We start from the raw sequence: 140,111 nt of genomic DNA, 5'->3' as shown, positions 1-140,111 counted from the left end.
AAGGCCAAGTTGGTCCCTGGTTTGGGGTGCGCCCACACTGTTGAATTAATGCAGTTTGAGACCCCTTGAACTGCCATGTCTCAAGGCAATGGGGTCCTGGGAGCTGTAGTTTTACAAGGTCTGGTGCCTTTGCCAAACTACAAATCCCGGGATTCCCTAGCACTGAGCCGTGGCAGATAAAATGACATCCAATGACAGTGTGGATTGTTGTTGTTGTTGTTGTCATTTGTGTACTGCTTTCCTCTCTTAAATGAGATGCACAGCATCTCATTTGAGATTCAGCAATTTAAGAGAGGAAAGCAGTACACAAATGACAACAACAACAATCCATACTGTATAATAATGATAGTGATAATGATGATAATAATAATTTTATTTCTTACCCGCCTTTCCGTGCGCACTGTATAATTAATTAATGCAGTTTGACACCCCTTGAACTGCCATGGATCAAGGCGATGGGATCCTGGGAGCTGTAGTTTTACAAGATCCAGTGCCTTTGCCAAACTACAAATCCCAAGATCCCTTAGCACTTTGCTGTGGCAGATAAAATGACGTCAAGCTGCATTGCTGAATCTCGAATGAGCTGCTTTGAGATTTGTATACTGCATTTGTATACTGCTTTGAGGAAAGCAGTATACAAATGACAACAAGAATAATTCACATTGTAAAATAATAATAATAATAATAATAATAATTATTATTATTATTATTTAATTTCTTACCCACCTCTCCTTGCAAACCTGAACATTGCAAAAAAAATAAATAATCAAATATAGATATTTCTATGGAAGATCCACATTAAAATGAATGCATTTTGGCACTATTGTGGCTCAGTTACAGATTCTTGGGATCTATAGTTTGACAAGGTGCTTCGCCAAACTACAAATCCCATGATTCCATAGTGTTGAGCCATGGCAGTAAAGTGACATACATACATACATACATATACTCCTATATATATATATTCTATTATGATTGGATAGGACAAGGTTCTTGGGTAATTGGGCACATATCACAGGTATTTATAAATATGTTGGTGCACAAAATACCATTTCCTTAACACAATGAATTTCCAACTTTGGCGTGGGTTGAGCTAGATAGCCTTTGGGAATCCCTTTCAGATAGAAAGTCCTGTGATGCTCCTTGAGTCACATGAGATACATCTCCAAAGTTCTGTATATTATTACTAATTAATGATGTGATATCCTGCAGGTGGGAAAACATTGATCGAAAGGCATTTCCAAATTAAATTGGGCACAAACCTAACATTGTGGCATGATCGCTGCTGCTTTCAACCAATTTACCCATCTCTGAAATGCAAGACACTGAAGCAGGTAAAGGAACAATTAACATCATCAATTGGACGTGTTGCTTAGTGCCTCCAAACCATTTCTGACTTATGATGGCTCTATGACTTCAATGTGTTTGAATCTTAGGTTTCTGTGTGGAGATATATATATATATATATATATATATATATATATATATATATATGCGCCTTATGTTCATACCTGTGCATTTTAGCTATGTTGTACCTCACTTTGAGGGTAAGAAATAATAATAATAATAATAATAATAATAATAATAATACATGATTGATTCAGAGGAGATTAACCTTTGTCTTTTTTCCCTGAGACTGAGAGAGTGTAGCTTGCCCAAGGTTTCATGGATTCGAACCCAAGTCTCCAGAGTCTCATTATTTTAGAGTTGATTTCTAACTGGCAATACCAAATAACAAATGTTAATCACAGGTGAGTTAAAACCAACAACCTTCTTTTCTTTTCTTTTTTCTTTCCTTCTTTCCTTCCTTCCTTCCTTTCTCTCTCTTTCCTTCTTTTCATTTTTCCTCCTTCTCTCCTTTCTTCTCTCCTTTCCCTCTCTCTCTTTTCTTCCTTACTGTCTTCCTCTTCCTTCCTTCCTTCCTTCCTTCCTTCCTTCCTTCCTTCTTTTCTTCCTTGTCTCCTTCCTTCCTTTTTTCTCCCTCCCTTCCTTCCTTCCTTCCTTCCTTCCTTCCTTCCTTCCTTCCTTCCTTCCTTCCTTCTTTTCTTCCTTGTCTCCTTCCTTCCTTTTTTCTCCCTCCCTTCCTTCCTTCCTTCCTTCCTTCCTTCCTTCCTTCTTTCTTTCCTTCTCTCCTTCCTCTCATCCTTTTTTCCTTCCTTCCTTCCTTCCTTCCTTCCTTCCTTCCCGTCTCTCTCCTTCCTTTTTTGTTCCTTATCTCCTTCGTTTCTTCCTTCCTTCCTTTCTTCTTTCTTTCCTTCTCTCCTTCCTTCCTTCTCTCCTTCCTTCCTTCCTTCCTTCCTTCCTTCTCTCCTTTCTTTCTTTCTTTCTTCCTTTCTTCCCTCTTTTTGCCTTCCTTCCTTCCTTCCTTCCTTCCTTCCTTCCTTCCTTCCTTCCTTCCTTCCTCCCTCCTTCCTTCCTTCCTTCCTTCCTTCCTTCCTTCCTTCCTCCCTCCCTCCTTCCTTTCTTTTTCTCTCCTTCCTTCATTTCTCCTTCCTTCCCTTCCTAAATAATACCACCTGATGCACATTTCCTCTATTGATCCTTGCAGCTCCCAACTTTTGCTTCCAAACTATCAAGCTCTTGAGGAGCAGATAGCAAAGTAAGTGCATTTATCTTTGTTATTTCTCTCCTGCCATTTCTCGGTGCATTCCTCTATTCCTTCCTTTTCCCTCACTCAACTTTGGTGGGAAAAATAAAGACTCAAAATGAAAGAGAAAGCCTTTTTTTATCAAAGCTATTTGGGGCCTTTTTGATGTTTCCCCCTTGTGTTGGGGTGGCTTTATTTCCTGATAATATATACACCATACATATGCATATACATATTTATAGATAGATAGATAGATAGATAGATAGATAGATAGATAGATAAGCAAACTGGAAAAACGAACGACCCAAATGCATCACGACAATTTCAAGAAAGTTGCATTATACCTTTCGGTCTTTGAAAACAGCTGTTTTCTTAACTGTTCCAAGTTGATTTTATTGTCCGCAGCCCTAACATCCTTGGATATGAGGCAAGATATAAATGCTTCTAATCCATCCATCCATCAATCAATCAACTCATAATAATAATTTCCAAGAAAATTGCGTTGTAGGCTTTCAGTCTTTCAAACAAATAGCTGTTTGTTCTAAACTGGTTTTTATTATACCGTGCCTTAAAATCCCAGGAGATAGGGCAGGATATAAATACTTCTAATCCATCTATCAATCAATCAATATCAGTTAATAAGCCTCGTATCTAAAGTCTCATAGCCAGAAAATATTGGCGACAGCAAATCTTAGCTAGCATTTTCTGGGTTATGGGTCTTATTAAGTTATTAGCAGCAGTAAGTTGGCATTAAGGCTACAGCAGGAACGGGCCAACTTGGGTCCTCCAGGTGTTTTGGACTGCAACTCCCACAATTCCTAACAGCCGGTAGGCTGTTAGGAATTGTGGGAGTTGTAGTCCAAAACACCTGGAGGGCCCAAGTTGGCCCATGCCTGGGCTACAGGCATAAGACCTATTTGTACAATTTTGGGACAAAATGTAATAGGATCCAGACCCTAAATTTCCAAAGGGCTTCATAAGGTTACATAGTCTTTCTGGATCTTTATGACAGTTAATATTAGTATTGATATGCAAAAGCAATATATCTCCTCACCAGATCTCATTTTCCTTGGGTTCAAAAAGTTCTGTGTGTGGTATTGAGGACTATTAATATCCATCAATATAGTAATATCAATATATCTATATCTATATATTATATAAAGGATTGAACAATATTCAGAAATCCAATAGCAGAGTGTGAACGAAGATAGACAGACAGACAGATATTAGTACCATGAAGTCATTGAACAAAGGTAGATGATTGATAGAGACAAGATGATAGATAGATAGATAGATAGATAGATAGAGATAAATGATACAAGATGATGGATGGATGGATGGATGGATAGATATTAGTGACACGAAGACACTGAACAAAGCTAGATGATAGATAGATAGATAGATAGATAGATAGATAGATGATAGATAGATAGATGATGGATGGATAGATATTAGTGCCATTAAGTCATTGAACAAAGAAAGATGATAGATAGAAGATAGATAGATGGATAGATGATTGATAGATATTAGTGTCATGAAGTCATTGAGCAAAGAAACATGATAGATAGATAGATAGATAGATAGATAGATAGATAGATAGATAGATAGATAGATGATAGATAGATGATAGATAGATAGATAGCAGATACACAATAGATAGAAGACAATAGATATAGATAGAAAGATGATAGAAGATGATGGATAGATAGTTGATATTCGTGCCATGAAGTCACTGAACAAAGATAGATGATAGGTAGATAGATAGATAGATAGATAGATAGATAGATGGAAGGAAGGAAGGATCGATTGATCGATATTAGTGCTATTAAGTCATTGAACAAAGATAGATGATAGATAAAAGATAGATAGGTAGAGAGATAGCGAGATAGACAGATAGATACTATAGATAGATGATAGATAGATAGATAGATAGATAGATAGATAGATAGATAAAGTGGTAGATAGAAGATGATGGATGTATAGATAGATGACTGATAGATATTAGTGTCATAAAGTCATTGAACAAAGAGAGATGATAGATAGATAGATAGATAGATAGATAGACAGAAGATAATTGATAGAGATAAATAGATATTAGTGTCATGAAGTCATTGAACAAAGATAGACGATAGAAGATCGATCAATCGATAGATAGATAACCGATATATGATAGACAGATAGATAGAATATGTATAATAGAGTTAGATATATAGATAGATAGATGATAAATAGTTAGATAGATAGATAGACAGACAGATAGATAGATAGATAGTGTAGATCAGGGGTCCTCAAACTAAGGTCCGAGGGCCGGATACGGCCCTCCAAGGTCATTTAACCAGCCCTCGCTCAAGGTTAACCTAAGTCTGAAATGACTTGAAAGAACACAACAACAACAATAACAACAATCCTATTGCACCAGCCAAAAGCAGGTCCACACTTCCCATTGAAATACTAATAAGCTTATATTTGTTAAAATTGTTCTTCTTTTTAATTATTGTATTGTTTTAAAGTGGTTTTGCACTACAAATAAGAAATGTGCAGTGTGCATAGGAATTCATTCATGTTTTTTTCAAATTATAATCCGGCCCTCCAACAGTTTGAGGGACTGTGACCTGGCCCTCTGTTTAAAAAGTTTGAGGACCCCTGATGTAGATAGATATTAGTGCCATGGAGTCATTGAATAAAGATAGATGATAGATGGATGATTGATTGATCGTTAGATAGTAATGCCACAACATCATTGCCTTTGTTCATACTTCTCCTTATAGATTTGTGGCTATATCTCAATTGCGCAGTTTCTCCTTCTAAGTTGCATCGACACTCTAAAATTAATGCACTTTGGCACCACTTTAGCTGCCACAGGGATCTTGGGAGTTGTAGTTTGGAGAAGCACCAGCACTCTTGGGCAGTGGAGGCTCCTGAGATTGCATAGTAGTGAGCCGTGGGGTCAAACTACATTCATCCTGGAGCAGGCTTGGGCCAACTAGGACCCTCCAGGTGTTTTGGACTGCAACTCTCACAATTCCCAACAGCCTACCAGTCTAAAACACCTGGAGGGCCCACGTTGGCCAACGCCTGCTCTAGAATGACGATGTGCCTGAAGGGTTAAGGCTGAATGAAGTCCTGGGATTGTGAAAGTAGGTGAAAAGTCAGCCAGGTTCAGCGCATGGCTGCCTTGGGTCATGAGATATGCTCATAAACCAGCCCGGCAAGAAGGAGCAGGGCTCCGCCATGGCTTTTGTTTGCTCCTTCACGGCACCGGCTCTCTCTTGCGTTCTCCGCAGCCGGCGATGTGTGTCATTGGCTTGCCCAGCGCATGACATGCTCCCGCCTTCAGGGAAAATCCCTCCACGTGGATGCCTGGGTGGCGTCAGTTGTGCACAGCACCCTTCTTTTGCATTGCAAGCAGGAAGGAAGGAGTTTTTGCAAAAATAATAATAATAATGGGTTTCCGCTCCTTTCTCTCCTTCCCTCTCAAACCATCTGAGCCATGTACTTCCATGCACCCAATGAAAAGACCATGGATGACATCTGAAACCATCTGCACTGCAGAACTAATGCGGTTTGGCACCACTTGGACTGAGCAGTTCTAGTTCCTCCTCATCACTATGGTCTTGTTGATAGCTATTCAACAACCAATGGGGAGATAATGGAAAAATAGATATTCATTTATACATACTGTATACACTCAAGTATAAGCCTAGTTTTTCAGCCCCTTCCACATCATCCATTTTCTGAATCCAGAAACTGGAGAAGACTAAGGTTCCATGTACACTTCCATACAATCCAGTTTCCGAAACGGATTATCTGCTTTGAACTGGATTATATGGCAGTATAGACTCACATAATCAAAGCAAATCGCCTGGATTCAGAAACTGGATTATATGACAGTGTTGATTCAGCCTTACACCCTTGTCAAGCTACAACTCCTAGTATTGAGCTGTGGCAGCTGAAATGGGGTCAATTCGCATCAATTATGCAGCGTAAATGTATCCTTTGGATTAATAGCATCCCTATGAATGGGAGATCTCTATGCATTTCAGCCAATGGTAGTTGTGCAAACTCAAGGTCAACCCCAGTATCCTATATTTGTTTTAAAGCAATATCTATCTGTCTGTCTGTCTGTCTGTCTATCTATCATTCATCTCTCTCTCTCTCTCTCTCTCTCTCTGTCTGTCTGTGTGTGTATGTGTGTGTGTGTATATATATATATATGACTATTTGTGCAGTTGTTTCCAACTCTTGGTGACCTCATGGACCATCCCAGGCCAGAGCTCTCCATCAGCCGTGGCCACCTCCAGCTCCTTCAACGTCAAGCCAGTCACTTCAAGGATACCATCCACCCACTTTGTCCTTGGTCAGCCCCTCTTCCTTTCTCCTTCCATTTTCCCCAGCATCATTCTCTTCTTCAAAGTCTTCTGTCTTCTCACGATGTGGCCAAAGTACTTCATTTTTGCCTCTAACATCCTTCCCTCCAATGAGCAGTCGGGCTTTCTTTCCTGAATATGGACTAGTTTGATCTCCTTGCGGTCCAAGGCACTCTCAGAATTGTCCACATTCAAAAGCATCTCTCTTCCTTTGCTCAGCCTTCCGTATGGTCCAGCTCTTGCATCCATTGGTTGTTGTTGTTCATTCGTTTAGTCGTCTCCAACTCTTCGTGACCTCATGGACCAGCCCACGCCAGAGCTCCCTGTCGGCCGTCACCACCCCCAGCTCCTTCAAGGTCAGTCCAGTCACTTCAAGGATGCCATCCATCCATCCTGCCCTTGGTCGGCCCCTCTTCCTTTTACCTTCCACTTTCCCCAGCATAATGGTCTTCTCAAGGCTTTGCTGTCTCCTCATGATGTGGCCAAAGTACTTCAACTTTGTCTCTAGTATCCTTCCCTCCAGTGAGCAGTCGGGCTTTATTTCCTGGAGGATGGACTGGTTGGATCTTCTCGCAGTCCAAGGCACTCTCAGCACTTTCCTCCAGCACCACAGCTCAAAAGCATCGATCTTCCTTCGCTCAGCCTTCCCTAAGGTCCAGCTCTCACATCCGTAGGTGACTACAGGGAATACCATGGCTTTGACTAGGCAGATCTTTGTTGCCAGTCTGATGTCTCTGCTCTTTACTATTTTATCGAGATTGGACATTGCTCTCCTCCCAAGAAGGAAGCGTCTCCTGATTTCCTGGCCACAGTCTGCATCTGCAGTCATCTTTGCACCTAGAAATACAAAGTCTGTCACGGCCTCCACATTTTCTCCCTCTATTTTCCAGTTGTCAATCATTCTTGTTGCCATAATCTTGGGTTTTTTTATGTTTAGCTGCAACCCAGCTTTTGCGCTTTCTTCTTTCACCTTGATTAGAAGGTTCCTCAGCTCCTCCTCACTTTCGGCCATCAGAGTGGTGTCAACTGCATATCTGAGGTTGTTAATGTAATCCATTGGTTACTACATGGAACACCATTGCTTTAACTATGCAGACCTTTGTTACCAGTGCAATGTCTCTACTCTTCACTATCTTATTGAGATTGTTCCTTGCTCTCCTCCCAAGAAGGAAATGTCTTCTGATTTCCTTGCTGCAGCCTGCATCTGGGGTCATCTTCACGCCTAGAAATACAAAGTCCGTCGCTGCCTCCATGTTTTCTCCCTCTATCTGCCAGTTCTCAATCAGCCTGGTTGCCATAATCTGATGTTTCACTGCAGCCCAGTTTTTGCCCTTCTTCTTTCACCTTGGTTAGAAGGCTCCTCAGCTCCTCGCTTTCAGCCATCAAAGAGGTATCACCTGCATATCTAAGGTTGATCCTCCAGCAGTTTTATCTCCAACTTGGGGAAAAGTAATGGCAACCCACCCTTGCCATGAAAACTAAATGGATGAGTAGGTAGATAAATGTTTTTCCCTGACATTAACTTCGACTCTGGGGGTGGTGCTCATCTCCATTTTTAAGCCGAAGAGCTGGCGTTGTCCGTAGACACCTCCAAGGTCATGTAGCTGGCATGACTGCATAGAGTGCAATTACATGGATCAGTACCATATAGCTATATCTATATTGGCCACAGTAGTCCACACTCTGGTTACATCCCGAATAGATTACTGCAACACGCTCTATGTGGGGCTGCCTTTGAAGACAGTTCAGAAACTTAAGCTAGTTCAACAGTCGGCAGCCAGATTACGAACTAGGGCAACATACAGGGAACATACCGCCCCCCTGTTATGCCAGCTCCACTGGCTGCCGGTCCATCTCCGAGCCCAATTCAAAGTGCTGGTGTTGACCTATAAAACTCTATACGGTTCTGGCCCGGCTTACTTGTCTGAACGCATCCACTCTTATGTCCCACCTCGTAATCTAAGATCATCCAGGGAGGCCCTGCTCTCGCTCCCGTCAACAGCACAAATGCGTCTGTCGGGGACAAGAGACAGGGCCTTCTCAGCAGTGGCCCCCCGCCTATGGAACATACTCCCAACGGAGGTAAGATCGTCTCCCTCCTTCCTAGCTTTCTCAAATAAATCAAAAGCATGGTTTTGGGACCAGGCTTTCAGACAATAGATGTAAGCAGCACTTTAGAGGGATTTTACTGGAACAACGATACAGCGGATGAGACCGTTTTACTGTTTTTAATGATTGCTTATGTATTGTTTAACTATGATTTATGTTCAATTGTGGTTTCATTATTGTAATTGTTATGTAGTGGCCTCATAACGGGGCCCATTTTAAACCATCCCGAGTCCCTCTTCAGGGGTTGAGAAGTGATGGGATAGAAATACGGGAAATAAATAGAATAAATATCTATATAGGAAAGGAGGGGGGGTCAGAATGATGAAAAGAAATGGAAAGAAATGGGGAATAGAAAATATAGAATTGTTGCCATCAGCCCTATTATTATTATCTTTTGCAACTATTTAGAAAAACCATGCCAGCTCCTGATTGGCTGAGAAACGGTCCAGCTAGGATCCACATTCTGATAGGCTGAGGACTCAGTGGAGTGGCTTCATTGAGGGATTCAGACCGGCTTCGTTGATTGGTTCCTGATAGGAATTCAATGAACTTTCATTTGTTGGTTTGAGATCAGTCCATTTCAATGGGAGAGGTGCTTGGCATGAATACGTGAAAAACAGTTCGCAATGGGATTCATGGTGGGCACACTAGTGCAAGTCCAATGTGCGCAATGGATCTTTGTGGGTGATCACTATTTCAATAAGCGAGGCTGGCTTTTGGCATGGATCCTGGATCCTTCAATTAGAAATGGTCCTGGTTATTATCAATGAAAGTAGGAAACTTGACAATTTATTTTGTATCAAAAGCATTGCATAAATTAGTATAAAACTGATAAAAATAGAAGGAGCACAAGCAGTTAAGTATCTTTTGACCAATAATAATAATAATAATAATAATAATAATAATAATAATAATAAACTTTATTTGTACCCCGCTACTATCTCCCCAAGGGACTCGGTGTGGCTTACATGAGGCCAAGCCCAAGGTACATCAAACAAACATCAATAACACAACATCAATAAACAATCATTAAAATACAAATCATATAAATCACATAAACAAAAACAATCAATGGTGACATATAAACAATTTTAAAATGGCCGGGCCGAATGTAATAGATTAAAATTGAAAATATGCTGACGTGAACAAGGTAAAATATAACTGGGATAGGATTTTTCAGAGAGAAATGAGGGAACGCAGTCCATCCTAAGTCAGTATTAAAGTGCATTTTGAGAGCATATTGCTGAGAGTTCTCCTTATTCTGGGAAGGCACACTGGAACATCCACGTTTTCTGGCTCCTCCTAAAGACTGCCAATGTTGGGGCATGTCTGATGTCCCTGGGAAGTGAGTTCCAGAGTCAAGGGGCCACCACTGAGAAGGCCCTCTCCCTCGTCCCCACAATCGTGCCTGCAAAGGAGGTGGGAGCGTGAGCAGGGCCTCTCCAGATGATCGAAGAGATCGTGTGGGTTCGTACACAGAAATGCGGTCCCAAAGGGTCCCAAAACGTTCAGGGCTTTGTAGGTAAGAACCTACACCTTGAATTGGGTCCGAAAAATAAACGGCAGCCAGTGGAGCTCCTTAAACAGGAGAGTTGACCGCTCCCGGTAAGAAGCACCAGTTAGTAACCTGGCTGCCGCCCGTTGTACCAATTAAAATTTCCGGGCCGTTTTCAAGGGCAGCCCCATGTAGAGTGCATTACAGTAATCCAATCTGGAGGTGACTAAGGCATGAACCACCCTGGCGCATGAGTCTCAATTGTGCGAAGGCCCTCCTGGCCACTGCCGACACCTGGACTTCAAGTGTAAGTGATGAGTCCAGGAGGACCCCCAGACTGCGGACCTGTGACTTCAAGGGGAATGCAACCCCGTCCAGCACAGGTTGCCACCCTATACCCCGATCCGGCTTACGATCGACCAGGAGGACCTCTATCTTGTCGGGATTAATCCTCAGCTTGTTCCTCCTCATTTAGACAGACACAGCGGCCAGGCACTCGTCCAGCACCTGAGGGGTTTCCTTGGAGTTAGGTGGTAAAGAGTAGTAGAGTTGCGCGTCATCTGCATAGAGATGGCATCCAACTCCAAAAAACAGGTAACAGCAACGACATTGTATGTAGCCTCCAACAATTCTTCCTCTGAACATGAGGCAGGGCGTAGAGGACAAGCATACAGATGCGGAGTTGTCTGTTCTGCTCCACAGTCGCACAAGGTGTGGGATTGTTTTTGTCTATGGAGATGGGGGATTTCTCAATGAAGGCAGGAGATTTATCAATAGGAGCAGGAAACACTCTGATTTCACATATTTGTATATAATTCATATTTTGGGGGGGGGGGGTCCGATTCCTCAATCACGAGAGGAAGGCAAAATGCAAACACACTCTGAACTAATCTATATAGAAACTCCTTGGAGGCGCAACCACAAGTGGTGTAAGTTTCCATCAACATATGGGTCACTTCTGAATACATATATGTATATCCATCAACGGTCCCGTTTCTCCTAATCACACCTTGCAGGTAAAGGCGAGGCACCCAGAATCTTTTCTTTTCGAAAATTACATAATTTCTCGATGAGTTGTAAACGAGGTGATAATCAGTCATTCATTTCCGGAGAATGTGCGCTGAGTAGGAGTCGCCTGTCAACAGAGAGTGCATCCAAGGTTGGGAAAGGGATCGGGGACAACCCCAGCCTTTGGCAACCCACGGCATCCATTATTCATTGGAGTGAATGAATGAATAATGGATGCCATTCTCCTCTTCTTGCAAGAGGATGGAAGAAGGGCATCCGTGGCTTGGTTGCATCTATACCAGGCATGGGCAAACTTGGGCCCTCCAGGTGTTTTGAACTTCAACTCCCACGATTCCTAACAGATTCGAACTGCCTACCTTTTGGTCAGCAAGTTCAGCAGCTCAGCGGTTTAACCCGCTGCGCCACCAAGGACCTCAAAATGGAACTGCAAAGGCTCTGGCATAAACCAGTCCAGGTGGTCCCAGTGGTAATGGGCACACTGGGCGCCGTGCCAAAAGATCTCAGCCGACATTTGGAAACAATACACATTGACAACATTACGATCTGTCAACTTCAAAAGGCCACCTGACTTGGATCTGCGTGCATCATTCGAAAATACATCACACAGTCCTAGACACTTGGGAAGGGTTCAACTTGTGATTTTGTGATACGAAATCCAGGATATAGATCTTGTTTTCTGTGACATACTGTGGTTTTGTGTCAGTAAAATAATAATAATAATAATAATAATAAGCCATTAAATTAGTATTATTATCAGTAATAATAATAATAATAATAATAATAATAATAATTTGTCATGTCAGGAGTGACTTGAGAAACTGCAAGTCGCTTCTGGTGTGAGAGAATTGGCCATCTGCAAGGACGTTGCCCAGGGACGCCTGGATGATTTGTGTCAGGAGCGACTTGAGAAACTGCAAGTTGCTTCTGGTGTGAGAGAATTGGCCGTCTGCAAGGACGTTGCCCAGGGGATGCCTGGATGATTTGATGCTTTTATCATCCTTGTGGGAGGCTTCTCTCATGTCCCCGCATGAGGAGCTGGAGCTGATAGAGGGAGCTCATCCGCCTCTCCCCGGATTTGAACCTGCAACCTGTCGGTCTTCAGTCCTGCCGGCACAGGGGTTTAACCCACTGCGCCACTGGGGGCTCCAGATAATAATAATTTAATTACAGACAGACAGAGTTTTGGAGCACAAGACTCCTGACCTCATGATCGTGTTAAAAAACAAAGTATGGATTGTCGATGTTGCAATCCCAGGCGACAGCAGGATTGAAGAGAAACAACTGGAAAAGATGACACGATATGAAGATTTAAAGATCAAACTGCAAAGACTGTGGCACAAGTCAGTCAAGGTGGTCCCAGTGGTGATTGGCACACTGGGTGCAGTGCCTAAAGACCTTGGCCTGCACTTAAACACAATTAGCGCTGACAAAATTACCATCTGCCAGCTGCAGAAGGCCACTTGGGAAGTGTCCGACGTGTGATCCAATACAACAGCCAGCAGAGTGATCTTGTCTGCTGTGGACTCATCTTGTTGTGTTTCAAATAATAATAATAATAATAATAATAATAATAATCCATTAAATTATTATTATTATCGATAATAATAACTTTTTTTGTCTTGTCAGGAGTGACTTGAGAAACTGCAAGTTGCTTCTGGTGTGAGAGAATTGGCGTCTGCAAGGACCTTGCCCAGGGGACGCCCGGATGATTTTGATGTTTTTTTTATTATCCTTGTGGGAGGCTTCTTTCATGATAATAGTAATAATAATAATAATAATAATAATAATAATAATAACAATACTTTAATTACCATGGCTCAGGAGCCCCCGGTGGTGCAGCATGTTAAACCGCTGAAATGCTGAACTTGCTGACTGAAAGTTAGCCCCAGTTTCTGCCAACCTAAGAGTTCAAAAACATGCAAATGTGAGTAGATCAATAGATACTGCCTTGGTGAGAAGGTGGCGGCGCTCCATGCAGTCATGCTGGCCACATGACCTTGGAGGTGCCTATGGACAATGCCGGCTCTTCGGCTTAGAAATTGAGATGAGCACCACCCCCCAGAGTTGGACAAGACTAGACTTAATGTCAGGGAAACCTTCACCTTTACTATTATGGTTCAATGAAATCTAATCCTGGGAGTTGCAGTTTGATATGGCCTCTAGCCTTCTTGGTCAAAGAGGACCATTGCCTCTCCAAACTACAAATCCCATAGCATTGAGCTTGGGCAGTGCAAGTGGGATCAAATTTCATTAGTTCTTCCCTCCTTTTGTGATGTTGCAATGCCCATTTAGGTGGGTGGCTTTTAAGGTTGAAAAGCCCACCCTTTGAAAAGTGCATGGATGCTTTGAAAGGCACTCCACTCATCCTTTCTGTAGAGAAAGCAGAAGAGAAAAAGAAAGCAAAGGTCTCGGGTTCAGGTGGAAGCATTGTTTGCAATGTTTACGTTTACATCACCCAAGGCTCCCGCAGGTGAAGAAGTCAAGTGGAAGTCAGAGATAATGTTTGGGTTCCTTTAAAAAAAGGTATTTATTTTGCTTTGAAGGGGAAAAAAAGCCCCTCCAGGCTTCAAGGTCTGACGTTCCTCCAACTTGGAGGAGGAAGCGTTGCCATCAAGAAAGCCTTGCACGCAAAAGCTGTCCGGATTTAACCTTTCCCTGAAAAGATCGTGACTAAAGGCCATAGAAGGGAATCACAAAGGCCATCTAGACCAGCCATGGGCAAACTTGGGCCCTCCGGGTGTTTTGGACTGCAACTCCCACAATTCCTAACAGCCGTTAGGCTGTTAGGAATTGTGGGAGTTGCAGTCCAAAACACCCGGAGGGCCCAAGTTTGCCCACGCCTGATCTAGACCAAACTATGCATGAGGGAATGTTTGTTTTGATTCAGTTTCAACATGACATCTCTTCAAATATTTCACAAATGTGTCCCATCTCATTCTTCTCCTCTCCAAACATCCCCAGCTCTCTAGGCCATTTCTCGTAAGGATTCATAGTTTCTTTTGGCAACTTTGGTGACCCTTATTTGGACGTTCTCCATCTCCTACTTGAATGGCTCTGTCCAGAACCAGACACAGAGTTATTATTCCAGGTGAGCCCTGGCCAAAGTAGAAGAGAGTGGAACCATGACTTCCTTCAATCTGGACAATAGACTCCAATTGATGCAGCCTAGGATCGCATTGGCCTTTTCATTGAATCATAGAGTCGGAAGAGACCATGAGGGCCATCTAGTCCAACCCCCTACAATGCAGGGAAAGCACAATCAAAGTACTCCTGACAGATGGCCATCCAGTCTCTGTTTCAAAGTTTCCACCAGACTTCGAGGCAGAGAGTTCCATTGCTGAACAGCTTGTAATATTCACGTGGGATCTTTTTTCCTGTCATTCGAACCCATGGCCCAGCTTACTTGTCCGAACATAGAATCATAGAATCATAGAATCAAAGAGTTGGAAGAGTTGGAAGAGACCTCATGGGCCATCCAATCCAACCCCCTGCCAAGAAGCAGGAATATTGCATTCAAATCACCCCTGACAGATGGTCATCCAGCCTCTGTTTAAAAGCTTCCAAAGAAGGAGCCTCCACATATCTCCCTCTATGTCAGTGGTTCTCAACCTGGAGGTCGGGACCCCTGGAGGGGTTGCGAGAGGGTGTCAGAGGGGTCGCCAAATACCATCATAGACAGTATTTTCTGTTGGTCATGGGAGTTCTGTGTGGAAAGTTTGACCTAATTCTATTATTGGTGGGCTTCAGAATGCTCTTTGGTTGTAGGTGAACTATAAATCCCAGCAACTACAACTCCCAAATGCCAAGGTCTATTTTCCCCAAACTCCACCAGTGGTCACATTTGGGTATATTGAGTATTTGTGCCAAGTTTGATCCAGATCCATCATTGTTTGAGTCCACAGTGTTTTTTGGAGGTAGGTGAACTACAACTCTAAAACTCAAGATAAATGCCCACCAAACCCTTCTAGGATTTTCTCTTGGTCATGGGAGCCCTGTGTGGCAAGTTTGGTTCAATTCCATCATTGGTGGAGTTCAGAATGCTCCTTGATTGTAGGTGAACTATAAATCCCAGCAACTACAACTCCCAAATTACAAAATCAATTCCCCTAACCTCAATAGTATTCAAATTTGATTGTATTGAGTATTTGTGCCAAATTTGGTCCAATGAATGAAAATACATCCTGCATATCAGATATTTACACTACAATTCACAACAGTAGCAAAATTACAGTTATGATGTAGCAACGAAAATAATGTTATGGTTGTGGGTCAGCACGAGGAACTGTATTAAGGGGTTGCAGCATTAGGAAGGTTGAGAAACACTGACATAGATGCTTTCTGATGGTGCAGTGTATCCAAACTTTTGTTTCCTGCACAAAATTATATAAAATGACTTTCAATCTATGTGCATAAAGGTGTCTAGGATTTCGTGTTTGGACCTGCGTCTCCAAAATGTGCATAGATGGCAATACAGACATTCCAAAATCTCAAGCGTTCTGGGTAAGGGAGACTCAACTCGTAATCCCTTTCTCTCCCCTCCGTTGCCCTAATCGAGGGCAGATTTTTCGCAGGTTAAAAAAAAGCCTGACGTTACGAAAGGGAAAAGGGCACACTTTAAAAATAGGTGCTTAAGGAAGCCAGGTGCTATAACCGAAGCCGATGAACCGAAAAGTACCCTCTGAGCTGTACTTCCTCTTTGCTTTTCCCTCGACGTGGAAGGAAGGAAGGAAGGAGACAGAGAAAGAATGAATGAGTGGAAGCCCATTGGGCCAGCGAATCCCGGAGTGGGCTACCATGAGCATCAGTTGGGGTCTTCTGCTGCCCCAGTAGGTAAATGCCACCTGAAAGGTTACCTGGAAAGGTACCCTTTTCATCTGTGCTGATGTCACAAGTGGAGTGAGCCAATTGGAGGCCTGCCTTGCACACACGCCTCTTCCATAACCCATGACGTCACAGCCTTTTCCTTTGCAATAGCCTTGCACGGGACTCTGAGCTTTTGACACTCGAGGCCAAGACTCCCAAATTAAGCAAGAATGGAAAGGTCCCAGTGTGACTGGTCCTTCCCTTTTGCCATCATTTCAGCTGCATTTAATTTAGTTTTGCACAACACAACAAGCTTCCTATACACAGTTTTAACTTGAGGCCTTTTAATATTAAAAAAATTAGATTTGCGGTTCCATTTGAAGTGCCATGGCTGTGCCTTGATTTTCAGGAAAAAGTAGGAGGCATATTTATTATTATTATTGTTATTATTATTATTATTATTATTATTATTATTATTATTATTATTTACATGTACATAACAACACAGCACATGTGCACATTAGGTCCAAGTTTCTTCTTCTTCTTCCTCCTTCTCCTCCTCCTCCTCCTCCTCTTCTTTTTCTTCATCACTGTCATAATAATACTATATTAGCAGCAATTATTATTATTATTATTATTATTATTATTCCTCTTTTATCATGTTTTTATATGGTTGAAATGAAGCCCCCGGTGGTGCAGCGGGTTAAACTGCTTAGCTGCTGATTTTGCTGACTGACAGGTCGCAAGTTCGAATACGGGGAGCGGGGTGTGCTCCCGCTGCTTATGCCAACCTAGCAGTTCGAAAACATCCAAATGTGAGTAGACCAGGCTTGTGATCCCACCAGTTCTTTGTCGCGGCACAAGTTCCAATGGATCATCTTGTGCCTCTGCTTGTAGTCTGTCTGCGCAATCTTCTTGCAGCAGCTGAGGATGTCATCTATTGTTTCATCTGCTTCCTTGCAGTCTACACTTGGGATCTGCCGTCGACTTTTCAATTCTGGCTTGGATGGCATTGGTTCTAATGGCTTGTTCTTGGGCTACAAGAATCAGGCCCTCTCTCTTTTTTCAGAGTTCAATTTGTGAGCCACATCCATCTTTTTTCCTTGTCCATTTTGCTCTCAATTTTTCCTAGGAACTGTCCATGGAGAGCCTTCTTTTGCCAGTTTTCTCTTCTGCTCTGCATTGTATATTATTATTATTATTATTATTATTATTATTATTATTATTATTATTACTATTAGTGTCTATGTAGGTTGAACATTCCTTATCCAAAATCCAAATATCCCCAAATCATCCACTTTTGCTTTCTGATTATTCAAATGTACAACTAAATTATAAAAAAGAATCATTTATAAAGTCCATGCTCCGTGTATAAAATGTATATAAATCAGATGTTTAGACTGGGGTCCCATTGTATAAGATAACCTCATTGTTTACATATATCTTCTGTACACATAATAAAAGTGAAAATATGTATGTGTGTACATGGGTGAAGTGTCCACTTACAGACAAGCTCCTGCCTCCACAAACAGCTATAGTTCCCACTACTCAGGGGGCACCAAAGACCCTCCCTCCGATGACATTGCAGATTATAGCGAGCGCCATGAACATGTAGCCCTCCCCAAACACCATACTGCCCACCACCCAAGGAATGTTTTCATTTGGAGACAATTTGGCTGGTCTGAGTCCCTCCGTGGAGGTTGAGAAGATCGGGATATAAAAGTTTTAAATAAATATATAATATAATAAGTTTGGCAGGGATGAGACAGGGCCTTCTCTGTGGTGGCCCCTCAGCTGGGGAATGTCCTCCCTAAGGAGATTAGATCGGCTCCCTCACTCTTAACATTTCGGAGACCAGTTAAGACATGGTTATATGAGCAAGCGTTTACAAATGCAGAGAAACTGACATAGGAAATGGAATCACTTGACAATGGAATTGGGACTTTTTTAATTAGGACACGCTGATGAAAATGATGTTGATTTTTATTGTGGTTTAATGCTTAATCTGTATTTTGCTATTATGTGTACTGACTTGTAATCTGCCTTGAGTCGCCGATAGTAAATAAATAAATTTCACCCCAGATTTTAGTGTTTCCTCCACCACAGGAATCCCAGTGTCTCTTACTCTCTCCATTGGTGTGGAATTTACATGATCCTGCCCACTGCCTCTCCCTTAACCCTTTCTTACTCTTTTCAACTCTGTCTGCACAACAAACAGAGCAGAACTAATCACAACTAATCAGCAACTAAACATACTTTGTGGGATTGACTCCACCTGATGGATGAACATGTGCCTCTGCCACAGGCATCCCAGTGTTCCTTACTCTCCCCATTGGTGAAGCTTTTAAAATATTACAGAAATACTAGGGTTGTGGTTCCATTGCTAAGCACCATGGCTGTGTCTTCCAACTTTTGGGGAAATGTGGTATTATTATTATTATTATTATTAATAATAATAACTGCAAAGGCTCTGGCATAAACCAGTCCAATTGGTCATTGGCGCACTGGGTGCCGTGCCAAAAGATCTCAGCTGGCATTTGGAAACAATAAACATTGACAAAATCACGATCTGTCAACTGCAAAAGCCCACCTGACTTGGATCTGTGCGCATTATTCGAAAATGCATCACACAGTCCTAGACGTTTGGGAAGTGTTCGACTTGTGATTTTGTGATACGAAATCCAGCATAGAGATCTCGTTTGCTGTGACATACTGTGCTTTTGTGTCAATAATAATAATAATAATAATAATAATAATAATAATAATATATTTCTGAAGCAGAATAGAGACTATAAGAAATTGGAACAAGGCTGGGCTTGGAAAAGCGACTGAAGAGGCAACATCCTTAAGATATATAGTACGATCCATGTTATCTGTGGGACTGTTTCCTTTAGATTGGGATCCAGGACTCCCTTTTGAACCCTGGTCTTTGGCATTCAACTTAAAAGTGTGATTATATGAATACACTAGTTATATATATATATATATATATATATATATATATATATATATAGATTCATAGATTAACATATGTTAATTTTGTTTTTTTGAGTGTCTGTGTGTACACTTGCGCCCCAGGTATATTGGACTTCAACTCCCACCATTCCTAACAGCCTCGGGTCCTTTCTTTTTTTCCCCCTTCAGCTATTTAAGCTGTTTGTGTTTACGTTTTATTATTTGTAGCAGGGATTTAGCTGTATTGTAGCAGCAGCTAGAATGTAGATGGGTAATTATGAGTATGTATAAACTAGGTTTGGGCCAACTTGGGCCTTCCAGATGTTTTGGACACCATTCCTAACAGCCTCAGGCCCTTTCCTTTCCCCCTGAGTCACTTAAGTGGAAGGGGCTTGAGGCTACTAGGAATTCACAATTCACAATTTTCTGTATACGAATCCCTTCAATCATCCGGGGAGGCCCTGCTCTCAATCCCACCAGCATCGCAGGCACAATTGGTGGGGACGAGAGAGAGGGCCTTTTCGGTGGTGGCCCCTCGACTCTGGAACTCACTCCCTAAAGACATCAGACAGGCTCCAACCTTGGCTGTCTTTAGGAGGAGCTTGAAGACGTGGTTGTTCCAGTGTGCCTTCCTGGAATAATGATCCCATAGCACTTTGTCCTCCAAAGCACTGTACATTTTTTAGATCTGCTCGTATGCCCTTCCACAAACGCCACTATCACCTTTCATCCATGTCCCAGCATTATTTCCATTTTAACTTTACATTTGGCCTTCCCACTGTTTTTAATTGCGCGTTGTCTTGTTGATAATGTTGTATATTTTATTGTCTATGATTTATTTTAATTGCTTGTACTGTTGTTGTTTTGCTTGTATTGTTGTATTTGGCCTTGGCCTCATGTAAGCCGCACTGAGTCCCTTGGGGAGATGGTACCGGGGTACAAATAAAGTATTATTATTATTATTATTATTATTATTATTATTATTATTATTACTATTATTATAAAGTGCTGGTTTTAACCTATAAATCCCTATATGGTTCCGGCCCAGTTTACCTGTCCGAACGTATTCTCCCCTATGAACCATCAAGGACATTAAGATCTTCCGGAGAGGCCCTGTTCTCGGTCCCGCCACCTTCGTTTGGTGGGAACGAGAGACAGGGCCTTCTCTGTGGTGGCCCCTCGGCTATGGAACTCTCTCCCGAGCGAGATTAGATCTGCCCCCTCCCTCTTGTCCTCCAGGAGGCTAGTGAAATCCTGGTTATGGAATGAAGCATTCCCAGAATAATGGCTGAGACTGGTTACAGACCAAAGTGAGTGACCACATATGCGGACTGAGTTGGACATGATTTTACCTTGGCGATTTGGTATATATGTGTTTTATCTATATGTATTTTGACCTTGTATTGTTGTATGATGTTTTAACATGAATTAGTAGCATTGAATCCTTGCTGTAAGCCAGTATGAGTCCCTCTACGGAAGTGAGAAGATCGGGATATAAAAGTTTTAAATAAATCATAAACTGTGCAAGTTGAAGTCCAAAACACCCGAAAGGCCGAAGCTGGCCTAGCCCTGTAAATAATCCCTTATTGGTCCCCATTTGAAAAAAGCCCAAACATCTAGTGTACTGGAACTACAGTTCCCACCATCCCTTAGGAAGCCATGCAATGGGAACAGAAGATCTAGAAGGAAAAGGAACTGTTTATCAAAATACTTTATTTTTCAGCATAACCCCTCAAAAAAAAGGGACCTTCCTTATTTGGACACACATCCTGACAACACCTTTTTTGCGCTTTTTGAATTCAACTAAAACAATCTTTTGCTCCAAGAGAAAAAAAAGAGAAAAGAAAAAGACACGTGAGAATTCTTCCGACCTGTTGAGTTCATGGCGGGGATTCGGTAAAAGGCTAAAGGACTGACGAAGGAAAGGGGGAGAAATTTCTGGCGTGTGACGGCAGGTTTCGGCACTCTTCCCCTCTGGTAGAAACTGCATTGCTGAAGACTCTCCAAAGACACAGCGAGGCTAACGATAGCACAGATAGGTGAAGGGAAGGCATCTAACATGGCTGCTGCCCTATAGAGTCTGCTGCGCATTAAGGGACATGGAAAAGACTGCTTCGGCAACACACCGGGGTCAAAGAACAGAAACCAAAGGGAGCCGGACACAAGTGGGTTTTTTTTTTCCAAGTTGACCAAAGCGATCTTCCATCTCTCTCTCTCTCTCTTTTAAAAAGGATCCACAGCCAAAATAAAACAGAACCGCAAAATCCGGAAGTGTCTGCTTGTAGGCTTATTTATATATATTTATAAAAAAAACAACAACAACAGGAGCCAGTCTCGGGCGCACTATACTTTGCCGGGGATCTTGGCCCGTTTGCGGGCGATGGCGTCCTCCACGGCCTTCAGCTGCTTCAGGAGCTCCTCCCGCCGGGACAAAGTGCTGGACTTGCCTGCTTTGGCTGCCGTTGCCGCTGCCGATGGGGCCGGAGGGGCGGCTACTTCGCCCGATTTGCCCGGGACGCTGGTCACTTTGCTGGAGCCCTTGGACGGCGGAGAGAGCGGGCGCTTCCTGTGGCGGAGAGAAGAAAACACAGCCCAGTGAGACACAAGAGTGCCCGTCAAGCCAGTACTGATTCTAAAGGAGGCCTGGGCCAACTTTGGCCCTCCATATAGAATCATAGAGTTGGAAGAGACCTCGTGGGCCATCCAGTCCAACCCCATTCTGCCAAGAAGCAGGAAAATCACATTCAAAGCACCCCCAACAGATGGCCACCCAGCCTCTGTTTAAAAGCCTCCAAAAAAGGAGCCTCCGCCACACTCCCTCTGGGGCAGAGAGTTCCACTGATGAACAACTCTCACAGTCAGGAAGTTCTTCCTAATGTTCAGATGGAATCTCCTTTCTTGTAGTTTGAAGCCATTGTTCCGCATCCTAGTCTCCAGGGCAGCAGAAAACAAGTTCGCTCCCTCCTCCCTATGACTTCCTCTCACATATTTATACATGGCTATCATATCTCCTCTCAGCCTTCTCTTCTTCAGGGTAAACATGCCCAGCTCTTTAAGCCGTTCCTCATAGGAATTGTTCTCCAGACCCTTGATCATTTTAGTTGCCCTCCTCTGGACACTTTCCAGCTTGTCAATATCTCCCTTCAATTGTGGTGCCCAGATTTGGACACAATATTCCAGGTGTGGTCTAACCAAGGCAGAATAGAGGGGTAGCATGACTTCCCTCGATCTAGACACTATACTCCTATTGATACAGGCCAAAATCCCATTGGCTTTTTTTGCTGCCGTATCACATTGTTGCCTCATGTTTAACTTGTTGCCCATGAGGACTCCAAGATCTTTCTACTGACGTAAGCAAAGCAGCCCTTTTTATTGTTTTTAATGTCCCTGGCAAGCCTGAGCTCATTTTGTGCTTTATCCTTGCGAACCTTTTCCCTACAGGAGTTGGCTATTTGTTTAAATTCTTCTTTAGTGATTTCTCCCTTTTTCCACTTCTTGCGCATGTCTCTTTTTGAGTCTTAGCCCAGTTAGAAATTCTTTGGACATCAATTCTGGCACTTGTCCTATTTTTTTCTCTTTGTTGGCAATGTTTGCAATTGTGCCTTGAGTATTTCATGCTTGAAAAACTCCCATCCATCTGTAACTCCCTTGCTTTTTAGAATTGGTGTCCACGGAATGCCGCTCAGTATTTCATTTTTTGGAAGTCAGCTCTCCTAAAGTGCAGAATCTTTAGAAAAACAGAATATCTCTATCAAGTTTAGGTATGAGAACTATTGTGGCCTCTTCCCAGGAAACTGGTGTCTCACCTTTGTGTAGCACTTGGTTTGTTGTTGAAAGCATTAATGGGCCTAATTCATCTTTATATAGCTTATAGAACTGGGCAGGTAATCCATCTGGGCCTGGAGCTTTATTTAATTTAGACTTGTCTATGGTTTTACTCAATACTTCCCAAATAAATTGGCTATCTAAGTCTGCTTTCATTGCTTCTGAAATTTTAGTGATATTCATTTTATGTACCGTATATACTCGAGTATAAGCTGACCCGAATATAAGCCGAGGCACCTAATTTTACCAACAAAAAACTGGGAAAACGTATTGACTTGATTATAAGCCGAAGGTGGGAAATGCAGCAGCTATCGGTCAATTTCAAAATAAAAATAGATACCAATAAAATTACATTAATCGAGGCATCAGTAAGCAAAATGTTTTTGAATATTTACATAAAGCTGTAATTCAAGATAAGACTGTCCAACTCTGATTAAATCATCTCTAACCGTCCTCAATGTAAATGTGCTTACGTATCCTTACAATAATAGAGAGAGTAAAATGATAAATGTAATAAAAATAATAATAGAGTAAAATAATGAAAATGTAATAATAACAGTAAGAATAGAGTAAAATAATAAATGTAATAATAATAATAGAGAGTAAAATAATACATGTAATAATAATAGTTAATAAATGTAATAATAATAATAGAGTTAAATAATGTAATAATAATAATAGAGTAAAATAATAATGTAATCATAATAGAGTAAAATAATAAATGTAATAACAATAGAGTAAAATAATGCAAATGTAATAATAATAATAGAGTAAAATAATAAATGTAATAATAATAACAACAACAGCAGAGTAAAATGATAAATAACTTTGATTTAAGAATAAGCCGAGGGGGGCTTTTTCAGCCACAAAAAAGGACTGAAGAACTCAGCTTATACTCAAATATACACAGTAAATACTGATCTATTTTCTTGGGTCTATCTGAGCCAAAGTGGTCAAAAGGGATTCCCTGCTATGTTGGATCCCGTTCAGCTGATGTGGAGGCCTGTGCGCTCTTGTTTCTCGCTGGGAGAGATCGCACGAGACACCTTTCAAAGAGCCTGCGGCAAAACACAAGAGGAGGAGAGATGAGCCAAGAGAGGAGAGGAACTCACTTGTCGGCTTGTGCCGGAGAGGGTTTGGGATTGGGGCCCCGCTGGCGCTCCTGTTTGGGAGATGCGAGCCTTCCTGCTGGCTTCCTTTCGCGAGGGCCTGCGGAAAAGGCATAAACAGATCAGATAGTTTCATTAAGGTTATTGGTATTACTTTAAAAGCTGGTTTTAAAGCTGGAATTGCTGAACTTAGAACCTTTTACAATACACAAGCAAGACAGATCTAAACACTTACAAAAAGGGTCAGAAATGTTTCGATCCAATAACGTGTTTGCTGGCTGGCATTTTATTTATTTTTATTTATTTATCGTGTCAGTAGTGAGTTAAGATGCATTTAAAAAAACAAACAAGTTCAAAAAAAGAACTTGTCATGATGCTAAATGTCTTTGGCCAGAGCTGGCCACTTGGAGTGCCTCTGGTGTGGCTGTGAGAAGGTCCTCCATTGTGCATATGGCAGGGATGTTGAGCAGCAGAATGTGCTTCGTCCTGCGAATCTCCTTCCCTGGTGGTTTGAAAGCACAGGCTGGATGGCCATCTGTTGGGAGGGCTTGCAGTGCGTCTGAGAGAAGGGGGCTGGCCTGAATGGCCCTTGGGATCTCTTCCCACTCTAGGATTCTATGATTCAATCAACTGATCAGAGAGTTTCATCTATGCTGATGATCGTGACATTACTGCTCAAGCAGGGAACTTTGAGATGGTTGAACATAGACCTTTTACTCTAGCACTTAAGACCTGGCTTTTTACTAGAGTAATCGATCTCTGTTAATTTTTAATTTCTGTATGTATGAATTTTATCTTTTACAATTTAGCTGTAAATAGCCTAGAGCATTCTTGGAAGGAGGGCGATTAATAAGTAATTAACTATGATGATGATGATGATGATGATGATCAGCTCTCCGAAGCTCTAGGTGCTCTTACTGCCTATTAAAGGGAAACCAGCTGATCTCCAACCCATCTAAAACACAGACATGTGCCTTTCATCTCAAGAACAGACAAGCATCTCGAGCTCTGAGGATTACCTGGGAAGGAATCCCACTGGAGCATTGCAGCGCACCCAAATACCTGGGAGTCACTCTGGACTGTGCTCTTACCTACAAGAAGCACTGCCTAAACATCAAGCAAAAAGTGGGTGCTAGAAACAATATCATACGAAAGCTGACTGGCACAACCTGGGGATCACAACCAGACACAGTGAAGACATCTGCCCTTGCGCTATGCTACTCTGCTGCTGAGTATGCATGCCCAGTGTGGAACACATCTCACCACACTAAAACAGTGGATGTGGCTCTTAATGAGACATGCCGCGTTATCACGGGGTGTCTGCGCCCTACACCACTGGAAAAATTACACTGTTTAGCTGGTATTGCACCAACTGACATCCGCCGGGAAGTAGCAGCCAATAGTGCAAGGACCAAGGTAGTGACATCTCCAGCCCACCCCGTTTGGGTATCAGCCAGCACGTCAACGACATAAATCAAGAAATAGTTTTCTAAGATCTACGGAGACACTCGCTGGAACACCTCAGCAAGCGAGAGTCCAAAAGTGGCAGGCTCAAACCCAGACCCTCAACCAATGGCTGATACCCAATGAGAGACTCCCCCCTGGGCACACAGAAAACTGGGCGACTTGGAAGGCGCTGAACAGACTGCGCTCTGGCACCACGAGATGCAGAGCCAACCTCAAGAAATGGGACCACAAAGTGGAATCCACGACATGTGAGCGTGGAGAAGAGCCAACCACTGACCACCTGCTGCAATGCAACCTGAGCCCTGCTACATGCACAATGGAGGATCTTCTTGCGGCAACACCAGAGGCACTCCAAGTGGCCAGATACTGGTCAAAGGACCATTTAATCAACTACCAAGTTTGCAAACTTTGTGTTCTTTTTTATCTGTTTGTTTGTTTTGTTCTGTTAGAAATGTAATACAATGGTCTGGTTACCCCTGACATGATAAATAAATAAACTGATCAGTCAATTGATCAATTTATGAATGGCAAAATGGGATTGGATTGGACTGGATGGCCTTTGGGGTGACCCTTCCAAATCTAGAGAATCTGATGGTTATCTTCCCTGGACGTTTTGATAGATAGTCTGGGTGGCTATCTGTCTGAAGGGCTTGCAGTGTGTTTTTGTGTTTTCCTTCCTGGTAAAAAAAAAAATCAATTGGGTGGCTCTTGTGGTCTCTTCCAACTCTAGGATTCTATGATCAGTAATAAAATCCTACAACAACCCGGTAAGGTAGGAAGGCCGAAACTGAGAGAGAAGTGGGAATGAGCCAAGAGCTGCGTGCCTGCAGGCCTTCCATGGGTTCACGGCCAGGTGCCACCCCAACTAGGGACTTTCCAACTCTTGCTCTCTGAATGACTCTGATTGACACAATAAATTCTTTTTCCAGGGAGAGAGGAATGAGGCACAGGAAAGTCTTGGTGGCCGTGAAGCAACCTCAAGCATTTCGCAGGACTGGAGACGGAGGCCTCGGTTGTTGCGCGAGCGACAGCAAACGGGGAAAGAATCCGGGTCAAAGGCTAGTCAACCGACCTCCAGGAACAGTCTAGTTGGCAACGGGGAGCTTTGTTTGCCAACAGCGGTGTAGCTCCCCTGGCATCCCTGCCTCAGCAATGGCCTTGCGACACTCAAGGGAAAGCATTGGATGGAGATTTCAACACTTAAGCAGCCAAATTGCCCAATAGCAGCATTGGGAATGTCACAGCTTTGGATAATAAAGCCAAAATATGGCTGCATTCAAACAGGTGCAGGAGTTTTGAAAGAATGCACAAAAATCCTGACTTCTGCAGACGACAGTGAAAGCGGCATTACAAAATCCCATGTTACGTGTAAGAACGATATATTGTTTTATGAATCGGTTTCTCTCTTGGGGTGCAAAAGTTGTCAAAAACTGAACCATATTTGTCATTTGGAACTATTTTGTGTAACAAAGAAGGTACCGTACATACTCGAGTTTAAGCCGACCCGAATATAAGCCAAGGCACCTAATTTTACCACAAAAAAACACCCTAGGAAACCGTATTGAGTATAAGGCGAGGGTGGGAAATGCAGCAACTACTGGTAAATTTCAAAATAGATACCAATAAAATTACATTAATAGGGGCATCAGTAGGTTAAATGTTTTTGAATATTTACATAAAACTGTAATTTAAGATAAGACTGTCCAACCCTGATTAAACCATTATTCTAACCTTCTTAAATGTAAATGTGCTAACGTTTCAATAATAATAGAGTAAAATAATAAATATAACAATAGAGTAAAATAATAAATGTAGTAATAACAATAATAGAGTAAAATAATAAAATAAAAATACAAATAGACTAAAATAATGTAAATGTAATAATAAGAATAAAATAAATGTAATAATAATAAGAGTAAATTAATAAATGTAATAATAATCGAGTAAAATAATGTAAATGTAATAATAATAATAATAATAATAATAATAATAATAATAAAACAGAGTAAAATAATAAATAACTTTGATTCAAGTATAAGCCGAGGGGGGGGGGGGGGCTTTTTCAGCCTAAAAAACTCAGCTTATACTCAAGTATATATAGTATGCTTTCTGGAGCACAAAACGGAAACGTTGTTATGCAGAAAATAACATTTCAGTGGCTAGTTGTCTGTTATGTGTCTGTTCATTATATGTATTTTAATAGTATTTGTTTACTTTCTTGCTGCTTTAACCATGTTGCACCCTGCCTAGAGCCACAAGGAGAAGTAGGTAATAAATGCATGAATTATTATTGTTGTTCTCTGTTCAGAGATGTTCTGCATTGGAAAATTGATGATGAGCCTTGATAGCTGAAGGATTTGATGTTTTATGTCTTCCCGTGACTGTGTCTGATTTTCATGTTGATGTTCATGATAGGAATGACGTTCATAACAGCAATGGGAATGGTATTCCTGAAGATGGGCTTGGAGATGACTGTGTGCTTGGGCCTGAGTTAAGTTAAGAGATGTCTGAGCTGTTTTAGGAAGATTCCCAAGGCCACATTCCTGGGAGAGACCTTTCACTGCTTTTTTCAGAGCAACTGTCTGAAAATGATACTGAGATTGATTTGCCAGGTGTAGGGGTTAATGAGTGCGAAGATTGTGAAACCTTGGACAGAAAGCGTCGTTTTAGTAAACAGAGGCAGAGCTTTCAGAGACTGAGGTGATACTTCATCTACACCAAATGAGAGATAACAAACCGTTATCTGATGGGAAAGTCAGGAAGAATGCTTTCTTGTCAGTTTTGGTTTCTGGAAAAGGGTTATAATGATTCATGAAAGTGAACTTCCTCAGTCGAGGCAACAATGTTATTTGATCACAGTCTTGGTTTAAGTGCTCTGAGTTACATGGGCCAAGTTTTGCCTATGGGATTTTCCTGCTGTTTTGTTTCATAGTTTCAATTGCCTTGCTTCATGGATTTCTATATACTTGTGGATCTTGTTTCCCTCTAAAGTTTATGAACTACTTTGTATTTTTGTATTTTTACTGTTTTGCTATTTTTTACTACTTTGCCTACATATATTCTACAATAAACTGCTTGCTGATTTTACCAAGTTGGCATGGTGTTTAAGGTCAGAGGTGTTCCTGCTCTGGGGTACGACATTTGGGAAACTAGCAAAAAGAAGCCAATTCCAAAAATCATGATGAGCCTTGATAGCTGAGGGATTTGGGAAATTGTACAGCAAAAAGAAGCCAATTCTAAGCTCTGGGGAAATATTAGTAGTAGTAATAGTTCAAGGGCTTGCAGTTGCCGCATGGTTGCCCCCCAACAATCCACCAAAGCCTTGAATTTCACCTCTGTCTGGAGAAAGGTTGATCCGCTTCGCTGGAGGAGGAGATTGCCTGTCCTTATCGGAGGGTTCGTACCTCTTCCGGCTGCTTCCCTTGTCGGCTGCCTGAGGAAACAACACACATACTATGTAATTCTGGGATTTATAATTTCATGATGCAGCCATACTCTTTGACAGTGCAGGCTCAAGGCCTTGTAAAACTATAGTCCACATAATTCCATAGCATTCAACCAAGGCAATTACTGTGGATTCATTCTACAGCATAGATGCACCTCAAGGTTTCTTTTCCATTGTTGAAAGCTTTGACGTTCCAATATGTTTGTTTTTAAAGAAGGAATTCTTTAAAATATACAATGGCTATATTACAAAGAGTGCATTTTTGCTGCTACGCATTACATTCAGCAAATACTTGTTTTTGGTTCCAGGGTTTTCAAAATTGAGGTGCATATTCGATTTGATGGTGCATCAGACTCGAGGCAATACGGGTACTTCCAGGTTGCTCTGTCTGAAGGGAAAGTGGCCCATGAGGAATAGGGGCAGATGGAGGGGGGCTTTCCAGCACACCATAAATAAAATAAACCCTGCCTTGGCCTACTAACCAATGGCACCCAAGGCTCCAATCTACTCTTTATTTTATCTTGAAGTTCTAAACCACCCAATAAAACATACCCAGACTAGGACTCAATGGAGCCATGGGTTCAAATGGCAGGAAAGGAGATTCCACCTTAACATGAGAAAGAATTTCCTGATTGTAAAAAGAGTTGTTTAACAGCGAAGATCTCCACCTCAGAGTGGAGTGGAGACTTCTAAACACAAGATGGATGGCCGTTTGTCAATGATGCTTAGATTGTGTTTTTTCCTGCCTGAGAGAAGGGGGTTGGACTAGATGGCACCTGAGGGTCTCTTTATTTATTGATTTACTATACAGTAGCATCTCGCTTACCCAACATGAAGGTTGGATAAGTGAAAATGTTGGCTAATAAGAAGGCATTCAGGAAAAGCCAATCATGGAACTGTCCCCTGGCTCCCTCCCTCTTCACTCTAGCCCAGAGCGGCAGTTGGTGCTGGGAAAGGGGTTAAGGCAAGGCAAGGCAATGCCTCGAGGCTAGAGCGGCCCAGCAGGAAGTGCCCGAATGCGGAAGAGGAGCATGGAAATAGAGGGAAGGAGTGAGAATGCTTCCGCTTCTGGTCCTGCCTCTTCTTCCCCTTTCCTTCCTCCTCTTGTTTTGCCTTTATCACTTATTGGGAATGGAGAGAGTTGGGGAACGCTCCTTCAATTAAAGGGGAAATGCTAGAGGGACAGGGGGCGTCGGATATGAGCGTCATATAAGACGGAATGTCGGATAAGCGAAGGTTGGATAAGCAAGACTCTACTGTAAATATAAATTATCCTAACCAAATTAAAACATAAACAGAAAAGTACATTGAGACACAAAGCATAAAAAATTAAGCATCGATAATATAATCTTTCAACTCTAGGAGTCTATGAAATGTTTAGTCAGGGGACCACAGGTTCTAGAACAGGCCTCTTCAACCTGCGGCCCTCCAGGTGTTTTGGGCTTCATCTCCCAGAATTCCTGAAAATTGAACAAGCTCCTAGTGCAGGTATGGGCAAACTTGGCCCTTCAGGTGTTTTGGACTTCAACTCCCACAATTCCTAACAGCCTACCGGCTGTTAGGAATTGTGGGAGTTGAAGTCAAAACACCTGGAGGGCCAAAGTTTGCCCATGCTTGTTCTAGTGCCATCCACAAGATATCACCAGAGGGATCTTGCACTTCCTTCAGCAAGAACAGCTCTACTCTGACCTCATGTGAAGAGTCAAGCCTTAAGCACAAGAACATCCTACACCTTGAGGAACGTTACCTTATTTAACAGTGTTAATTTGATCTCTTTGTGGGCGCTGAAGCCAGCAGGTTGAGACGGAGGTGGCTGTTGAGTGGGGGGTGGCTGTTGAGATTTCGTCCCTGGGGCAGCCTTGGCCGACTTGCTTGGCTGCCCCGGTGGGGCATCCCGTTTCCGCTTCTCTTCTTTGACGTTGCCACCGCCACCGCCTTCTTTCCTGGGCTTCCCTACTGGGAAAGCAGAAGAGGATTATCCGCCACATCCCAACCAACCTCCTCCAGAAAAGGGGGAAGAGACCATGGATGTCAGGATCCTACAGTGAGGACCTGCTTTGCTTTATATGTTCAAGCTATTCTACCATAGTCTCTTTAAGATCAAAATTATATTTATATTATATTTATATTACTTGTAATATCAATACTACGAATGCCGCCTTCGTAACATGCTTCATAGGAAATCTGATACAAAACAGGAGCTTTTTTGTTGAGCACCAGGGCCAGAGAAGCAGATGGCAAAAACAGAAATATGGCCTGCCTCAGGGGAGGGTGCTTGTTGCATCAATGTAATATTTACACAAACGATCACCCACTGCCAGAAGGGACAGAGAGTTTCATGTATGCTGACGATCATGCCATCACTGCTCAAGCAGGGAGCTTTGAAATGGTTGAACAGAAGCTCTCAAAAGCTTTAGGTGTTATTACTGCCTGTCAAAGGGAAAACCAGATGATTCCTAATCCATCCAAAACACAGACATGTGCTTTTCACCTTAAGAACAGACAAGCATCTCGAGCTCTGAGGACTGACTGGGAAGGAATCCCACTGGAACACTGCAGCACACCAAAACACCTGGGAGACACTTTGGACCATGATCTGTCCCAGAAGAAGCACTGCTTGAATATCAAGCAAAAAGTGGGCTCTAGAAATAATACTGTACGAAAGCTGACTGGCACAACCTGGGGATCACAACCAGATACAGTGAAGATACCTGCTTTTGTGCTTTGCTACTCTGCTGCTGAATACGCATGCCCAGTATGGAACACATCTCATCACATTAAAGCAGTGGATATGGCTCTTAATGAGACATGCTGAATTATCACAGGATGTCTATGCCCCACTCCACTGGAGAAATTATATTGTGTAGCTGGTATTGCACCACCTCACATCTGCCAGGAAGTAGCAGCCAAGAATGAAAGGACCAGGACTTTGATATTTTTGGCCCATCCTCTGTTCAGATATCAGCTAGTATGCTAATGCCTTAAATCAAGAAATAGCTTTCTAAGATCTAAAGAGATACTTTCAGGAACACTTCAGCAGGTGAGAGTCCAAAAGTGGCAGGCTAAAACCCAGCACTTCAATTTGTGGCTGAGACCAGATGAGACACTCCCTCCTGGGCACACAGAAGACTGGGTGACTTGGAGGGCGCTGAATAAGCTGCACTCTGGTACCCAAGATGCAGAGCCAACCTTAAGAAATGGGGCTACAAAGTGGAGTCCATGACAGGCGAGTGTGGAGAAGAGCAAACCACAGACCACCTACTACAATGAGGTCTGAGCCCTGCCACATGCATAATAGCAAGACCAGAGGCACTCCGAGTGGCTAGCGTCTGGTCAAAAGACAGTTAGTATAATGCCAAGTTTTTAAACTTTGTTTGTGTTTTTAAATACTACAACTGTACCCTCAACTTGATTCTGACATGATAAATAAATAAATAAATACTAATACTAATAATTGCCATGCTTGACATGTAGTTTGTTGTAGCGTGTTATGTTAATAACTTATCGTTGTACTACCATACACCTTTAATAATAGTATACATTGCTCATTTGAGTATATTCTAGAAGCTGTTAGCTGAAGCTCATGGCCAGTAGAGGTGGGTAATAAATAAAAATATTTATTATTATTATTACAGCATATCTCATTATCTAGACCCCTGCTGATAACTGACAGAATGGATTGTAGTTTTGTTTCAATAGCAGTTGGAAACCTGAGGTCTTTGTTATGTGAAAGCAGGGAATGAGATAATGCAGCCTCTTTAAGTATCAGGATACAAATGAATATAATAATGATGATGATGATGATGGTGGTGGTGGTGGTGGTGTTTTGGTTTCTTGACCAAAGAGGGAAAAGACTGCAAAGAGTATAATGGCCAGGGTCTTTGGACAAATGGGGAAATGTCTGAAAAATGTTTGAAAAAAACAACTTATACATCTTGTAACTTTTTTGAAGCGGTCAGATCTGATAATAGCTTGCTGCAGTAGTCTGTGTTTCTACTCCAAAAGGGCTTATTTTCTACGTATTCTACTCCAAGTGGTCTCATTTTTGATGTGGTAAAGGCCTTGAGCTGATAATGGATGCAAGTAGCACCTGCCCATGACCTCAGACCTGCATTTCACTTGAAATTCATTGCCTTTACCTCTCTCCTTCTTCGGCTGTGCCGGGGTCAGCGACCGAGAGCTGGCCGAAGACACAGGGCTGGCCAGATCTGCGTACATGTCTTCCGAATCCGCGCTACGCACGGAGCTGCTGCTGGAAGAGGCACTAGAAACAGATGAGACGCTGCTCACACTCAGAGACCTGGCAGAAAAAAGACCCAACAGGTTAAGACCCAGGAGGAGGAATGACTGAAGCAGTACTTTGGTTATCTACCCCCTTTATCTATCTTCTATACACATAATAAAAGTGAAAATGTGGTCCAGATCCATCATTGTTTAAGTCCACAGTGCTCTCTGGATGTAGGTGAACTACAACTCCAAAACTCAAAGCCACTGCCCACCAAACCCTTCCAGTATTTTTTGTTGTATATGGGTATTCTGTTTGCCAAGTTGGTTCAATTCCATTGTTGGTGGAGTTCAGAATGTTCTTTGATTGTAGGTGAACTATAAATCCCAGCAACTACAACTCCCAAATGTCAAGGTCTATTTTCCCCAAACTCCATTTGGAAATATTGAGTATTCATGCTAAGTTTGGTCCAGATCCATCATCGCTTGAGTCCACAGTGCTCTCTGGATGTAGGTGAACTACAACTCCAAAACTCAAGGCCACCGCCCACCAAACCCTTCCAGTATTTTTTATTGTATATGGGTATTCTGTTTGCCAAATTGGTTCAATTCCATTGTTGGTGGAGTTCAGGATGCTCTTTGATTGTAGGTAAAACTATAAATCCCAGCAACTACAACTCCCAAATGACAAAGTCAATCCCCCTCCCCACCCCACCAGTATTCAAATTTGGGTGTATTTCACATTTCTGCCAAATTTGGTCCAGTGAATGTAAATACATCCTGCAAATCACATATTTACATTACGATTCATAACAGTAGCAAAATGACAGTTATGAAGTAGCAACAAAAATAATGTTATGGTTGGGGGGCACCACAACATGAGGAACTGTATTAAGGGATCGCAGCATTAGGAAGGTTTCTAATTTTCGTTTCTAATTTTCGTCAATGGAAACGTTCCATTTTTAACCTTTCAATGTGCTGACCTCAAAAACAATGGTTTTTTTTTTTGCAGTTTAATAAACTTTTCCCATGTTTTATGATAAAACCAATTAGGAAATAGTATTTATAACTCAGGAACAAAAAAAATGTGTTACATAGTGTTATCTATCTGACTCTGATAGACACTCAGAATGAGTTTCTGGCATTTACCTTGGTCATTCAAGATACACAGAGGAACCATGCAGTTCCTCTGTGCTTAGCCAAAGGTGAAGAACCAATACTAGATTCAGGGATTTTTTTTTCAATGGTTTCCTGGAGATGATGGGAAGCTGAGCCCTGGGCCTGTTCTTGCATGAAGTCACCAAGCGCATCTCTAACGTAAGCAGCCACAGACATGAGGCTCATTATGCAAAGCAGGCAAGTACCGTCCTATTCACTTTCTTTGTGGCAATCTGCCTATGACGTACCTCAAACTCTCTTCCCTCAACAGCTAACTGTAAGGAATCCACTAACATGGCACTACAACAGAACAGAGCTTGGGAAAGGTAGAGATATAATGTTAGGTAAAAATAAAATAAAGCAGAGCATCCAAATAGAAACAGGATACAAAAAGTTGAGCATCAGCTCAATAGCGAGCAGAGCGTGAAGTGCCGTGTGATGTGGCTGTAAAGAATTCACAGTTTAGCTTACTTCCATTTTTATTATTTTTCCCCCAATTTTTAAACCATTGTTCTAATTGAATACAATGGAACCACGTCAATTTTATTTCTCTAAATTCTTCCATAATCATTTCCTTCTTCATTCCAACCTTTATCCAATCCCCTATTTTTACTGAACTATCCGTTATTAACATACTCCTATATTTGTTCCATACTTCTAATATATTGCTCAACATTGGGTTTCTAATTTCCCTAGTTTCTTTTCTCGTAAACTTTTTTTTTTAATAAATTTTATTAAAGCTAAATATAAATACATAAATAGAGGGGGAACAATATTTAGTGGATAGTATAGTAGGAAAAGTACAGGAGAGTCCTGTTTTTGGTGAAGTTCCCCCGGGTATAGGGGAGGGGGTAAGGTAAGAGAGGGGTGGGTAAGAGGGGGTGGGTAAGAGGGGGTGGGTAAGGGAGAGGTCCAGGGAAGGTGGTAAGGAGGGGAGGGGAAGAGAGGTAGAAGGGGATGGGTTAGTGATGGGGTAGTTAAAAACGATGAACTTCCATCTATTCGATGAGGATTTTTATGTATATATATATTTATTCCTTTTAAGTTCGTTGACGCTTCTTCCTTCCTTGTGATACTGTTTTTGTGATTTACTTTTTTTTGTTTTTTTTGTTTTTGTTTTGTTTTGTTTTATTATTATTGTTGGTTTTTTTCTTTATTTTTTAAGTATTATTGTTGTTGTTATTATTTTTGCTAATAAATGACGTTGATTTTCCATTTCTTAAGGAAGGCCTTTACCAGGTCCCAGTTCGTAGGGTTGTTTGGAATGCCATGGTTTGGTGTTAGCCAATAAGTCAGTTCATCCATGGTCATTATGTCTAGGATTTTGTTAAGCCAGTCTTCTCGTTGGGGGGCTTCTCTCTGTTTCCATTTTTTCGCGTATACAATACGTGCTGCTGTAGTTAAGTAGTGAAATAGTTTGTCATTGTTTTTTCCCCCCTCGATGTCATACATTCCTAAGAGGAAAAATTCTGGTTTGTTTTCTATTTGTGTTCCTAAAATCTCTTGAATGTCTTTCTGAATCATTGTCCAATATCTTTTAGCTACGGGGCAGGACCACCAGCTGTGGAAGAAAGTCCCGATGTGGTCTTTGCACTTCCAACATTTGTTTGAAGCGTTATTATAGCATTTTGATATTATTTGAGGTGTCAGATACCACCGGTGGATCATTTTGACAAGGTTTTCTTTCAATTCGTAAGAGTAAATCGATTTCATTCTTTGATTCCACACTTTCTCCCATTTGTCCAGTTCTATTTGGTGACCTATATTTTGAGCCCACTTGATCATTGAATCTTTTATTAGTTCCGTTTCGGTGGTCCACTCTAATAGTTTTTTATAGAATTTTGTAATAAGCTTGTTATTTGATTTCAATATACTATCCAAAAAGCCATTTTGGTCTTCAAAATCTGCGGTTTTATCTATCTTGTAGTGATCTGCCAATTGTCGATAGTTCAACCAAGAGAGGTTGGGAAAGTTTTCTTTTATTTTTTTTTCCTCTCTAAGTGTATATTTTCCTTCTGTTTTCTCTAAGATATCGCGATATGTAGGCCAGTGTTGCCAGCCCATTTCTCTCCGATGGAGGGCTTCTAGAGATGAAAGCCATAATGGAGTTTTATTATATAGTCTCTTTTTATGTCTCTCCCATACTTTCATTAGACCTGCTCTTATGTAGTGATTGCCGAAATTCCTCTCAATCCTTGTTTTGTCATAATGCAGGTAGGCATGCCAGCCTCGCCTGAGATCTACACCTTCTAGGGAGAGCAGGTTTCTGTTTGTTAATAGGATCCAGTCTCTGATCCAAACGAGACAACAGGCTTCGTAATAACACTTCAGGTCTGGTAGACCGAGACCTCCTCTTCTTTTATCGTCAATCAATATCAGGCGTTTGATCCTCGGCTTTTTCCCTTGCCAGACGAATTTAGAGATTGTTTTGTTCCATTCCCTGAAGATGTTTGCATTTCTCATTACTGGCAGACATTGGAATAAAAATAGCATCTTAGGCAAGACGTTCATCTTTATTATAGAGATTCTCCCTAGTAGAGATAGTTTCAAATTTTTCCAGTTATCTAGGTCTTTCTGAACTTCTTTCCATTTCTTTTCGTAGTTGTTTTTTATTAGTTGTGAGTTTTTAGCTGTTAACGTTATTCCTAGATAGCGTATTTTCTCTACTACGTTAAATTCTGTTAAAGTGGAGAGTTCTTCCTTTCTCTTTTGGGGCATGTTTTTTGTTAATATCTCGGTCTTCCTTTTGTTTACCCTTAGACCTGCTACGGACCCATATTCTTTAATTTTAATTATCCATTTGGAGATTGTTTCTATTGGGTTACTGATGATGCATATTAAGTCGTCCGCAAACGCCCTTAGTTTATAACTTTCCTTGTTTATTTTAATGCCTCTTAAGTCAGGGTCCTCTCTGATGGAATTGAGAAGGGTTTCTAAACTCAGGATAAATAATAAAGGCGACAGGGGGCAGCCTTGTCTCGTGCCTTTACAAATTTTCAGAGGTTTTGATTCTTGCGTGTTTATTATCATCCTGGCCTCTTGGGAGAAATAAATTGAGTTGATGGCGTTGTGGAACTGATATCCTAGGTCTAGCTCTTTAATTAATAATTTTAGATAATCCCAGTTGAGATTATCAAACGCCTTTTCGGCGTCAAGGCTTAGTAGTGCTAGCTCTTCTTGGTTGTTCCTCTCAAAATATTCAATGGTGTTTAGGATTATTCTGATATTGTCTTTTAATTGCCTATTAGGCAGGAATCCTGCTTGTTCCTCTTTCACCCAATCTTTCAGGAATATTTTGAGTCTCTCGGCAAGTATACTGGCAAAGATCTTATAGTCCACGTTAAGGAGAGATATGGGCCTGTAGTTTCTAACATCCCTGGGGTCTTGGCTCTCTTTATGTAACACTAGCTTGGGGACCCGGCGTTGCCCGGGTTATTAGAGAAAGTGGGTAATGGTGGTTCTGTATGCCAAGTTTGGTCTTTATTGGTCTTTGGATAACGGCTGCATTATTTTCAGGAAGTGAGTGAAGGTACTTGAAGTCCCATCATCCATGGCCCATCCTCCTACAAACAGCAGCAGGATATAGAGTGGGTCATGGGGGCTCTGTGTGCCAAGTTTGGTCTTTATCAGTCATTAGATGAGGGTGTCAGTGGTGTCAGTAAGTGTACTGCAAGTCCCATCATCCAAAGTCCATCCCCTTTCAAACTGCAGCAGGATGTAGAGTGGATCATGGGGGCTCTGTGTGCCAAGTGTGGTCTTGATTGGTCATTAGAAGAGGGTTGCAGCAATCTTTGGAAGGGAGTGGAGGTACTTGAAGTCCCATCATCCATGGTCTGTCCTCCTCCAAACTGCACCAGGATGTAGAGTGGGTCATTGGAGCTCCATGTGCCAAGTTTAGTCTTGATTAGTCATTGGCAAGGGTCTCAGTGGTCTCAGGAAGTGAGCGAAGGTACTGCAAGTCCCATCATCCATCTCCAAATTTTTCCAAACAACACCAGGACGTAAAGTGGGTCATGAGAGGTCTATGTGCCAAGTTTGGTCTTGATCCGTCATTGGATGAGGTTTGCAGAGGTCTCAGAATGTGAGTGAAGGTACGGTAAGTTCCATCATCCATGGTCAACCCTCCTCCAAAACTGCAGCAGGATGTAGAGTGGGTCATGGGGGCTCTGTGTGCCAACTTTGGTCTTGATTGGTCATTAGATGAGTTTTGCAGCAGTCTTGGGGAGTGGAGGTACTTGAAGTCCCATCATCCATGGTCTGTCGTCCTCCCAACTGCTCCAGGATGTAGAGTGGGTCATTGAAGCTCCATGTGCCAAGTTTAGTCTTGATGAGTCATTGGCGAGGGTCTCAGTGGTCTCAAGAAGTGAGTGAAGTGACTGCAAGTCCCATCATCCATTGTCAAATTCTTCCAAACTGCACCAGGATGTAGAGTGGGTCATGCTGGGTGTCTGTGTAAATTGTGGTCCTGATCCATCATTGTTGGCAGTTGTAGTGGTCTTAGGAAGGGAGTGCAGGTATTGCAAGTCCCATCGTCCATGGTGCATCCTCCTTCAAACTGTACCTGGATGTAGAGTGCGTCATGGAGACTCAGTGTGCCAAGTTTGGTATTTATTGGTAATTGGATGAGGGTTGCAGTGGTCTCAAGAATTGAGCAATTGTACTGCAAGTCCCATAATCCACGCTCCATCCCCGGCCAAACCACACCAGGACGTAAAGTGGGTCATGAGAGGTCTATGTGCGAAGTTTGGTCCTGATCAGTCATTGGATAAGGTTAACAGCGGTCTCAGAATGTGAGTGGTGGTACTGCAAGTCCCATCATCCATGGTTCCTAGTCCTCCAAACTGCAGTAGGATGTAGAGTGGGTGATGGGGGCTCTGTGTGCCAAATTTCGTCTGTATTGGGAGTGTTCTGACCCAGCCCCCTTTGGCCTTTCCTTTCCTCTCTTTGTCATCTCGGAATGTTGGATTTGAGGCTGGCCAATCAGAGACCATATGCAAATTTCCTTCTGTCATGCCCCGTTTCTGCCATGAACCCTCTTCTCCACCAGGGGCTCCTATTGAAGCTGCCCAATCAGAGACCATATGCAAATAGCAGCATAGTGGCAGCCAATCAGAAAGCTGCCACAAACTTTTCCGCCCTACGTCCTCCCTCCACATACAAACACTCTTCTTTATTATATATATAGATTGTAATGTACGCTGTTTTCCAGGTACTCGGTGGTGGGTTTTCTCCATTTAATATTCCATTCATGATTGTCATGAGATGGGGTGTTATTTCTTCTATCATTAGCTTGTAATAGATCGCCGTGAACCCATCCGGCCCGGGAGCTTTGTTATTGTCCATCCTTTTGATTGCAGTTTGGATTTCCTCCCTTGAAATCTCTCTATTTAGATTTAGTCTTTGTTGGTCTGTTATTTTTTGCAGTTTTTGTTTATTTAGAAAGGATATTATATCTTCTTTTTTTATGTTGTCCCTAGTATAGAGTTTTTGATAGTATTTATGGAATTGACCTATTATTTCCTGTTCCTTAGTGTAACATTTCCCCTCGTTTTCAATTTCTGTTATAATTTGTGATTGCTTTTTCTGCCATGTTTTCCTAGCCAGCCATCTGCCTGGCTTATTGGCATGTTGAAAGTTTCTTTGTTTCATAAATTTAAGTTGGTTGGCTAGTTGGTCCGTTTCTAATTTTTCTTTTTGGGAATACCAGACTTTGAGTTCTTGTTTTAATGTCTTATCTAGGGGATTTCGTTTAAGCTCATCCTCAATTCGGGAGATTTGATGGGTCACATTGTCCATTCTTTGTTTTTTCAATTTTATTTTAATTGAGTTTTGCTTAATGAAATGGCCTCGCATCACTGCCTTACTGGCATCCCAGACAGTGTGCAAGGGTGTTTCTTTGGAGGCATTTAATTCGAAGTATTCCCTTAGAAGATCTTTATTTTTTTTAATATCCTCCTCCGATCTAAGGAGGTTATCCTTTAGTCTCCATCTAAATGTCTTTTTTGTCTCCATTAGAGAGAACTCAATTGGGCAATGGTCAGATATGGATCTTGGGAGGATTCTTATGTTGGCATTTTTTGTAAGGATTGAATGGGACACCCAGACCATATCAATCCTAGACCAGGATTGATGACGGTCTGATAGGAAGGTATAGTCTTTATCTTTAGGATGTGTCGTTCTCCACAGATCTTTTAACTTAAATTCTTCCTTCAAATTTAAGAATGTTTTAGGGAGTTGGTTTGCTTTGGGATCTAATTTTCTACCTGGCGTCAATTTATCTAATTTAGCGTCTAATACCCCATTAAAGTCACCGGTAATGATTAAATTATCAAAGGTTTGGTTGGAAAGATTTTCCCTTAGTTCTTTGACAAATTTCGTCTTCGGGCCGTTGGGGGCGTATATGTTGCAGAAGAGTAGCTTCTGACCGTTTTGGTTGATGTTAATGCCTATCATTCTGCCTTCTTGATCTTTAAAGGCCAGATTTGTCACTAACTTTGAGTTTGCATAGATTACTACTCCTCTTTTTTTCTCATCTGCTGATGCGATGTATTCCTTACCTAAGATTTTTTGTACTAAATTAGAGGATTGTCTGTTGTTTATGTGTGTTTCTTGGATAGCAATTAGATCATACTTGCCTTGTTTTAATTGGTTAACCATCTTCCTTCTTTTCCCTGGCGAATTTAAACCGTTAATATTATTACTCCAGACTTTTAATTGCATTGAAGTATTTTATTGTGTGGTTATATCAGGTGCGTCTAAGTCCATTTTGGGAGTGTTCAGGGTCGTCGTTTCGGTGAGAGGTCGGAGAGAGGAGTCTTGCCCTCTTGCTCTCCCTACTGTCGTGGTCATCGGGGGATCTATCTCTTTCCAGGTCTTTCAGCATTCTTTTGTGAAACTCTTTCGCTTTTTCTTCAGATGTTATCCAAAATTTCTCCTCTTTGTACGTAATCATCATTCCTTCGATTTTCTCCCACCTGAAGCGGGTTTGGTGTTTTCTTAGGAACTCTGCTAGAAACATATATTTCTTTCTTCTGTTAAGGATACTTGGGGGGTGTTCTTTCAAGATAGAGATTTTCTTCCCCTTATAGTATTGTGGCTTCTTGTTGTTTTCTCTTAGTATTTGTTCTCTGAAGTTTCTTTTTGTGAAGTGGACTATAACATCCCGGGCTACTTTGTTTCTTTTTGCATAGTTCGTCATTATCCTATATGATTTTTCTATATTTTCTGATACTTCGTCCTCAGGGCGTTCCAATATATCTGCTGTTAATTTACATATTATTTTGTTGATATTCTCGTTAGATTCCTCTTCGATGTTTCTGAATCTAAGCTGGTATTCCATCTCTTTTATCTCTAGCTTTTCTTGTCTGACTTCTAGTTTACTGCTCATGTTTTCCAGTTTGTCCAGTCTTGCCTTCAGATTATCTTGTGTTTGTTCAATTTTCTTTTTATCCATTTTGATTTCATTTACGTCTTGCTGGAGCGTATGTAGTTTTTCTTTCATGCCACTTATTTCCCCTATAAGTTCTCCTTTCATTTCTAGCATTTTTTCCTGAAAGGCCTTTTGTGCTTCCTGTGATGCTTTTTGGTTTTCTGCAAGTTTTAATAATTCCCTCAGTATGTCCTTTGAGCTTGGGTTTTCAGGTAGGGATTGTTTTCTTTGTTGGATTTTTGGCTCCTCTTTGTCTTTGTCCGTTTTAGCTTTTGGCGTAGTCATTTTTTCCCCCCTCTCCTCCTTTCCCCCCTATTCTTCCTCTATTTCCTCCCTCTTCCTTTTCTTTCTTTTCTCCTCTGGGTTGGGTAGGCGGGCCAGAGATGGTGGTGTTGATACTTATAATCTAGGTGATCTATATGGCTCGTTAGGTTTATTGTAATATTTGTTAAGAATGTTGTATGTGGGTTTGGTTTGCTAATGTATCCTAGAAATACTCGGTTTAGTCCTGGAGCCTTTGCCTTCTAGTTCTGACTTTTAGGCTGTATATTTTGTCATTTGAGGGGAATGAATTCATCCAATAGTTTAATTGTTTATTAATGTATTTATATTTATAATTGATTTTTTTACTATTATTAATGTTAATGTTGTTATTATTATTATTATTTATTTTTATTTATTATTGTTATTATTATTACTGTTTATTATTTTCCGCTATTATTATTATTTGAAAAAAGAGAGAGGGGAGGGGAGGGGAGAGGGGGAAAAAGAGGTTTTTTAAAAAAAATTTTATTATATATATATATATATATATATATATATATATATATTTAATTTTAATTACGCTGTACATATATGTATATATTTAATATAATTAATATAATTTTATTTTATTGTCCTTTATTATTATTATAATTTATATATATATATATATATATATATTATTGTTATTTTTAATTTTATTTAGTGTTATTTTGATTTATCTATCTGTTTATTAAATTGTTTATTTTTATTTATTTGGATTATTGTTGTTTAGAAGTTTTTGTTATGTGGCAGCGTCCCGATCGTTTCCAGACTCGGGGTGGAGGGGGCAAATGTATTTGGTTGTTATTTATGACTTTTTACTCTAGGGATGATTTTGGGTCTTTTCCCTTTCTTGTCTCCTTTCCTTCTTTTTTCTCTTTTCTATCTAGCCCTTCCTTTCCCTAGTAAGGTAAAGTAATTCCTAGTTTTCATGCTTCTTATTTATTGTACTATTCCCTTTCTGAGGTTATTTATCTCACTTCCTCCCGGACTTCCTCGTAAACTATTTCTCGTAAACTATTTAAAAATATATATTCCAACTATCTTCCTTCACTTCTTCCAAATCCTTTCTTAGCCAATCCACTCCCTCTTTTTTAATCATTCCTTCTATAACCAATCTTTTTGAGACTCCAAGCAGGGAAGGGAGAGCAGGGGTGCTCGTCACTTGGCAGCGTGCTGCACATATGTGGGAGAGAGAGAACGTGAGAGGCTGGAGGGAGGCTCACGCAAGCAAGTCCCTTCGAGGAATGGGGGTTCTGTGTGGGAAGTCTGGCCCAATTCTATCATTGGTGGGGTTCAGAATGCTCTTTGATTTTAGGTGAACTATAAATCCCAGCAACTACAACTCCCAATTGTCAAGGTCTATTTTCCCCAAACTGCACCAGTGTTGACATTTGGGCATATTGAGTACCCATGCCAAGTTTGTTCCAGATCCATAATTGTTTAAGTCCACATTGCTCTCTGGAGATAGATGAACTACAACTCCCAAACTCAAGGTCAATGCCCACCAAACCATTTGGGTCTTTTCAGTTGGTCATAGGAATTCTGTGTGCCAAGTTTGGTTCAATTCCATCGTTGGTGGTGCTCATCGTCAGAATGCTCTTTGATTGTAGGTGAACTATAAATCCCAGCAACTACAACTCCCAAATGACAAAATCATAATTTTTTGAGTGATGGCCACTCCTTGTGTACTGAGACGTTTTGTTTGGTTCAATTCCATCATTGGTGGAGTTCAGAATGCTCTTTGATTGTTGGTGAACTATAGATGAACTACAACCCCCAAACTCAAGGTCAATGCCCACCAAACCCTTTGGGTCTTTTCTGTTGGTCATAGGAGTTCTTGTGTGCCAAGTTTGGTTCAATTCCATAGTTGGTGGAGTTCAGAATGCTCTTTGATTGTAGGTGAACTATAAATCCCAGCAACTACAATTCCCAAATGACAAAAACTATCCCCCCAACCCCATCAGTATTCAAATTTGGGTGTATTGGGTATTTGTGCCAAATTTGGTCCAGTGAATGAAAATACATCCTGTATATCAGATATTTACAATTCAATTCACAACAGTAGCAAAATTACAGTTATGAAGTAGCAACAAACATAATTTTATGGTTGGGGGTCACCACAACAGGAGGAACTGTATTAAGGGGTTCTGGCATTAGGAAGAATGAGAAACACTGCCTTAGTCTATAGTAAGGTCGCAGGTTTGAATCCGGGGAGAGCGCGGATGAGCTCCCTCTATCAGCTCCAGCTCCTCGTGCGGGGAAATGAGAGAAGCCACCCACAAGGATGATAAAACATCAAAACATCTGGGCAACATCCTTGCAGACGGCCAATTCTCTCACACCAGAAGCGACTTGCAATTTCTCAAGTCGCTCCTGACACGACAAAAAAAAAGTCTATAGTAAACTAACTAAACTATTCCTCATTGAGGACTTGAGACTTGGGCAATGTGGGGTTGAATCCCAGAATTCTTAGCCAGCACAGGTAAGGGATTCTGGGAGTTGTTGTCCCTAGATATTATCCTTTCCAAGTTCTCTGGTGGGTGCTACTGGCTAATCTCTCACAACAGAGGTAACTTATGAGGATGCCTTTAATAGTATGACACATCAATAACCAGGTCACTGATGTATCATGCTAGTATATATTAAACGTTGAATATTATTACTATAATGGTCAGCATAAGATCATCATGAAAGTGGAAAAACCATAAATATCTGCTCTTTCTTTTAATCTGAGAGAACACTTGTTTACTAGGCTCCTATGATCTGGTTTTGAATAACAACCCAGATGATCACGCAATTTAATAGGATGCTTCCAGGAAACAAAACCTTGAGTCGAAACCGACTGCCTCACCCAAGAGAAGCCAGGCGTCGCCTTGGAAGGAAGAGACTCTCACCTGGATTTTCTGGACCCAGAAGGCGACGGAGACATGGAGGCCGAGGAGGAGCGGGAATGCGACCGGGAAAGGGAGCGCGACAGGGAGCGCGAACTGGAGCCGCTGTAACTGCTGCCGCTGCCGCTCATGCTGCAACTGATGGCCCCCCTCCTGTGCAAAAGGAAACATCAGGGGTTACTTTTGTGCGTGGGACGGGCCCCGTCCACATGAAACACTTGGGTGAAGTCTCGGCAGTTGGCCGACAGGAAGGTCTGGGGTGGGGGGAAGGACACATTCACAAAGCCCCACTTCTTCTAGATTTAGATTCAAACTCCAGTTCTTACAAATCTATGCATACAGTTCTCCCATCAGTAAAAAGAAAGTTCTGCTGGCAAGGAGCAGAGAGTGGTATTTGGGTCGCAAAGAGAGTTGTAGTCGGACTTGTCTTAGACAGTAACAATCAAAATAAGAGCTGTTCAACAGTGGAACTCTCTGCTTCAGAGTCCAGTGGAGGCTCCTTTTTTGGGGACTTTAAAGCAGTGGCTGTGTGGCCATCGAGGATACTTTAATTGTGCTTTTCCTACATGGCAGAACGGGTTGGACTGGATGGCCCTTGGGGTCTTAAAGTTGGAAGAGTCATTGATTCTATAGCCTTATTTTTCCATGAATATGCTAATATTCATGAGGCTGGAAGGCCACCTCTCGGGAGGGTTTTGAATGTGCTTTTCCTGCCTGGCAAAAAGGGGTTGGACTGGATGGCTCCTGGGGTCCCTTAAAACTCTAGAAGTCATTGATTCTATAGCCCCATTTCTCCATGAACCTGCCAACGTCAATGAGGCTGGCTGGCCATCTGTTGGGAGTGCTTTGATTGTGCTTTTCCTGCCTGACAGAAGCGGGCCTCTGGGTCTCTTCCAACTCTAGGAGTCATTGATTCCATTGTCCTATTTCTCCATGAACCTGCTAATGTCAATGAGGCTGGATGGCCATCTATCAGAAAGGTTTTGATTGTGCTTTTCCTGCCTGGCAGAAGGGGGTTGGACTGGATGCCCCCTGGGGTTTGTTACAACTCTAAGACTAATTGATTCTATAGCCCCATTTCTCCATGAACCTGCTTATGTCAATGAGGCTGGATGGCCATCTGTTGGGAAGGCTTTGATTGTGCTTTTCCTGCCTGGCAGAAGAGGGTTGGACTGCATGGCCCCTAGGTCCCTGCGAATTCTATACTCCATAAACCTACTAATGTCAGTAAGGCTACATGGCCATCTGTCGGCAGGATTCTGATTATGCTTTTCTTGCCTGGCAGAAGCAGGTTGGACTGGATGGCTCCAGGGGTCCCTTCCAATCCTAGGAGTCATTTATTCTATAGCCCCATTTCTCCATGAACCTGTCAATGAGGCTGGATGGGCATCTGTCAGGCAGGTTTTGATTGTGCTTTTGATGCCTGGCAGGAGCAGGTTAGACTGGATAGTATCCAAGAAAACACAGCTAATCATTTTGAAGAGGGGTGTTTATCCTTCATTGAACTAAAAATCCTCCAAATCCCCAGGCCATTCCAAAAAGCCCTGCCTTGTTTTGGAGTGGTTTCCGTGGCATGGCTTTACCCACTAAGCCTTGCTCACACTGCTCGGCTCAGCCTGCCATGCCTCCAGAGGGGCCCCAGGAAGCCTAGCATGGCTCAACCTTCACCCAGACGTGCTTGCAGGGAGAACCTGCTCCTGGAAGATCCCAGTCCGGCCCAGAGCCTGCTCCTACCTCCTGGGTGGTGTCCTCGGCTGGCGCTCCTTCCGCCTGGCCTCTCGGTTGTCGCCCGGCTTGGCTGGCTCTGGGGGTGCTGGGGCGGGTTTCACGACTGGTGGTGCGGCTGGAGGAGCAGGAAGCTTCTTCAAAGGCTTCTCCCTGTGGAACCAATATTGGGCGAGATGATGTTGGGGGACAAAGAAGGCAAGGAGAGGTGTGTGCCAGAGCTGATTTCCATTTGGTCGATAAAGCTTTGTACAATAGAGTCTCACCTTGTAACCTTACTTTCTGGATATCCCTCGTACAGTGAGAACTTCGCACTTGGAGGGAAACGGAATGAGCTTGCTTATCTCTAACCTTCACCACAACACCAGTCAATGAGCTACTGACGACTGGTACTGCTTGTTCGATTCCGCTGGCTTTCTGCTACAAGGCAGTCATACTAACTTGCCTTGAGAAAATTCCCTGCAAGAGCTACATGCCTTATACCCTTACTTTCCAGATATCCCTTGTACAGCGCAAACTTTGCACTTGGAGGGAAATGGAATGAGCATGCTTATCTCTAACCTTCACCACAATGCCAGTCGATGAGCTACTGACGACTGGCACTGCTCGTTCGTTTCTGTTGGCTTTTTGCTACACAGCAGTGATACCAACTTGCCCTGAGAAAATTCCCCAGGAGAGCTACATGCCTTATACCCTTACTTTCTGGATATCCCTTGTACAGTGCAAACTTTGCACTTGGAGGGAAACGGAATGAGCATGCTTATCTCTAACCTTCACCACAATGCCAGTCGATGAGCTACTGACGACTGGCATTGCTCGTTCGCTTCTGTTGGCTTTTTGCTACACAGCAGTGATACCAACTTGCCCTGAGAAAATTCCCTGCAAGAGCTACATGCCTTTCCGAATATCCCACATACAGTGCAAACTTTGCATTTGGAGGGGAATGGAATGAGGTCATTCATCTCTAACCTTCAACACAACACCAGTCAATGAGCTATTGACGACTGGCACTACTCGTTCACTTCTGCTGGCTTCCCGCATGATACCATCTTCCTCTGAGAAAATTCCCCACGGGAGCTACATGCCTTGTAACCTTACTTTCCAGATATCCCTTATACCAGGGGTAATCAAACTATGGCCCAGGGGCCGGATACGGCCCTCCCAGGTCATTTAGCCGGCTCTCGCTCAGGGTCAACCTAAGTCTGAAATGACTTGAAAGCACACAACAACAACAACAGCAATCCTATCTCATTTCCCAAAAGCAGGCCCACGCTGCCCATTGCAATACTAATACGTTTATATTTGTTAAATTTTATCTTCATTTTAATTATTGTATTGTTTTTAAGTGTGCATAGGAATTCATTCATTTTTTTTCCAAATTATAATCTGGTCCTCCAACAGTTTGAGGGACTATGACCTGGCCCTCTGCTTAAAATGTTTGTGGACCTCTGCCTTATACAGTGCGAACTTTGCATCTCTAACCTTCACCGCAATGCCAGTCGGTGAGCTACTGATGATTGGCATTGCTCGTTCGCTTCCGCTGACTTCCCGCTACATGGCAGTGAAACCAACTTCCCCCTAGAAAATTCCCTGCGAGAGCTACATGTCTTGTAACCTTACTTTCCAGATATTCGTCGTATATAGAATGGGTTTATTATTCAGAATTACTTTAAAAGGAATTGCATGATTTTTGATGAAAAATCATATGATCATCACACAATGCCCGAGAAAGAGAAATTAAGGGTCCAGATGTTGTTTTGTCAACACCCCTGTTCCAAACTGCTTCGTGGAATTGCTTGCAATTGAGACAATACTCTACATTTTTCAGAAGCTCCCTCCAAAGCCTCTCCGACAGTTTGTCTGCTTATAGCTAAACACCCCTTCTGCTGGGGAATTATTGCTAAATTATGCACCTTTTGAACTAGTGACATCGATTTTATTGTGAAAGATCTCACACTTTTATGAGACTTTCCCAATTTTGTAACATGAATACTATTACAACTTGCACTATTCCCTAAGAGCATGAGATCACATCTGATCTTGGAAGCTAAGTGGAGACAGCCCTGGTTAGTACAGTAGAATCTCGCTTATCCGACATAAACAGGCCAGCATAAACGAAAATGATGGATAATACAAAGTCTCCTACTTTTATCAGTCTGACGCAGAGCTAGACACCTAGAATACTAACAACAGGGACTCAAAGGGTTAAGGCAAGGCAATGTCTTGGGGCCCAACAGGAAGTATCCGGATGTGGAAGAGGAGCATGGAAATCATGGAGGGAAGATGCTTCTGCTTCTGGTCCTGCCTCTTTCCCCCCTTTCCTCTCTCCTCCTCCTTCTCATCTTGCCTTTTTTACTTATTGGGAATGGAGAGAAAGTTGGGAAGCGCTCCTTTAATTGAAGGGAAAATGCTGGAGGAAAAAAGGAGCGCCGGATAAGAGGAAATGTCGGATAAGCGAAGATCGGATAAGCGAGACTCTACTGTATTTTTGACGGCTTTTATGAGCAGAATCGCTGGATTGCTATGTGGTTCCTGGACTGTAATGTCATGTTCTAGCAGCATTTTCTCCTGACGTTTCTCTGAAGATGCCAGCCACAGATGCAGGCAAAATGTCAGGAGAAAATGCTGCCCAAACATGGCCTTACAGCCCGGAAACCACACAACACCCAAATAAAGCTTTGTTTGCTGGGTGATACGAAACACCTGGGTTGCTGTGTTTTCTGGACTATATGGCCATGTCCCAGAAGCATTCTCTCCTGATGTTTTGGCCACATCTATGGCAGGCCTCCTCAGAGGTTGTGAGGTATGCCTGCCATAGTAAAGGTAAAGTTTTTCCCCTGACATTAACACCAGTCGTGTCTGACTCTGGAGGTTGGTGCTCCATCTCCATTTCTAAGCCGAAAAGTCAGTGTCGTACGTAGACACCTCCAAGGTCATGTGGTCACTGACTGCAAGAAGCACAGTTACCTTCCCGCCGGAGTGATACCTATTGATCTACTCACATTTGCATGTTTTCGAACTGCTAGGTTGGCAAAAGTTGGGGCTAACAGCGGGAGCTCATGCTGCTCCCCACATTCAAACCTGTGATCTTTCAGTTAGCAAGTTCAGCAGCTCAGTGGTTTAACCACCATGCTACCGGGGGTTCCTATGCCTGCCATTGATGTGGGCAAAACTTCAGGAGAGAATGCTTCTGGAAATGGCCATACAACCTAGAAAACTCACAGCAACCCAGTGATTCTGGCCATGAAACCCTTCGACAACAGATGAAACAGCTGTTTTTGCTTAAAAGCCATCCTTGCTTTGAGCCAGGTTGGTATATGGCCAAGAGAGGCCCTGCGCTGCGTCCTCAGGCTGACTATAGGTGCAGCTACACTGCAGAATGAATGCCATTTGGCACCGCTTTGACTGCCTTGGCTCAATGCTCAATGCTGGGAGTTGTCATTTTACAAGCTCTGCAGCCCTGTTCTGCCACAGAGTGCTGGCGCTTCACCAAACTACACCTCTTAGAAAAACAACCCCAAATAACTCTAGGTAGGAAAGCATCCTCCGGGGCCTGACCTTTCTTGCAGTGTGAGGCGCGCATCACGCCGAGTGGATGTGTGTGGATGCGTGTCTGTGGGGAAACGGGATGACGTCTATCTCAAAATCAATATTGAAGTGTATACAATTGTGGTGTTTGCTTTCATTCACGCCCGGATGCCACAATACCACAGGGACACACTCCACAAACATGATCTAATGGAAAGCACCTTCGTGGCCACGACAGATGCACAGAGAGAGAACCTGCGCCTTTCGACCCCAAAATCCCAAAAGGAAAGGGCCCAGTTGATGCCGGGAAGCTCTTTCAAAGGGGCACTACATTCAAAAGTCTCAACAAGAGTGGAAAAACAGACACATATCATTAAACTAGACCCAGAATAGTATAATAGTTTGAATGTTGACTACAACTCTGGCTCAGTTGTGAAAAGCCAATAGGTGAACTTGGACAAGTCACACTCTCTCAGCCTCGCCTGAAGAATAAATTTGCCTGAAGTCAGGAACAACTGAATAATTATGCAATTGTCAAGAGGCTCTCACTCTACGAGTGCAAGTCGTTGTTGAAAACACTTTTGTGTGTGCGTGCCTTCAAGTCAATATATAGTAATATAGTACAATATAGAAATATATAATACTAATATTGTGCTATGCTACGAATATAATATATTGTATATACATATTGATCATAATATAATAATGCAATAAAATGTAATACTAGTAATATAATATAATATAATAATTATATATTATACTAGCCGTCCCCTGCTACGCATTGCTGTGGCCCACATGAGGGTTCTGTATGGGAGGTTTGGCCCAATTCTATTGGTAGGGTTCAGAATGCTCTGTGATTGTAGGTGAACTATAAATCCCAGCAACTACAACACCCAAATGTCAAGATTCTATTTTCCCCAAACTCCACCAGTGTTCACATTTTGCTATACTGAGTATTTGTGTAGAGTTTGGTCCAGAGCCATCATTGTTTGAGTCCACAGTGATCTCTGGATGGAGGCGAACTACAACTCCAAAACCAAAGGACACCGACCACCAAACCCTTCCAGTATATTCTGTTGGTCATGGGAGAACTGTGTGCCAAGTTTGGTTCAATTCCATCATTGGTGGAGTTCAGAATGCTCTTTGATTGTAGGTGAACTATAAATCCCAGCAACTACAACTCCCAAATGACAAAATCATTTTTTTTAATGAAGGACATACATTGGGTTGTTATGTGTATCGTGTCCAAATTTGGTGCCAATTGCCCCAGTGGTTTTTGATAGTAAATAAATACATAAATAGGTCACCTCTTAACTTTATATGGGACCCCGTGAGTTTGATGGGATTTCCTTAGGCAGGGGATACTCAGAGGTGGTTTTGCCAGTTCCTCTGAAGCAGAGCTGACAGCTACTCGTTGGCGGCCTCCCATCGTGAAAGTGCTTTGTTTCCAGGATCAGACAGGATTTGGCGTTTAGGCCTGAGGACATTTTAGCAGAACACAAATCCATTCTACTAATTCTTGTTCTGTGCTTAGAACAAGAATGAACCAAACAAATCCTTGATATTCAATGGTTGGTTATGCAAGGTGCCTTCACCTGCCAAAGGATTTTCCTCTTAAGTCCATCAATGCGCAGCTTAGCTTTTCAGCGTTTCAACAATTGCTGGAGGAAACATTCCAAAAACATTTTTAGAGGATCAGACTCTCAAACCTGGACTAGGACTAGGGGCTGCGGTAGCGCAGCGGGTTAAACAGCTAGCAGCAGAAAACTTGTTGACCAGAAGGTTGGCAGTTCGAAGCTGCGGGTCGGGGTGAGCTCTCGACTGTCAGCCCTAGCTTCTGTCAGCCTAGCAGTTCGAAAACATGCGAATGTGAGTAGATCAATAGGTACCGCCTTGGCAGGAAGGTAAATAAAGAGCAACGCTCAGAAAACAGTGGAATTCCAGACAGGAATAAATCAGGGCCAGCTAACGCCTCCCAACAAAGGATTCTCCCACACAGCAACCAGCCAGACTTTGAAGCTGCAAGGCCATTCAATTCTAATCAGTGGCCAACTGCAACGTTCACAAGAGTTCTTTCTCCCACCCTGGATATTATTCCACAGATATATAAACCTCACTTGCCTAGTTTCCAACAGACCTCCCAACCTCTGAGGATGCCTGCCACAGATATGAGTGAAACGTCAGGAAAGAATGCTTCTGAAAGATGGCCATACAGTTCGGAAAACTCACAACCATCCAGGAAACCTTTGCCTTTGTTTGTGTAGTGTATGTCATTATTGTTCATGATATAAAAGGCATTGAATGTTTGCCTATATGTGGGTATACTGTAATCCGCTCTGAGTCCCCTCAGGGAGATAGAGCGGAATATAAATAAAAGGTATTATTATTATTTTATTATTAATGGAAGTATGCCTTTTCAAGAAGAGATTATGACAGCAATAGTTATTTATCCCTGATTTTTTAAATTTCTACCATAACTTACCCTTTTGCCACTGGTGCCGCAGGCTCTCCTTTAGCTTTGGGAAGAGGTTTGTGTGGCGAGGGCGTTGGAGAAGGAGATGGTGAAGAGGAGAAGGACCGCGACCTGCAAAGTTAGGTGAAAGACAGAGAGATTATTGGGTGAAGAGAGGAAGAGACCTCTCTTTTGAACTTGGGCTTCAACTGCCCTGGAAAAATCAGGTTAATTGACCTATCAAAAGCATTATTATTATTATTATTATTATTATTATTATTATTATTATTATTTACTACATTAATACTCCACCCTTCTCAATCCCAAAGGGGACTCAGGGCGGCCTTACAAAGAAAACAATTCAATATCATATATTTATACATGGGTAAACACATAAAAACGTTAAAATCAATCCCATTAAAAACATAGCATTAAACCAGTGTTTCTCAACCTGTGGGTCAGGGCCCCGGGGGGGGGGGGGCGTGGGGGGTGTCAGACAGTATTTTCTGTTCGTCATGGAGGTTCTATGTGGGAAGTATGGCCCAATTCTCTTGATGGTGGGGTTCACAATGCTCTTTTATTGTAGGTGAACTATACATCCCAGCAACTACAACTCCCAAGTCTGTTTTTCCCAAACTCCACCAGTATTCACATTTGGGCATATTGAGTATCTGTGCCAAGTTTGGTCCAGATAAGTAATTGTTTTGAGTCCACAGTACTCTCTGGAAGTAGATAAACTACAATTCCAAAACTCAAGGTCAATGCCCACCAAACTCTTCTTTCTCTTGGTCATGGGAGTTCTCTATGCCAAGTCTGGTTCAATTCCATTGTTGGTGGGGTTCAGAATGCTCTTTGATTGTTGGTGAACTATAAATCCCAGCAACTACAACTCCCAAATGTCAATGTCTATTTTCTCCAAATTCCACCAGTGTTCACATTTGGGTAAATTGAGTATTTGTGCCAAGTTTGCTCCAGATCTATCATTATCTGGGTCCACTGTGCTCTCTGCATGTAGGAGAACTACAACTCCAAAACTGAAAGGTCAATGCCCACAAAACTCTTCCAGTATTTCCTGTGGGTTATGGGAGTTCTGTGGGCCAAGTTTGGTTCGATTCCATGGTTGATGGAGTTCAGAATGCTCTTTGAGTGTAGGTGAACTCCAAATCCCAGCAACTACAACTCTCAAATGACAAAATCACCTCCCATATCCCACCAGTATTCAAATTTGGGCATATCGAGTATATGTGCCAAATTTGGTCCAGTGAATGAAAATACATCCTGCATATATTAGATAGTTACATGACAATTCATAACAGTAGCAAAATTACAGTTATGAAGTAGAAAAAAAGTAATGTTATGGTTGGGGGACAACACAACATGAGGAACTGTATTAAGGGGTCACGGCATTAGAAAGGTTGAGAAACACTGCATTAAAACATCAATTAAAGCAATTATATTATATCAGCACAGCACTATCAGCAGGTCACATTGGTTAATTATGAAATCAAATTAGCTAAAGATCATTACAAAACAGCAGAATTTTTTTAAAGGACAATTGAAATTCTTCAAACTTTTTGAAGTATGTCCATAAATGTAAACAATTTTCAGAACTTTGGCGCAGCACCAGCGACAAGTCACACCAATTTAATTCTTTATTTGAAATAGAATTCAAGCAAAGTATGGGGGAAAACAGCTTTCAAAGGCAAATGCAATCCTGGCAGGTAAGAGGAGGTTAAGGAGGATGGGTGGCACTAGATTAGTCAAATTATTTAGCCAAGACCAAACAATAGAACAGGGGTGGGGTGGATGTCTGCACCAACATTAACAGGCAACTAATTCTCAATATAGTTTTGAGTACCCAAGTCAGGACTGTTCATGCCACTGTATAACCCTTTGGGTTTGATGTGAATGTATGGGACTGGGTCCCAATGTTGTGATCTGGTCATCGACCGTAATAAACTTACTTCTTTACATGCCACTATATTTCGAGTTTCTATGTCTGGTTGGAAAAGCTAGAAGTGAAGCAAAGCTGATAAGGAAGACAATCAACTCATTAAATGCGGTGCTGAAGGGGAGTGCTATGGAAATTCTGGACTGCCAAGGAGACAAAGAAACAGGTCTGAGAGCAAATCAAGCCTGAACTCTTCCTAGAAGCCAACTGAGGCTGTTGTACTTTGGTTTCATCATGACTGGAAAAGACAGTGATGCTTGGAAAGGCAGAAGGAAGTAGTAAAAGAAGAAGATCGCATTCCAGGAGGAGAGATACCATCAGGGATGATGATAACAGGATGACCTGAAGGTATCTCAATCATAGGGTCAACTTGAAGGTAGTTAACAATGGTTGGGCAAGTGGGTTTATTAACAAAAGACCCTCTTCAGAAATGTACAGCGGAATGACTTAGCAGCAGCAGCGTGACTCAGCATCAGTAGCTGTTCTGTCGTACGCTGGGCCTGAGATGAATTGCTTTTAAAACAGGACGTGCAACTTGAGCCCAGCGGGAAGCCAAGGGGCCCGAAGAGAAGTTCTTAAGGATTTTCCACCACAAACAGTCTTTAGAGGGCTTGTGAAATATAACAAAGTCTTTTATTGATGAACAATCAAACAGAAACTTCTCTCGTCTTCAAAAGGTTAACAAATGCTTCCAGGCTTTTGTGCTACTGGTGGCTTCTGTTACTTTACTCTAAAAGAAAATCCCTTTCGAACTTCTCCCAGGCTGACTGTGAACTAGGCCTAACTGATGTGGGCTCCACTACCGGGTTGAACTGCGTCTCAAAGCACCGAGTGGACCTACCAGTAAGGCCTGAAGGCTTTAAGCTGGAGTTCTTTGATATTCAAAGCTGTTTTCCCCTCCAAATTCCTCAGAGCTTTAGGGCTGTTTTCCTGGGAATCTTTGGATGCTCTTAAGACTGTTTCCCCCCAGAAAGTCTTAAGGGTTGAAGCTTTTGTACAGGAGAAATCTGTACACATCCTGTACATTAGCTTTCCTTGCTGAGACTGACCAAAATGGTTCTTTTCCCTCTCAGAGCCCTGAACAGGGGGCGGAACCAATGCTTAACGATGATGGACAGGAGGCCTGCCCTATAACTGCAAACTTTAACAGGAAGCCACCCTTCTGCAGAATCCCAAGCCTTAGGCTGCAAGCAAACACTTAGTACAAAGCAAATAAAGTTGGAGCTTCTGGTACGGCTGTACCAGCACAGTAGCCCAAAGTGATAAAAGAACAAAAACACACAGACCAATGTTATCTCTTCCATAGGAGGCTTTTCTGCACTATTAGTAATATTGCTGCACTATTTGCAACAGAAGGTTTCCATAACACAAATAAAGTTCTTTATACTTCCTTCTTTGCTTCCACACTGGACTTCTTTCTCATGCAGATAAACAGCTTCACTCTCACAAAGCCTCTTCTCACACCAAACTTACACAGGAGCTTCACACAGCTTTAAACACAGCAGTCTTCACATTGGAGCTTCACACATGAGCTTTACACACAAGGCCTTCAATCTGGGGCTTCTCTCACACTGAGGCCTACTAACACTGAGGCCTTTTCCCACTGAGGGTTCTCTCAGACTGATGCCTCTCTCACACTGAGGTGAACTAACACTGAGACCCTCTAAGCTACAGATACACCTGCTTAGTGTTCCCTCACTCCTTTGTGGTTTGCTTACTATGGACTTGCTGTTTTGCGGTTTTTCCCTGCACAGCCCTCCTCCTTGCCTTCCTCTCTCTCACAGACTTTGCCTTCTCTTTCCTCTCCTCTTTCCCCTCTCTTCCACCCTTCCTTGGGTGCTCATGCCACCTTCCCCTGGCAAGAGGGATACTATCGCCTGTGCAGCACTCCTCCTCCTCCTCGCCTTTCCTCCCTCCCTTCTTACCTTCCTTCCTCCTCCACTTTCCCTCCTGAGGCTGTGGGAGAAAGAGGAAGAGGAGGAGGAGGAAGAAGCTTGGGAGGAAACGGAGGGAGTCGCTGGAGCCCCTGCCCCTTCAGCCTATTCTGGCGGCAGCTCCTGCAGAAGCAGTACGAGCCGAGTGAGAGAGAGAAGAGGAGGGAAAGCGGAGGAGAAAGAAAGTGTCCTTCTTGCCAGGGAAGGGTGGCATGAGCACCCGAGGGAGGGAGGAAGACAGAGGAAAGATGAGAGGAAAAATGAAGGCAAAGTGTGTGTGAGAGAGGGAGAAGGCAAGGAGGAGGGCTGTGCAAGGAAAACTGCGAAACAGCGGGTCCGTGGTAAGGGAACCGCGAAGGAGCAAGGGAACACTGTAAGCAGGTGTATCTGTAGCTTAGAGGGTCTCAGTGTTAGTTCACCTCAGTGTGAGAGAGGCACCAGTCTGAGAGAACCCTCAGTGGGAGAAGGCTTCAATGTTAGTAGGCCTCAGTGTGAGACAAGCCCCAGGTTGAAGGCCTTGTGAGGCGGGGGAGGGAGGGTCCCTACATTGCCGTATTTCACTTATCGCGGGAGGTCCTGGAACGTAACCCCTGCGATAAGTGAGGGAACACTGTATATTGAACTGCAGCTTTTGCTGAGCCACTGCATCCATTTAACCCTTTCAATGCTTGACTCACAGTTTTGTAATTTAAAACAACTAGTTAATTTTTAATATTTTTGACAACAATGATGGGCTAGAAGTAGCTCATAAAAATTAAATTATTTTGCATTTTGGATTATCCAAATGCTACTGGAAGCCCTCTCCAGGTTGTGCCAAACAATTCTCATGCCGTGCTCAAGGCAGCCTTGTTCTATGCTCGAAGTTTCTATAAACCACTGAAGTAGAGATAGTAGGGTCACACCTCTGCTTTCGAGGTAATATCTCTGTGGAAAAAAACCCACAGAGAATGTGAAGCCCTGGAAGGGCAGGAAGACATCCTCGAAATGTGTGGGCAGGACATGCCTTGTAAAAGTGTAAAACTGAGGAACACGCCTGCGAGGGTTTCCAGTAATCTGGGGAGGCGCCTCTCCGCTCCACTTGGCTCTCTGCCCCACAACCCTAATCCTACAAATGCCCCATTTCCCCTATCCCCTCCAGCCCTTGTTTGCAACCAGTACAGCCATTCAAAAAAGAAACTGAGTTCTGGAAATGGTCTTAAGTACTTTGCTAAATCTACAAGGTATTATTTAGGATATTTGTACCCCGCCCCTCTCAACCCCCTGGGGGGGGGGGGGGGGAACCCAGGTAGAGCTAGGTATTGGCAAAGCCCAGGTAAGCTGTGCCCTGTAACAAAGCAGGGCTTACATAAGTTCACCTTTTCTTTATTTTATCCTAGTGTATGTGCTTCTGTTTGTTTTCTTTTTTTAAAAATTGGGTGGATTTGAGTTGTATTTCTTCAAATGTTAATAAAAATAATGTGTTAAAATTGCTCTTTATGCTATCTGGAGGTGAGCAGCTGGGGCATTTGAGGGGGGGGGGAAATCTCTAAATATTGGGGTATGCTTGTTTTTGTTGAACATCTTCAAGTCGTTGTCAAAGGCTTTCATGGCCAGAACCACTGGGTTGCTATGAGTTTTCCAGGCTGTCTGGCCATGTTCCAGAAGCATTCTCTCCCAACATTCTACCCACATCTATGACAGTCATCCTCAGAGGTTGTGAGGTCTATTGGAAACTAGGCAAGTGAAGTTTATATATCTGTGGAATAATGTCCAGAATGGGAAAAAGAACTCTTGTCTGCTTGAAGCCAGTGTGAATGTTGCAATTGAGCACTTTGATTAGCATTCAATGGCCTTGCAGCGATTAAATAGGGGTTGTACTGGATGACCCACAAGGTCTCCTTCAACTCTATGATTGTATAAAAGCCTAGCTTTGTTGGGAATCCCAACAAAGGATTTCCCCAGGCAGGAACCAGCCAGGCTTTGAAGCTGCAAGGCCATTAAATGCTAATCAAAGTGGCCCACTGAAACATTCACATTGGCCTCAAACAGACAAAAGTTCTTTCTCCCACCCTGGATATTATTCCACAGATATATAAACCTCACTTGCCTAGTTTCCAACAGACCTCCCAACCTCTGAGGATGCTGCAAGACCATTAAATGCTAATCAAAGTGGCCGACTGCAGCATTCACATTTGTCTCAAGCAGACAAGAGTTCTTTCTACCACTCTGGACATTCCACAGATAAATAAACCTCACTTGCCTAGTTTCCAACAGAAAGCCTGACTGGTTGCTGCCTGGGATTCCCAAAAGAGCCAGGCTTCGAAGCTGCAAGGCCATTAAATGCTAAACTAAGCAGCCAATTACAACATTCACACTTGCCTCAGCAGGTAAGAGTTCTTTCTACCTCTACCACCCTAGACATGCCACAGATTTACTTGCCCAGTTTCCAACAGAAAGCCTAGCTGGTTGCTGCCTGGGAGAATCCTTTGTTGGGATTCCCAACAGACCCAGGCTTTGAAGCTGCAAGGCTATAAAATGCTATCAAGGTGGTCAACTCCAACATTCACACTTGCCTCAAGCAGACAAGAGTTCTTTCTCCCACCTTGGACATTCCACAGATATATAAACCCCACTTGCCTAATTTCCAACAGAGCTCACAACCTCTGAGGATGCCTGCCATAGATGTGGGCAGAATGCCGGGAGAGAATGCTTCTGCAACGTGGCCAGACAGCCTGGAAAACTCACAGATGCAGGCAAAACGTCAGGACATAATGCTTCTGAAACATGGCCAGACAGTGCGGAAAACTCACAGCAACTCAGTGTCTTCAAGTCATTTTCTAAGTTTTCTAAGGTATTTTCTTAGCAGGATTTTGATCTTACTCCTAACAAAAAGTGATTTTCCCAAGTGGTTCACCTACTTTGGAAGATGCTAAGAGAAAAGGTCAAGAAAGGAGGAGGAAAATCAGTATTGACTGCCGCTTGCATCAAGGCGTCATGAGATGCTATAAAACCTTGTCCATAAAGCCCTGCCGTTTGAAAGAAACCCTCTTCCGTTGGTCATAACACTGCCCACGATTTGTTGACACAACTCTCTCTTTCTTTTGTCCTCTTTCCCATTTAAAAGACAATTAGTTACGTCGTATGGGAATTTCATCACTCTTTTTATCACTCTTCAAGAGCTAACCAAACATGTAAAATGAACTGGTGTAGTTTGGCACAGAGCCGTCTGCGGAAACCGGCTTCTATTACTGTCACACGGAGGCCGCGGAGATGACTGCATCTGTTTGAGATTCCAAGCTTGAGTTTTATAATACTACGAAGACGCAGATTTGTGTGCAAACAGATCGACAGGCCACACTTGTGAAGGAGTGGGCTTACCAGCGATATTGGTATGGGGAAGAGAAATGCAAAATTGTAGGCCTGCTTTTCCCAACTCTGTTGCCCTCCAGAAGCCGACAGAGGTGAAAAGACTTAAAAGTGAGCACACCTAGATGACACGAGATTAGCAGAGACTATCCTGTATGGAACTTGAAAGATCTTTTTTAAGGCAACATTCAGAATATCCCAGTCTGCACAAATAAACCCACAGGCAATTTTATGAACAACTTCAGCCAGAGGAAATTCTAGGGTCAACATCCATGGATGGTCAATTTCTGCTGGAAACAACTCTACACTCAATTTCCACTGGATACCGCTCTATTGTCAGCTTAAATGGAAATTACTCTATGGTCACCTTCCATCAAAGGTGACTGTGGTCAATTTCCATGGAAGTGACTGTATGGTCAACTTCCACTGAAGGTGATTCTATGTTCAACTTCCCACAGAACTAATTCTATGGTCAACTTCCATTGAGATAACTCTATGGTCAACTTCCATTGAAGGTAATTCTGTGGCCAATTTTCATGAAAATGACTGTATGCTTAACTTCCCTTGAAGGTAACCCTTTGGCCAACTTCCATTGAAGGTAACTCTATGGTTAAATTCCATTGAGGTAACTCTGTGGCCAACTTCCATGAAAATGACTGTATGGTTAACTTCCATTGAAGGTAACCCTATGACCAACTTCCATTGAAGGTAACTCTGTGGCCAACTTCCATGAAAATGACTGTATGGCCAACATCCATTGAAGGTAACCCTATGGCCAACTTCCATTAAAGGTTATTCTGTGGCCAACATCCATGAAAACAATCATATGATCAACATCCATCCAATCCCAGCCAGCACAGATAATCTGGTTGAAGGATTTTGGTAATAGCAGAACCTTTCTAAGCTACACAGCTGCTATAAGGGGATCTGATTCCTGCCACTTTCAGATATTCTGATCTCACTTCCATGGCTGGCTCTCAGCAATTGTGGCGCATCTATCTCCTCTCTATTTTACTCTGTTCTTAAGGTCCAAACAACTTCTTTGCAGCTGAGGAAAGTTACATAATCCATTGCCCCAATCAATTAAAAAATACAGCCATAGCTCAGCCAGTTTCAAAAGGCATTCATATCAGTGTTTCTCAACCTGAGGGTTGGGACACCTGGGGGCGGGGGGTCACGAGAGGGATTTCAGAGGGGTTGCCAAAGACCATAAAAAAACACATATTTCTGATGGTCTTAGGAACCCTTTTGGCAGAGAAGGCTGAAGATCTCTCTGCCTGTCCCTCTCTTTGTTTTTGGTGTTGGTGAACTACAACTCCAAGAATTCAAAAACAGATACATAATTGTTTGAGTCCACAGTGGAGGTAGGTGAAGTACAACTCCTAAACTTAAGGTCAATACTCATCACCACAACATGAGGAACTGTATTAAGGGGTTGCGGTATTAGGAAGGTTGAGAACCACTGATCTAGATGGGGAAATGAGGAGAAAGAATGTGAGAGCTAAAGAAAACCTTTGGGTCCAAAGGAAGGGCTGAGGGACAAGGAAAAGGTGAAATTCAGATCTAGGAAAGCTGGGGGTTGTCAACTGAACTGCTCACCTGGCTTTGGAGGGTCTGAAAATCAAGAAGCCTGTATTACATCAAAATATAACAGATGGTCTGTATTCCACCACAGGACCCCTGTAAATCTAAGACAGCTTTCTCCAACCTGTTGCCCACCAAGGCGCAGTTCCCATCAACCCTAGCTAACTACTGGCACACTGCAATGGAGGTTCAAGACATGTGCATGGCAACAGGAAGCCCTGCCCTGGTCATTTTCTTGAAGGACCAGGCAACGGGTGAATCTCCCACGGCTGAGAGGCAGGAAAGACCATACCTGGACCGACTGCCTGAGAAGGAGCTGTGCCTTGAAGAGCGACTGGAGTAGGAGCTGTAGGATGAAGATCTTGAATGGGAGCGCGACGAACCGGATCCAGAATAGGAGGAGGAGCGAGATGAAGACCTGGAAGGAAAAAAAATGTGGGAATCAATGAGGCAATCAGAACAATCCCCCCTCCAAATCTTAATACACTGAAAAGCATGCATGATCCATGTGGTTGGGCTGTGCTATTATCTGTGGATTTTGTTAATGCCCATGTAAAAAGGGGGCCGAGTTTGAAAAAACAAGAACAGGAGCCATTTACCCCCCTAAAGGGTGCACTGTTGCAATCTCTATGGAGGAAGTGATGTCACAATCCTGTCCTGTTCTACTAATTGGCCAAAATAAAGCCAGTTTGTGTGTGGTTATGACTGTGGAGGGTAATAAGAGGCAAGGAGACTTAAAGCACCAGGTTTTCGGGGCTGTTTTTAAGGGATTGTTTGGGGTGATCAAAGTTTTGGCGGAATATCTGGACCTAAGAGTTTGAAGGTTCACATTTTCCCATTCTGCATGTGTATCTCTATGTGGCCAAGACTCATCTTTGGAGTCCATTTATCCAGGATTATGGCCTACTTCTCTCACCCGGTCACGTCAAATGTGCCAGAGTCAAGCTGTTTACCTGATTTTCCTTCCCATTTCTAACTAACAGGATCCTGTTAGGACAGAAGACATTGTCCTTTTGCATCGCCGCTAACCCTTTTGGGGACTGTACCTCGAGGAACCTGAGCCGGAACCCGAGGAAGCGGAGGTTTTCCGGCGCCGACGAGCACGGCTGGGTGAAGCAGACATCCCATGTTTCTTCTTGGGGGACTTCGATCGGCGCCAAGGGTCCTTCCACTCATCTGCTCTCTTGGACTGAGAGGAACCGGTCGTGGTCACCTCTTTTTCCTTCTTTGGTGGCTCAGTCTGGCGGCTGGAAAATGGACCCCAGAAAGACAGTTAGATGGAGGAAAGGCCCACTGATCCATCAATTCCCTCTTAAGAAGCAAACAAAGGCAACAACAAAAAGAATATTTTATTACACTCCATAGACCCATCAGTAAAACCAACAGTAATTATAAATCCTCCCATTGTACAAGATACATCTACATGGTTTCAAGTAATACTGCTTTCTCAGTCTTGTTGCCACTGTGAGGAATTTTGCCACTCCTGTGGGGTTGTCAAAGACCATCAGGAAACACAGTATTATCTGTTAGCCATGGGAGTTTTCTGTGGGAAGTTTGGCCCAATTATATCGTTGGTGGGATTCAGAATGCTCTTTGATTATAGGTGAGCTATAAATCCCAGCAACTACAACTCCCAAATGTCAAGGTATATTTCTCCCAAACTCCACCAGTGTTCATATTTCAGCAAATTGAGTATGCGTGCAAAGTTTGGTCCAGATCCATCATTGTTTGAGTCCACATACACAATGGAGGACCTTCTTGCAGCCACACCAGAGGCACTCCAAGTGGTCGGCTACTGGTCAAAGGACATTTAATAGAATACCAAGTCTGCAAAAACTGTGGTTTGTTTGTTTGTTTGTCTGTATTTTTTAATGCAATACAACTGTTTTGGTTCACCCCTGACACGATAAATAAATAAATATTGTTTGAGTCCATAGTGTTCTCTGGATGTAGGTGAACTACAACTTCCAAACTCAAGGTCAATGCCCACCAAACCCTTCCAGTATTTTCTCTTGGTCATGGGAGTTTTGTGTGCCAAGTCTGGTTCAATTTATCGTTGGTGGAATTTAGAATGCTCTTTGATTGTAGGTGAACTATCAATCCCAGCAACCACAACTCCCAAATGACAAAATCATGAAAATACCTCCTGCATATCAGATATTTACATGACGATTCACAACAGTAGCAAAATTACAGTTGTGAAGTAGCAACGAAAATAATGTTATAGTCGGGGGACACCACAACATAAGAAACTGTATTAAGGGCTTGTGGCATTAGGAAGGTTGAGAAACGCTGCCTTAGTACTTCTTAAGAATCAAACAAAGCAGAAATAATTCCAACTAGGTTTTTATTACTCCGGATAATATGTAAATTAAAAAAGAAGAAGTTATTTTCATCATTGCTGCAGACGCTCTTCCGCTTCTTTGTGACATCAATAAAACTCCCTTTTAAGATCAGAAAAAGGGGTTCTTTGTTGGCTCAGGGGAAATTAGCCCAATGGCACAACTCTGAAGATTTGATGGAAAGCACAAAATCTTTTCGCTAATGCTGAAAATCTTCCAAATCTAGAGTGACTTTATCTCTCTCTCTGTGTAGATAATGACCCCTTAAGTAATATACTTATGTGCAAGTCCAGAAATTTTAAGGGGGGGGGGGAGAATCAACCCAAAAGCCTGGGTCCATTTATCCGAGAGTCACTGTAAATACTTATTCAGAAAGGAACCATCCTCTTCTCTGAAGAGGGTGTCAAAAGGTGATAATTTTGTTCATCCTAGGAGAAACTAAAAGAAATACTGACTCTTTCTATTCTCTCCAATGTGGTGTTATTTCTGGACTTTTTGAATGATTCCCCATGGGACAGCATTGGTGCTTTACCTTCTCCATGAAGCTATTGTCCTCCCAACCCTGCTATACGCCTGCGAGACGTGGACTGTCTACAGACGTCATATGCAATTCCTGGAACGATTCCATCAGCACTGCCTCTGGAAAATTCTCAAATCTCTCGGGAAGACAAGCGGACAAACGTCAGCGTGCTGGAAGAAGCAAAGACCACCAGCACTGAAGTGATGGTCCTCCGCCATCAACTCCGCTGGTCCGGCCATGCTGTCTGGATGCCTGACCACCATCTCCCAAAGCAGTTGCTCTACTCCGAACTCAAGAATGGAAAACGGAATGTTGGTGGACAGGAAAAGAGATTTAAAGATGGGCTCAAACCCAACCTTAAAAACTGGCATAGACACCAAGAACTGGGAAGCCCTGGCCCTTGAGCGCTCCAGCTGGAGGTCAACTGTGACCAGCAGTGCTGTAGAATTTGAAGAGGCACAAATGGAGGGTGAAAGAGAGAAATGTGCCAAGAGGAAGGCACGTCAAGCCAACCCTCTTCCGTCTTCCACCTGGAAACCAATGCCCTCACTGCGGGAGAAGATGCAGATCAAGAATAGTGCTCCACAGTCACCTACTGACCCACCGCCAGTGCACTTAGGATCGCCTAAGTCAGTGGTTCTCAACCTGGGGTCCCCAGATGTTTTTAGCCTACATCTCCCAGAAATCCCAGCCAGTTTACCAGCTGTTAGGATTTCTGGGAGTTGAAGGCTAAAAAAATCTGGGGACCCCAGGTTGAGAACCACTGGCCTAAGTAATGAAGTGACCCTTCACTTATCTATGCATCATATCAGAATCCATAATTTTGGCCTCAAAACCTGCCCTTGACTTATAGATGAATCTTTTTCAGCGTTTCTCAACCTGGGGTCGGGTCGCGAAGGGGGTTTCTGAAGGGTCTCCAAAGACCATCAGGAAACACATAGGGGTCTTAGGAACTCCTTTGGCAGAGAAGACTGAAGATCTCACTGCCTGTCCTTCTCTTCTTTTTTGTAAACAGATGGCGAATCCTCCCACCAAATGCCCTCTTCTTGCTGTGATTGGCTGGCCTCTCAGCTGGCCTCTCAGCCAAGGGGAGGGCTGTTTCTGAAACTCCAAGAAGGAAGGGGAGAGTAGGCGTGCTCTCCCCTAAATCACTGTCAATTCCTCTAAATTCCTTCAAGTATTTTCTGTTGGTCATAGGGGTTCTGGGTGGGAAGTTTGGCCCAATTCTATTGTTGGTGGGGTTCGAAACACTATTTGCTTGTAGGTGAGGAAGACGAAGACGAAGACGAAGAAGAAGACGAAGAAGAAGAAGAAGAAGAAGAAGAAGAAGAAGAACTACTACTACTACTACTGCTCTATTTTCTACCCCGCCTCCATCTCGCCAAAGGGACTCGGGGCAGCTTACATGGACCAGGCCCAAAATAACATACAATTAAAACAAGGCAAATAAAAATTAAAACCACATATAACCGACATCATGAACAAAATAAAACATTGTAAACAACAACAAAAAATACTTCAAGTCTCAGTTTGGGGAGGGCTGGTGCACAAACAAGTTAGAGGATAGGCTGGTCAAAAGAAAGATACTGCAGCATAGGAATAGAGTAGTTATAATAAGATCATTTTAACTTAAAGTGCAGTAAACAAATACAGGAACTTGATTTAAGGCCATGGTTAAGGACCATCTGTCAAAGGAATCGTCAATCAAATGCACAATGGAACATCCACGTCTTTAGGTGAACGATAAATCCCAACAACTACAACTCCCAAATGACAAAATCAACCCACCCCCCCAACCCCACCAGTACTCAAATGTGGGCGTATCGGGTATTTGTGCTAAATTTGGTCCAGTGAATGGAAATACATAGAATAGAATCATAGAATCCTAGAGTTGGAAAAGACCTCATGGGCCATCCGGTCCAACCCCCTGCCAAGAAGCAGGAATATTGCATTCAAAGCACCCCTGACAGATGGCCATCCAGCCTCTGTTTAAAAGCTTCCAAAGAAGGAGCCTCCACCTCACTCTGGGGCAGAGAGTTTCACTGTTGTACAGCTCTCACAGTCAGGAAGTTCTTCCTCATGTTCAGATGGAATCTCCTCTCTTGTAGTTTGAAGCCATTGTTCCGCATCATAGTCTCCGGGGCAGCAGAAAGGAAGCCTGCTCCCTCCTCCCTATGACTTCCTCTCACATATTTATATATGGCCATCATGTCTCCTCTCAGCCTTCTTTTCTTCACGCTAAACATGACCAGCTCTTTAAGCCGTTCCTCATAGGGCTTGTTCTCCAGACCTGTGATTGCTTTTGGAGAACATCCTGCATATCAGATATTTACATTACGATTCATAACAGTAGCAAAATTACAGTTATGAAGTAGCAATAAAAATAATGTTATGTTTGTGGATCACCCCAACATGCGGAACTGTATTAAGGGGTCGCGGCATTAGGAAGGTTTAGAGCCACTGATGTATATGGTAATATATGTCTCCCTCTTGCTCCCTGTGTGGCTCCTGAATGACGTACAAATTTCAACAAATGTAGCCAAGAAAATGACTTGAAGGCACACAACAGCAACAGTAAATGCTTACCCTATCTCCATGACTATTCCTTACCTCCGGGGCCTTAATGCAACCTCTCCATGCCTTAACCCTCCCTACTTGCCTTGTCCTATTGAGAAGCAATTCAAGAGTTCTCTGCATTTGCTTCCAGGAGACAAATTCCTCAGATTCTACCCAAAGCTGCAGAAAATGCCTCGGATTGGAGTCGAAGCCAACGCCTCATTGCCTGGGGCCACCAAGCATTTCCCAGCGTGTCCCCCACTGTAAATATGTCAAACATTTTAAAAAACTGGCTGCTCTGCTTTTGGGGCTAAAACAGGCACAGCCCTGGGATAGATGGGATTTCAGGGCTCAAATTAGCAGGGAAGGTAATTCTGTACAGAAGGACAACAATGGCAGTGAACTTCCAACCAAAAGGAAATTCTGCCATGATTGCCTTGATGAGGAGATGCCATGACAAGATGGAAAGAACATAAGAGAAGAAGAGGAGGAGGAATAAGAGAAGAAAAGAGGAAGAAGCTTGACAACAGCTGATCAAAATTTGTGAATTAGTTGAGATGGACAAAGTGACAAGGCTAACCAAGGAGAAATATTTGTCCAAGCTGTTTTGAGTCTCTTTTAGTTAGTTCTTTATTACTGTAAATAAACCAACCTTTTGTGATTTTTTAAGATTGCATGTTTGCCTCCTAAGCTCTGAATTCTTTACAGCCACATCACACAGCACTTCATGCTCTGCTTGCTAATATGCTGAATGCTCAACTTTTGTATCTTGTTTGCTTTTGGATGCTCTGCTACATATTTTAGGGTAGCTTTCCCTAACAGTAGCAACAACAGCAACAAGAAGCGACACTGAGATTTGCTTATTAGTTTCACAGGATGGGGACATTTGTCAATTGTGGGCTTTGCAAAATTAGTAGATTGTTATTGAAAGCAGAAGTGGGTGGATAAACGTCAGTGTGCTGGAAGAAGAAAAGACCACCAACATTGAAGCGATGTTCCTGCACCATCAACTCTGCTGGACTGGCCACATTGTCCAAATGCCTGATCACTGTCTCCCAAAGCAGTTACCATAGTCCCAATTCAAAAATAGAAAATAGAATGTTGGTAGAAAGGAAAAAAAGATTTAAAGATGGACTTAAAGCCAATCTTAAAAACTGTGGCATAGACACCGAGAACTAGGAAGCCCTGGCCCTTGAGCGCTCTAACTGGAGGTCAGCTGTGACCAGCAGTGCTGTGGAATTCAGAGGCACGAATGGAGGGCGAAAGGGAGAAATGTGCCAAGAGGAAGGCGTGTCAACAGCCCTCCACCTGGAAACTGATTTCCTCTCTGTGGAATAACATGTTGGTCAAGAATAAAGCTCCACAGTCACCTGCACGCCCACCACCAAGACACTACACTTGGAGGACCATCATCCTTGGACTACGAGGGATCGCCTAAGCAAGTAAGTAAATGACAGAAGAAGACTAATTAGAGATAAAAAATATGCAGATAGTGAGAGGTTCGCAGATTATTCTCTTTGGGTTGTTGTAGGTTTTCCGGGCTATATGGCCATGTTCTAGAGGCATTTTCTCCTGACGTTTCGCCTGCATCTATGGCAAGCAGCCTCAGAGGTAGTGAGGTCTGTTGGAAGTAGGAAAAAGGGTTTATATATCTGTGGAAAGACTAGGGTGGGACAAAGGACTATTGTCTGCTGGAGCTAGGTGTGAATTTTTCAACTGACCACCTTGATTAGCATTTAATGGCTTGGAAGTGCCTGGGGGAATCTTTCTTTGAGAGGTGATTTGATGTGCCTGATTGTTTTCTCTTTGTTGCTTTGCTGTTGTAATTTTTGAGTTTTTTTAATACTGGTAGCCAGATTTTGTTCATTTTCATGGTTTCTTCCTTTCTGTTGAAATTGTCCACATGCTTGTGGATTTCAATGGCTTCTCTGTGTAGTCTGACATGGTGGTTGTGAGAGTGGTCCAGCATTTCTGTGTGCTCAAATAATATGCTGTGTTCAGGTTGGTTCAACAGGTGCTCTTTGAGTAGCCATTAAATGCTAATCAAGGTGGTCAGTTGAAACATTCACACCTAGCTCCAGCAGACAAAAGTCCTTTGTCCCACCCTAGTCTTTCCACAGATATATAAACCCATTTTCCTACTTCCAACAGACCTCACTACCTCTGAGGATGCTTGCCATAGATGCAGGCGAAATGTCAGGAGAAAATGCCTCTAGAACATGGCCATATAGCTCGGAAAACCTACAACAACCCAGTGATTTCGGCCATGAAAGCCTTCAACAATGCATTATTCTCTTTGTTTGTTAGTTTTGTTTTTGCATGTGCGTACTTGTACGCTTTCCTCTTGTGTTTACGTTTTGTGATTGGTAGTACGCACTTAGTTGTAGTGTTGTATCAGGGTAATAATAATACTTCTTTATGTCACTTTTTCTCTTTTGAAAGAAAAATTTAGATAGTTTTCTTAAAAAACAGAAATATGTAATCTATGCAAACATGTTTTGTTTTTGTTGTTTTGTCTTTGAACCAAAATCACTTTTTAAAAACAGAAGGAAATTCTGCCACGAGCAAAACACGCTTTGGGTGTGTTCTGTTTCAGAAGCCAAACCGAGGAAGAGAAATGTGAAAGAATGAAAAGAAAGAAACGAATAAAATCCCTTGGAATGTTTCAATGCAAACAATTCTGCAACACTAATAATAATAATAATAGGATGATGATGATGTAGCCGGGAGGACGATACTCCTGGCATTGAGAAAGTGACTCTCTTATGGGTGACATAAGCCAGCACCTCGAATGACAAGCTATTCTTATCAAGACAGGAAGCAAAGCCATTGAGAGGATGCTTTCGGGGGCAGGACGCACATCTAGGAAGGAAGTTCGAAATAAAATGAAAATTAAATTAAGAAAGGTGGCACACGCTGACATCATGGCTGGTTTCCCAGGACAGACAACAGGAAATGAAAGATTTGGAAGCTGTTGCGTAACCCAGAAGTCTGCAAGGTAACTCTGAACAAACAGGCACATGCCCTTTGAAAAATGTCAACTAGCAGGCCAAGAAAAGGCAGGGGAATGCAAACAGTAGCAAGGCCATAATTTTTATTAGGCACGACAACTGAGCAATAACCATAGTCAAGCACCATAGTCAGGAGGGATTCTCTGCCCAATTGTTTCAGGTCCAGCTTTAAGTTCACCATCACGGCAAAGCTAATTCCTAGAAAGAACACTTCTCTGTAGGCCCTCCCTTGAGATGCTATGGCTGTTTTTCTTATTCTCAGTTTTGCAACATTTGTGGGGATCCTGCACCCCTAACCTCTGCAGAAGTGGATGCTTTCATCTCCATACTTTTTAATGTTTTATGATTATTCTATATTAGCCATCCCCTGCCACGCATTGGTGTGGCCCAGTCTGGTGATCTGGAAAATAAAGTAATGAGAAAGTTTTGGTTTTTAATATATGTAATTTCTTTATGTTTGTGGGTAAACAGTATTTCTTGCTGTTTCTTTGTCAGTGTTGATGTGGAGATTGTTTGGTTTGCCTACTCTGGAACATGCAAGATATCATTGTCCTTCTTTCAAATCTATGATACTATATCTCTCTGTGTGTGAATCATATATATATCTATGGCTCGATGGCTCTTTGTCAGGAGGGCTTTGAATGCGTTTTCTTGCCCTGAGGAAGGGAGTTGGACTGGATGGCTTTAAATATTTTCTGTTGGTCATGGGGATTCTGTGTGGGAAGTTTGCCCCAATTCTGTCGTTGGTGGGGTTCAGAATGCTCTTTGATTGTAGGTGAACTATAAATCCCAGTAATGACAACTCCCAATTGTCAAGGTCTATTTCCCCTAAACTCCATCTGTGTTCATATTTTGGCATATTGAGTATTCGTGCCAAGTTTGGTCCAGATCCATCATTGTTTGAGTCCACAGTGCTCTCTGGGTGTAGGTGAACTACAGGTCCCAAACTCAAGATCAATGCCCATCAAACCCTTCCAGTATTTTCTGCTGGTCATGGGAGTCCTGTGTGCCACGTTTGGTTCAATTCCATCATTGGTGGAGTTCAGAATGCTCTTTGATTGTAGGTGAACTATAAATCCCAGCAACTACACCTCCCAAATGACAAAATCAATTTTTTTGAGTAGTAATCACTCCTTGGGTTAGTAGGTATCTTGTGGCCAAATTTGGCGGCAATTTGTCCAGTGGTTTTTGAGTTCTGTTAATCCCACAAACGAACATTACATTTTTATTTATATAGATTACTAGCTGTCCCCTGCCACAAGTTGCTGTGGCCCGGTCTGTGTATGTGTATATATGTATATATGTACTTATATAGATTATAAAAAAGATAAAACAAGAGGACTTGCTGAAAAAGAATCATTTTGAGACAAAATATTGTTATTGCCAAAGAAAGTAATTATGAAAATGTATAAGAAATTGCTAGAATGGTACATAGAAATAGAGCAATTAAAAGACTGTATGTTTAAATGGGTAGCCAATGTAGGTCGTACAATAAAATTAGAGGAATGGGAAAGAATTTAGATCCACAAATGGAAATACAGTAGAGTCTCACTTATCTGACATAACAGTTAAAGTTTGTGTGCCAGCTGCACCCGTACCTTGGGAAGTCTGACCTGGCTACGGTGGTCCACGCTCTTGTTACATCCTGAATAGATTACTGCAACACACTCTATGTGGGGCTGCCTTTGAAGACTGTTCGGAAATTACAACTAGTCCAATGGGCAGCAGCCAGATTGCTAACTGGAGCAACATACTGGGAGCATACCACCCCCTTGTTGTGCCAGCTCCACTGGCTGCCAGTCCACTTCCGAGCTCAATTCAAAGTGCTGGTTTTGACCTATAAAGCCCTATACGGTTCTGGTCCAGCTTACTTGTCTGAACGCATCTCCCTCTACATCCCGCCTTGCAGTTTAAGATCATCCAGGGAGGCCCTGCTCTCGCTCCCACCAGCGTCACAAATACGTCTGGTGGGGACAAGAGACAGGGCCTTCTCGGTTGTGGCCCCCGTTTCCCACTGAGGTAAGATCGGTTCCGTCCCTCCTGTCATCTAGGAAGGAATTGAAGTCGTGTTTCTGAGACCAGGTTTTTGGACAACATACATAGATAGCACTTTGGACATGGAATTGGATATGGAATCGACTGGAATGATGATATGGCTATTAATACTGTTTTCCTTACTGTTTTAATGAATGTTTTACTTATTGTTGTAATTGTTATTATATGTAGTGGCATTGAATTGCTGCCAAATGTAAGCTGTCCTGAGTTCCCCTTCAGGGATTGAGAAGGAGTGGGATAGAAATACTGGAAATAACAAAATAAATAATAACATTGGTTAAACGGAAATGTCGGATAATACGGAATCTCCTACTGTTGCCAGTCCAACAAGGAGCTAGACACCTAGAATACTAACGGGGACTCAAAGAGTTAAGGCAAGGCAAAGCCAGGCCTCTGGGCTAGAGCAGTTCAGCAAGAAGTGCCTGGATGCAGAAGAGGAGAATGGAAATGACAGAGGGAAGGAGTGAGGACGCTTCCGCTTGGGGTTCTGCCTCTTTTCCAGTCCTGTTCAACATCTTTATAAATGTCTTAGATGAAGGTTTAGAAGGCATGATCATCAAGTTTGCAGACAACACCAGGTGTCGGCGGTGTCCAGGAGGGCCTTTGCACAACTGAGACTTGTGCGCCAGCTGCGACCGTACCTTGCGAAGGCAGATCTGGCCGGGGTGGTCCATGCCTTGGTCACCTCTAGATTGGATTACTGCAATGCGCTCTACGTAGGGCTGCCCTTGAAAACGGCTCGGAAACTCCAATTGGTCCAGCGGGCACCAGCTAGGATGCTAACCGGGGCTCATTATAGAGAGAGGTCTACCCCTCTGTTTAAGGAGCTCCACTGGCTGCCATTTATTTTCCGAGCCCAATTTAAGGTGCAGGTGCTCACCTACAAAGCCCTGAACGGTTTGGGACCACCCTACCTGCGTGACCGCATCTCCGTCTACGAACCCACACGCTCACTCCGGTCATCTGGAGAGGCCCTGCTCGTGATCCCACCCGCGTCGCAAGCGCGTTTGGTGGGGACGCGAGACAGGGCCTTTTTTGTGGCGGCCCCCCGACTTTGGAACGCCCTCCCAAAAGATCTCAGACAGGCCCCTACTTTGGCAGTTTTCAGAAAGAATTTAAAAACTTGGCTGTTCCAATGTGCCTTTTCAGATTAGGAATCCCATCACCAAGTCCTAGAAGCACTTTAGTAGAATTAAGATCGCTGCACACCGCACTTATTTTATAATCCTATATTCCTCCTGCCACTTCAGCACTTTTAATTCCTGTACCCACTGCTCTGGCCGGCCCAGTTAAAGTGTCCTGATGTATTGTTACTGTTATTGTTATTTGCTTAACTGTTTTGATTTGCTTCTGGTATTGTTGTTGTATTATGTTCTGTTGTATTGTGTTTTGGGGCTTCGGCCTGTGTGAGCCGCATCGAGTCCTACGGGAGATGCTAGCGGGGTACAAATAAAGTTAATAATAAAATAATAATAATAAATTGGGAGGGACAGCCAATACTCCAGAGGACACGAGAAGAATTCAAAATGATCTTGACAGATTAGAGAGGTGATTGACCAAAACTAACAAAATGAAGTTCAATAGGGACACATGCAAGATACTCCACTTTGGCAGGAAAAACGAAATGCAAAGATACAAAATGGGGGATGCCTGGCTCGAGAGCAGTACGTTTAAAAAAGATCTTGGAGTCCTTGTGGAAAACAAGTTAAACATGAGCCAACAATGTGATGCGGCAGCAAAAAAAGCCAATGGGATTTTGGCCTGCAGCAATAGGACTCTAGTGTCTAGGTCCAGGGAAGTCATGCTACCCCTCTATTCTGCCTTGGTTAGTCCACACCTGGAATATTGTGTCCAACTGAAGAGATGTATTGACAAGCACCACAATTGCAGAGATATATTGACAAGCTGGAATGTGTCCAGAGGAGGGCAACTAAAATGATCAAGGGTCTGGAGAACAAGCCCTAAGAGGAGTGGCTTAAAAAGCTGGAAATGTTTAGCCTGAAGAAGAGAAGGCTTAGAGGAGACATGATAACCATGTATAAATATGTGAGAGGGAGTCATAGGGAGGAAGGAGGAGTATAGTGTCTAGATCTAGGGAAGTTATGCTACCCCTCTATTCTGCTTTGGTTAGACCACACCTGGAATATTGTGTCCAATTCTGGGCACCACAATTGAAGAGAGATATTGACAAGCTGGAATGTGTCCAGAGGAGGGCGACTAAAATGATCAAGGGTCTGGAGAACAAGCCCTATGAGGAGCGGCTTAAGGAGCTGGGCATGTTTAGCCTGAAGAAGAGAAGGCTGAGAGGAGATATGATAGCCATGTATAAATATGTGAAAGGAATCCACAGGGAGGAGGGAACAAGCTTGTTTTCTGCTTCCCTGGAGACTAGGAAGCGAAACAATGGCTTCAAACTACAAGAAAGGAGATTCTATCTGAACATGAGGAAGAACTTCCTGACTGTGACACCCATTCAGCAGTGGAACTCTCTGCCCCGGAGTGTGGTGGAGGCTCCTTCTTTGGAAGCTTTTAAACAGAGGCTGAATGGCCATCTGTCAGGGGTGATTTGAATGCAATATTCCTGCTTCTTGACAGGGGGTTGGACTGGATGGCCCACGAGGTCTCTTCCAATTCTATGGAAGCAATGGAAGAATGGCTTCAAACTACAAGAAATGAGATTCTATCTGAACATTAGGAAGAACTTCCTGACTGTGACACCCATTCAGCAGTGGAACTCTCTGCCCCGGAGTGTGGTGGAGGCTCCTTTTTTGGAAGCTTTTAAACAGAGGCTGGATGGCCATCTGTTGGGGTGCTTTGAATGCAATTTTCCTGCTTCTTGGCAGGGGGCTGGACTGGATTGCCCATGAGGTCTCTTCCAACTCTATGATTCTATAATCCCGCTCAGTACGGCTTACAGTAAAACCAATACAATTTAAGGTCTAAAAATATGCAAATAGAATGGGTCTGCACTTCCAGTATTCCAAAACAAAATGCAGAGAACTTAACCAGAATGATCAAAAAGCACATCAGGATTCAAATAGAACCCAGTGAGCCAACTCTCAAAAGTTCAACAGAAGGATGGCTTCATGAGACATTTCACAGCAGGCAAATGGCAATGTTTGACTGGCCCATTGACTGCCACATCAGCCCCAATTAATTCTCCTACAGTATACATAATTAAATGCCACTGAGATCTAATCTCATTGACTCATAACACCAGGGTCATTCATTCATTCATTCATGCAACGCTTACGGTTTTATTGTCCCTTTCCTCCCACATTACAAAACATTTCCAAAAAGGTCTTTGGCAAGAGAAATGCTTTGGGCAGAGTTACGAGCTCCTGTCTGAAAATGAGCCAAAAAACAGCTTCCTTCCACTGACTCTGTCGGCCGAGGATTATGGAAATATAGTATGAAAAATAAAGTTAAAAAATAAACCCTTTACTGAGCTCTCTTTGCAGACAAGAGCAGTTCTTCCTGTAAGAAACCAGGCTTGTGTTTTCTCAATCCAATCTCAATCGAATCCTCCCTCTGCATTTTGGGATTTCTTTGGTTGCATCATATGTAATGAGCTGTCAACCCTGCGTTGCGGCTGTAAGCTTTTAAATAAGAACAAGAATGGATGAGTTATTTGTGGTTATGCATTAATCTTAGATATATTAGTGTGTACTAGCTTGGGGCCCCGGCATTACTCGGGTTATTTGAAAAAGGCATTGTTTGTTTTGGGGTGTTAGGTCATATCAGTTTGGTAATTTGTAGCTCTGATTCTTAGGGGGAAAAAACCACTCTTTCCTGTTGTTTTTTTTATGAATGCTCCCATTAGAAAATGCGTAAGGATGTGGATGAACTGCAATTCCCAAAATCATGAGCCAATCACCTCACATTCCACCAATATTCAAAGTTCGCCATGTTGGGTCTGTGTGCCAAGTTTGGACAAGATCCGATGTCAGCTGTGTTCAACGATCTCTGAATAAGGTGAACTACAACTTCCAAAATCTAGGCCCATTCCCACAAACCACTGCAGTATGTTCAGGTCATCAGGGCTTCTTTGAACCAAGTGTGGTCCCAGTCCATTGTCGTGGGGCGGATGTAGGTGAACTACAACTCCAAAAACCGAGGTCTCTTCTCACAAACCCCTGCAGTATATTCATTTGGTCATGGGGCTTCTCTGTGTCAAGTGTGGTCCCAGTCCATTGTCGGTGGGGGGGGGGGGGGTCACAGTTTCTCTGAATACATATGAGCTATAACTCTCATCAAGGTCAATTTCCCCCAAATGTCTCCAGTGTGTTATGTTGGTCATGGGGAGTCTGTGTGCCAAGTCTGGTCCAGATCTGTCATTCGTGGGGCTCACAGTGCCCCGTGGGAGGAGTATCAAGTGGTGGTACTGCAAATCCCATCGTCTGTGGTCCACCCTCCCCAAACCACACCAAGACATAAAGTGAGTCATAGGGAGGGGATTTGTGTGCCCACTGTGGTCCCAGTCCATCATTTGTGGGGGTCACAGTAGTCTCTGGAAGTGAGCAAAAGTACTGCAAATCCCATCATTCATGGCAAGTGTGGTCCAGATCAATCGTTAGTTGGGATCACAGTGCTCTCTGGGTTCTCCTATAAATCATGGTGAATTTTTCCGAAACCTCTTGTTCAGTTGCTGATCAAATCCAGTGAAGAGAGAGGATCAACCCAAGTTCTTTGAGCAATATCTGAAGAAAAAGTCTGTTACTCACAACTGCTTGGGTATTTGATCATCTTTCTTACCATCACCCAAAGGGAACTGGGGGATGGACCAACTAAGGCCATCCTATGACTAATCCAGAGGGGACTAATGGCAAGCAAGGGACTGAGAAATGACACGCGCCGGCTCTTGCTAAACCCTGTCCACAGGAGGTCATGACTCTGCGCGCTGAGTGTCAGGGACAGTCATGCCATTACGGTTGCGCTGCTGGATTGCTGCCACTCCCTTCCGGCAGCAGAGTTCAGCCTCACACTTTCCCGTTTGCCAAGCGCAGAGGCTGCTGTTCTCCTGGGGCGACTCAAGGAGGGAGCCTGCTTAGCCCCACACAATGGAACCTTGCATTCAAGGCACTGGGGCTCCTGCAGGGCAGGAGAAATAAGGCTGGACTGGATGACCTTGTTGGGTGTCTGGGCTTATTAACAAAAGACCCTCCCCATAAATGTGTAGCAGAGTAACTTATTAGCAGCATTGTAACCCAAGAGCCCCCGGTGGCGCAGTGGGTTAAACCGCTGAGCTGCTGAACTTGCTGACCGTGGTCGGCGGTTCAAATTTGGGGAGTGGAGTGAGCTCCTGCTATTAGCCTCAGCTTCTGCCAACCTAACAGTTCGAAAACATGCAAATGATGTGGTCCGTCATGTAGTAACTTTCCCTTTCTCTAATGTAGTCTTAGAGGAGGTAGTCCGCTAAATATTTTTTTTAAAGCTGTTTTTATTGAGAATAAAAGTTTCCTCCCTAAGAGTAGGAGCAGAAAAAAGAGAAGTTGTAAGGATTGTTATTCTCATCTTCTTTGCATAAAAAGAGTGGGAACAATGTGTTTACGAAAAGTAGGAAGAAAAAAAAGGAAGGAAAAAAAAGTACTTCCAGGTCTCCCCAGGTTGTGCAATCTTCACACTTCTCTCGTCTTTGTTTGCTTTTATTGTTGGTTTCGTATTGATAATTCCCAAGTTTCGTTTATAATTTGCTGATATAAATTCCTTTGTTTTCATTTTTTACATATTTATACCATGTTTTTGTGCAGCACGTGAACTATTCACATTGATTTTACAGTAAAAGAACTCCCACTTTTATGAAACTTTCCCAGTTTTAAAACATTGATAATATAATAATATAATAACACTTTATTTATACCCCGCTACCATCTCCCCAAGGGACTCGGTGCGGCTTACATGAGGCCGAGCCCACAATACAACAATACAAGCAATAACAATAACAATACAAGCAATTTAAAAACAACAAAACAATAACACAAGCATTATCAATAGGACAACACACTTTGATGAAATTACAACTCGTACCGAGCTGTAGTCAAAACTGGGCTATTCCCGAAAAACATGAGATCCTATCTCAGCGCTTCTCAACCTGGAGGTCGGGACCCCTGGGGGGCGGGGCGGTTGCAAGGGGGTGTCAGAAGGGTCGCCAAAGACCATTAGAAAACACAATATTTTCTTTTAGTCATGAGGGGTCTTTGTGTGGGAAACTTGGCCCAATTTGATCATTGGTGGGGGTTCAGAATGCTCTTTGATTGTAGGCGAACTATAAATCCCAGCAACTACAACCCCCAAATGTCAAGATCTATTTTCCCCAAACTCCACCAGTGTTCACATTTGGGCATATTGAGTATGCATGCCAAGTTTGGTCCAGATCCATCATTGTTTGAGTCCACAGTGCTCTCTGGATGTAGGTGAACTACTACTCTAAAACTCAAGGTCATTGCCCACCAAACCCTTCCAGTATTTTCTGTTTGTCATGGGAGTTCTGTGTACCAAGTTTGGTTGGTGGAGTTCAGACTGCTCTTCGATTGTAGGTGAACTATAAATCTCAGCAATTACAACTCCCAAATGACAAAATCAACCCCCCAACCCCACCAGTATACACAATTGGGTGTATCAGGTATTTGTGTCCAATTTGGTCCAGTGAATAAAAACATATCCTGCATATCCGATATTTACATTATGATTCAGAACAGTAGCAAAATTACAGTTATGTAGTAGCAATGAAAAGGATGTTATGGTTGGGGGTCATCACAACATAAGGAACTGTATTAACGGGTTGCAGCGTTAGGAAGGTTGAGAAACACTTTCCTATCTGATTTTGGAAGCGAAGTCAGCCTGGTTAGTATTTAGATGGGAGACTGCCATGAATATCAACATATTTCAGGGGAATGAACTTACAAAAAACACCCCAGTGTCTTCCTAGGCCAGTGGTTCCCAACCTTTGGGCTTTCAGGTGTTTTGGTCTTCCAACTCCTAGAAATCCCTGCTGTCAGGAACTGTGGGAGCTGAAGTTTAAGCACCTGGAGGCCCAAAGGTTGGAAACCACTGTCCTAGTCTAAGACAACCCTCTAAAATTCATGAGATCATGATAAGTTGACTTGAAGACACATATAAAGTCAAGGCAGGCAACAAAAATGGGAATCCTCTTCAACCGGCAGAGGGAACAAACTCCTTTCTGTGAAAGTTTTGTAACCGACACAAAAGCAGCCATGTTTGGAAGTTTCCAAAGGGAGGATCTGATGCCAGGTGGGTTGAGCTGGATCTCATTTGCACATCTGAGACTATCAACGCTGGGAGCGGTTTGTTCATTACGGAGAGTATCTGTCCCTGGTTTGAGGTGTTTATTAATCTCGCTTGGTCAATTTGTCACGAGCTGGGAGCGGATCACACCCTTCCATTACTGACTAATGAAATCTTCTTAGGCTTCCCCTAACAGTCTCTATCAGGTATGGGCCAACTTCGGCCCTCCAGGTGTTTTGGACTTCAATTCCCACAATTCCTAACAGTCTCAGACCCTTTCCTTTTTCCTCCTCGGTCGCTTAAGCTGAGTCCTGGGCCCATAACCATTGCTAGCCTCTGTTGTCTGTGCAGAGTGCAAGGAAGTTTCCTCTACAGCAGGCTTTGGCTCTCCAGGTATTTAGGACTTCCACTATTCCTAACAGCCTCAGGCTTTTTCCTTTCCCCCCTTAGCCGTTTAAGCTGAGTGCTGGGCCCATAACCAATGCTAGACTCTGTTGCCAGTGGAGTGCAAGGAAGTTTCCTCTACAACAGGCATGGGCAAACTTTGGCCCTCCATGTGTTTTGGACTTCAACTCCCACAATTCCTAACAGCCTCAGGCCCTTTCCCTTTTCCCCCAGCCGCTTAAGTTGAGTGCTGGGCCCATAACCAATGTTATGAGTATACTTGACACATATACTTATCATCATCATCATCATCATCATCATCATTATATAGACTGTTGCCAGTGGAGTGCAAGGAAATTTCCTCTACAGCAGGCATGAGCCAGCTTCAGCCCTCCAGGTGTTTTGGACTTCAACTCCCACAATCCCTAACAGCCTCAGGCCCTTTCCTTTCCCCCCTCAGCCGCTTAAGTTGAGTGCTGGGCTCATAACCAATGGTATGAGTATACTTGGCACATATATTTTTTATTATTATTATTATTATTATTATTATTATTATTATATCATTATCATTATTATTATATAGACTGTTGCCAGTGGAGTGCAAGGAAGTTTCCTCTACAGCAGGCATGAGCCAGCTTCAGCCCTCCAGGTGTTTTGGACTTCAACTCCCACAATTCCTAACAGCCTCAGGCCCTTTCCTTTTCTCCCTCAGCCGCTTAATTCAGGCAAGGGCCTGAGGCTGTTAGGAATTGTGGAAGTCCAAAACACCTGGAGGGCTGAAGCTGGCCCATGCCTGGTCTATATACATGGAATATATACCACCTCAGTCAAATGACTACTTCCTACATTGGATAGCACAGTTTTGTGTCCTTATGAACTTACTAGAATAGTTTGAGTGTTGAACTATGATTCTGGAGACCAGGGAACAATTTAGCATTTTTTTCCCTGGAAATTTTCCATTCCACAACTAAGTCAGGCAGAAAAAAACAGTTACGTATCTTTCCACCGGAAACAAACAATATGCATTTCTGAATATGTATTTCATTGTGTATTTTAAAAGGGTAGGGCGCAACGGAAAGCCAATTTTAAATCCAGTTCTCGTGCAAGTTTACGACATCTCTAGATTAGCAGAGATTTAATTCAGGCAAGAAAATAAAGGCTTGGGTGTAATCATCATCATCATTGGTTGCACTGAATAGGCAAGAGTGGTGCTTTTGGAAAAATACAATATCTGGCTTGCTTAGCCCTGAGTCACCTTATCAGGATGGCAGCTTTCCCACTAGTTGTAAAAACCCTCTTTGGAAAGGCTTCCTTGCACTTCTGAATTCCTCCCTGCCTCTTTGCCAGCGGCTCTGCACCCGCCTTCTATAAGACCTCCCTCAAGGACTGGGTTGCAATCCATTCCTATGAAATCATAGTTGGCATCCATCACACCTACAAGAGGCATCTTCACGATGGGGAAACAGCCAGATTGCATCACTGGCGTTCCTGGCATGGGCACTCTCTCAACTTCCATTTTTCAGAACCAGATATAAATGACAAAATAATCAAGGTGGAAAAAAACCCCTATTACTTAGCAGTTTCCCCCCAGATACTACTATCGTTGTTGTCATTATATCAGATGATGATGGTGCTAATAATAATATCATCTTGTTTTTTCTCTTCGATCATCCGGAGAGGCCCTGCTCACGCTCCCGCCTCCCTCGCAGGTGCGATTGGTGGGGAAGAGGGAGAGGGCCTACTCGGTGGTGGCCCCCCGACTCTGGAACTCACTTCCAAAGGTTATCAGGCATGCCCCAACATTGGCAGTCTTTAAGAGGAGCCTGAAGACGTGGCTATTCCAGTGTGCCTTCCAGGAATAAAGGAATAACTATTCAAATGGTTCTGTTGTTCAAATATATAAGATGGAGAGCTTCCTTTCATGCCAAGCAATATGCCTGCAAAGGACAAAGCTCACAACAATAACAATCCTCTTATTAGCCAAAAGCAGGCCCACAATTCCCATTGAAATACTATTAAGTTTATATTTGTTAAAATTGTTCTTCATTTTAAATATTGTATTGTTTTACGTGGTTTTTGCACTACAAATAAGATATGCGCAACGTGCTTAGGAATTCATTCATTGTTTTTTCAAATTATAACCCGGCCCTCCAACAGGTTGAAGGACTGTGACCTGGCCCTCTGTTTAAAAAGTTTGTCCTACACTCTCAATCCACCGGAGAGCCTTCGGGGTTAGATTTCACTTGACTGGGAGAAAAGTGGGATCGAAGTAGATACAATAAATGGGAAATACTAAATGCATGGGCTGTGATTCCTAGAATTCTCCAGCGAACCAGCCCGGCCCTTGGGAGTTATAATCTGAAGACGTAAAATCCCAAAACTTTGGACTAAAAATATGTCGGTTTTTTTCTTTGCTTGGAATGGATTTGTCAATCTGCCTTCGAGGGGTTTTGCAAGACGTTTTCAAAAATGTGGCACGAGGCCGCTGCGTTCCCGGAGGCCTCCTCTACGCAAGAGCGGCTGGCGTTGCCAAGTGGTTGGTAAGGATTTAATGGCGATTTAATTTAATAAATACACCCCATGAATGTGAAGTAGGAAAGAGGAAGACAGCCGGTTCGGTGGGAGGAAGAATGTCTAAAGACGTTACATATTAAACAAGCCTCCGGATTATTACTCTTTGAAAGCTACATTAAAGAGCTATAATTAGAACGGCTATATTTAGAACACCGCTTTGGGGAAAAGGGGCAGAGGAAATAAAGAAGCAAGGCACCAAACGTTAAGGTCACCGTCGAAAAGCGTCATGTACCTACCCAAGGCTGAAGAGGCGAGGCTAATAAATTAAATAGAATTGGGCATCTCTTATAATAAACAAACATTCATAAAGGAGCGCGCACACAACCCAATCTATGCTGCATAGGTTGGCAGATAAAGGCTGACGTCGTTGCAAAAATCAAAGACAGCCACTTCCTTTATTAGCCTTCCTTTCGGCAAATAAACACTCAAGATTCCTTTCTTTTTTTTAATTGAATTGAAGCACGTTCTTCATGAGTGAGACAATTTTAAAAAATAATGTCCATATGTACATAGGAGTCATGCGGAATGTGTTACCCGGTTATTTTTCTTCTTCTTAAAGCTTTAGGACATATATCCTAAAAACTCTACTTCGGATCCATTAATCTCATTCACTTCTAACAGGACATACAAGCCTGTCCCGTTGGAAGAACATTTTCAGCATGAATGAGATGAATATCTATATAAATAATAATGTAATGTTCGTTTGTGGGATTAACATAACTCAAAAACCACGTGACAAATTGACACCAAATTTGGACACAATACACCTATTAGGCCAATGAGTGACCATCACTCATAAAAACACTGAAAGACACAAAAGAAGAGACTTAAAAAGCCAAAAAATAAAAAATACATTACAACGCATGGGCCTAACTACATATATACATATATACACATACACAGACCAGGCCACAGCAACGTGTGGCAGGGGACAGCTAGCAATCTATATAAATAAAAATGTAATGTTCGTTTGTGGGATTAACATAACTCAAAAACCACTAGACAAATTGACACCAAATTTGGACACATTATACCTATCAGGCCAACGAGTGACCATCACTCATAAAAACACTGAAAAACACAAAAGAAAAAACTTTAAAAGCCAAAAAATAAAAAATACATTACAACGCATGGGCATAACTACATATATACATATATACACGTACACAGACTAGGCCACAGCAACGTGTGGCAGAGGACAGCTACTAATCTATATAAATAAAAATGTAACATTCGTTTGTGGGATTAACATAACTCAAAAAACCACTGGACGAATTGCTGCCAAATTTGGCCACAAGACACCTATTAATCCAAGGAGTGACCATCACTAAAAATATTGATTTTGTCATTTGGGAGTTGAAGTTGCTGGGATTTATAGTTTACTTATAATCAAAAAGCATGCTGAACTCCACCAATGATGGAATTGAACCAAACTTGGCACACAGGACTCCCATAATCAACAGAAAACACTAGAAAGGTTTGGTGGGCATTGACCTTGAGTTTGAGAGTTGTAGTTCACCAACATCCATAGAGCACTGTGGACTCAAACAATGATGAATCTGGACTAAACTTGGCACGAATATTCCATACGCCCAACTAGGAACACAGAACTATAAATCCCAGTAACTACAAATCCCAAATGTCAAGATCTATTTCCCCCAAACTCCACATTTGGGCATTTGGAGTATTCGTGCCAAGATTGGTCCAGATCCATCATTGTTTAGGAGCTCTCTGGATGTAGGTGATATACAACTCCAAAACTCAAGGCCAATGCCCACCAAACCCTTCCAGTATTTTATTATTATTTATTACTATTAACTTTATTTGTACCCCGCTAATATCTCCTGAAGGACTCGGTGCGGCTTACAAAGGCCAAGGCCCTCAGTAAAACAACAACATAACAAGTACACAATAAAACTCAAGCAAACAAGAAACATTAAGCAATAGCAGTAAAACATTAAACAGTAACATCATTGTTTTTCTGTTTTCTGTTTATTATGGGAGTTCTGTGTGCCAGTTTGGTTCGATTCCATTGTTGGTGGAGTTCAAAATGCTCTTTGATTGTAGCTGAACTATAAATCCCAGCAACTACAACTCCCAAATGACAGAATCAACCCCGCCCAACCCCACCAGTATTCAAATGTGGGCGTATTGTGTATTTGTGCCAAATTTGCTCCAGTAAATCGAAATACATTCTACATATCAGATATTTACAATTCATAGCAGTAGAAAAATTACAGTTATGAAGTAGTAACGAAAATAATTTTATGGTTTTGGGTCACCACAACATCCGGAACTGTATTGAGGGGTCGCGGCATTCGGAAGGTTGAGAACCACTGATGAAAAGGAAGTAAAATAAAGGGTTTAAAATAAGGGGTGAAAATGAACAATGAATGTGAGGTTTGTAGAATAGTTTCTGTAGTTACATGTACTATATACATCTATGTTTATAGTAAATACATGTTAATGTAGTTATGTGTCAGGTTAGACTCCTATTTATGCAGGCCAAAATCCCACTGGCTTTTTTAGCTACCGCATGACATTCCTGGCTCATATTTAACTTGTTCCCCACAAGGACTCCAAGATCTTTTCACACTGTTATCAAGCCAGACGACCCCATTCTGTATCTTTGCATTTCATTTTTTCTGCCTAAGGGGTGTCTCTTGCATTTGTCTCTGTTATATTATATATTAGTTTGGGTACCTGGCAGTGCCCGGGTTATTTGAAAAAGGCATAGTTTGTTTCGGGGTGTTAGGAAGTATGACTTAGTTAATTAGTAACACTGTTTATTAGGGAAAAGCCAGTATTTGATTTTATTTTTTATGAATGCTCCCATTAGAAAATACTAAATTCCTCTGTGTTTGCTGTGTGCCATAGGGAAGGATAAGAAAGGGTTAATGGAGAGGCAATGGGCGGGATCATGCAAATTCCATACAAGGAACCCTGGGATGCCTACCTGTGATGGAGGAAACACATCAAATCTAGGATGAAATTGTCCCTGAATGAAAGCAATCCTTGGGTGGTGGGCCATAGTGTTTGGGGAGGACATTGGCAGTGTTTGGGCTACATGTTTATGGAGCTCACTGTAACCTACAATGTCAGTGGAGGGATTGTCTTTGGAGGCTTCTCAGCACTTGGAACTAGAGCCTATTTGTGGAGGCAGGAGGCCACATAAACACATATAAATTCTTCACTTTTATTCTGTGTATAGATAGATATATATATGTGGAATGACATGTCGGAAGAGATCTGACAGCTAAACTAGGAGTCTAAAATTCAATTGAAGACCCATCTCTACTGGCACAAGGTCTATCTAGTCAATTTGCAATCATGATTTTTTTATTTACATTCTATTGCTACTATGTGCCAACTCTCTATCTGTGTTTGGTGCAAGTTTTTAAAATACAACTTTGTGTTTTTTGTCTATGTAATTTATTGTATATATTTTCTGTTCATGTTTTTGACGTTGCTGTACCCTGTGCACCTTGAGCCATTAAGAGAGATGGGTAATAAACAATGCAGTATTATTGTTGTTGTTGTTGTTGTTATTATTTCTGCATTTATGAGTAAAATTTATAGACAAATAAGTACAAGTTGGAAACGAAGGCAAGGTGCACAACAATGTCCCTTTGGATACCTGTAAATCTGCTCTCCAGTCGTTTTCTATGACATCAGGTGAATGATAACCAGGAAATAAGGTGAGCTGATGTCACTCACAGGTAAGTGTGGAAAACCTGAGCCAGGACACTTCAGGGAGAAAAGAATGCACTTCCTTGCCATTGGGAACTTCAAAATAGTAACTGGGGAGCTGGGGAAAGTTGGGCTTTTAGCAATCCCATGTGCATTTCGATCGCTCTTACAACAACCTGACTTCCTTGGGCTTGTTTCTGTTGTAGTTCAGCCTTTGATTGTGCCTGCACCTGACCTCTCTGGGGATTCTGGGCCTGTTGGTGATTCTGATGACACTGGGGATTCTGGGTCTGCAAGTCAGCAGAGGAACCAGCAAGAGATTTTAAGCCCTGAAAATGAGCGGTGCTAGGGAAGCAAGGTCAGGAGCAGATCTAAGCTTAGAGGATGAAAATAAAACTCCAGATGGACAGTCTAATGAGCAGTTAGATAGGAGATTTAGGTTCCATCAACATAGGGCTTCTCAAGAGAGAATACAAAGATCAAGAGGCTTATTAGACAAGAATCTTTATCAAATTTCTTAGGGGAGAAGGAATGATTTTCTCTCTATTAGCTAGCCCAGAAGATGGGCCTATTAGTCCAGGCAATGTTGGTGTTGAGTAAAGATCTATGGTCAAGTCAAGGGATTGCTAGTTCCATGTGAATTTTGAGATATCCCGCTATGCTTCATGTACACACAAGTACTCTGGTTTCTTTTTGTTCATGTTTTATGATTCCTTGTTTTGAGGACTGTTCCTAAATCTCATGTTTTGGATTTCTTTTGTATTCCTGATTTTGTATTCCTGACTTTTGATGTTACTCCTGTACTCTGATTTCTGTGGATCATTCCTGATATCCAGGCTTTGGTTTTTTGTCCTATTTTGCTGAATTGCTTCTCGTACATGTTCTTCAATAACCGTTTTGCTATTTTACCTTGGACTCGAGTGTGTGTTTAGTACAGAGGTGGTTCTCAGCCTTGTAGTTCAACACTTCCCCAGCTGTTATATGAGGAGCTGTTTGGGCACATGATAGCATCCATTGATTCTTGAAGGCAAGCCAGAAGAGAAACTAGAGGGCAAGGGCTTTAGAGAGGCGTTGTTGGAGGGATTCCTTATTATGGCCATTTCTGACATGTTCTGATAGTAGGCTGCATAGAAAAAAGGGCAGGAGCAGCTGGCTGAGATTAAGTAATAACGTCTTACAATTATGGAATCCAAGAGAGTCTTCCATCATTAGACTTCTTACACTGACTCACTTCCACAACAGAAAACCCTCTTGCGTATTGGAGGAGGATGCAAAATGAGACATCCTTGCATTATTTGAAAAAAGGTGACAATTTTCTTATATTGAATACTGGAAATAAGAGTATCGTAAATGTTCACATGATTACTACCATGCGTCTATATCCCAACAATGGTATAAATTTCCCCAAAAAAGGACAATTACATTCTTTTTTTGTGCTGATTTAGTATATTTTGTTTAAATCTTACATTGGAAATGTTATGTGTAAGATTTATTTTTTTAAAAACTGCTCATTGTAGAAAGGGAGTAACACAGAATTCCTTTCTTGTTGCTGGGTGCTTTCCATAATGGTAACAGATACTCCCTTTATTGTGGCATCAGTTGTTTCTGACTTATGGTGACCAGAATGAAAACTTTTTTTTGCAAGATTTGTTCCGATGAATCCTACTTTTGCCTTGAATGTGACTTGTCCAAAGTCACCCAATGGGCTTCCATGGCTGATCAGGGCTTGGTCTCGAAAGTCATAGTTAATACACAAGAACTATACTAGTGTTTCTCAACCTAGGGGTCAGTACGTCTGGGGGGGTCGCAAGGGGGTGTCAGAGGGGTTGCCAAAGACCATTAGAAAACACAGAACTTTCTGTTGGCCACGGGGGTTCTGTGTGGGAAGTTTGGCCCAATTCTATCATTGGTGCGGCTCAGAATTCACTTTGATTGTAGGTGAACTATAAATCCAAGCAATTACAGCTCCCAAATGTCAGGCTCTGTTTTCCCCAAACTCCACCACATTTGGGCATATTGAGTCTCCATGCCAAGTTTGGTCCAGATCCATCATTGTTTGAGTCCACAATGCTCTCTGGATGTAGGTGAACTACAAATCCAAAACTCAAGGTCAATGCCCACTAAACCCTTCCAGTATTTTCTGTTCGTCATGGGAGTTCTGTGTGCCAAGTTTGGTTCAATTCCATCGTTGGTGGAGTTCAGAATGCTCTTTGATTGTAGGTGAACTATAAATCCCAGCAACTACAACTCCCAAATGACAAAATCAATATTTTTAGTGATGGTCATTCCCCCAACCCCACCAGTATTCAAATTGGGTCGAAGAGGGTATTGTGCCAAAATTGGTCCAGTGAATGAAAATACATCCTGCATATCAAATATTTACATGACGATTCACAACAGTAGCAAAACTACAGTTATGAAGTAGCAACAAAAATAATTTTAAGGTTGGGGGCCACCACAACAGGTGGAACTGTATTAAGGGGTTAGGAAAGTTGAGAAATACTGAACTATACCATACTGTCTCCCTTTTAGTTTGGCCAAGATAGACTAGAACCGAAACAATAGGCACATTCTATAATCAAAGATAAACACAAAAAGAAAGCTGTATAAATCATGTCTTGTGTCAACAGTTGGACTTTCTTTCGATGAGGTGTAACTGTACTGCTTTCAGCTTCATTTAGTCACTCTTAACTACCAGTCAGAAAAAAAAATCTGACCCAGTATTTTGACCTGAATAGTCAGTTTCATTCAAAGGATGGATGTGAGCTTGTGAGTGCAAACTTGCTGCGTTTTGCCATGACTACTTGTACTTGTGACTGATTGAGAAACAAGAGATTTTGTGGAATACCGATGAATGCAACAGTGCATTGTTAGTCTATCATCACTCTTAGCGCCAGGGTTTGCCAATGCTTGCTTCCTCAGAGGAATAATTAGAGCTGTATACCCTGTATTTATCCAATATAACTTGACAATTATGAATGAACTCACAGACAAAGACAGCGCAGAAATTTTTCCATGAAAAAATATGGTACTGAAAGTTTTCCATCTCATGAGGAACACTTTGGGGGAAAAAATCTGGGTTTCCCCCATTGAAAGCAAGTCTTTCACTTTCTTTCTCACAGTATCTCAATTGATTACATAGCTGTGATACCAAAACCAACTCAAGTCCCAACTGAAATCAGCACCAGGTTTACTCAGGTTGCAAAATTCACCAGAATTTCTCGGAAAGAAGTGGAATGGCAGAGCAAAAGGGAAGCACAAATAAAGGAGGGGTTAATTGGCCCCTAGATTTTGCAAGGAAGGAATAGGAAAGTTGGAGGGAGAGGGCCAAGAGGACAGAAGACAGTCATTTGTGCTATTCGCTGGCAATCTTTCAAACCGTTTGCAGTAAATTAAGACACCAATTTATATAAAAACCAAAACAAGAGTGTAAAAAATTGGGAGCCATTTATAAAACTCCCCAAGCTACTAGCTGGACTTTTGGAAGCAATGTTCAATGTGAAGGAAAGATCAATCCTATTAATATGAGACACAGTATAAAAAAATCTATGCTGACGATCATGCCATCACCGCTCAAAGCAGGGAGCTTTGAAATGGTTGAACAGAAGTTCTCCAAAGCTTTAGGTGTTCTTACTGCCTATTACAGTGAGAACTGATACATAATTAAGAACAGACAAGCATCTTGGGCTCTGAGGATGACCTGGGAAGGAATCCCACTGGAGCATTGCAACACACTCAAATACCTGGGAGTGACCCTGTAACCATGCTCTGACTGACAAGAAGAACGGCTTGAATATCAAGCAAAAAGTGGCTGCTAGAAATAATATCATACGAAAGCTGACTGGCACAACCTGGGGATCACAACCAGACACAGTGAAGACATCTGCCCTTATGCTTTGCTACTCTGCTGCTGAATACACATGCCCAGTGTGGAAAACGTCTCACCACATTGAAACAGTGGATGTGGCTCTTAATGAGACATGCTGCATTACAGGACGACTACACCCAGCACCACTGTAGAAATTATGTTTTTATGATGTCGGCATCCTATGATGCTTTTGTGAGGTCGCCCTGAGTCCCCCCTCAGGGGTGAGAAGGGCGGGGCAAAAATATAGGAAATACATAAATAAATTGCACCACCTGACATCTGTTGGGAAGTAGCAGCTGATAATGGAAGGACTAAGATAGTGACATCTGGTCCATCCTCTGTTCAGATATCACCCTGCATGCCAATGCCTTAAATCATGAAAAAGCTTCCTAAGATCTACAGAGATACTCGCAAGAACACTTCAGCAAGTGAGAGTCCAAAAGTGTCAGGCTAAAACCTGGAAACTCAACTTGTGGCTGAGACCTGATGAGAGACTCCCTCCTGGGCACACAGAAGACTGGACAATCTGGAAGGTCCTGAACAGGCCACTCTCTGGCACCACAAGATGCAGAGCCAATCTTCAGAAATGGGGCTACAAAGTGGAGTCTATGACATGGCAAGTGAGGAGAAGAGCAAATCACAGACCACCTACTACAATGCAACCTGAGCCCTGCCACATACACAACGGAGAACCTTCTCACAACAACACCAGAGGTTCTCCAAATGGCCAGCTTCTGGTCACAGGACATTTAGCATAATGCCAAGTTCTTTTTTTAAAACCCTGTTTGTGCTTTTAAATGCATTTTAACTTGCTTCTGACACAATAAATAAATAAGCATAAAAAACAATAATTCTTTATAAACCTATTAATGCAACAACTCTCTTGAGGTCTCATTTTGACTTCATGGAGGAATGCTGTACTAGGTCTCTTCAACCTGTGGCTCTATGCGTGTTTGGGCTTCCAACTCCCAGAAGCCTTACCAGATTGTTTAATAGTCAGGAAGTCTGGGACCTGAAGTTCAAAAAACTGGAGGGCCACAAGTTGAAGACGTCTGAACCATTACTTCCTGCCCATATTTCAGGGCTTTTTGCAATGCAAAGTTCATAGAATCCTAGAGGTGAAAGGAACCCCCCAAGGTTCATTCAGTTCAGATTTCTACCATGCGAGACACACAATCAAAGCCAGCCACTGCTTCAAATCCTGCGGAGAAGTAGACTACACCAAGTTCTCAAGGAAAGGCTTGAACCAACCACATGACTTGTATTTCTTGGGTTACATGTGAGCCAATAATACTGTTGTTCAACGTCTGTTGATCTCCCCAGGACGTAAATTGAGATGCAACTCTACTCTGAATCCTGTTGTATCAATCCATGCCTTTACGACAGGTATGGGCAAACTTCAACCCTCCAGGTGTTTTGGACTTCAACTCCCACAATTGTATTACATTATAGGAGTTGAAGTCCAAAACACCCTAGAGGGACAAATTTTTAGCCACACCTGCTTTACGAAGTATGAATTGCCAGAAAGACCAGCCTTCAAGGGTTGGCAAAACCGTCTATCTACATCGCAAAACAGAAAGCGAAGCTTCCTACCTTGGTGGCTGGGGTGACCGGGCTTTTGGCTTCTCCTTCTCCTTGTCCCGCTCTTTATCCCGGTCCCGCTCTCGATGCTGGCGGTCCTTGTCGTCCCTCTTGATGCGCTCCCGCTCCCGTTCCCACTCTTCTTTCCTCCGCTGGCGCTCTTTGTCACGCTCGCGCTCCCGTTCGCGCTCCCGCTCTCTCTGACGCCGCTCACGCTCCCGTTCTCTCTCCCGCTCACGCTCCCGTTCGCGCTGCCGGGTCTCCCTCTCCCGTTCTCTTTCCCTTTCCTTATGGAACGGCAACAACAACAAAAATGAATATGTTAAAATTTATTGCCGAAGGCTTTCATGGCTGGAATCACTTGGTTGTTGTATGTTTTTTTGGGCTATATGGCCATGTTCTAAAGGCATTCTCTCCTGACGTTTCGCCTGCATCTATGGCAAGCATCCTCAGAGGTTGTGAGGATGCTTGCCATAGATGCAGGCGAAACGTCAGGAGAGAATGCCTCTAGAACATGGCCATATAGCCCAAAAAAACTTAAAACAACCCATGTTATAATGTTTTCTTGTACCAGGGGTATATATACTATTGGCTTTCTTTATTAATTAATTAGCGGCTGAGCATAAAGAAGCATCAACAGTTGCATATATAAAGCAATTAGGAACATGAGGAACCCTGAGGATTTGCACACTGAAGACAAAAATAGATAGAGCAAAAATAAATTCAGAATTGGATAGGAGCAGCAAATTGGATCCAAAGTTAGACTATAAGACAAAATATAGATGGAGGGAGAGAACTGGGGAAGAGGACAGTCCAGTTGAGAAGGTGATTAGGAAACATCTGAGAGATAAGAAAAAAGTGTCAGGAGATTTGTATGAACAAATTAGAATGGTAAAAGAACAAATAATAGAGGGACTATTTCAAACATTGAGAATGGATATGGAAATTTAGAGGTAAGACATTCAAAGGGAAATCTATATCAATAAAAATGTAATGTTCGTTTGTGGGATTAGCATAACTCTAAAACCACTGGACGAATTGACACCAAATTTGGACAGCATACACCTAACAGCCCAATGTATCTCCTTCAATAAAAAAAATGATTTTGTCTTTTGGGAGTTGTAGTTGCTGAGATTTATAGTTCACCTACAATCAAATAGCATGATAGAATTGAACCAAATGGGGCACACAGGACTCTCATGACCAACAGAAAACACCAGAAGGGTTTGGTAAGCATTGAACTCGAGTTTGGGAGTTGTAGTTCACCTACATCCAGAGAGCACCATGGACTCAAACAATGATGGATCTGGACCTGGACCAAACTTGGCACAAATATTCCATATGCCCAAGTATGAACACAGATGGAGTTTGGGGGAACTAGACCTTGACATTTGGGAGTTGTAGTTACTGGGATTTATAGTTCACCTACAATCAAAGAGCATTCTGAACCCCACCAATGACACAATTGGGCCAAACTTCCTACACAGAACTCCCATGACCAACAGAAAATACTTAAGGCCATCCAGTCCAACTTCCTTCACCAGGGCAAGAAAACGTAATCAAAGCCCCCCTGACAAAGAGCCATCCAGCCATAGCTATAGATAGATATGATTCTCACACACAGATATAGTATGATGGATATGAAAGGGACCCCTAAAAAAGGACAATATGTTGCATGTTCCAGAGTAGGCAAACAGACAATCTCCACATCCACACTGACAAAGAAACAACAAGAAACACTGTTTACTCACAACGCATAAAGAAATTACATATATTAGAAACCAACGCTTTCTCATTACTTTATTTTCCAGATCATTATTAACTTTCTTGACTCTCTACTTTTTTATCCAGCAATAATTTTTTTTTTACATTTTTGAATCTTACCGAAGTATCCTGCATATTTCTCTCTCCTGTTTCCTATCATAAAGTCATATATAGCACTAGTGATACAGCACTCTACTCTGCTACAGATACCAAATATTCCGACATTAGCCACATATCAAATGGTGGGGCTGTCAAATATGCCAGAACCAAAGTGGAAAACTAAAGCAGGACGAGCATTTTGAGTCCACAAAAAAAGGCATTCCAGGCGGACGCAGCACTTACCTTGCTTAACCTGTAGTTACGGTATGGATCTGGGTCTGTGTATTGGACCCTGAAGTTCTCATATTGCCCACCACGCCAAAATCGTTCTATTTCATAATCGTAGTAAGGATCCGCGTAAGGATCAGACCTGGAGAGGAATCAAAAGAAGGGGCATGTTTAAATTAAAGCTGTGCCAGCCCCATTTCCTAATCAGGAATGCAAATTTATAATACCGAATTATTATAAACAGTCTCCTACTGATATCTGTCCAACGCAGAGCTAGACACTTAGAACAGGGAATCAAAGGATTGAGGCAAGGCAACACCTCGGGGCTAGAACGGCCCAGCAGGAAGTGCCCAGGGGTGGAAGAGGAGCATGGCAATCACAGAAGGAAGGAGGGAGAACACTTCCGCTGATGTCTCTTTCCCCCCTTTCCTCCCTCTTCCTCCTCCTTGTCTTGCCTTTTTCACTTAATGGGAATCAAGAGAGAGTTGTGGAGCGCGCTCCTTTAATTGAAGGGGAAATGCTGGAGGAAAGGGGGGTGGGGTGTCGGATAAGATGGAATGTCGGATAAGCGAATGTCAGATAAGCGAGACTCTACTGCAAACTTTTAAAACAGAGGGCCAGGTCACAGTCCCTCAAACTGCTGGAGGGCTGGATTATAATTTGAAAAAATCTTGAATGAATTCCCATGCACACTGCACACATCTTATTTGTAGTGGGAAAAACACTTTAAAACAATACAATAATTAAAATAAAGAACAATTTTAACAAATATAATTTTATTAGTACTTCAATGAGAAGTGTGTGCCTGCTTTTGGCTGATGAGATAGGATTGTTGTTGTTGTGTGCTTTCAAGTCGTTTCAGACTTAGGTTGACTCTGAGCGAGGGCCGGGTAAATGACCTTGGAGGGCCGTATTCGGCCCCCAGGTCATAACTTGAGGACCCCTGCTCTACTGTATGTAAATCCCGCCATAGGTTTGCTCTAGTTGCAGCTATCAATGCAACCTGTTCTTCCAGTTATCGGACTGAATGGGTCTGAAAGCACCTGGGGACCAAAAAGGCTTTAGCACCACCTTGTGGAAATGTTTCAAGCAAATGCACACCATGCACTGTATATACCTAGATCAGGTATGGGCAAACTTGGACCCTCCTAGTGTTTTGGACTTCAATTCCCGCATAACAGCCTACCAGCTGTTAGGAATTGTGGGAGTTGAAGTCCATAACACCTGGAGGGCCCAAGTTTGCCCAGGCCTGACGTAGATGCATTTCTTAGAAGCAGGATGGTTATGATAAAAACTTTGCAAGATATTCTAACACCAGGAAGAACTGGTCAACTGGAAGCCCCGTCTTATGCAACAAGGCTGGCATTGATCTAAAAATTCCTAAGAATCGCAAGGGATCAAAATGAAAGCAAAATGGCCCAGCTGTAAACACAACAGAGATTAGAGACTGCTTACCCAAAGTTGGCGTTGTCTTTGATGTCCACCTCACTGGTGTTTTTTTTTTTTTTTAACAAGAAAGAAGGGGAAGAAAGAGGAGATTTATGAATTGGTCAGCTGTCTCCACACATCACCACGTTTAATCTCAAAGCAAGCGGAAATCTGTTCTAAAAATTGAACCCAATGGGGAAGGGAAGTGGTGGGAAATTCTGAGAAATTGAATGCTGAGAAATTTCCCTGGTCTGGTGATATCTCGCTTGGTACTAATCAAGCTCCTGAATCACTCAATATATATTTTCCATTTTCCTTTTCAGTTTTGTTGTGTATTATACCATAAACCTGTTTGTTATTGATTATATACATATACATACATATATATACATGTAATGTTAGTTTGTGGGATTAATATTTCCAGAGTAGGAGAAAGAACTCTTGTCTGTTGGAAGTAGGAGTGAATGTTGCAAATGGCCACCTTGATTAGCATTTAATGGCCTAGCAGTTTCAAGGTGTGGCTTCTTACTGCCTGGGGGAATCATTTGTTGAGAGGCGATTAGCTGGCCCTGATTGTTTCGGCATGATATACTGGACAAGTATACACAGGGACCACCAAACAGGAATCAAGGAACATGAAAGGCACTGCAGACTACTTCAGCCTGAGACATCAGCCATAGCAGAGCACCTGAGGAACCAACCTGGACACAGCTTATTATTTGAGAACGCAGAAATGCTGTACGACTCTGAAAAGCACCATGTCAGAATACAGAGAAGTCATTGCAATCCACAAGCATGTGGACAATTTCAACAAAAAGGACAAAAAGGACACAAAATCTGGCTACCAGTATTAAAAACTCTAAAATCTTAACATTAAATAAAGAAAAACACTCAAAAACCGGGGAACTCCAGACAAGAAACAATCAGGGACAGCTAATCACCTCTCAACAAAGGATTCTCCCAGGCAGTAAGAAGCCAGACCTTGAAACTGTTGGGCCATTAAATGCTAATCAAGGTGGTCAATTGAAATATTCACACTTGCCTCCAACAGACAAGAGTTCTTCTCCCACCCTGGACATTATTCCACAGATATAGAAATCCCACTTGCCTAGTTTCCAACAGATCTCACAACCTTGGAGGATGAACTTGAACTCCAAAGCTTATCCCAAAGCTAACCCGGCAAACCGTAACCCCTTTCCAATCTAGTTTTCCAGATTTTCTAGTCACTGCCTGTTTGAAGAGCATTTTTAACAGCCACTGGCAGCATAAGCTTGAATTAGCACACACATACATATATATGTGTGTGCATGTATACACAAACACACGTATACACACACGTATAAGCCTAGTTTTTCAGCCCTTTTTTAGAATGAAAAAGTCTCCCTTGGATTATACTCAAGTCAAAGTTATTTCTTATTTTACACTGTTATTATTATCATGATTGTTATTATTACATGTATTATTCTACTCTATTATTATTATTATATTTATCATTTTACTCTATTATTATTACATGTATTTGTTTTACTTTATTATTGTTATTATTATTACATTTATTATTTTACTCTATTATTACTGTTATTATTACAATTCCATTATTTTACTCTATCGTTATTATTATTATTATTACATTTATTATTTTACTCTTTCTATGATTATTGGAAGGATACATAAGGACATTTACATTGAAAAAGGTTAGAATAATGGTTTAATCAGAGCTGGGCAGTCTTATCTTTAATAACTGTTTTATGCAAAAACATTTAACCTACTGATGCTTCAATTAATGTAATTTTATTGGTGTCTATTTTTATTTTAAAATTTACCAGCAGTTGCTGCATTTGCCACCTCTGGCTTATACTTGATCAATCCATTTTCCCAGTTTTTTGTGGTAAAATTAGATGCCTCAGCTTATATTCAGGTCAGCTTATACTCAAGTATATACAGTATATTTATTTTATGACATTTATATCCCGCCCTTCTCAGCCCGAAGGGGACTCAGTGCGACTTACAAGTTATATGTACATACAATCTATTGCATTATTAGCATAATACAATATTAGTACTATAGTAATATATAGTATTGTACTATGCCTCTATACTGCAATATTATTAATAATATTACACGCAATATATAATTATTATATTGTATTATTAGTAGTATATTGTATTACAATATTATAATCAATATTATATGTATATACAATATACTATATTATTAGCATAGTACAATATTAGTATTATATATTACTATATTATATTATACCACTATAATGCAATTATTAGTAATATTATATATAATATATAATATACAATTATTATATTGTATTAGTATTATATTATATTGTAATACTATCAATTTTATGTATATACAATATACTATATTAGCATAGTACAATATTAGTTTTATATATTACTCTATTTTACTATACCACTATAATGAAATATTATTAGCAATATTACATATAATATATAATATTCAATTGTTATATTGTTATATTGTATTATTAGTATTACATTGTGTTACATTATAATATTATTATCAATATTATATATATATACAGTATATTACATTATATATTACAATAATACTAATATTGTACTATGCTAATAATATTTGTTGTTCATTCATTCAGTCGTCTCAGACTCTTTGTGACCTCATGGACCAGCCCACGCTAGAGCTCCCTGTCGGCCGTCACCACTCCCAGCTCCTTCAAGGTCAGTCCAGTCACTTAAAGGATGCCGTCCATCCATCTTGCCCTTGGTCGGCCCCTCTTCCTTTTGCCTTCCACTTTCTCCAGCATAATTGTCTTCTCTAGGCTTTGCTGTCTCCTAATAATATAGTATATTGTATATATACATATTCAGGCCCGTAGCCAGGCTTTTGTTTCGGGGGGGGGGGGGGAGGGGGGGTTTGAGTCTGAGTGAAAAAGGGTCCACCCTAGCAAACCTTTTGTATCGTTACCCCAATACCCCCATACATATGGGATATATTGGGCATGGTTATCAGATCATGATATGAATGAACATAACAGTTTAAATAATGTACCAGTAAGGCCTTCTCGTGGACCACCATGAGAATTTCGGGGGGGGGGAGGGGTGAAGCCCCCCAAGCTCCCCCCCCCCCCCAGGCTACATGCCTGTACATACTGATAGTATTATAATGTAATACAATATAATAATTGTATATTATTAGCACAGCACAATATTAGTATTATATATTACTATACTGTTGCTGGGGGAGGAGCTCCCACCTGATGTGTACACTAATGCAAGCTTCTGTTGTCAGCTCATATCCACATACATCACACACACGCGCACCATTTGGGGTTCTCCTAACAGCTTCTTGCCAAATTCTGGGCAAAACTGAGGTCGCAAGAGGAAGGCATAGTCCTGCCCAAAGGTCATTCTGAATAGTACATAAATCTCTTTGATTTATTCGCTCAGGGCTCCCCAATCACTCAAGGCACTCCCCACACTAACTAGATCAAAGCCTGTGATCTATTGATCCCTTGGGGTGACTCATGGAGGCTGTGATCTGCTGCCATGCCAACCAACTGTATATCCCAGCCCACACACAGCTGCCAGATCGCTATAGATTATCTAACCTACTTTTTAAAGAGTGGGGTATAATTTGCCAATACCTACTGAGCATTAGAAAGCAAGAAGCCAGGATTTATCAACAGGACTGGGCACCAAGTGGGTATGGGTACTGTGGGTATTGAGTGTAACAACTGCTTTCTGGGTAAGCCAACACTGCCAGCTAGTGGTTGGTCGTATACCTGGCAGGATAAAGCTTGGACCACTACTAAGCAGGAAGTCAGTTCTTTTGTTGTTCTGCGTTAAGGAACTACATGATTTGAACTGTGCCTTACGTTGAGTCTCGGACTTCGCGAGTGATGCGGTAATTCCAGTCCCGGAAAAATTCATTCTCTTTGTCGAACTCCCGCTCGTCCTCTCCGATGGTGACAGTGAACCGTTTCTCTTCAAAGTCAGGCTCTTGCTCTTTCCGCATCGTGGCCTTTTTCAACACCTAGGAGGGTCAAAGTGCTTTTTAAACTGTGGGTCTCAACCCCAAACATGGTCCCCTTAGTTCAATGTTGGGGTGCTGAAACAACTGACAACAGTGAAAGTTTTGCGAATGTCACCTAACAGCTATCGTATATACTCGAGCATAAGTCTAATTTTCAGCCCTTTTTTTAAGGCTGCAAAAGTTTCCCTCGGCTCATACTTGATTCAAAGTTATTTATTATTTTACTCTGTTTTTATATTATTAATATTAATATTAATATATTCATCATTTTACTCTATTTATTATTATTATTATGTTACTGACACAAAAACACAGTATGGCACAGCAAACAAGATCTATATGCTGGATTTCGTATCAAACAATCACAAGTCGAACACTACACAAGCGTCTAGGATTGTGTGATGTATTTTCCAATGATGTGCGCAGATCCAAGTAAGGATTATAATTATAATATTTGAAACACAGCAAGATGAGTCCACAGCAGACAAGATCACTCTGCTGGCTGTTCTATTGGATCACACGTCGAACACTTCCCAAACGTCTAAGATGATGTGATGTATCGGTGAATAATGTGTGCAAATCCCAGTAAGGTGGCCTTCTGCAGGTGGCAGATGGTAATTTAGTCAGCTCTGTTTGTGTTTAAGTGCAAGCCAAGGTCTTTAGGCACTGCACCCATTACCTTGACTGGCTTGTGCCAGAGTCTTTGCAGTTTGATCTTTAAATCCTCATATTGTGTCAGCTTTTCCATAATTATTATATTATTATTACATTTACATTAATTTAGATAAAAGGTTTTCCTCTGACATTAAGTCCAAACGTGTCCAACACTGGGGGTTGGTGCACACCTCTATTTCAAAGCAGAAGAGCCGGTATTGTCCGTAGACACTTCCAAGGTCATGTGGCCACTGGCATGACTGCATAGAGCGTCATTACCTTTCCGCCAAAGCAGTACCTATTGATCTACTCACATCTGCATGTTTTCGAACTGACAGGTTGGCAAAAGCTGGGGCTAACAGCGGAAGCTCACGCCGCCGCTCTTCGGATTTGAACCTGCGACCTTTCGGTCAGCAAATTCAGCAGCTCAGAGGTTTATTATTTTACTCTATTATTATTACACTTACATTATTTCACTCTATTATTAGTATTTTTATTACATTTATTATCTTACTCTATTATTATATTTATTATTTTACTTTATTATTCTACATTATTTTACTCTATTATTATTACATTTATTATTTTACTCTATTATTATATTACATGTATCATTTTACTCTATTATTACTGTTATTATTACATTTCCGTTATTGTACTCTATATTACTCTTTTTATTACATTTATTATTTTACTCTATTATTATGGGAAGGATATGTAAGCACATTTACATTGAACAAGGTGAGAATAATGGTTTAAACAGAGTTGGATGGCCTTATCTTAAATTACAGTTTTATGTAAACATTAAAAACGTTTACCCTACTGATGCCTCAATTAATGTAATTGTATTGGTACCTATTTTTATTTTTAACTTTACCAGTAGCAGCTGCATTTCCCACCCTCAGCTTATACTCGAGTCAATACGTTTCCCCAGTTTCCTGTAGTAAAATTAGGTTCCTCAGCTTATATTTGGGTTGGCTTATACTTGAGTATTTATGATACTGAAACATTTACATGAATCTGTTGTGCAGTGTTTGTAGTGGACTCTGCAGAAGATGTTTCACCTGCTCCACAAAAAGAAAAATCAGCCTGTTTAGCAAGCCTTGCAAATGTTGATTTGTTATCAGTAAATGTTTGATTTTTACACCTATCTATATTAACGGCGCTCCATGCAGTCATGCCGGCCACATGACCTTGGAGGTGTCTACGGACAACGCTGGCTCTTTGGCTTAGAAATGGAGATGAGCACCACGCCCCAGAGTCAGACATGACTGGACTTAATGTCAGGGGGACTACCTTTACCTACCTATATTAAACCTAAATTCACTTAATTGTGAGTGTTTAGTGCTGTTTGTGTTTAATTCTGTTTTAATATTTGTATATTTGTAATTGTGTACCAATGTTTTAATATTAAGCTGCTTTGTGTCCTCTTTGGACAGATAAAGCGGGGTAAGTAATGATAAAGGCTTCCCCTGACATTAAGTCTAGTTGTGTCCGACTCTGGGAGGTGGTGCTTATCTCCATTTCTAAGCTGAAGAGCTGGCATTGTCCATAGACATCTCCAAGGTCTTGTGGCCAGGAGGACTGCATGGAGTGCCGTTACCTTCCCACAGAAGTGGTAGCTATTGATCTACTCACACTTGCATGTTTTTGAACTGTTAGGTTGGCAAAAGATGGGGCTAACAGAGGGAGATCACCTTACTCCCCGGATTCAAGCCGCCGACCTATTGGTCAGCAAGTTCAGGAGCTCAGTGGTTTAACCCGCTGCACCACCTTGGCTTTTGGAGAAATGATGGGACTTTGTCAGCTAAGCAAATATTTAAACATGGTTTCCTAGGGTAAATTGTTCTAAACCAGTAGTTCCCAAACTTATTTGGCCTACCCCACGGAAATCAATTTTTCTAAATCTTCTCTTCTTTCTTTTATGCTTTCAACACCCCCTTACAGTTATTCATTTTCCCCAAATGCACCTGTGGCCATTACTGCCCCGCCCCCCGGATTGCTGCAGTGCCCACCAGGGGCAGTAACACCCACTTTGGGAATCACTGTTCTAAACCAAAGAGGGAGATTGTTGCACTTGGTTTATGGGGCCGGGCTGTAGCACAGCTAGTTAATCACTAGCAGCAATAAATCACTGGCGACTGGAAGGTGGCAGGTTCAAAGCCCAAGTCGGGGTTGAGCTCCCAACTGTTAATAGCCCAGCCTACTGTTCACCTAAAAATCAACTCTTAAGATCCATGGATCAGGTAATGAATTCCCGACTCTGGAACTCATTACCTGGAGAGATCAGGAAAGCCCCCTCACTAGAAATGTTCAAAAAGAACCTTAAAACCTGGCTCTTCTGCTATGCCTTTGGCAAGTAGATGTATAACACGATACTACTGCTCCCCTCAATGCTTCTGCCACTGGAGTACACACCCTCCAAATGAGAAGTTTAGTTTCACAACTCTGTTTTTGTGAGCTCCCTGCAAATAACCTGCTCCTATTTTTATCTCATTAGAATCCTTTAATTGTTTTATCCTGTACATGTGGTCCGCCCACTGTTTTCGTGACTGTGTTTATTGGAATGTTTTTGGGTTTTTTTCTATGTAATTTTGATGATGTTCTTTGTTGTTTATGTTTTTGGTTTTATTCTGCTGTGATTTGTTGTCCAGGCTTGGCCCCATGTAAGCTGCTCCGAATCCCTACTGGGGAGATGGTGGCGGGGTATAAATAAAGATGATGATGATGATTATTATTATATACTTTGGTAAGTCAGGCATCACACATTGTGCATTAGACTATACCACACAATCAAGAAAAGGTATGGTTGTGTCATGTATGTTTTACTGCTGTTACTTGAAGATTAAAGGAGCTGTGTTGTGAGTAGAGTGTGTCACAGTGGATGAAGCAACACCCCCCACCCCACCCCGGTGACTGAATCGAACAACCTCCAAGATCCGAAGTTGGAAAAAACTGCTAAATGACCTCTATCTGTCTGTATGTCCTGTATGTCTAAAAACAGCATTGAATGTTTGCTGTGTATGTGTGCATTGTGATCCACCCTGAGTCCCCTTTGGGGTGAGAAGGGTGGAATATAAATACTGTAAGTAAGTAAATAAATAAATAAATAAGAGCATGCTTGCTGTGCCGCTTAGAAAATAACTCACTCAAAATCAAAGGCTGGGCATGCGGGTTCCCAACGAAAAGGTGACGAATGCAGCCCCTTGAACTTCCTATTAAGTAATCTTGAAAAGCAATACTGGGAAAGGTGGAGAGTTTGAATAATGGTCGCCAGCCCAGATACAATTTGGCAAGGCAGACTGGTTGTCAGGTTTTCATGTCAGTTATCTAAATTTATTTATTTATTTACCATATTTATATACCGCCTCCCTCAACCCAAAGGTGGCTCGATGGAGGGAACCGTTGTTGCAATCATTGCGGACTGCATAGACATAAGCTATCATTTCTTCCCAAATAGAAATCTAAATGTCTTTTAATTCTGACCCAAACAGGGAAATTGGCCTACCTCTTTAGCATGACGGAGTCCTCGTTCCCAGGCACTTTCTGCTGGAGGATCCGGAGCAGGAGGAGGCAAGATTTCATCAACAACAGGCCCTCCCTTTATAAAGGAAACAAGCCATAATTAGACGACACACATTTCATCACAGAATCCTAGAGTTGGAAGAGGCCTCGTGGGCCATCCAGTCCAACCCCTTTGTGCCAAGGAGCAGGAAAATTGCATTCAAAGCACCCCCAACAGATGGCCATCCAGCCTCTGTTTAAAAGCCTCCAAAGAAGGAGCCTCCACCACACTCCGGAGCAAAGTTAATTCCACTGTTGAAAGGCTTTTTCGAACATTCAGGAAGTTCTTTCGAACATTCAGGTGGAATCTCCTTCCTTTCCTGTGGTTTGAAGCCATTGTTGAATTGCATCCTAGTCTCCTGGGCAGCAGAAAACAATCCTCCTCCCTCCTCCCTATGACTTCCCCTCACATCTTGATCCATGGCCCTCATCATGTCTCCTCTCAGCCTTCTCTTCTACAGGCTAAACATGCCCAACTCTTTAAGCCGCTCCTCATAGGGCTTGTTCTCCAGACCCTTGATCCTTTGAGTCACCCTCCTCTGGACACATTCTAGCTTAGAGTCAACATCTCCCTTCAATTGCAGTGCCCAGAATTGGACACAGTGTGATTCCAGGTAAAGTGATCTGACCAAGACAGAATAGACCATGAGTAGCAGGACTTGCCTGGATCTAAGCACTTGACTCCTATCGATGCAGGCCAAAATCTGAGCTACCACATGACTGTTGGCTCACGTTCACCCTCCTTTTGCAAGTTCTTTTCCACATCAGGCATCGTCCCCCATTCTGTCCCTTTGCATTTCCATTTTTCTGCCTAAGTGGAGTCTCTTGAATTACTCCCTGTTGAACTTCATTGTGTTAGTTTTGGCCCATTATCTATCTAATTGGTGAAGATCGTTTTGCATTCTTCTCCTGAGTTCTGGAGTACTGGTTCCCCCTCCCCATTTGGTTCCGTCAGCAGACAAATGTCAGCATGCTGGAAGAAGCAAAGACCACCAGTATTGAAGTGATGGTCCTCTGCCATCAACTCGGCTGGAACGGCCACGTTGTCCGGATGCCCGACCACCATCTCCCAAAGCAGGAACGGAAAACAGAATGTTGGTGGGCAGGAAAAGAGTTTTAAAGATGGGCTCAAAGCCAACCTTAGAAACTCTGGCATAGACACTGAGATATTTGTTTTTTGTATTGTCGAAGGCTTTCATGGCTGGAATCACTAGGTTCTTGTGGTTTTTTTCGGGCTATAGAGCCATGTTCTAGAGGCATTTCTCCTGACGTTTCGCCTGCATCTATGGCAAGCATCCTCAGAGGTTGTGAGGTCTGTTGGAAGTAGGAAGTAGTTTATATATCTGTGGAATGGCTGGGGTGGGGCAAGGAGCTCTTCCCTGCTGCAGTTAGGTGTGAATGTTTAGCTGATCACCTTCATTAGCATTTGAAGGCCTGCCTGAGCCTGGGAAAATCTGTTGCTGGGAGGTGTTAATCTGTGCCTGGTTTTTTCCTCTCTGTTGTTTAGCTGTTATAATTTTAGAGTTTTTTAATACTGGTAGCCAGATTTTGTTCATTTTCATGGTCTCTTCCTTTCTGTTGAAATTGTCCACATGCTTGTGGATTTCAATGGCTTCTCTGTGTAGTCTGACATGGTGGTTGTTGGTGTGGTCCAGCATTTCTGTGTTCTCAAATAATATGGTGTGTCCAGGCTGGTTCATCAGGTGCTCTGCTATGGCTGACTTCTCTGGTTGAAGTAGTCTGCAGTGCCTTTCATGTTCCTTGATACGTGTCTGGGCGCTGCGTTTGGTGGTCCTTATGTAGACTTGTCCACAGCTGCATGGTATACGGTAGACTCCTGCAGAGGTGAGAGGATCCCTCTTGTCCTTTGCTGAACGTAGCATTTGTTGGATTTTCTTGGTGGGTTTGTAGATTGTTTGTATGTTGTGTTTCCTCATCAGCTTCCCTATGCGATCAGTGGTTCCCTTGATGTATTTGTTTTTTGTTTTCAAAATCTCAAAACCTGGCTCTTCCGTTGCGCTTTTGGTGATTAACCATACAATTTTATATTGCTGCTACCCCTCAACGTTTGTCCTTAGAGTACACCTCCTCCTCTCCTGTATGAAGACCCTTCTCGACCCCACTCAAGAGTTTTCCCCCTCACAAATAATCTGCTCCATCCCTCTCTCACCCCGTGTTCTTAGCTTTAGTATTTTATTCTGTACATGCGGCCCGCTCACTGTTACTGTGTTATGAATGATTTTATTTTAATTTTATGTTGTTTGCTGTATTGTTATGTTTCGTGCAATTTATTATGCTATTGTTTGTGTTTTTGACTTCTTATTGTATTGTGTTGTAGGGCTTAGCCTCATGTAAGCTGCCCTGAGTCCCCATCGGGGAGATGGTGGCGGGGTATAAATAAAGATTATTGTTGTTGTTGTTTCCGGGGCCAAAAGATCCATTTTCTTTTGGGTCATTACTTTTTTTTGGGGGGGGGGGGGGAGGAACTTCACCCATAGGTCAGGCCTACGGGTGCAGGCTTTGAGACTATGCACCTGGGCCTGGCAGGGCATGTAGATGAGCACCGAATAAGGAGCACTCAGTGCCAGGCCCCAGGAAATAGATCCGAAAAGCAGGCTAAGAGGCGGTACCCACTCCCGTCTGCTTTTTGTATTGATTACATTTTCATTCCAGGAGGATTTCCTGCTTCTTGGCAAGTGGTTGGACTGGATGGCCCATGAGGTCTCTTCCAACTCTATGATTCCAACTCTATGAATACACGCCCTCCAAATGGGAAGTTTAGCTTCACAACCCTATGTGTTTTTATGAGTTCCCTGCAAATAACTTGCTCCTATTTTTATCTCATTAGAGTCTTTTAATCGTTTTATCCTGTACAGGTGGCCCGCCCATTGTTATTGTGATTGTGCTTATCGGAATGTTACTGTTGGGGTTCAGCCTGATCCTGATCTGTGTGAACCGGATCCTCTGATAATTTTTCCAACTGAGAAGCTCTCCCTGACAGTGTGGAATCTGTTGTTGATGTAGAGGTCAGCGGCGAGCAAAGTGAAACTGAACAGCTGGAGGAAAATGTTTTGGAAGCTAGCGGTGATATCTCTCCACCTGGGTTTTTTAATGAGGACCAAAGAGAACAGATAGTTAGAGACAGAAATGTTTCACAGTTTCAACGAAGGTCAAATCATTTACAGGAGAGACAGGCCCAGGCTTCAAAGTCAAGGGGCGTTTCAAAGAATATCTTCTTTGGTTTAAGGGGCCTCCTGCCGGGTGTCTCTTTAGATCAAGCAACGTTTGGGACTGTGGCTTGCCTTGGCAGAATTCCTGTGTTCCATGGCCGGTAATCCCAGAGGCTTCTAGTTTTCAAGTTCATGGTTAGCGAGAGGCTAACAGGTTCCTGGTTCTTGTATTGTGGCTTTTGGAATTTTGCTCTCAAGTTCAGAGATTCTACTGACTGCTGTGTTTCTGTTGTGGCTTTTTGACTTTGCATTTACCTTTCTTTTGTAACCAATTTTTCATCAATAAACAAGGATTTTTCCTACAGTCCAGTGTGGTGGATTTAATCTTATGGTCTCGTTTCTTGATCTGGGATGCAACAGTTACTTCAGGACTGTGTTTATAATTTTTTTTCCTTTCCTTTTATGTAATTTTGATGATGTTGTTTATTGTTTATGCTCTGGTTTTATCTTGTTGTAATATGTTGTCCAGGCTTGGCCCCAAAAACAAAAAAACAAATGTCTGACCTCCTAGTACCCATTGGGGAGATGGTGGCAGGGTATAAATAAATTTTATAATAATAATAATAATTATTATTATTATAATTATAATTATTATTATTCTATGAGGGGCCTTCCCATTTTTTGCCATCTGAAGGGATGGAACGAAACTGAAACACGAATCGAACCAATGGGACAAATTTCAGGCCCGTGACTACTAAACATTATTTTGCCTGTGCTGTTCTAATGCAACCCGGCACACTCAATCTCTTAGAATTCTGAGTAAAACAATGTTTAAAAAGAGGTATTACTATACCCAAGGATTGGCTGGCATCAGTGGGTGAGGGCCAGGACCAATCGGAGGTGCCCCGTTAGGAGAAAAAGGCTCTGGCTTGGAAATCAAAGAGTAGTTTCCTTTGTCATTCACTCCTGGGTGAATAAACCGGCAGTTCATGCCCCAAGTGCAGTGCCCTGCAGGAGGGAAAAAGCACAGAAAAGGTGAATGCCTCATGCACAACAATGCCAAAAACATCAACATTTAACATCACCTCAGGCAACACAGTCTGTGCAGAAGACAAGTGTTTTAGGAGCAAAGAAGCAAACATTCACACAGCTGCCTCTGAAGGCCTACCTGGGTTTGCCTCCTACCTTTTACGAAAAAGCGACAGGTGAGACGCGGCCTCACTTTCCTGTCGCTGGGGTCTTTCACCTCTCCCTCCTCCAAATCGTCATCCTAAAAGAGATAAGGTGGAAAGACATTTCAACATGGAGATGCTGCTATGGCTACATCCGGAACTGTCCAAAGAGCTGTCCACCCTGAAATGGTTGAAGAGGCCAATAAGGGTGATGATCTAGACTGAACGCATGTGGCCCATATTAGGCCAGCCATAAAGGATGCCGCTATATGAAGAAAATGGTAAGAACCGCCAACAAAAAGACCACAAGACCAGGGAAAAAATACCATGACAAACAAAGTTTTCAAAAGATCCAAGTATAATCACATTATGTAATCTTACCAAATTGCAAAGAATGTGTCTCCAATAAGGAATCCAGAATGGAATGCACCCTCTATAACAGTCTTTCTTAACTTTCCTAATGCTGTGACACCTTAATACAGTTCCTCAATGTTGTGGTGACCCCCAACCATAACATTATTTTCTTTGCTACTTCATCACCGTAGTTTTGCTACTGTTACGAATCATAATTTAAATATCTGGTATGCAGGATGTATTTCCATTCACTGGATCAAATTTGGAACAAATACTGAATATGCCCAAATTTGAATACTGGTGGGGGAGAGGGAATGATTTTGTCATTTGAAGTTGTAGTTGTTGGAATCTATAGTTCATCTACAATCAAAGAGCATTCTGAACTCCACCAACAATTCAAAGTGCTGGCTTTGGCCTATAAAGCCCTAAACGGCCCCGGCCCAATTTACCTGTCCGAACGCATCTCCCTCTATGAACCACCCCAGAGATTAAGATCTTCTGGGGAGGCCCTGCTCTCGGTCCCACCACCATCACATGCGCATTTGGCGGGGATGAGAGACAGGACCTTCTCAGTAATTGCCCCTCGGCTATGGAACTCCCTTCCTAATGAGATCAGGTCAGCCCCCTCCCTCTTGTCCTTTATTAGAAGGATGATAAAAACGTGGCTGTGGGACCGAGCCTTTGGGACTGTGCAATGAGGCAGCGATAGGAACCCTTAATATGCCAACCAAATTCGATATGGTTGTTGAGACAGTTTTAACTAGTGGATTTTAATGTCGAGATATGTGATTTTAATGCTTTTGTATGTGTATGGTATAATATGTTTCAGCATTGAATATTTGCTGTTTATATGTTGTGCTCCGCCCTGAGTTCCCTTCAGGGTGAGAAGGCAGAATATAAATGCTTTAAATAAATAAATAAATAAATAACAATGGAATTGAACCAAAGTTGGCACACAGAACTCCCACAACCAAAAGAAAATACTGGAATGTTTTGTTGGGCATTGACCTTGAGTTTTGGAGTTGTAGCTCACCTACATCCAGAGTGCACCGTGGGCTCAAACAATGATTGATCTGGATCAAACTTGGCACAAATACACAATATGCCCAAATGTGAACACTGATGGAGATTGGGTAAAATAGACCTTAGGATTTATAGTTCACCTACAATCAAAGAGCATTCTGAAACCCACCAACAATGGAATTGAACCAATCTTGGCACCCAGAACTTCCATGACCAACAGAAAGTACTGGAAGGGTTTGGTGGGCATTAACCTTGAGTTTTGGAGTGTTAGTTCACCCATATCCAGGAGGAAGGCTTTTGTTGGGAGGATTGGTCGTCTGTTTCCAAAATGGAAGAGAAGAACAGGAGGTGAGATCTTCAGCCTTTTCTGCTAAAGGAATTCCTAAGGTCATCAGAAATATGTGTTCCCTGATTATCTTTGATGACCCCTCTGAAACCCCCATGACTCCCCAGGGATACTGACCCCCAGGTTGAAAAACACTGTATTGGATACAGCACACAAGTATCAGAGTCCTAGTCCAATACCCAGACCTGTTTATGGAAAAGCAGACTCCTTTATCCCTTTCAATAAAGAAGGTGGTCTTTTGAGTGGACTGTCCAGGCTTGAGAACAAGAAAGAGGAGCGGTGGAAGTAGGATGTGCTTTGACTTATATCCAGCATGTGAAAAAGGCGCTTTGCTCTGGAGTTCAAGACAACTACCTTGAAAGCCCAATAAGCATCAAATAAAATCGAGGCCATAAAGGCAGCAATAGTGTTCTTTCTAGGAGAGGGAAGTGAAGCTATTATGGTAAATGGTTCAGACAGTTAAAGTGACAAGAGAGCTGATGGTGGATGAGAACAAAGCTAAAAAAGATGAGAAGCTCTGGAAATATTAGACATGCCTTTACCTACCTGTTCGTGGTTAATAACCTCTTGTCATTAGAAAGTGATTAAAAGGCACCACTAAACTTGGTATGTGGTGTCTTTCTGTCTATTGTTATTTCAACTGTTGTGCACCATATTTAAAAATAAAACTTCTTGTTTCCCAAAAGAGGAGTAAAAAGAGGATGCTGTGGCAGTAGATAATGAAATGCCTTTAACTTCCACTCCTAAACGCTACTAGTAACATAGGCTGCCTATTAACCTAATAGAGCAGAACCTCCTCTCTGCACCTGGCATTTTTTAGATTGATAAAATGGGGCATACCAAAAAAACCACACAACCGATGTTTTGTGCCAAAGTGGGAGGCAGTGAGCACTGAGGAAAAATCAGCATTCTGTTCCTGGTGAAATGTACCTTGTGTCAAAGTCATGTGGTGCAAATTGAGCCTTATCCGGGTGCTCAATTTCTGTAATATTTTGACAGTGTAGCAACTGGAGGAGAGGTATGGGTAGGTGAGGAAATTATTTCAACGAGAGAGAGAGAGCTTGATATCTGTATATGGCCAGAAGCCTTCATTTTGCCACCTGTTTTCTACCACCTGAATATTGCCAAATGCACCCCGCACAACATCAGTGGCTGTTTCTCCTAAGTGAAGTTGCAGAGACTAGTATGTCCATGTGGAATATCTATACGAATCAAATGACACATTCCGAAATGTTATGAGCATGTATAGCTCTTCCAGTTGAAAATTTCAGTGTGGATTTGAAACTGCTTAGCATTGCTGATGAAGATGTTTGGAAGCACCTTCACAGTTCCTGGGAATAAATACAAATTACGTATAAAGACTCAAAGCTATGTGGGAAATACAGCCAGTTTGTGGGCTGGAGTGACCATTACCCTTTTTGTGTGGATTATAGCCAGATTGTTCTGTGGGATGGTTTTGATCAGTTTCTCTTGACTGGGATTGCACTACGTTGAGGCTTTTTAAAAAATGCAAGTTTTTATCTACCTTATAAAGCAGTGTATATATAAAGCACCTGGGGGTCGGGACCCCTGGGGCAATGCGGGGGGGGGGGGGGGGTTCAGAGGGATCGCCAAAGACCTTCAGAAAACATATCTTTCTGATAGTCTTAGGAACCTCTTTGGTAGAGAAGGCTGAAGATCCCTCCGCCTGTCCTTCTCTTCCATTTTGGAAACAAGACAGCGAATCCTCCCACCAAAAGCCCTCCGCAACTGTGATCACTCAGCCTCTCAGCCCGCCTCTCAGCAAAGGTGAGAGCTGTTTCTGAGACTCCAAGCGGGGAAGGAAGAGCAGGCGTCCTCAGCGCATGGCAGCATGCTGCACATGTGCAGGTGAGGAAGTGCGTGAGAAGCTGAAGGGAGGCTCTCACCAGTAAGTCTTTTCAAGGCATAGGGGTTCTGTGTGGGAAGTTCGGCCCAATTCTATTGTTGGTGGGGTTCAGAATGCTCTTTGATTGCAGGTGAACTATAAATCCTAGCAACTACAACTCCTAAATGTCAAGGTCTATTTTGCCCAAACTCTACCAGTGTTCACATTTGGACATATTGAGTATTTGTGCCAAGTTTGGTCATTGTTTAAGTCCACAGTGCTCTCTGGATAGAGGTGAACTACAACTCCAACACTCAAGGTCAATGCCCATCAAACCCTTCCAGTATTTTCTGTTGGTCATGGGAGTTCTGTGTGCCATGTTTGGTTCAATTCCACCATTGGTAGAGTTCAGAATATTCTTTGATTGTAGGTGAATTATAAATCCCAGCAACTACAACTCCCAAATGACAAAATCAACACCCCCCCCCCAACCCCACCAGTATTCAAATGTGGGTGCATTGGGTATTTATGCCAAATTTGGTCCAGTGAATAAAAATACATCCTGCATATCAGATATATATCAGAACATGGTTGTTCCAGTGCGCCTTCCCAAACTCTGGAATTCACTCCCTAAGGACATCAGACATGCCCCAACACTGGTAGTCTTTAGGAGGAGCCTGAAAACACGGTTGTTCCAGTGTGCCTTCCCAGAATAAGGAGAATCTCTCAGCAATATGCCCTCATAATGCACTTTAATACTGACTTAGGATTGTCTGCGCACCCTCATCTTTCTCCGAAAACCCTATCCTAATTTGCCTTACCTTGTTCATACCCAGCACTTTTTTAAATTTTAAATTTGAATTTTGCATTTGGCCCGGCCATCGGTTTTTAAATGCTGTATGTTTTTGATATTGTTATCGTTTATTGCTTATTGTGTATTTTTTTGTTTTTGAGTTGATTTCAACTGTTTTGTATTGATTTATTGTTATTGCTTTTGTTTATTGATGTGTTGTGGGCTTGGCCTCATGTAAGCCGCACCAAATCCCTTGGGGAGATGGTAGCAGGGTACAAATAAAGATTATTATTATTATTATTATTATTATTATTATTATTATTAAGACTACAATTCATATCAGTAGCAAAATTACAGCTCTGAAGTAGCAACAAAAATAACTTTATGGTTTGGGGGTCACCACAACATGAGGAACAGTATTAAGGGACTGCGGCATTAGGAATGTTGAGAATCACTGCTCTAATAGCACACAGATGCAAAGTATCAACCACTGGGGCTACAGAGAATCCCACATGCAGGCATTGCCAGTGCTTATCCTGAAAATAATAGGACAGGGAAGAGAATGAATTTCAATATGCTTGGAAAGTTATTTTCCCCAACTTAAACATTCCAAAAGAGTTCTTCAGCTGCGGACTCCAGTGGTTACTGGTATCTCCATTTTGTTTTTAAGCTGAGCTCCAACAAGGAGCAAACTTGCTGTGAAATTGACATGAACCCAGCCATACCAATAACAATGCTGCCATGAAATTTTAACATCCATGTTTACATTCTAAAACAAAATGAAAAGAGTGAAAAACAAGAAAGGGGCACCAAAATGCTTTACAGCTCCAGATTTCCAGTTTGGTGGTCAGAACCTATGACTAAAACGAAATAAAAAGAGCGGAACTTACGTCAATCTCTCCATCATCTATTTCCCCATCCTCCTCTTTCTTCTTCTCCTTGGGAGGCTCCTGCTCGTCCTTGTCATCCTCGCTCTTTGCACCAGGCTGCTTCTCGTCCTCGGGGGGCTCATCTCCCTTCTCCTCCTCTTCCTCCTCCTCTTCCCCCGCTTTGTCTACCTCGTCATCAGCAGCAACGGTGTTGGGCTCCTCAGGAACTTCCTCATCATAGTCCAGTTCGTGTTCATCCAGTTCCCGAGTGACAGAGGAGGCTTCGTCCGTGAGGTCATTGGCTCTATCCTCCTTGACCAATAGAGAGCCCTTAAGTAGGCCACTTGGCTCGTTATTGTCAGAGTCCTGAGACTTGGTTTCGCTTAAACGGTCCTCTTCGTCGGAATGGTTCTCTTCTTCCTCCTTGTGGCTCAGTGCTCTGCCTGCTCCAGTGTCTTTTCCCAAATTGTTGTCCAATCCCTCTTCTCCATCCTGTTCTGAATCACTCTCTTTCAGGAGTTCGTCGTCGGAGAGCTGCTGGTCATGGTCCTCCTCTTCTTCCTCTTCCTCATTGGGAGAGCAGAGGTTTTGCTCAGGGCTTTCGGGAGCATCCATTAGGGCCTCCTAGTCTATAATGGAGGGGGACAAAAATTATTAGATCACAGCTATATCTGAAACCAGTTTCTCAATAATTACTGCATGGTTTAGCTATCTGGAACAGATAGTTCTCTATGTGTAAAAGCCCAGTTTACAATCCAAGAAGAGAGAATGGGCAACTATGTCTTACAGCAGGAGTCCTCAAACTTTTTAAACAGAGGGTCAGGTGACACTCCTCCTAACTGTTGGAGGGCCAAATTATAATTTGAAAAAAATACGAATCCCTATGCACACTGCACATATCTTATTTGTAGTGCAAAAAAAAAAACCCACTTAAAAACAATACAATTAAAATGAAGAACAATTTTAACAAATTTTATTTATTTATTTACTGTATTTGTATACTGCCTTTCTCAACCAATCGGCGACTCAAGGCGGTTTCCAACAAATCAGTATACATAAAACATAATATAGATTAAAAAAACATTAATAATATAAAACATCACAAAAGCAGTAAAAACAACATCATCAGAGTCGCATTATTCTCAAGCATTGTCCAGTTCCATTGTCAGGTCATTCGATTTCCTATATTAGCTACTCTGTATTTGTAAACACTTGCTCAAATAGCCATGTTTTAACTTGCCTCCGAAACGTCAAGAGGGAGGGAGCAGATCTGATCTCCCTAGGGAGGGCGTTCTATAGCCGAGGGGTCACCACTGAGAAGGCCCTGTCTCTCGTCCCCGCCAAACATGCTTGTGACGAAGGTGGGACTGAGAGCAGGGCCTCCCCAGATGATCTTAAAGTCCTCCGTGGTTCGTAAATATAAACTTATTAGTATTTCAATGGGAAATGTGGGCCTGATTTGGCTGATGAGATAGGATTGTTGTTGTTGTGTCAGAATTAGGTTAACCCTGAGCGAAGGCCAGGTAAATGACCTTGGAGGGCCGTATCCGGCCCCCAGGCCATAGTTTGAGGACCTCTGTCTTACAGTTTTGTCCATGACAATGGATTTCAAAGAATGATCCCCCCTCACGCTGAGCCACAAAGGACACAGTGCACAAGACAGCAACCTAGTGCCCCATGTAAGCAGTAAACCCAGCAACTTGTGTAGAAACACAAGAAAAAACATAACATCTCAAGTATTCATCCAAATCCATGCTTCTGACCTTGTGAAATTAAACATGAGTGATATCTACAGTTTACCAGGTGAGTCAGTCCCAGCCATTATGCACACAGCGACAATTTTGCCTATTTAGCAGAGCACTTGATGAACCAACCTGGACACAGAATTTTATTTGAGAACACAGAAATGCTGGACCACTCTCACATCTACCATATCAGACATCACAGAGAAGCCATCGAAATCCACAAGCATGTGGACAATTTTAACAGAAAGGAGGAAACTATGAAAATGAACACAAACTGGCTGTAAGTATTAAAAAACTCTAAAATCAGGACAGTAAATGAAGAACACTCAGAAAACAGGGAAATTACACACACATAATAATGAAGGCCAGCTAATCACCTCCCAACAAAGGATTCCTCCAGGCAGAAAGCAGCCAAGCCTTGAAGTTGCAAGGTTATTAACTGCTAATCAAGGTTCAGCATTCACACTTGCCTCAAACAGACAAGAGTTCTTTCTCCCACGCTGGACATTATTTCACAGATATATAAACCCTCCTTGCCTTCTTTCCAACAAACCCCACAACCTCTGAGGATGCCTGCCATAGATGTGGGTGAAACATCAGGAGAAAATGCTTCTGGAACATGGCCAGACAGCCTGGAAAACTCAAAGCAACCTAATTTAGCTTATTCTTTCCTTAAATCACCTGCTTCAGTGGCATAATATCCCATTCTCTAACTCTCTGTAAAGTGAATGTCACATAAAGCCAATACATGCACAAAATTCAGAGACTTACTCAGACTGAAGAACACATAAAATCATGGCACACTTGGGTTTCTAATCCCAGACTTGGGGCACACTACAAAGTATATTTTTAGGAGAGGCAAGCATATCACAAGGGTTTTTTTTTGTTAAGATTAGTTTAGATGGGGTTTTATCTTTGTCTTCCTCTGAGGCTGAGAGGGTGTGACATGCCCAAGTGGGATTTGAACCCTGGTCTGCAAAGTTAATACTCAAGCCACTGCACCATGCTGGTCCCTAAAACATCTCTCCATACTGCTCAGTAATCTTCTGTATATATTGCTCCTTTCTCCTGAAGGAAATATTTATGGTCTGTACTACTAGACCACCAAAACAAACATTCTGCAAATGATGGAGACTGACAAAATGATATGTAGTGATCAGCTATCATTGTTTGGAATGATAGGAACCCCTGGAGGCGCAATGGGTTAAACCTTTGTGCCGGCAGCACTGCTAACCGAAAGGTTGGCAGTTTGAATCCGGGAAGCGGGGTGAGCTCCCATCTGTCAGCTCCAGCTTCTCATGCGGGGACATGAGAAAAGCCTCCAACAGGATGGTAAAACATCCAGGCATCCCCTAGGCAGCGTCCTTCCAGACGGCCAATTCTCTCACACCAGAAGCGACTTGCAGTTTCTCAAGTCACTCCTGACACGAAAAAAAAATGTATGGAATATACTGGTAGGCAACCAACAAGCTTTAAAAAGTTTAACTTTCAAATGCTGTGACGACACAATATAAACATGTCCAAACATAGGCATTAGGACAGATTCAGGACACAGGCATTAGAATAGATTTAGTCAGAATGATCCTGAATAAGACAGGATTAATCCTTCCAGCATTTTTAGACTATCAAATTTCCCCAAAGTGTCAACTGAACTAACGTTTCAGGATTTGAAAATGCTTCTAACCGCTTTCTGTTAAACATTGGCTCTAGGTAATAAAGGATAGCGTGGGTAAGCTGCCCACAAATTAGACATTCAGATACTACTACTGCAGAGGTCAAAGTAGACATCAAACACATCCATGATCAAAAAAAGGCCTGCAGTACCAGTTGTTTTCTAATTACAATCTTAAGTTATTAAGCCAAATCAGATATTAACTTCATCTCAACACAACTTGCTTACAATGTGAAAGCATAATATATGAAGTCTCTAAAGATGAGTTAAAAACATGGTTCCCACTGATAGTTGAAAGAAAAACACAATTTGGGAGGACATCAACAAATGAACAATGAAACTGCTAGTCTGAATCATGCTTCTCACATTACCACAGAGTTCCCTACAAGTGTCACCTCCCAGGAACATGAAGGGGGCTCTAGATTCAGTACTAACCTCTGGTCGAAAGGATCATGTGAAGCTGAGAAGAGATGTCTCTGCTAGAGGCTATGAACAACACTCAGGGCAATGGTACGATTCAGTACAAGGCATCTTTTCATAGCGTGTGGCTATCAATGAATGGCATAGCACACACAAAAGGATCTAGATTAATACAAGGAGCCATGCTGGACCAGGCCTAAAACCTACCTAGTCCATTGTGACTCAATCGAAGTCTAATGTTTACATTAAGGAAAATCATAGTCCCCTTCTCTTCTGCTTTGGTCAGACCTCACCTGGAACAACCCTATACCTGAATATCACAACTCAAGAAGGATATGGATGAGTTGGAATATATCCAGAGAAAGACGGTCAAAACTGCCAAACTGGTTTAGGGTGCTGGGGATGCTTAGCTTGGAGAAAAGAAGGCTGTGAGGAGAAATGATAGCCATGTTTAAATATCTAAAAGGATGCAACATTCAGGAGAGAGCAAGCTTGTCTTCTGCAGCTGTAGGAACCAGGACACAATGGAGGAATAGATTCCAAAAGCAGGAACAGAGATATTGTACTACCTAATCATTAGGAAGAACATCCTGACGATAAGAGATGTTCAACTATGGAATATGGAACTGGATTTCTTTTTGCTTTTCTCTGGAGATTTTTCAAGCAGAGTCCATCTGTTAGGATTGTGTCTTTCCTGCTTGGCAGAATGGGGTTGGATTGGATGGCATTTCAGGGTACCTGGTTACCAGGGGAATATAAACTGCCTCGGAGTGTGAGGAAATCTCCTTATCTGGAGGTTTTTAAGCAGAGGCTGGGTGGTCCTTGGGGTCCCTTCCAGCTCTAGGATCCTATGATAGATAGAGCTCTAAACACACATACATCCAGGTGTTGGACTGGATGGCCCTTGGGGTTCCTTACAGCTCTATGATCCTATGATAAATAGAAAGACAGATACATCAATAGATCTCTATACACACATACATAACGAGGTAATTGTTCTATGATTGATTGATTCACTGACAGATCTTTATACACACAGACATCAGGGGTTGGACCAGGGATCCCCTTGCAGCTTTAGAATCCTATGATAGATAGATAAAATGAACTCTAAATACACATTCAGGGGCTGCATTGGATGACCCTTGGGATCCCTTCCAACTCAATGATTCTATGATTGATATAAAGATATCTAAAAACACATACATTCAGGGGTTGGACTGGATGGCCCTTGGGGTCCCTTAGAGCTTTAGGATCGTATGATAAATAGATAGGCCTCTATACACACATACAGAGATTGCACTGGGGGCACTTGGGGTCCCTTCCAGCTCTAGAATCCTATGATAGATAAAAAGAACAAACCCTAAAATTCATCCAGGGGTTTGACTGGGCAGCCCTAGGGGTCCCTTCCAGCTCTAGTATCCTATGATAGACAGAAAGATAGATTCATAGATAAATCTCTATACACACATACATCCAGGGATTGGACAGGATAGCCCTTGGGGTCCCTTCCAGCTCTAGGATCCTATGATAGATAGATAGATAGAGCTCTAAGCACACATACATCCAGGGGTTGGACTGGATGGCCCTTGGGGTTCCTTAAAGCTCTAGGATCCTGATAAATAGAGAGATAGATACATCAATAGATCTCTATACACAAATACATACAGGGGTAACAATTCTATGGTTGATTGATTGATAGATCTCTATACACACAGACATCAGGGGTTAGACCAGGTAGTCCTTGGGGTCCCTTCCAGCTCTAGGATCCTATGATAGATAGATAGATTCATAGATAGATCTCTATACACACATATATACAGGGGTAACGATTCTATGGTTGACTGATTGATTGATCTCGATACACACATACATCCAGGGGTTGGACTGGATGGCTCTTTCAGCTCTAGAATCTTATGATGGATAGAAAGATAAGACACATAGACAGATCGCTAGACACATAAATACAGGGGTTGGACTGGGTAGCACTTATAGCTTTAGAATCCCATGATTGATTGACTGACTGATAGATAGATAAAAAGAACTCTAAACACACACCCAAGGTCTGGACTGGATGGCCCTTGAGGCCGCTTACAGCTCTAGAATCTTATGATAGATAGATAGACAGATCTCTAGACACATACATACCAAGGTTGGACTGGGTAGCACTTGGGGGTCCCTTACAGCTTTAGAATCCCATGATTGATTGACTGACTGATAGATAGATAAAAAGAACTCTAAACACACATCCAGGATCTGGCCTGGATGGCCCTTGAGGCCGCTTACAGCTCTAGAATCTTATGATAGATAGATAGACAGATCTCTAGACACATACATACCAAGGTTGGACTGGGTAGCACTTGGGGGTCCCTTACAGCTTTAGAATCCCATGATTGATTGACTGACTGATAGATAGATAAAAAGAACTCTAAACACACATCCAGGATCTGGCCTGGATGGCCCTTGAGGCCGCTTACAGCTCTAGAATCTTATGATAGATAGATAGACAGATCTCTAGACACATACATACCAAGGTTGGACTGGGTAGCACTTGGGGGTCCCTTACAGCTTTAGAATCCCATGATTGATTGACTGATAGATAAAAAGAACTCTAAACACACATCCAGGATCTGGCCTGGATGACCCTTGGGGCCCCTTTCAGCTCTAGAATCTTATGACAGATAGAAAGATAGAGACATAGACAGATCTCTAGACACATACATACTGGGGTTGGACTGGGTAACACTTGGGGGTCCCTTACAGCTTTAGAATCCCATGACTGATTGACTGACTGAAAAAGAGAACTCTAAACACACATCCAGGGTCTGGACTGGACGGCCCTTGGGGCCCCTTTCAGCTCTAAGATCCTATGATAGATAGAAAGATAGAGACATAGACAGATCTCTAGACACATACATTGATTGACTGACTGACTGAAAAAGAGAACTCTAAACACACATCCAGGGTCTGGACTGGGTAGCACTTGGGGGTCCCTTACAGCTTTAGAATCCCATGACTGATTGACTGATAGATAGGTAGGTAGATAAAAAGAACTCTAAACACACATCCAGGGGCTGGGCTGGATGGCCCTTGGGGCCCCTTCCAGCTCTAGGAGCCTATGATAGATAGAAAGATAGATAGATCTCTATACATTAAGCATGGGCAAACTTCGGCCTGGTGTTTTGGACTCCAACTCCCTTACATTGTGGGAGTTGGGAGTCCAAAACACCTTGAGGGCCAAAGTTTGTTCATGCCCTGCTATACACATACACATCCCGGGGTTGAATTGGGTGTCCCTTCCAGCTCGAGGATCCTATGATAGAGAGATAAACAGATAGACAGACAGAGCACTAACATACGGCTCCAAAGGCCCGGCAGAATTCGTTCCCGAGAGAGAGAGAGAGATATCTCTGTGCGGGCTGAGTAGGCCTCAGGCCTCGCGCTCCTCACCTGGCCCGGCGGGGAGGGGTCGGGGAGCGGCAGCCGCCAAAGGCAGGCAGGCGGGTGGGCGGGCGGGAAGGGGCAGGCGGGGAGAAGCCGTTCCCTGAAGCGGCGCGGCAATGGCCTCCCTACTGGCGGCGAAGCAGGGCGGCCATGGCGCAACGTCATCCGGGCGCGACGGCAACGGCGAGCGCGAGGCGGCTCTAGGAAAAAAGGAGGCGGAAAAGTGGGCGTGGTCCTCGATGCGCGTGCGCAGTAGAGGACAGCCGGGAGGCGGAGCGACGGGAGGCGTCGTTAGCCAATAAGAAAGCTGAATTCTAAATAGAGCTGAGGGAGGAAAAAAAAAAAGATTGAGACTACCAAATTGCGCCTGCGCAGAAAAAAGGGCGGGGAATCAAAGTGGAGTCGTGATAAGGCAGGCCCGGTAGCCAATCGGAGCCAAGGAAAGGGAGGTGGGCGGAGCAATGGAGGAAAGTGGGTAGGCAATAAGGGAGGAAAGAAGGGACTGAGTTGATGCGAAGTGCGCGTGAGCAAAAAGGCAAGCGGGGAAAGGGCCCGGATAGCCAATCAGAGCCGGGGAAAGAGAGAGAGGCGGGGCGACGGGGGAAAGTGGGTAGCCAATGAGGGAGCTGCATTCTCAATGGAGAAGTAAAAGGAGGAGTAGCATCAATAATAATAATAATAATAATAATAATAATAATACTTTTTGTATCTTAAAGAATTAAAATGCAATAAAAACACAAACTGTGAATAATATTTTTATTTCTTAATTAAAATGCAACAAAACAAACATGAATATTAGCACCTTTTATATATATATATATATAATAATACTTTTTGTTTTTTAAGTAAAATGCAATAAAAATACAAACTGAATAATAATAATTTTATATCTTAATTAAAATGCAATAAAACAAACATGAATATTAGCACTATTATAGATATATATAATACTTTTTGTTTCTTAAGTAAAATGCAATAAAAACAAACTGAATAATAATATTTTTTTAATTTTCTTAATTAAAATGCAATAAAACAAACATGAATATCAGCACCTTTATTATATATATAATAATAATACTTTTTGTTTCTTAAAGAATTAAAATGCAATAAAAACACAAACTGAATAATATTTTTATTAATTAAAATGCAACAAGACAAACATGAATATTAGCACTTTTTATTATATATATAATAATACATTTTGTTTCTTAAGTAAAATGCAATAAAAACACAAATTGTGAATAATAATATGTTTTATTTCTTAATTAAAATACAATAAAACAAACATGAATATTAGCACCTTTATTATATATATATATATATATTAATAATACTTTTTGTTTCTTAAACAATTAAAATGCAATAAAAACACAAACTGTGAATAATATTTGTATTAATTAAAATGCAATAAAACAAACATGAATATTAGCACCTTTATTTCTTAAAAAGTAATACAACAAAAAGTATAAATAATCATACCTTTTGTTTCTTAACAGTTGAAATTCAATCAAACACAAACTATGAATAATAATAAATTTATTTCTTAAGAATTTAAATGCAATGCAAACATAAAAAGTAGTGATAGCTTTTATTTCGTGAGAATTAAAATGCAATACATTTTTAAAGTACAAGGTTTATCTGGAAAACAAGATTACAAGGCACGTAGCTCTCGCAGGGAATTTTCTCGGGAAGTTGGCATCACTTCCATGTAGCTAATGAGCAGTGCCAGTTGTCAGCAGCTCATCGACTGGCGTTTTGGTGAAGGTTAGAGATGTGCACCCTCATTCTGTTTCCCTCCAAGTGCAAAGTTCGCACTGTAATATGCTACCTAAATGCTAAGGGCAAGAACGCCACTGTGATTCATGGTGAAATCATTTCAGTTTATGGAGAGGACATAATGTCAAGATAGCAAGTGACAAAATGGGTATGGTGTTGTAGTTCAGCCTGTGATTGTGTCTGATGGTCATGACAGAAATGGAAATGAAGGGCTTTCTGGGCCTGGGTCTGTCAGCAATGGGGATGAGGGTTTGCTTGGGCTTGAGTTAACCCCAGACGAGAGGCCCAAGATGTCCCATGAAGATTCACAAGGTCACATTCCTGGGAGAGGCCTTCAGCAATCTTTCTCAGAGGGCCCATCCAGACAAGACCTTTATTGCAGGAACTCCTGCAATAAAGGAAGGGCTGTCCAGACAATGTTCTGGACAGTCCCACATTATTTATTTATTTCTCAGCCCTTCTGATTGGCCCAGACGCACCGCAGCAGCCCTGTGATTGTCCCACGCGCTCAGAGGGCAGCTGAGCCTCCTCCCAGCTGTTGTGGCATCAGCCAAGTGGAGGGCGGGGAGTGGGAGATTTGAACCACACAACTCTGCATTTCTATAAAAGTGGCATTTATTTGTGTAACCACATGATTAGCTTGGCGAATGATTGCAGCTCTGCATCCTTTTCAGCCGAATCGCTAAATATTGAGTATTTGTGCCAAGTTTGGTCATTGTTTAAGTCCACAGTGCTCTCTGGATATAGTTGAACTACAACTCCAACACTCAAGGTCAATGCCCACCAAACCCTTCCAGTAGTTTCTGTTGCTCATGGGAGAACTGTGTGCCAAGTTTGGTTCAATTCCATCATTGGTGGAGTTCAGAATGCTCTTTGATTGCAGGTGAACTATAAATCCCAGCAATTACAACTCCCAAATGACAAAATCAATTTTTTTAGAGAAGGACATACATTGGGTTGCTAGATGTCTTGTGTCCAAATTTGGTGTCAATTCGTCCAGTGGTTTTTGAGTTCTCTTAATCTCACAAACGAACACTACATTTTTATTTATATAGATTTAAATACAACAAAAACAAACAGTAGTATTACCAATATTAATAATACATTTGATTTCTTAATTTGATTTCTTAGAAATGAAAATGCAATAGAAACACAGAAACTTAATTCAATAGCAATGATCCATGACAGTTCGGCGTCAAACTGCATTAATTCTGCAGTGTGGATGTACCCATGAAGGTTTGGAAAGTTCATTAGGGAGTTGGCTTTCCAAGATATCTAATGATATCTATGCAAGGATGGCAAAATCCAGATAAAATCAGAAATGTGGTCCATTTCGGATAAAGGATGCTCAACCGTACAGGGTGGCTTTTGTGTTTGCAAACGCAAGAGGGAGCTCAGACCCAACAAATAATACAAAGTAAGCTGAATAAATGGTTTGCTTCCAACTTCAAGGAGCCAAATCATCAAACAGAATGAAACTCTGGCACAAATCAAAGCTGGCTTGCTAGGCGTGAGCTCCAACTGGGCCCCTTCTCTCCAAAATGAGCATTTTAATAAGCCCTTTATGATAATCCTAGAGAAGAAGAAGAAGGCCAAACGTCAAGGGATTTTAAACATGAAATGATAGCAGAAAGGTTGGAAAGTATTATCATTGCAATATATACCAATTGCTATGTAGAATTAATGCAGTTTGGCATCACCTTAACTGCCCTGGCTCAATGCTATGGAATCCTGGGAGTTACAGTTTGTATTTATTTATTTATTTATTTATTTATTTTATATACCGCTTTTCTCAGCCCTCAGGTGACTCAAAGCGGTGAACAACATCAATACAAAACATCACGAGACAAGCATAGGGCAATTAAGAACAATTGTAACATAAATCATTTAACATCCGTATAACAATAATTAGTGCCTCAACAGTAAAATCAGAATCCAGTCTCATCATCCATTATTCCGTATTCCTATGTTCAATTACACTGTTTAATCAAATGCTTATTCGAACAGCCAGGTCTTCACTTTCCTCCAAAACGCCAGCAGGGAGGGAGCCGATCTGATATCTGCAGGCAGGGCGTTCCACAGCCGAGGGGCCACCACTGAGAAGGCCCTGTCTCTCGTCCCCGCCAAGCGTGCCTGTGATGCAGGCGGGACCGAGAGCAGGGCCTCCCCAGATGATCTTAGTACCCTTGGACCTTGCAAAACTACAACTCCCAGGATCGCATAGCATTGAGCCAAGGCAGATAAAGTAATGCTGAACTGCATTCATTCAACAATGTAGATACGCCCTTGGTAAAGCATCTCCATAGTATTGTTATTGGTATTTATATCTCACTTTTTCTCTCTCAAGCAAAGCTCAAGGCAGCTAACATGGTGCGTTCTGCACTGGAGAATTAATGCAGTTTGGCATCACTTTAACTGCCCTGGCTCAATGCTATGCAATTCTGGGAGTTGTAGTATCCCAAGGTCTTTATCCTTCTCTGCTGGTGCCACACCGAACTTCAACTCCCAGGACTCCATAGCAGTTGAACTGCATTCATTCTGCAGTGTAGATGCATCCCATAAGAAATCTCCGGAGATGGCCATTTTGGTGATTGCTCCCAAAATTGATCCAGTGATGAATATCTTTTTTAATTAGATTGCACCACCTGACATCCGCCGGGAAGTAGCAGCCAATAGTAAAAGGACCAAGGCAGTGACATCTCCAGCTCATCCCCTGTTTGGGTATCAGCCAACACGTCAATGACTTAAATCAATAGTTGTGTAAGATCTACAGAGACACTCGCTGGACACACCTCAGCAAGCGAGAGTCCAAAAGTGGCAGGCTCAAACCCAGAACCTCAATCAATGGCTGATACTAAATGAGAGACTCCCCCCTGGGCACACAGAAGACTAGGTGACTTGGAAGGCACTGAACAGACTGCACTCTGGCACCACGAGATGCAGAGCCAACCTCAAGAAATGGGGCCACAAAGTGGAATCCACGATATGCGAGTGTGGAGAAGAGCAAACTACTGACCACCTGCTGCAATGCAACCTGAGCCCTGCCACATGCACAATGGAGGACCTTCTTATAGTAACACCAGAGGCACTCCAAGTGGCCAGCTACTGGTCAAAGGACATTTAATCAACTACCAATCTTGCAAACTTTGTGTTTTGTTTGTTTGTTTGTTTAAAAATGCAATACAACTGTTTGGCTTGCTCCTGACATGATAAATAAAATCCCATAAGAAATCTCCGGAGAAGGCCATTTTGGTGGTTGCTTCCAAAACTGATCCAGTGATGAATATCTTCTTTTAATTAGATAGATGTCCAGACATTAATCGGTTGCTATGCAGGTGCCTTTTGCCTAGCAACACTTTTAGCCCTCTCTTCGTTATATTTTCAATCCAGTGCTGTTTTGAATAGGGCTGAGGTTTCCACTAGGCCTGGGCAACAACGCAAAAATTTGTTTCTAAAATCGATTTGTATTTGGGGGGTTTTTGCGTTTCGATATTTAAAATAATTACAAAATTTTCCTTTGAAAAAGTTCAGTATTTACGAAATTTCGTTAATTTCGTTTTTAGAATATTTTTTGAATTTTTTTGAAATATTTATTTATAAATATTTTTTGAAATATTTAAAAATGGAAAATTAACAATGCTTGCCCTGTTGTGGAGCGAACACAGCCACAGGACAGGGACAAACTCACACACACAGGCACACAAGGGTCTTTTCTTTTTTTAGAATATTTTTTGAATTTTTTGAAGCATAAAAGAAAAATATTTTTCAGAAATATTTAAAAATGGAAAATTAACAATGCTTGCCCTGTTGTGGAGCGAACACAGCCACAGGACGGGGACAAACTCACACACACAGGCACACAAGGGTCTTTTCTTTTTTTAGAATATTTTTTGAATTTTTTTAAGAATAAAAGAAAGATATTTTTCAGAAATATTTAAAAATGCTTGCCCTGTTGTGGAGCGAACGGCAAAGCCTCCCCGCTGCTCCCAGCCCAGGGAATGAATGAATGCAAGCAATGAATGAATGCAAGCCAAGCCTCCCTCCCGAACCTCCCGTCTCCTCGCCTTCCCCAGCAATGAGCAATGCGGCCACGCGGAGCCGCTTTTAAAGAGCAGCCCGCCCAATCACAATCAGCCACAGTGCTTGGGAGTGCAGGATTGGCTCCCAGCGCACCCAGCATCCTCCATCCCTAAAACGTCATTTCCGAAACGGGCGGAAGCCCATAAAAAAGATGGAGGATGCCGTTTCGATATTTAAAAACACTTCCGGGTTTGAAAATATGTTTTGTAATCGTTTTGTAATTGCTAAAAATAACGAATATTTAACGAATTACAAAATTAACGAACGAAACCACCCAGGCCTAGTTTCCACCCTTTTGCGTGTTTAAAATCGTTTTAGCTCACAGTTATAATCTTGGTGTGTATTATTGTTATTTTTTACTTCTTTTTCTCTGAAAGACACTCGATGTGGTGAACTGTGGCAAAAACAATACAATATGCCATTATAGCCTAAAGGCTATAATAAACAGTGAAATAGAATGTGGAACTGTCTAAAAACGAGTAAGTAAAACCAATTTAAAATACATTGGAAGTATTTTATAAAATACATATATTCATATACACATATTATACACACAAACACACATATTCATGGCCTTATATTCTATTTATGTATTATAAGTTGGTTAAGCAAATAAATATAAATATATTATTTGCTTTAAGTGAATAAATATAAACATATTTATGTGTGTGCGCGCATGTGTATTGTAATGGTCTTATGTTTTACCTCTGTATTATAAGTGTTGTACCCTGCCTCAAGCAAATAAATAATAAATAGCATATTATTATTATTATTATTATTATTATTATTATTATTATTATTATTATTATTATTTCTATCCCATCTTTCTCTCCATAGGGACCTAAGGCAGCTAACAATCTCAACACAACAAAAATGAGTGCCCAGCAAACAGGATCACTATGCTGGCTGTTGTATTGGATCACACATTGGACACTTCCCAAATGTCTAGGACTGTGTGATATATCGGCAAATAATGTGTGCAGATCCCAGTAGGGTGGCCTTTTGCAGCTTTGTCGTGATTTTGTCAATGTTTATTGTTTCCAAATGCCGGCTGAGGTCTTTTGGCACGGCACCCAGTGTGCCCATTATCACTAGGACCACCTGCACTGATTTATGCCAGAGCCTTTGCAGTTCAATTTTGAGGTCTTGATAACGGCTGAGTATTTCCTGTTGTATTATTATTATTATTATTATTATTATTATTAATTCAACAAGAAGAGTCCACAGCAGACAAGATCACTCTGCTGGCTGTTGTATTGGATCACACGTCGGACACTTCCAAAGTGTCTAGGACTGTGTGATGTATCGGTCAATAGTGCATGCAGATCCCAATAAGGCGGCCTTTTGCATCTGGCAGATGGTAATCTTGTCAGCGCTGATTGTGTTTAAGTGCAGGCCAAGGTCTTTAGGTACTTTACCCAGTGTGCCAATCATCACTGGGACCACCTTGACTGGCTTATGCCAGAGTCTTTGCAGTTTGATCTTTAAATCCTCGTATTGTGTCAGCATTTCCAGTTGTTGCTCTATTCATAGAATCATAGAATCAAAGAGTTGGAAGAGACCTCATGGGCCATCCAGTCCAACCCCCTGCCAAGAAGCAGGAAATTGCATTCAAATCACCCCTGACAGATGGCCATCCAGCCTCTGTTTAAAAGCTTCCAAAGAAGGAGCTTCCACCACACTCCGGGGCAGAGAGTTCCACTGCTGAACGGCTCTCACAGTCAGGAAGTTCTTCCTAATGTTCAGATGGAATCTCCTCTCTTGTAGTTTGAAGCCATTGTTCCGCGTCCTAGTCTCCAAGGAAGCAGAAAACAAGCTTGCTCCCTCCTCCCTGTGGCTTCCTCTCACATATTTATACATGGCTATCATATCCCCTCTCAGCCTTCTCTTCTTCAGGCTAAACATGCCCAGCTCCTTTAGCCGCTCCTCATAGGGCTTGTTCTCCAGACCTTTTATCATTTTAGTCGCCCTCCTCTGGACACATTCCAGCTTGTCAATATCTCTCTTGAATTGTGGTGCCCAGAATTGGACACAATATTCCAGGTGTGGTCTAACCAAAGCAGAATAGATTATTATTATTATTATTATTATTATTATTATTATCCATATTAGAAATTGCTCTGGATCCTGCTTTGGAGAAAATAAGGATAATTAATCAATCAAACATTCCAATTAATTATCCTTGGGGTCGGCATTCCTTCCCATCAATGGCATGTGGCTCAAGCTGTCAAAACATCTCCATAATGCATTGGTCAAGCCCTTGAAGCCATAATGCATCGGTCAAGCCCTCAGATCCTTCCTTTAATCCGATGCATCCAATAAACAACCTGGCTTGTATCTGAGTTATTTCTGCTTTGCAAAGGCACAGCTAAAAGTGTATTGGGGGGGCACAGCTAAAAGTGTATTGGGGGGGGGGGCTCTGCTCTCATAGGTTTGCCTACCAGAATGGAGCTGCATCAGCTGATGAGAAATCCCCTTTATGTCTATCGGTGAGCAAAAGAGGCACCAATGCTGTGTGTCGGAGAGGAAGGAGATCACGAAACCCTTCTATAATAGCAGCCGGGCGATCCAGAAGAGAATGAGAAAAAGGTAATTAAGTCCTGCAGGAAAAAGTTAGTTGGATGCTTTAAAAGCAAAGGGAAGGATGATGGGTTTGGGGAAGAGGAGAATGGGAATTAAGGTTGGTTTTTTGTTTGTTTCCCTATTTTTCTGCTCAGAATTTGTTTAGTGCATAAGGGAAAGAGAATGGATGAATTTGGATTATTGCTCTTCACTTCTGTGCCGAATTCTATCTTAATGTTTGGATGCTTGGGATTTTTTCATCAACATATTATATGGTTTCTAGTGTTAGCCACCTTGAGTATTGTTTGGGAGAGAAGAAGTCAGCTCTAAATACTAATACCAATACTAAGGATAATACAGTGTCTGAATGGAAGCAATACCATGTCCGAATACAATTGACGGTGCATCTACACTGTAGAATTAATGCATTTTTGGCCCCACTTGAACTGCTATGGCTCAATGTTATGGACTCCTGGGAGTTGTAGTTCAGCAAGGTTGAAATACTTCTTCTACACCTTCGTTATTCGGAGAAATCATCCTCACCATTATTATTATTATTATTATTATTATTATTATTATTATTATTGGTGGTGCATCTATACTGTAGTATTAATGCATTTTTGGCCCCACTTGAACTGCCATAGCTCAATGTTATAGACTCCTGGAAGCTGTAGTTCAGCAAGGTCAAAATACTTCTACAGCTTCATTATTAGAAGAAATCATCCTCATTATCACCATTATTATTATTATTATTATTATTATTATTATTATTGGTGGTGGTGCATCTATGCTGTAGAATTAATGCATTTTTGGCCCACTTGAACTGCCATGGCTCAGTGCTGTGGAATCCTGAGAGTTGTAGTTCAGCAAGGTCAAAATACTTCTACAGCTTCATTATTTGAAGAAATCATCCTCATCCTCACCATTATTATTATTATTATTATTATTATTATTATTATTATTATTGGCAGTGCATCTATACTGTAGAATTAGTGCATTTTTGGCCCCATTTGAACTGCTATGGCTCAATGCTATGGACTCCTGGGAGTTGTAGTTCAGCAAGGCCCCATTTGAACTCAATGGCTCAACGTTATGGACTCCTAGGAGTTGTAGTTGTAGAAGAAATCATCATCATAATCATCATCACCATTATTATTATTATTATTATTATTATTATTATTGACGGTGCATCTATGCTGTAGAATTAATGCATTTTTTGCCCCATTTGAACTACCATGGCTCAATGCTATGGAATCCTGAGAGCTGTAGTTCAGCAAGGTCAAAATACTTCTTCTACAGCTTCATTAGTAGAAGAAATTATCCTCATCACCACCATTATTATTATTATTATTATTATAGGAGCCCCCAGTGGCGCAGTGGGTTAAACCCCTGTGCCGGCAGGACTGAAGACCGACAGGTCGCAGGTTCGAATCCGGGGAGAGGCAGATGAGCTCCCTCTATCAGCTCCAGCTCCTCATATGGGGAGATGAGAGAAGCCTCCCACAAGGATGATAAAAACATCAAATCATCCGGGCGTCCCCTGGGCAACGTCCTTGCAGACGGCAAAGTCTCTCACACCAGAAGCGACTTGTAGTTTCTCAAGTCGCTCCTGACACGATTATAATATTATTATTATTATTTATAATCAAAGTTTGAGCTTGGAGCCTCTTCTCCAGACTAGAATGCATCTAAAGTGTTGAATGAATGCAGTTTGATCTGCTGTGGCTCAATGCTATGGGATTTGTAGCTTTCAAAGGCCATCAGCCTTCTCTCCCTAAGAGTGCAAACTACAACTACCAAGATTCCATGGCATTGATTCATTGGGTCATATTGCAGTAATTCTAAAATACTGGAGCAAGGGAAAAGATCAGGAAGTGTTTGGGATGTGATTCCTACTATAAGGCCAAGAAAATAATAATAATAATAATAATAATAATAATAATAATAATAATAATAATGGCTGCAAATTCCACTTCCATCTCCTTTGCAGTGATCAAGCATTGTTGTCAAGGGAAGCTGTGAATTGCCTTGGCTGTATTGTGTATTGTAATCCTATATGACAATGTTTCTCAACTTTCCTAATGCCGTGACCCCTTAATACCGTTCTTCATGTTGTGTTGACCTCCAACAATAACATTATTTTCATTGCTACTTCATAACTGTCATTTTGCCACTGTTGTGAATTGTAATGTAAATATCTGATTTGCAAGATGTATTTTCACTCATTGGACCACATTTGGCACAAATACCCGATATGCTCAAATTTTAATACCGATGAGGAGGTGGTGGTGGTGGGGGGGGGGGGGTGGAGAGAGAGAGAGATTTTGTCATTTGGGAGTTGTAGTTGCTGGGATTTATAATTCACCTACAATCAAAAAGCATTTTGAACTCCCAAATGATGGAATTGAACCAAACATGGCACACAGAACTCCCATGACCAAGAGAAAATACTGAAAGGGTTTGGTGGGCATTGACCTTGAGTTTTGGAGTTGTAGTTCACCTACATCCAGAGAGCACTGTAGACTCAATCAATGATAGATCTGTACCAAACTTGAATCCTCAATATGTCCAAATGTGAACACTGGTGGAATTTGGGGAAAATAGACCTTAGCATTTGGGAGTTGTAGTTGCTGGGATTTATAGTTCACCTACAATCAAAGAGCATTCTGAACTCCACCAATGATTGAATTGAACCAATCTTGGCACACAGAACCCCCATGACCAACAGTAAATATTGAAATGGTTTGGTGTGCACTGACCTTGAATTTTGGAGTGTTAGTTCACTTATATCCAGAGAGCAGGATAAGGGATTTTGGTGGATGGTTTTGCTGTCTGTTTCCAAAAAGGAAGAGAAGGACAGGCGGGGAAACATTCTGCCTTCTCTGCCAAAGGAGTTCCTATCCAACATATAAGTTTTCTTTGGCGACCCCCCTGAAACCTCCCTTGTGACCCCTCCCCAGGGGTCCTGACCCCCCAGGTTGAGAAACACTGCTATATGAGAATACTTCCTTCCTGTAATACATTTTCCAAAATGTATCCCAGTCTAAGCTTGACGTTATCTTGTTTGTTGACTGCTTCATTGCCAATCGGATGTCAATACTGACCTTTCCTTATTAGATTGTTCCTTACCTGCAAAACAGAAAAGTGGAAGAGAGAGAAAAATCTAGCTCTTGGGGTGCATCAACACTGCAGCATGAATGCAGCTTGACACCACTTTAACTGCTGCGGAATCATGGAAGCTGTAGTTGAGTGAGGCTTCAACACACTTTGGTACAGATGACTTTGCAGCCGCAGGGAGAGGTGGGTAATATATTCAATAATAATAATAATAATAATAATAATAATAATAGGGGTATTGTGTGTTTTCTGGGCTGTATGGCCATATTCCAGAAGCATTCTCTCCTGGCGTTTCACCTGCATCTATGGCAGGCATCCTCAGAGATTGTGAGGTCTATTGAAAATTAGGAAAATTGGGTTTAGATATCTGCGGAGTGTCCAGGGTGGGAGAAAGTACTCATGTCTGTTTGAGCTAGGTGTGAATGTTTCAATTGGCCACCTTGATTAGCATTTAATGGCCCAGCAATTTCAAGGTCTGGCTTCTTCCTGCCTGAGGGAATCCTTTGTTGAGAGGTGATTAGTTGGCCCTTATTGTTTGTTGTCTGGAATTCCCCTGTTTTTGAGTGTTGTTCTTTATTTACTGTTACGATTTTAGAGTTTTTTTGAATACTGGTTTTCATGGTTTCCTCCTTTCTGTTGACATTGTCCACATGCTTGTGGATTTCAATGGCTTCTCTGTGTAGTCTGACATGGTGGTTGTTAGAGTGGTCCAGCATTTCTGTGTTGTCAAATAGTATGCTGTGTTCAGGTTGGTTCCTCAGGGGCTCTGCTATGGCTGACTTCTCTGGCTGAGTTAGTCTGCAATGCCTTTCCAGTTCCTTGATTCAGGTCTGGGCAATGTGTCTGCATTTGGTGGTCCCTATGTAGACTTGTCCACAACTGCATAGTATACGATAGACTCCTGCAGAGATGAGAGGATTCCTCCTGTCTGTTGCTGAGTGTAGCATTTGCTGGATTTTCTTAGTGGGTCTGTAGATACTTTGTATGTTGTGTTTCCTCATCAGCTTTCCTATGCAGTCAGTGGTTCCCTTGATGTCTGGTATTTATTTATCGTGTCAGGGGCAACCAGACCATTGTATTACATTTCTAATAGAACAAAACAAACAAACAGATAAAAAAAACCCACAAAGTTTGCAGACTTGGTAGTTGATTAAATGTCCTTTGACCAGTATCTGGCCACTTGGAGTGCCTCTGGTGTTGCCGCAATAAGGTCCTCCATTGTGCATGCAGCAGGGCTCAGGTTGCATTGCAGTAGATGGTCAGTGGTTTGCTCTTCTCCACACTCGCATATTGTGGATTCCACTTTGTAGCCCCATTTCTTGAGGTTGGCTCTGCATCTCGTGGTGCCAGAGCGCAGTCTGTTCAGTGCCTTCCAAGTCGCCCAGTCTTCTGTGTGCCCAGGAGGGGAGTCTCTCATTTGGTATCACCCACGGATTGAGGTGCTGGGTTTGAGCCTGCCACTTTTGGACTCTCGCTTGCTGAGATGTTCCAGCGAATGTCTCAGTAGATCTAAGAAAACTATTTCTTGATTTAAGTTGTTGACCTGCTGGCTGATACCCAAACAGGGAATGAGCTGGGGATGTCTCTGCCTTGGTCCTTTCACTATTGGCTGCTACTTCCCAGCAGATGTCAGGTGGTGCAATACCGGCTAAGCAGTGTAATTTCTCCAGTGGTGTAGGGCGCAGACACCCCAGGATAATGCGGCATGTCTCATTAAGAGCCACATCCACTGTTTTAGTGTGGTGAGATGTGTTCCACACTGGGCATGCGTACTCAGCAGCAGAGTAGCATAGCGCAAGGGCAGATGTCTTCACTGTGTCTAGTTGACGTCTGTTAAGAACACTTTTCCTCTGGCTGGAATTTTGTCTTTTCTCTCTTGGCTTGTTCTTGGTCTTGCAGATCTTCTGATGTCTGTGATGTCCTCTGGTGGACTGAAATTATTATATACATCAACATTTACTGCAAATATATATATTGAACATCATATACCGAAATACATTTGAAGATACTTGCAAAGTTATAAACTTAGCACTGATTATATACATCAACATTTGTTGCAAATAATATATCCATTAAACATCATCTATTGAAACACATTTAAAGATACTTAGAAAGTTATAAACTTGACACTTGTTCTCCTTAGAGATACAGGCTTTTTACTTAGTGGGATCTAAATCAAAGGAACAAAATGTGTTGAGCTTACTAACTCAGGAACCATTCATATTGTAAGAAACAATCAGGGCCAGCTGATCACTTCCCAACAATGTATTCCCCCAGGCAGGAAGCAGCAGACCTGAAAAACTGCAAGGCCATTAAATGCTAATCAAGGTGGCCAATGGAAACATTTACTCTTATCTCCAACAGACAAGAGTTCTTTCTCCCACCCTGGACATTCCACAGATATATAAACCCAATTTTCCTAGTTTCCAACAGACCTCACAACCTCTAAGGATGCCTGCCACAGATGCAGGAGAAATGTCAGGAGAGAATGCTTCTGGAATATGGCCATACAGCCCGAAAAACTTACAGCAACCCAGTGATTCTGGCCATGAAGGCCTTCGACAACACAATAATAATAATAATAATAATAATAATCAATAATTCACATTTTATTATTATTATTACCCATATTAGAAACTGCTCTGGTCCTGCATTGGAAAAAGTGAGGATAATTAATCAATCAAGGTAGCTAACAATCACAAAAATCTATTATTATTATTATTATTATTATTATTACCCATATTAGAAACTGCTCTGGTCTTGCGTTGGAGAAAGTGAGGATAATTAATCAATCAAGGTAGCTACAATCACAAAAAGCGATTATTATTATTATTATTATTATTATTATTACCCATATTAGAAACTGCTCTGGTCCTGCCTTGGAGAAAGTGAGAATAATTAATCAATCAAGGTAGCTAACAATCACAAAAAACTATTATTATTATTATTATTATTATTATTATTATTACCCATATTAGAAACTGCTCTGGTCCTGCCTTGGAGAAAGTGAGAATAATTAATCAATCAAGGTAGCTAACAATCACAAAAAACTATTATTATTATTATTATTATTATTATTATTATTACCCATATTAGAAACTGCTCTGGTCCTGCCTTGGAGAAAGTGAGAATAATTAATCAATCAAGGTAGCTAACAATCACAAAAAACTATTATTATTATTATTATTATTATTATTATTATTACCCATATTAGAAACTGCTCTGGATCCTGCCTTGGAGAAAGTGAGGCTAATTAAACAATAAAAGTAGTTAATAATCACAAAAGCTATTATTATTATTATTATTATTATTATTATTATTATTACCCATATTAGAAACTTCTCTGGATCCTGCCTTGGAGAAAGTGGGGATAATTAATCAATCAAGGTAGCTAACAATCACTATTATTATTATTATTATTACTATTATTATTACCCATATTAGAAACTGCTCTGGATCCTGCCTTGGAGAAAGTGAGGATAATTAATCAAGGTAGTTAACAATCACAATTATTATTATTAATATTATTATTATTATTCATATTAGAAACTGCTCTGGTCCTGCGTTGGAGAAAGTGAGGATAATTAATCAATCAAGGTCGCTAACAATCACAAAAAACTATTATTATTATTATTATTATTATTATTATTATTACCCATATTAGAAACTGCTCTGGATCCTGCATTGGAGAAAGGGAGGATAATTAATCAAACAATCGAATTAATTGATCTCGGGAGTGGCATTCCTAATAATAAACTACAACTCTCATGATTCCACAGCCTAGAGCCAGGGCAGTTCAAGTGGTGTCAAACTGCATTAATCCTACAGTGTAGACACACCCTCAGTGTCCATAGGGATCATAACACGAGTTGCACTTTATTCGGCTTGTATTCCGAAGTCTGCCTTGCAGTCATTGTGTGTCTCCTCGCTCTCTTATATTGTGCAAAGCAGCAAAAAAGGAGAGAGCGACCCTTCCATTGCAATCTTATTTTTTCCTCTCTCCATCTTAAAGAGTGGCTTCTTGTCTGATAAGGCGGCACAGCAGGGAAGGAAAAGCTGTCAGAAAATGGAAAGGGAGGAAGCCACGATCTGCCACAATGCGGGACGGTCTCAGCCGATTGGAGACCCCGGGATCCATCAATTATCTGGCTTTTAAAAGTGATTCATGGCTTCATTATTCCGTTAGATTTAAAAGGCCCGGTCACATTGCACTAGGTTTGGTTGCAAGGTCTCTCTTATTTTTTCCTTTTGCAAAAGAACTGAACTCAAATATAATTCAAGACCTTGGACAGCTCTTTGGATCTAGGTGCATCAACACTGCAAAATTGATGAAGTTTGAGACCACTTTGACTGCATGACTCAATGTTGTTGTTGTTGTTGTTATTATTATTATTATTATTAAACACAACAAGATGAGTCCACAGAAGACACTCTGCTGGCTGTTGTATTGGATCACAGGTCGGACACTTCCCAAGTGTCTAGGACTGTGTGATGTATCGGCGAATAATGCATGCAGATCCCAGTAAGGTTATTATTATTATTATTATTATTATTATTATTATTATTATTATAAACACAACAAGATTAGTACACAGCAAACACGATGATGATGATGATGATTATTATTATTAAATATTTATACCCCACTTTATCTGTCTCGAAAGAGACTCAAAGCTGCTTTGGCATCTGGAGAGTTGTAGTTTTCCCTCTTTGGAAGAGAAGGTGAAAGACCTTGTAGGACTACAACCCCCACAACATGATTCCATATAGGATTGAGCCACGGCTTCTAAAAGTGGTGTCAAACTGCATCCTTTCTTCAGTCTAGATTAGTGGTTCCCAATCTTCCTAATGCCACGACCCCTTAATACAGTTCACCCAAACTACAACTCCCAGAATACCATAGGATTGAGTGGCATCAAACTGCATTAATGCTACAGTGCGAACGCATCCAAAGCAGTCCTCAATAGCTTTGGGTATGTTTCCATTCTTCACCATGTGATCTGAATCCATTCCAGCATTTCAGGTTGATGTCCATCATCAATGGACTTGGAACAGAAAGGGAAAGAAAAGAAAAATCCGCCGTCTCCCCAAACTGAGCATAGCTTCCCATCATTTTTATTGGAACCATGGAGAATAGTAGCAGCAAGTTGGAGAACCCCACCAACGTGTCCCTAGATGCCGCGTTGGGTCTGCTGCAATACAAGGTCATCTCCGTCTTCCTCGTGTTGGGTATTTGTGTGGTCGGCATCGTCGGCAATGTCATGGTGGTGCTGGTGGTGCTCACTGCCCGGCACATGCGGACCCCGACCAACTGCTACCTGGTCAGTTTGGCCGTGGCTGATCTAATGGTGCTGGTGGCCGCCGGGCTGCCCAACGTGTCCGACAGCCTGGCCGGGACCTGGGTCTATGGCTTTGCCGGTTGCCTTGGCATCACCTACTTCCAGTATCTGGGCATCAACGCCTCGTCTTGCTCCATTACGGCCTTCACCGTGGAAAGGTAAGGAGAGACGCATAGCCAAATCATAGCAGAGTTAGAAGGGACCCCAAAGGTCATCTAGTCCAACCCCCTTCCTCCCACCATTCAAGCTCTCCTAACAGATAGCCACCCAGCCTCACTGGATCCCCAAGTAAATTCCATTATACTTGGGACTCAAAGAGCCATCCAGTCCAAACCCCATTTGATCAAGAAGGAAGATACCATCCAATCCCTCCTAACTGATAGCCATCCAGCCTCTGTTTAAAAGGCTTCTCCTCCTGAGAAGAAGACTCCACTGGACTTCCAGGTAGTCTATAGTTCCATTATACTTGGACAGGACTTCCAAGGGCCATCCAGTCCAACCCTCTCTCCCAGGCAGGAAGGCACAATTCAATCCCTATGTCTATAATTCCATTATACTTGAAATATACATACACACACACATACACCACACACAAACATATATAAACATGCACACACATATACATGCACACACATGCATGCCTGCTTTGGATAGGATAGAGAAGAGTAAGCACAACTGCGATGTTTGTTTTGCTGTCTGTGCCCTTGTTCAGAACATTTCACCTCCCTTTCTGTCCTTGTGAGAATTGGATTTTGGAAAATGTGGCACCGGGACTGGGAGTCAGCTGCATTAAGATCACTACTGACCGAAAGGTCATGAGTTCGAAGCCAGCCCGGGTCGGAGTGAGTGTCCGACCAATTTATGTAGCTTGCTGTCGACCTTTGCAGCCCAAAAGATAGTTGCATCTGTCAAGTAGGAAATTTAGGTACAACTTATGTGAGGAGGCTAATTTAACTAATTTATGATGCCATAAAAAACAACTTCCCTGGTGGCCAGAATACCTTCATGATAAGTTGGAATATTAAATTGCCTCTGTGTCTGTCTATATATGTTGTGTGTCTATGGCATTGAATGTTTGTCATGCATATGTAAGAGTAATCCGCCCTGAGTCCCTTGCAGGGTGAGAAGGGCAGAATATAAATGCTGTAAAGAAATAAATAAATTGTTGTGGAAACAAGAACTGGGGATAAAGCTCCAGCAGAGACCCATTTTCCCCATGATAATAACTCTTCCAGGAGTGGATTTCCCTTCCCACTTGCCATTGTTCCAACCCTGTTCTTTACTAGGTGTTGTTTGTTAGTCAGATGTCTGTAACTCAGAGATGCCTGCAATATATTAGGGACTTATGCATGCAACATTAATACAACTTTAGGTCTCATTTCCTAATTCTGGGTCCATCCTTTCCTCTTTCTTTCTCCGGCACTTTGTCGTCTCCAAGGTACATTGCCCTCTGCCATCCAATCAGGGCCCAGACGATGTGCACCGTCTCGCGCGCCAAGCGCATCATTGCCTTGGTCTGGGTGGTTACTTCGCTCTACTGCCTCATCTGGTTCTTCCTGGTGGACATTGCAGTCAACGCCAGCCAGCAGCTGGAGTGCGGCTACAAGGTCTCTCGCAACCTCTACCTACCTATCTACCTGCTGGACTTCGCCCTCTTCTTTGTCACCCCGCTGTCCCTTGTCACCGTCCTCTATGCACTCATCGGGAAAGTCCTCTTCCACAGTCCTGTTTTGCCACAGGATACAACCATAAGAGACGGCAAAGATGCCACCCAGAACCGGACCGTCGGGCCAAGAAGCAGGGTCCACGTCTCCTCCAGGAAACAGGTGAGATGCCCACCTTTGGCTGGTCATTCCAACCAATTGCAGAATTGCTCCTTACCATGCATGATGTATCAAGAGTGCTTTAAATACTTCAGGGAAGTGCATTATATTATATGTTATAATTATTTTATTTATCACATGCTTGACAGGTGAGACCATGATTAGATTTTAACTGTTGAACACTTGAGTTGAAAACAACATGTTTACATAGTCAAAGGCAATGACTCTTTTAAGTTAAGGAAGCAAACACAATACCTCTTTACTTAAGAAAGAAAACTAGCATCTGCCTGGAACTGATGGAGTCAGCATGTCTTAGCTGCAAAACAACCTGCCAGTTATTTACAAATTTTGGGAACATCAGCAAGAAATAAGAGACCTTTTTACTATCCAAAAGTGTGGCAGATAGCAGAGTCTGGTATTTAATGTGTTATTGTTTAACTTATGGTAGTCATACCTTACGGCATTGGATATTTGCTGCTGTATGTTGTTAACCACCCTGTCCCCAGTGGGAAGATAGGGTGGGACATAAATAATGATGATGATGATGATGATGATGAGTATTATTATGTTTGGGAAGGTGCTTCAAACTCTCTTCTTGAAAAGCTGTAATCCACTCCTTTTTGTTACTGCCTTAGGATGGATCTACACTGCCCTATATTCCAGGATCTGATCCCAGGTTATCTGCTTTGAACTGGGTTATATGAGTCTTCACTGCTATATAATCTGGGATCAGATCCTGGGATATAGGGCAGTGTAGATCCAGCCTTAGATTCCTGAATCCTCCCACCAACCAAACTGCAGATCCCAGAATTCCATAGAATGCAGCCATGGGAACTAAAGTGGGATCTAAGTGCTATAACTGTGTAGTGTGGACACAAACGTTGGTCACTGCAATTTTTTTTAAAAAAACCAATTGCTACTTATGCTCAATGTCAACTCTGAAATCCAATGTGCTAATTATGTTATTAAATAATAATAAATAATTAGTAAATACTATTGATTAGCCTTTAGGCCGTATCACCAAAGAATTATGTTATTACAATTTTCTCCAGTGGGCATGTTACATGTAATTTCCGCCTGCTTTCAATAGCACTGCTGGATTTGTATGTCTTTAAAACATATAAACGATGAACTATAACAACAGGCTGGCTGTAAAGATATAAATGTTCTTTATGTAAAAACCATGGACTCTTTTTTATAGCCAATATCATCACCATCACCATTACCATCATCAGCATCATCACCACCACCA

General features: G+C 42.1%; 2 protein-coding genes across 4 annotated transcripts in view; one reads left to right on the top strand and one right to left on the bottom strand.

The window, feature by feature from the left end:
• Window positions 1-21,041: 21,041 nt before the first annotated feature.
• Window positions 21,042-120,376, bottom strand: ZC3H18 (zinc finger CCCH-type containing 18). Of its 3 annotated transcripts, none has more exons than XM_060787918.2 (19): window positions 120,169-120,376; window positions 112,906-113,513; window positions 107,667-107,751; window positions 107,335-107,489; window positions 103,256-103,348; window positions 98,936-99,093; window positions 95,091-95,123; window positions 93,651-93,777; window positions 91,557-91,831; window positions 62,765-62,965; window positions 62,011-62,136; window positions 52,935-53,036; window positions 46,934-47,077; window positions 45,203-45,352; window positions 33,331-33,491; window positions 30,939-31,144; window positions 29,080-29,179; window positions 24,283-24,379; window positions 21,042-21,911 (listed from the first exon to the last, which is right to left on the bottom strand). In XM_060787918.2, the coding sequence occupies exons 2-19, from the start codon at window positions 113,497-113,499 to the stop codon at window positions 21,689-21,691; spliced, it is 3,030 nt and encodes a 1,009-aa protein (XP_060643901.2). In that variant the 5' UTR covers window positions 113,500-113,513; window positions 120,169-120,376; the 3' UTR covers window positions 21,042-21,688. The 3 variants fall into 3 exon arrangements, with proteins under 3 accessions (XP_060643901.2, XP_060643900.2, XP_067327162.1); XM_060787917.2 differs by having other exon boundaries at window positions 30,939-31,147; window positions 120,169-120,375; XM_067471061.1 differs by lacking the exon at window positions 120,169-120,376 and adding an exon at window positions 118,387-118,406 and having other exon boundaries at window positions 30,939-31,147.
• Window positions 120,377-128,443: 8,067 nt separating this feature from the next.
• Window positions 128,444-140,111, top strand: part of LOC132783164 (thyrotropin-releasing hormone receptor-like) — a 20,414-nt gene continuing 8,746 nt past the window's right edge. The window contains exons 1-3 of the mRNA XM_060788254.2: window positions 128,444-128,607; window positions 136,713-137,194; window positions 138,475-138,862. Coding sequence (XP_060644237.2) covers window positions 136,824-137,194; window positions 138,475-138,862 — 759 coding nt within the window. The 5' untranslated portion in view covers window positions 128,444-128,607; window positions 136,713-136,823. The remainder of the gene's footprint in view (window positions 128,608-136,712; window positions 137,195-138,474; window positions 138,863-140,111) is intronic.

Source organism: Anolis sagrei, chromosome 8 (assembly GCF_037176765.1).
Source record: "Anolis sagrei isolate rAnoSag1 chromosome 8, rAnoSag1.mat, whole genome shotgun sequence".
Lineage (NCBI taxonomy): Eukaryota > Metazoa > Chordata > Lepidosauria > Squamata > Dactyloidae > Anolis > Anolis sagrei.
The sequence above is the reverse complement of the archived record's forward strand: the minus strand, read 5'-3'. Positions and strand labels throughout refer to the sequence as shown.

What these genes read in the sequence shown, in the direction of transcription:
- ZC3H18 (XM_060787917.2), bottom strand. Translation starts at nt 113,499, where the DNA reads ATGGATGCTCCCGAAAGCCCTGAGCAAAACCTCTGCTCTCCCAATGAG. An exon ending in TAGATGATGGAGAGATTGAC is followed by an intron (nt 107,752 to 112,905) that starts GTAAGTTCCGCT and finishes TATCTCTTTTAG; the next exon opens with GATGACGATTTGGAGGAGGG. An exon ending in CTGTCGCTTTTTCGTAAAAG is followed by an intron (nt 107,490 to 107,666) that starts GTAGGAGGCAAA and finishes TCCCTCCTGCAG; the next exon opens with GGCACTGCACTTGGGGCATG.